Source organism: Sminthopsis crassicaudata, chromosome 4 (assembly GCF_048593235.1).
Source record: "Sminthopsis crassicaudata isolate SCR6 chromosome 4, ASM4859323v1, whole genome shotgun sequence".
NCBI classification, from domain to species: domain Eukaryota; kingdom Metazoa; phylum Chordata; class Mammalia; order Dasyuromorphia; family Dasyuridae; genus Sminthopsis; species Sminthopsis crassicaudata.
Genome location: NC_133620.1, coordinates 252113133 through 252257311, shown reverse-complemented (window position 1 = coordinate 252257311; position 144179 = coordinate 252113133). Strand labels below are relative to the sequence as shown.

The 144179-nt window shown below is 32.8% G+C and overlaps 1 long non-coding RNA gene across 1 annotated transcript; it reads left to right on the top strand.

Annotated features, from left to right (window-relative positions):
- Positions 1-134793: 134793 nt before the first annotated feature.
- On the top strand, positions 134794-141047 carry LOC141566256 (uncharacterized). Its single transcript, XR_012489261.1, has 2 exons — positions 134794-135312; positions 138317-141047. It is a non-coding gene; the product is annotated as an uncharacterized LOC141566256 (long non-coding RNA).
- Positions 141048-144179: the final 3132 nt, after the last annotated feature.

The following is a 144179-nucleotide window of genomic DNA, read 5'->3' as shown; positions in this document are numbered from 1 at the left end:
CATTATTTGAGCATAAAGCATGATACCATAAACAAATTAGGAGAGCAAGGGATAATTTACCTATCAGATCTTTGGAGAAGGGAGGGATTTATGACCAAAGAAAAACTAGAGACATTTCAAAAGGCAAAATGGACAACTTTGATTATATTAAATTTAATTTTTTTTTTGCACAAATAAAACCAACAAAAACAAGATTAAAAGGGAAGTACAAAGTTTTGAAAAAAAAATCTTTATAGCCAGTATTTCTGATAAAAGTCTCATTTCTAAAATATAAAAATAACTGTGCCAAATTTATAAGAAGACAAGTCATTCCTCAATTGATAAATGACCAAAGGATATTAACTGACATTTTTTCAGATGGCAAAATTAAAACCATCTATACTTATTTGAAAAATGTTCTGAATCATTCTTCTAGTTGATCATCACACATTGTTGCTATTATTGTGTACAATGTTCTGCTTATTTCTCTCACTATCAGTTCATGTAAATCTTCCCAGGCCTTTTAAAATTCATCTTATTCATCATTTTTATAGAACAATAAGGTTCCATTATCTTCATATACCATAACTTTTTTAGCCATTCCCCAATTGATGAGTATCCACTTATTTTCTAGTTCTTTGCTACCACAAAAAGAGCTGCTACAAACATTTTTGTACATGTGTGTCCTTTTCTCTCCTTTGTAAATTTTTGGGTTACAGATCCTGCAATGGCAATCCTGGCACAGTTTTATAGCCCTTTGGGCATACTTTCAGATTGCTCTTCAAATGGTTGGATCATTTCACAATTCCACCAATAATATATTTGTGTCCCAGCTTTCTCACATTCCCTCTAATATTTATCATTATCTTTTCCTGTCATTTTAGCCCATCTGAGAGGTATTGGGTGGTACTGTATTTGGTTTAATTTGCAATTCTCTAGTCAATAGTGATTTAGAGCATTTTTTCATATGAGTATGAATCGCCTTAATTTCATTGTCTTTCACTATTTATCAATTGAAGAATCACTTTTATTCTTACAAATTTGAGATAGTTCTTTTTATCTATTAGAAAGCCAGATCTTTATGCTGTCTGTAAATATTTTTCCCAGATTTGTATTTCCCTTTTAATCTTGTTTTGTTGGTTTTGATTGTGCAAAAACTTTTTAACTTTATATAATCAAAAATGGCCATTTTACTTTTCATAATGTTCTCTTATTTTCTTTGCTCATAAATTCCTCCATTCTCCTGTATGCCATTTTGACTTTTTTTTGGTATGTAGTTGGAGAGATAGGTCTATGCTGAGTTTCTAACACATTATTTTCCAGTTTTCCCAGCAATTTTTGTCAAATTGTGAATTCTTATTCCAGAAGCTGAAGTTTGAGGTTTTATCAAATATTAGATTGCAATAGGTTTTGATTATTGTGTCATGTGTATCTAATCTATTCTACTCACTCACCATTCAATTTCTGAACTAGTACCAAATGGTTTTGATGATTGCTGCCTTGTAATATAGGTTTAGGTTTAGTACTGCTAAGCCATTAATGCCCTTAATATTTTTAACCTTTGTTCTTCCAAACAAATTTTCTAGTTCTACAAAATAATGTTTTGGCAGTTTGGCATGATGCTGAAAAAGTAAATCAATTTAGGCAGAATTGTCATTTTCATTATGTTAGCTTAAATATGAATAATTGATATTTTCCCATTTATTTCAATCTGACTTTATATTTGTGAGAATTGTTTTATATTGTGTTTGTATAGTACCTGGGTTTGTTTTGGCAGGTAGACACCCAACAATTTATTTTGTGTACATTTATTTTAATTTTTAATTTTATATTTTTTAATCGAAACATTTTATATACAAAGCATATGCATGGGAAAATTTTTCCAACATTGACCGTTGCAAAACTTTTTGTTTCAAACTTTTCCCTCCTTCCACCCACTCCCTCCCCCAGCTGGCAAGTAGTCATGTTAAATATGTTGAAATACATGTTAAATCCAATATATGTATACATATTTATACAGTTATCTTGCTGCCAAAAAAAATCATATCAAGAAGGAAGAAAAAGAAAAAGTGAGGAAGAAAACAAAATGCAAGCAAATAACAACAGAGAGAGTGAGAATGCTATGTTGTGTTCCACACTCTATTCCCAGCGTTTCCTCTCTGGTTATAGATGGCTGTCTTTATCATTGCACAGGTGGAACTGGTTTGAATCATCTCAATGTTGAAGAGAGCCACGTCCATCAGAATTGATTGTAGTATAATCTTGTTATTTGCTGTGTATAATGTTTCTTGGTTCTGCTCACTTAGCATCAGTTCATGTAGGTCTCTCCAAGTCTCTCTGAAATCATCCTGCTTGTCATTTCTTACAAAGCAATATTATTCCATACCATTCAGATATAATAATTTATTGATTGGCATCCTCTTAGTTTCAAGGTTCTTGCCACTACAAAAAAGGGCTGCTACAAACATTTTTTTGTACATGTGGGTCCCTTTCCCTCATTTAAGATATTTTTGGGATATAATCCTAGTAGAAACACTGCTGGATCAAAGAATATGCACAGTTTTCTAACTTTTTGAGCATAATTCCATACTACTCTCCAGAATGGTTGGATCAGTTCACAGTTCCACCAACAATGTTGGTCAATCCCAGTTTTCCCACATCCCCTCCAACATAAGTTATTATCTTTTCCTGTCATGTTAGCCCATCTGACAAGTATGTAGTGGTATCTCAGAGTTGTCTTAATTTGCATTTCTCTGATCAATAGTGATTTGGAGCACCTTTTCATGTGCCTACAAATAGTTTCAATTTCTTCCTCTGAAAATTGTCTGTTCATATACTTTGGCCATTTATCAATTGGAGAATAGCTTGAACTATTATAAATTTGAGTCAATTCTCTATATATTTTTGAAATGAGGCTTTTATCAGAACATTTCGAGGCAAAAATGTTTTACCAGTTTATTGCTTCCCTTCTAATCTTGTCTGCATTAGTTTTATACAAAACCTTTTTAATTTAATATAATCAAAATTATCTATTTTGTGATCAATAATGATCTTTAGTTCTTCTTTGGTCACAAATTCCTTCCTTCTCCACAAATCTGAGAGGTAAACTATCTTATGTTCTTCTAATTTATTTAAATCATTCTTTATGTCATGATCATGAACCCATTTCAACCTTATCTTGGCATATGGTGTTAGCTGTGAGTCTATGCTTACTTTCTGTAGTTTCCACTTTTCCCAGCAGGTTTTGTCATATAGTGAATTCTTATTCCAAAAGCTGGGGCTTTTCGGTTCAACAAATACTAGATGATGATGATGATGATGATTATCAACTATTTTGTTCTGTGAACTTAACCTATTCCACTGATCAACTTCTTTATCTTAGCCAATACCAAATGGTTTTGATGACTGCTGCTTTATAATATAGTTTTAGATCTGGTACATCTAGACCAGGTTCATTTAAGTTTCTCTTAATTCCTTTGAAATTCTTGACCTTTTGTTCTTTCAGATGATTTTTTTCCCTATATCAGTAAAATTGTTTCTTGGGAGTTTGATTGGTACAGCACTAAATAAATAGATTAGTTTAGGGAGTATTGTCATCTTTATTATATTTTATATTTTTCCAATTGTTAGATTTGACTTTATTTGTGTGGAAAGTGTTTTGTAGTTTTGCTTATATAATTCCTGACTTTCCCCTGGAAGATAGATTCCTAAATATTTGATACTATCAACAGTTATTTTAAATGGAATTTCTCTTTGTATCTGTTGTTGTTGGAGTTTGTTGATAATATATAAGAATGCTAATGATTTATATGGATTTATTTTGTGTGCTGTAACTTTGCTAAAGTTGTGGATTATTCCTAATAGCTTTTTAGTTGATTCTCTGGAGTTCTCTAAGTACACCATTAGATCATCTCAAAAGAGTAATAATTTGTTTTCCTCATTACCTACTCTAATTCCTTTAATCTCTTTTTCTTTTCTTATTGCCAAAGTTAGCATTTCTAATACAATACTGAATAGTAATGGTGATAGTGGACAACCTTATTTTACCCCTGATTGTATTGGGAATGGTTCTAGTTTATCCCCATTACATATGATGCTTGCTAATGATTTTAAATCAATGCTACTTACTGTTTTAAGGAAAAGTTCATTTGTTTCTATACTCTTTTATGTTTTAATTAGGAATAGGTATTGGATTTTATCACATGCTTTTTCTGCATCTATTGAGATAATCATATGGTTTTTGTTAATTTGGATATTGATATGGACAATTATGCTAATAGTTTAGCTAAGGCTTGCATTCCTGGTATAAATTCTACTTGGTCATGGTGTATTATTCTGGGGATGATTTTCTGTAATCTCTTTGCTAGTATTTTATTTAAGAATTTTGCATCAATATTCATTAGGAAGATTGGTCTAAAATTTTCTTTCTCTGTTTTCAACCTAACTGGTTTAGGTATCAGTAACATATCTGTGTCATAAAAGGAATTTGGTAGGAGTCCTTCATTCCCTATTTCTTCAAATAGTTTATATAGTATTGGAGTCAATTGTTCTCTAAATGTTTGGTAGAATTCACATGTAAATCTATCTAGTCCTGGGGATTTTTTCTTAGGGAGTTGATTAATAGTTTGGAATATTTTTTTCTTGGTCTGATAGTTCTGAAATTTAGCCATGATATTCCTTGAATTTTAATTTTGGGGTCTCTTTCAGAAGGTGTTCAGGGAATTCTTTCAGTGGTCATTTCTCCATTGGAGATCTGGACAGGATCTACCTGGAGAGGAATCATCTACCTGATTCTGTGACATCTGGGCAATTCTCTTTGATGATTTCCTGAAAGATAGTGTCTAAACCTCTTTTTTTTCATCATGATTTCAGGGAGTCTAATAATCTTTTGATAGTATCTCATAGATCTATTTTCCAGGTCAGTTGTTTTCCCAATTAGGTATTTTAGATTTTTTTCTATTTAAAAAAAAAAAAATTTGGTTTTGCATAACTGATTCTTGTCTTTTTGAGTCATTCACTTCCATTTGTTCAGCTCTGAATTTAAGTGAATTATTTTCTTCATTTCCTTTTTTTTTTTTTACTTCTTTTTGTATGTGTCCATTTGAATTTTTAAATGAATTGTTATGTTCTATGTGATGTTTTTTTCCATTTCATAAATTCTAGTTTTAAAGGAGATATTTTATTTTCCAATTTCACAAATTCTGTTAGTAAAGGAGGGTTTTTTTTTCTTTTTTTCTTTTCTTTTTTTTTTTTTTATTATTTTTTTTTTTTTTTTTGCTGTTTCACAAATTCTGTTTTTCTGGAAGTTGCTTTCTTTTTCCATTTTATCAAATCTGTCTTTAAATGAGTTTTATGCCTTTTCCAAACCCTATTGCAAAGTTTTCATTTTTTTCCCCCATTTTTCTTCTAGCTCTCTTTTAAAATCTCTTTTAATTTCTTCTAGGAGGGCCTTGTGTGATGGGGATCAGGTTACATCACCTTTTGGTGCTTCCTTTGGAGACAATCTACCTTTAGTCTCCTCAGAGTTTGAAATCTGTTCTTCTCTTTCACCATAAAAACTGTCTATCATCAGAGTCCTCTTTACTTTTTTGATCATATTTAAAGAAAATGTTAAGGTCTGATTTTAGGGTGTGTGGGGGGGAGTTTTCCAAGTTTCCTCTACAAGCAGTGGCTTCCTCTATAAGGGCCATGAGTGTACTGGGTCAATGGTGATTCACTCTTGGTGCTGCGTGGGCATGGGCAGGTCCCTTACAATTCTGGTGTTTTGGGGGTTCACTATTGATCTTTTGTGTTTGTGTTGGATGTTTTATAACTTCTCTGATGATCTACTGACTTGAAACCAGGAAGAGTGGCCAATACTGCTGTAGATTACTCCAGATAGATTATCTGCCACCAGAGTCCTCACAGCTCTGCAGAGTCCATACCATCTATGGAGTCCATGCTGCCCGGGGACTATGAACTGTCTGCACTGGCATTTGTGTTCAGTTGCTTGCACTGGCTTCTTCCCTCCCAATTCCAATTGAAACAGACCTTTTCTAATCTGTTTCCTCTCTGTAGATTCTCGGCCACACAGAGTCTGCACTGCCACATGGAGACTGCAACATCCCGGGACTCTGCACTGTTGTTTGTGCACAGCTGCTTGCATTGGCTCCCTCCCTCCTGTTTCCAATTGAGACAGACATTTTCTGGAGATCTTTGAAATTATCTTCTCCTGATGATTTGTTGCAATCCCAATATTTATAAATGTTTCCAGTTCAGAGGTAATCCAGAGGCTTGAATTGCTAATTATTCTGAGGGTTGTAGAAGGAGGTCAAAAAGAAAAGTGTGTCTCTCTACCATCTTGGCTCCACCCCTGGAAGTCCTTGTCTATATTTATTTTAAATTGAATTTCTCTTTCTATCTCTACATGATGAACTTTGTCAGTATTACATAGAAATGTTGATGATTTGTGTGGGTTTATTTTATATCCTGCAACATTGCTAAAACTTTGAATTATTTCCAGTAAGTTTTTGGATGATTTTCTAGGATTCCTAAGTATATCATCATATCATCTCTGAAGAGTGATAGTCTTATATCCTCATTGCTTATTCTAATTATTTTATTTATTTATTTTTTCTTTTCTTATTGGTAGAGTAAGCATTTTTAGTACAATGTTGAATACTAGTGGTGACAACCAATGAAATCTTAAAGGAATGCAACATGGGGGAACCCCACATGTTCAATAATGTTTGTAGCAGCTCTTTTTGCAGTAGCAAAGAATTGGAAAATAAGTAGATGCCTGTCAATTTGGGAAGAGCTGAACTACAATAATATTCTATTATCTTGTGAACATGAAGATAATAGAATATTATTGTTCTATAAAAATAATGAACAAGCTGATTTTTGAAAGACCTAAGAAGATTTACATGAACTGATGTTGAACAAAGCAAGCAGAACTAGGAACATATTGTACAATAACAGTAAGTATGTGCAATGATCAACTATGAAAGACTTGGTTCTTCTAAGTTGTTTAGTGATCCAAAGCAATCCCAATAGACTTTGAATAGAAGATGCCATCTGCATCCTGAAGAAGAACCAAGGAGACTTATTGTAAATCAATACATATTAAGTTCAATTATTTTTTCTGTTATTTTTATCTCTCCCATGGTTCTTCCCTTTTACTCTGATTTTTCTTTCCTAACATGATTCATAAAATAATGTATATTAAAAATACATAAATTTACTAAATAAAATAATAATGCCAGCTTTTTATTAAAAGGATGATCATTTAAAAAGAAGAAAATACAAAAAGTCTCAATTTTATGGAGAGAATAATTTAGTTTTTGTTTATACTGTGCTAAACTTAGTTAAATTCCTTTGTTCAAAGCTTATTCCCCATACCTAATGACTGATTGTTAATGAAAAGAATATAGGAGTCAGCTTATAAGCTATAATATTCTAAGTACAATTCCACATATTTACTTTAGGAACTGAAATATCATCCACTTTGGGGACTTAATAAGAGGTCAGGCAAGTTGGATGAATAATAATAATAATAATGAACAATGATGCTGAGTAAAAATAGCACTAACATATTGACTTAATGTTAATAAAATGCTTTACCCACATATTATTTTATCTGATCCTCAGATGAACTCTTGGATATTTGTTATTATATTATTTGAATTTTCCAGATGAGAATACTGAGGCTTGCTCAGAAGGAGCAATTATCTGAAACAGGATTCAAATGACTCCATGTTCAGCAATTTATTCATTGCATCACCTAGCTACCTACTCTAATATATCTCAGAAGTTGTACTTTATCTCCATTTTGGAGCTGTGATATACTTGGGGACTTTGGCAATTTTAACAATTGGTTTACTTATTCAGTGCCATGTTCAGTGCCATACCAATCAAACTGCCAAAAAAATTATTTTATAGAAGAAAAAACATAAACTGTTAATTCAATTTGTTTGTTGAAAGAAAAGTAGAATAATTTATAAATTGGCTATTCTTCTTTCCTGTTGTCAATAGCAATGTATATTCTCTTATTTGTGAAACAAATGTAATAAAGCTCCCTCAAATTTCTTTTAAAAAATACCCAAAACAAAAGAAAACAAAAAAAGAAATAGACAAAATTTAAGTGAAAATTCTGTTTCTATTCCTAAAAAAAGTAAAATGTTCACATCATCAGGGACATTTTATAAACCTTTAAATGTTTGGAGTATATCTCCCTTTTACTCAAAACAACTCTCAGAGTTAAAACAAATGGATAAGACACATCCCATGTTTGTAATCTTAGATGACAAAGAAATAAAAGAAAGTAATAGAGTAGAGTAATGGGATAACACATTGCATAATGTGAGAATACAAATTCCTTGTTTTGGCATTCAATATTCAATATAAATTTACTTCAAGCTAGAATTCACATATTATTTTACAGTATGCCCCAGACAAAATCGAACACAGTTGTTCCATGCATGTTTTCAAGTGACCAGAGAATCTCTAAAATCATATAGACCTTTTGATTGTAATTTTCCAGTGGAATACTGTTGATTTAAATAAAATCCTATAATCTCCTTTAATATTTTATCTTACAGTGGTCACATTTCTAGTTTTATAGTCATAGGACTGGGATTCACTCATAACTTTATTCCCTACTGTCACCATAATCTTGCAGAAGTTACATTCACCTAGGACCTTACTTTCCTCACTTATAAAATGAGATTTTCAGCTAAATAGATTCCGAGGTAACTTCCCACTTTACTTCTCCATTCTGATGAAAATCAACCCATGTAATATATACAATGAAATTTACTACAAATATAATAAGTCATCTCTAGACAGCATAGTTAAATAGATAAAAAGGTGAATCTTGGAGTTAAGAAGAATTAGATCCACATACATCTTTGAGAAATACTAGCTGAAAAAACTACTAGAATAATTCACAACTTTCATAAAGTTCCAAGATACAAAATAAATCCACATAATTCAACAACATTTCCATGTTACCAACAAATTCCAAGAGCAAGACATAAAAAGAGGAATTCCATTTAAAATAAATAATTTTGTAGACAAAATAAAATGTTTGGGTGTCTACCTGCCAAGATAAATCCAGGAACTATATGAAAATAATTATAAAACATTTCTCAAACAAATAGTCAGATCTAATCAATTAAAAAAGTATCAAAGGCTCATGTGTAGGATGAGCTAATACAATAAATATAACAATTCTCCCTAAATTAATCTATTTATTCAATGCCATACCAATAAAACTCCCAACAAATTATTTTACAAAGCTAGAAAAAATAATAGTAGGATCATTAAAAAAAGTAAAAGAACTCACATGTGCAAAAATGTTGGTAGTAACCCTTTCTGTATTGGCAAGGAGCTGGAAATTGAATGGCTGCTTATCAGTTGGAGAATGGCTGAATAAGTTATGGTATATGGATGATGCGTGAAATATTATTGTTCTATAAGAAATGATCAGCAGGATGATTTTAGAAAGGCCTGGAGAGAGTTACATGATGTGATGTTAAGTGAAGTGAGAAGAATGAAGAGAACATTGTACACAGGAATAACAAGATTATGTGATAATCAATTCTGATGTATGTGGCTCTTTTCAACAGGGAAGTGTTTCAGGCTAGTTCCAATGATCTTGTGATTGAGAGCCATCTTGCACCCAGAAAGTGGGGACTGAGTGTGGTTCAAAACATCGTATTTTCATTTTTTTTTATTTACATTTTTTTTTCTCATTTTATTTTCCTTTTTGATCTGATTTTTCTTGTGCAGATAATTGTGAAAAATATATATATATTAAAGATTTTCAAATCATATATATATATATATATGTATATATATATATATATATATATATATGATTTGAAAATCTTTAATATATATTGGATTACTTGCATCAAGGGGAAAGGGGGGGGGAGGAAGAAGAAAGCAATTTGGAAAACAATGTTTTGGAGGGGTGAATGTTGAAAAAGATTTATATATATATTTTGAAAATAAAAGCTTTATTATAAAATTGAAAAAAAGAGAAACACTAGTTGAATGACCTTGGACAAATAAGTTAACTTCTCACTATCATCAAACACTTATTTAAGAAATTGAATTGTAGGAGATGGGTATATCTGCATGTTTTAAGAGGGAGAAGGGAGATATATATAGAGAGAGACAGAGAAAGAGAGGGAAGGAGGACGGGAAGGAAAGGGGGGAGAGCTGGAAGAATAGGAGGGGAAAGAGAGGGGAGAGAGAAGAAAGAGGCAGGAGGGAGGAACTTAAGGAGGGAGAGAAGAAGAGAGGAAAAGAGAGAGAGGGAGAGAGAGAAAGAGAAAGAGGAAGAGAGGAAAAGGGAAAGAAAAAAAAGAAAGGAGGGAAAGAGGGAAGGAAGGAGGAATTGACAGAGAGACAGAGAGAAAGGATGAGTATTTATTATCTATTATATACCAAGTACTGTGCCAAGTGCTGAGTTTACAAGACAGTTCCTACTTTCTAATGGAGTGCAAATATAAAGAAGTGCAAACAAACAAACAAACAAGGAAAGGGTTGGGAATGGTGGTGATATATTCTACAGAGTCTAGTCAGGAATGAAAAGGAATATGACAGCACCTTTTGGATAGATGCTCTAGATAGGGAGTCACAATAATTAGGAGATTTAGACTTCAGGATGGAGGAGGATAATTAGAAGAGTAACCTTACAAAAACCTATTAAGGAAAAAATGTACAGGAGGACAAAGTTATCTACAGTATACATGCTGCAGAGAATTCAAGAAGGCTGAGATTTTCCAAAGGCCAATAACTTTGACAATTAAGACATCATTGATATCTTCAGTGAAGGTACTTTCAGTTGAATGGTGTGGGGAAAAGCCAAAACTAGCTCTAGTCTCTAGTTGAACATTCACACTTCACTGTCTCATGTTTTTATGCCTTAGGGGATCTATCCACCCTTCAAGTCTGGAATGTACTCCCTTTTAATCTCATCCTCATGAAATCCCATATCAAGTACTACCTTCTCTACAATGCTTGTCCTGATATGTCAATTGTTAGTGACCTTTCTCACTGTTTGGTATTTTGATGAGATTTCTGTATGTAGTTGTATATTCATATTATGTCTCCAGACAGAATTTAAAATCCTTGAATAATGTTTTTTTGTTTTTGTATTTGTTTGTGTTTGTGTTTTTACTTATTTTTATTTGTCTCTGTAGACCTAATATTGGGTAGCTAGATAACCTGAAATCAAGAAGAATCATCTTCCTATGATTCTGGTTTCAGACTCTTCTTAACTATGTGTCCTTGAGCAAGTCACAATCCAGTTTGCTTTAGTTCTACATCTTTAAAAAATGAGCTGGAGAAGAAAATGAAAAATTATCTCAGTATCTTTACCAAGAAAATCCCAAATGAGATCACAAAGACCTAACTAAAACAACTAAACACAAAAAAGACCTAATATGTATTGCTAAATCAATCCATATCGATTATTTTATTGTCTTCCTCACAAATCAATGTTTATGTTTTTTTGTTTTTGTTTTGTTTTGTTTTGTTTTTGTTTTTGGTTTTTGGTTTTTTTATTTTTTATTTTTTATTTTTTTTTGCTTTACTATCCTTTGAGTTTCTAGAAGATTGGGTAAGTATTGTTTCTTTTGTACTCCATAATTGGTGATCTTTGGGCATGTCATAAGGAACTTAATAAATACATGTTGATTGTTTTTTAAATAATTGATCTCAGTCACTTTATTAAATGTTAGCAGACAGGTTAATTGGCATAAGGTATAATCTCAATAACTTTAATACATTTTGAAAATAGATACCTATAGAAGCGATGGATGAATTACAGTCACAAATGACCATTTTAACAGAATATTTTTATTATTACACTAATCATCTTTACAATTCCATTACCACTAATGGGAAATATACATGCTTATAGAGAAGAAAATGTTCTCAGAAAGCAATGATTGTACCATAAATCTAAGTTTCTGGAGAACAAGTTATATCTCAGAATAAAATGTCTAAAATATTTATGAATAGGCAGAGTTATTGGAATAAAAGGGGAAGAGCATGATCTATTTACAGTTTCCTGCTGATTTTGAACTTTAAAAATAAATAGGAATCTCATTTCTGCATTTTTTTAAAAAACAGATTTGAAAAATGCAGTTATTTAGTGTAACTAAAAATTGATGATTGGATTATAATATAAACGATGTTATGAAGTTCAAAACTAGTCACAGATAATAACTGTATGACTTTGAGCAAGTCACTTAATATCTAATTGTTTTAGTTTCCACAAATTTAGAATTAAGCTTAAAAGCATCTACTTTCCACCATTGTTACTAGATAATATTTGTAAAGTACTTTGTTCATTGCGTGGTATTATTATATATTTTTAATTAGACATAGTCTCATTCAATCAACTAACTTTTAGAACATGCCTAACAATTATGACATTCACCAGACCTGTGCTAGCCACTGGAGATACAAATTATATGGCTGCTTAATATATGCATGCATGTATTATATATATGTATTATAGAATGAAAATAGGATAAATACAAAAATAAAATTCAAGACATTTGAATCTAACATTGCAGGAATCAGTTGGAGAATATGGGAAAATTGTATTTAAAAAGTGGTGCTTGAGTTAGATCTTGAAGAAAGAGGAAGAATTTATGGGGCAGATATGAGATGGTCAATGGAAAAACATGAAGAAAGGAGATGGCATATAAATGAGGAGTAGAGAAAAGGCTAGTTTGGTAAAATTATATGGTAAAAAGAATAGCATACAAGGAAGCTTGTATTTAAATAAGTATTTAAAGTATTTAAATACTTGTATTTAAATAAGTATTTAAATGACTTCTGTTTATAGAGTACTATGAGAAGAGACTGGGGAGAGAAAAAATTTAGATCATAATTACTAACCACATAAAAATCACCATGTAATAGTGATACATACACAAATAATTTGTTAGATGTGAAATACCTAAGTCTAAAATGAAATGTCATTCAAGGTTGGAAGGTTTAGGCCAATTATGGCTGGGAGTGCAACAAAGATTTCATAGATTCATAGAGTAAGTTAGGTTACAATGTGGATACAAAGGGTAAGCAATAAGAGGAAGTAAGTGATTTTATGCACATGTGAATAGAAGCATGGGAGAAAGCAGGAAACAGAACATATTTTTAAATGATTTTTTTCCCCTTGTTTTTCCACCAGTTAGAATGCCTTTTTTCACCTCTACCATCTATGAACTGCTCCTCTACTCTACACCTCTGCATCTCTGAAAATCAAACAACAAACAAAAACTCTTTACCAGGAAATCTCTTGTGAGGGAGATCTCATTCAGCTTTGGTAGTTATAACTCATTAGGTCCCTCAAGTGCTTTTGCCCCTCTGATGTGAAAGCTGGAAGGTGGAGCCAAAACTTCTTCTTATGCCCTTATATAAAGAGGGCTCCAAAACTCAACTGCATAGCGTGGTTTTGATTAAGCCATAATATCTCCCTCTCTCTCTATCTCTCTGTGTTTATCTATCTGTCCTTCTCTCTCTTTCTGTGTGTGTGTGTGTGTGTGTGTGTGTGTGTGTGTGTGTTCATGCATGTGATTTAGAGAGACTGTGGCCAGGTTGGACAGGTGAGAGAATGCGCTTGGAGTTTTGAAAAGAAAAGAATGAAATTAGAGTAGCCATTGTATAATGGCATAATGCTAAAATTCCTACATACTTGAATAGATTATTAAAATAGGTCTCTTTTTTATATTTCACTTAAAAATCAGTGAAGAAAGTCTTTTTCAAAAATAACCCATTAAACCAGGTGTGAAAACCCAATCTATTTGTTACACTAATTAACTTTTTAGGAGAAAAATGAGAAAAAAAATAAAATAACTCAATTAAATGGAATCTAAGTAACCTGAAGGCTAAACAAATTGAATTTCCCTTTCCTCTCTTGCGTTCTTCCTTTAGAATAATCATCTAAAATATGAAGACAGAAGTTAATATCATTTTAAAAAAACAAAAACAAAAACAAAAACAAACAACCCCAATATAAAATCTATAGGAAGAGATATGTTAGAGTAAGATCAAATTGGCTTGTAAGAGCTGATTATCAAATTTTCACTTTTATAACTTTATCATATTCATCAACACTGGTCTGACTATAAGTCATTATGTCAAGGATCTATTTTATTTTATATCTATTTTTTTTTAATATTAAAGCTATTTATAAAGTAATTTTTTAACCACTTCAGATTACAAATTTCTCAGACCATAATCTTTAATTGTTAGGAAATAATTTTATACATTAACTCAAAATATATATTATTGAAAGGTTAAACTGTTTATATTCCTAGATGAGAAAATGATATCTTGAGAATTTTATCTATTATTGGAGCAGTTAGAAGAGAGCACCATATAGAGAAAGGGTGTGGCTGATGTGATGTTATTAAAGAAAAGGATATTAAAGAGATAGAAAAAAAGATTGTTCTGGTTATCAAGGACAGGAAACTTTTAATAGGACACCTTAGAACACATGAAAAGGCCCAAAAGCCCCATTACAATCAAGAAAAAGAAGGAGGAGCGATGGGCATTATCTGAAGCTTAATCTCATCAGTTTTGACTGAAAGCAGCAATAAATAAATGATTCAATTGAATATAGAAATTTATCTTAGCTTATAAAGAAGTATGAAAAAAAGGAGAAAAAAGCAAGAATCTTTGAAAAAGGAAGGGCAGAAACATAAGAAAGGTATAAGAGGAGGGGTGAGGGGTAGTGGAAGAGAGAGAAGGTAGAGGTCTCATATATATGTAAAAACAAAACAAAACAGAATGCTGCAATATATTTTTTTAATAAGAAATACATTTGAAACAGAGAGATACACATGGTATAAAGGTAAAAGGATGGAGAAGAATTATTTATGCTTTAATTGAAGCAAAAAAAAAAAAAAGCAGGGGTAGCAATTCTGATCTCAGATAAAGCAAAAGTAAAAATAGATCTAATAAAAAGTGTAAGGGAAGAAAGTATATCTTGTTAAAGGGTAACATTAAAAATGAAGTTAGAAATAATACTAAATGTATATGCACCAAGTTGTAAATCGTTCAATTTGTTAGAAAAGATATTACATCAATTACAGGAAGAAATAGACAGTAAAACTGTGTTAGTGGGTGACCTCAATCTTCCCCTTTCATAATCAGACATATCTAACCACAAAATAAATAAGAAAGAATCTAGGGAGATTAATAGTATCTTAGAAAACCTAGATAAAATAAACCTATGGCAAAAATTGAATAGAGAGAGAAAGGAATACATATTTTTCTCAGCAGTACATGGCACCTACACAAAAACAGACCATGCATGAGGCCATAAAATCCTCACAATCAAATACAGAAAAGGCAGAAATAGTAAATGCTTCCTTTTTAGACCATGTTGCAACAAAAATTATATTCGATAAAGAGCCAGGGAAAGATAGACTAAAAATCAATTGAAATTAAATAATCTAATTCTAAAGATTGAGTAAGTCAAACAATAAATCACAGAAACAATCCATAATTTCACCCAAGAAAATGATAATAATGAGACAACATATCAAAACCTGTGAAATGAAGCCAAAGAAGTTCTGAGGGGGAAATCTTATATCTATAAATAGTTACATGAATAAAATAGAGAAAGAGGGGACCCATGAGTTGGCCTCCAGCTTAAAAAAAAAAAAAAAAAAAAAGGTAGAAAAAGAGCAAATTAAGAATCTCAATTAAATAACAAATTAGAAATTCTGAAATTCAAAGGGAAGATAAATAAAATTGAAATAAGAAAACTATTGCAGTAATTAATAATGCTCAGTTGGTTGTATGAAAACAAAAACAAAAAAAGGAAAGAAAAAACTAAATTACCAACATCAAAAATGAAAAGGGTGATTTTCCCACCAATTAAAAGAGATTAAAGCAATAATTATGACCTATTTTGCCCAACTGTATGTCAGTAATTCTGACAATCTAGTGGAAATTGAAGAATATTTACAAAAATATAAATTGTTCAGATTAACCTAAGAGGAAATAAATGACTTAAATAGTCCCATTTTAGAAAAACAAATTGAACAAGTCATTAATTAACTCCCTAAAAAACGTCTCCAAGGCTACATGGATTTAAAAATGAATTCTACCAAACATTTAAATTACAATTAATTTATAAACTATTTGGAAACTTAGGTAAAGAAGGAGTCCTACCAAATTCCTTCTATGACACAAATAGCATACTGCTATCTACATTAGGAAGAGCAAAAAGAGAAAAAGAAAATTACAAATCACGATCCCTAAATAATATTAATTCAACATTTAAAATAAAATATTATCAAAAGTAAAATATTAGCAAAGGATAATATCCTATGACCAAGTGGTATTAATACCAGGAATGCTGGCTTGGTTCATTATCAAGAAAATTATTGCCATAGCAAACCATATCAATAATAAAACTAACTGAAATCATTTGATAACCTCAATTGAAACAGATAAAACACAGCACCTATTTCTATTAAATATATTAGAGAACATAGAGGTAAAGGGAGTTTTCCTTAAAATAATAAGCAACATTTATCTGAAACCAATAGGAAGCATTTTTTGTAATGGAGAAAAGCTGGATTATTCCCAGTAAGATCAAGGGTAGGTCAAGCTATAATAAAAATGACAATTCTGGTTAAAATGGTCTACTTTTTAAGTATCATACCAATCAAATTGCCAAAAATATTTTATAGGGCTAAAGAAAATAATAACATTTATCTGGAAGAACAAAAGTTCAAGATATTAAAGGAATTAATGAAAAAAACTACAAGGCATATTGGCTTAGCCACAAAAGACCAAAAATTATATTACAAAGCCCCAGTCATCAAAATCATATGGTATTAGCTAAAAATAGAATAATGGATTAATGAACTAGATGTACATGGCACAATAATCAATGATTATAATAATTTAGTATTTTACAAACTCAGAAACTCAAATTTCTGGGATAAGAACTCACTATTGACAAAAATCGCTGGGAAAACAATACATCAGCAATTTGACATCAAATGACATCTCAAATCCCATATCAATATAAGGTCAAGATGGGTAAATAATTTGGATATAATGGGTGATACCATAAGCAAATTAGGAAAGTAAGGGACAACTTACCTAACAAATCTTTGGAGAAGGAAAATTTATGACTAAAGAAGAAATAGAGAACATTAAGAAAGGGAAAATGAACAACTTTATCTACATCAAATTAAATAGATTTGCAAAAAAGAAACCCAACAAAAACAAATTTAAAAGGGAAGCACATATCAAGGTGTATGAATAATTTTCAGATGATGAAATTAAAGTCATCTATTGTCACATACAAATTTTTTCCAAATCACTATTGATGAGAAAAATATAAATTAAAACAACTCTGAGGTAAGACTTCACACCTCTCAGATTGGTTAAGGTGACAGGAAAAGGTAATGGATAAATGTTGAAGGGAATGTGGAAAAACCTGGACATTAATGCATTATTGGTGGATGTATGAAATAATCCAACCATTCTGGAGAACTATTTGGAACTATGCCCAAAAGGGTATAAAACTAAATAATTTTGAACCCAACAGTGCCATGGGACACAGATCCAAGGAAATCATAAAGGAAGGAAAAGAACCCACATATGCAATAATGTTCATAGGAACTCTTTAAAAAATATATTATCTTTTCATTTTCAAAATATATGCAAACAAGATTTCAACATTCACCCTTGAAAAACTTTGTGGCAAAACTTTTGTGAAAAAAAAGAAAAAAAAAAAAAAAAAGAAAAACTTTGTGTTCCAAATTTTTCTCCCTCACTTCAACTATCCTCTCCCCTAGACAAAAAGTAATCCAATATATGTTAAACATGAACAATTGTTTTATATGTATTTCCACATTTATGATACCATGCAAGAAAAATGAGATGAAAAAGGAAAAAAAATGATTAAGAAGACAAAATGGAAGCAAACAACAGCTAAAAAAGTGAAAAACTGTTGTGATCCACAACTTTGTGATCCTCTCTTTGGAAGCAGATGACTCTCTCCACCACAAATATATTGGAATTGGCCTGAATCACCTCATTGTTGAAAAGAGCCATGTCTATTATTATTAATAATCATATAATCTACTGTTGCTGTGTACAATGATCTATTGGTCTTATTCACTTCATTTAGAATCAGTTTATGTGAGTCTCTCTAGTTCTTCTCGAAATCATCTTGCTGATCATTTTTATAGAACAATAATATTCTATAGCATTTATATAACATAACTTTTTCAGCCATTCTCCAACTGATGGTGATCCACTCATTTTCCAGTTCTTTATCAATATAAAAAAGGCTGCTACATTTTTTGCACATGTAGGTTCTTTTCCCTTTTTGGTGATCTCTTTGGGATAAAGGCCCAGTAGAAACACTGCTGGATCAAAGGATATAACAGTTTGATAGCTCTTTACGCATAGTTCCAAATTTCTCTCCAGAATGGTTGGATTAGTCACAATTCCACCAACAACATATTAGTGTTCCTGTTTTCCACCTGCAACATTTATCATATCTTTTCCTGTCATTTTAGCCAATCTCAGAGGTGTGTAGTGATATCTCAGAGTTGTGTTAATTTTCTTTTCTCTGATCAGTAGTGATATAGAGCATTTTTCATATGACTAGAAATGGTTTAGGTTATTCATCTGAAAATTGTCTGTTCATATCCTTTGACCATTTATCAATTGGAAAATAGCTTGTATTCTTATAAATTTGAGTCAATTCTCTATATATTTTAAAATAAGAAAACAAGAAAAATGGTTAAAGATAAGACCAAGGTCTAACTATCTTATAAAAATGATCATAGAATCATAAGAGTTAACTATACATATCTCACCCTTCTAGTATTATCTGTCAGAAGTAATTTTTTTTTTTTAATGTGTCTCAATTTCCTTGTTCTGGCTATTGTTGAGATTAATTCTGTGAAGGAAAAGATTTGTCACTTCTATACCAAACTAAATTATACCTCATTTAAGGTTACATTTAATGAAGTAAGTCAGGGCTTTAAAAAGTTCTAATTGGAAATTATGAGGTTACTATCAGATCTGCTCTATGTTGCAGTTTCTCCATTGTGCAACTATTCTGCCTTTTGTAATTCTCCATGAAATGGATCAAACTGAATGAAATATTGACTGGCAATCCATCAGCTAAAATCTGTTCATAATTAATATATCAGTGCATGAATGAATTTTAAGAAATGCCTTTGAGGTTGTTTATATTCACATAATTTATTCCTCTTATGAATTTCTATGGCTTCAGTTAGACTTATTAAAATTCTGATGAACTATTCTGACCTCTACCCATTCACCAAACTGTACATTACCTGAGGATAAATCTTTTCAATTTGCAATTTTGTAATTAGCAATGTAAGTGGAGAAAAAGCATCCAAGTTCTACTTATGAAAATTCATTAACATAGTGAAGCCAGATTCTTCTAGGAAAATATTATTACCAGCATTCTACCATTTCTGTATATTTCATGAGTAAAACACTATCTTTTTTTTTTTTTTTGGCCTGTCAAGTTTATTTTTGCTATCTGAACTAGTTGGAAAAAGAGGAATTATAATACAAAATAAAAAGGTGACAGATGAAAATATGCAAAATATATTAATTATAACAGTAAAAGATTTATATGAATTCATGTACATTTTCCCATGAATTTTTTGCTAAGGTAAATATATTATCTTTCATTACATAGGAGAAAATTTTCTCATGCAATAAATCCTTTACAGAATTATTTCTCATTCATTTAGTAGCTTTATTATGCAAGAACATAAAGAAATAGGTGTTAACAATAAAAAGGTAACATCTTAATCTCCAAAGAACTAATAATCTAGTAGAAAATTTAAGATAATTAGAAAAATAATCACAATATAAATTAGAAATCACCTCTGACATAAATCAGTCAAAAATATTTATTAAGTACTTACTGTTTGTTAGGCAATGTGCTCAGTGTTAGCAATATAAAACAAAAATTAAATAGTCCTTGACTTCAAGTACCTCACATTTCTTGGGGGATGAAATATGTACAGGATTTAAGAAGTCTTTGGCCCAGTATCTCTCATGATAGCTACATCTTCTCCTCAGAGTTCTAGAGGTAACCAAAATGTTTGAAGAATGCCTTTTCTCTAATGTAATGGTGCAAAGTCATTAAAGGCTGTGAAAGCTATCAACCACACAACTTTCATATACCAAAGATTAATGCTATAGTTTTATTTAACCAACTAGCATCAGTAAGCTTTGACAAGAGGTATTTGCTTTGATAATATAATAGGAATAAAAGTATAAGTTCTTTCTCCCAGCAACTTGAGGGAACACTTCTTTTATTACCTATTCTTCCGAAAAGAGAGAGCTCAAACTTAGCTCATTTCTTACATAGCACTTGTATAAACAAGGTCCTATTCCAATGAAATATTCCTGTTAATGAATTTTAGTTTTAGCTTCTGCTGAGCTGGGTCATAAAGATCATTCTCAAATATTGCTACTAGGATTTTAAGATATCAGTGTTAAACTGACTTCAAAATCCTGGTTATAAAATGCTAAGGTGCTAGGACTTCACTCTCCCAACATTTAAAAACTCTTAACTTTGGTGTCTCCAATCTCTTCATTCAAAATATAAAGACCAAACACAAGAGAAAAAGGCATATTTTACAGGGCCATATGTTGACCTCAATGGAGAGAGCCTAAAAGCTTTCCCCCTTTTAGCCAATATTTTCTATTAGACAGTTATTGAAGGAGCCAAATTAAGAGCAAAGAAAATGAGAGAAAATCTATGTAAATATTGAACATTAGTGCCTTTGATGAGAACTAGATAAGAAGTATTTAAATGAAATTAGGTTTAATTGAGGTCTAGCTGCAGGTTTAGGGTACAGGGAGTCAAATAGAGCTCCCCTGCAACCCCTTTGCATTCAGAGCAAAGATATAGAGTTAAATGAGATCTAGTAGCAGAGCAAGAGTCCTCTGTAAAGGAATTTACAGACCCGAAAACCTAGATTGATAAAAGAAGTTTATTATGGGGTTTGGAAGTAAGGTTAAAAGGTAGAAAGACACCAGAGCCAGGGCTGGCACCGGTGGGCAGAAATCCTTGATGTGGACAGCATAAGGATGCCATGTTTGGGACTTCTGCAAAGAGTGGACTCCAGTTTTGCCCTTTTTATAATAGAGGGGCTTTTGATAATCTGAAGGGGCTTGTAGGTGGAGTCCCAGGTTGGCTTCTGGCTTGAGCTTCAGCCAGGGTTAGAATTTGAATAGAATTCAATGAGTTTTTTAGATAAGGAGGAAACTGTGCTTGGGATGGGGTTGGGAAACCTGAGCAGATCATTAGAATAGGGACTGGGACAGCCCAAGTTGGCTCAGATCCCACAGGGACTGGGAGAGCTTAGATATCTCCCATTGGAATTCAAAAGGGTGCTTTTGACCAAGATTTATGAATCCAAGGTCCTAGCTTCTTTAGCCATGGGGGGTTGGGAATCAGAAAGGAATCTTAAAAGTACTATAACCCACATCACCTTCAAAGGCACTGTCAGGTCTGATTATGTAGTGAATCAAAAGGGCTTCTTTGAATTGAGGTTAGGAAATCCAAATTAAAGAATGTCTTTACAAGTTGAAGATTCTCTAAGTCACTTCTATTACATACCATCCTGTCTCTCCTGGAAAAAGGGATTTCAAATATCACTATATGTTTGAGAGTAAATGTTAGTTTTCCTTACACATATTTAAAAAGTAATTATAAAATATATATATATATATATATATATATATATATATATATATATACAATGTAAATAAACAATTTAAGAGCAGAGGGGGACTAGCAATAAGGATTATCTAGAAAGACTATATGTAGAAGTTGTCATTGAGGAAGAGTTATGAAAAAACAAAACAAAAACTCTGATGCCAATTGGTTCTACTCACTCTAGATGTTAGTTGATAATCCTCTATTCCATAAATTCCCTAATATGCATTTTATTAATATCTATATTACAGTGTTCAAGAAATACTTTTTGTATATAATTGAATTGAAAATACACCAACCAATAGGAAAGACATGTATTCCATAATGAAAAGAAAGAGAGAGCATTTCCATTTAGTATAAAAGGGAAACCTTTGTTTAATATATCACATTTGAGGTAAAGACTGAGAAAGCTATCAGAAGATGGAAGTAGATCAAGGTCATAAATTCCTGAAAAAAATGGAAAAGAAACAAGAGAAAATCATGGGATAAATCTCATATTGAATCTAGTCTGTATAGACCCAGAGCTATAATGATGGGCCAAAGATTACAGATTTAAAGGTATATATAGGCCTCAGACAATTGAAAGAATACTTATGAGCACTCAAGGAAAACAACACATTTATGAAGAGATTTCTGATTTATCTAAAGAAATTATAAATTAAAACTATTGAAATAAATGTGCTTAGTTATTCGTGAAGCATAAGGAGCAACCCTTATGAACCATATGAACCTAATGAAAAAGTTATTAAGCCACTCATATCCTAATTATACTACTGACAATACACTGACAATAAGATAAAAAGAAAAATTTGCACTAAGAAAAATATTCATAGTACTTTTTTTTGGTAAGCGAAAAAATAAGTCTTTATTGGTTAAGGAATGGTGGAAAAAATCATGTATGAAGGCAATAGAGTATGTGAAATAGAGTATATTAGAAATTCTGAGAAACACAAGAAGACCTGTATGAACTGAAGAAGAGTGGAGCAAGGAGAATGAGAATAATATAAACAGTAACTATAATAAGCAAAGTTAAAAAGAATTCTAACAGAAAGCCAAACAATAGTGTTAAGAACTAATCTTGGTCATGAAGGAAAATACTGCATTTTTTTCAATAAGGAAGTAGGGGATTAAGGACACAAAATGCTGCATATCTTGTCAGATACAATCACTGTACTAGTTGGGTTTACTTTTATTGTAGGGAAAATTCACTTTGGATAGCATCAGTGTTAGGGTGATTGGTTAATAATGCCACTAAGTTATAGTGTTATTATTATGATTTTAAATTAAATTTATCAATAAAATATTATGTAATGGGAGGAAGTATAGGATTATTTGTTAAAATCTATTTCTCAAGTTTCAGGGGTAGGAGATGGAATTGAACATAATATGTCATTTCCCCAAAGAAATCTGTGTCTTTCATGACACAGATGCCCCTGATTTAAGATTTACCTATATTTTAATGCAATAAATATGGAAAATTTACATTTTTCTCTTTGAAACAAGTAAGTATGATTTATGTATTATTCTAAAAGGAATTCTTTAGGAATGCCAAGTAACTCTGATTCAAAAAGAACTTTATCTACTGGATAGTAGAAATCTCTATGCATGCTCATAGAATGCAGAATCAGCACACCAGCTGCCAGAAGTCCTTTATTAATAGCTCTCTGTTATGCATAGCTTTCTTTTAATACCTAATCACATTTAGTGAGTAAACAGCTAGAAATAATCATTTAGGACTCCATTCATCAGAATATTATTATTTCACACAAACAAGTATTCAGGAGATAGTCTGTTTTCATGTGGGAATAAATAGTGTTTACACTCTCTCTTTGAAATCTAACTAATAGCAAGCTTTGGTTTTATCTCAGCCACAAAGCTCAAAGTGAAAACCAGGAGATTAGGAGATTTTAATGAACACATCATTATCTGAGCAATACAATGCTGAAATATAGATACTGCTGCATTTACAAATTTAAATCAACAAGCTGCATGGCTTTGTTAAGGCTTCAGGGATGTCTTTTGAGCAACTTAAGTAGAAGTACTTTAGACAAAATCAACATCGTAGACACTATTAAGAGGCATTTGTTCTAATATTTTGTTTTCCAGTTACCCTTCAAGAGAGATTGGAAAGTCTATATTGAGTTATCACATGGATTACACATGAATAATTTCCTAGATTGCCATTTGTGAATTTAACAACTATTTATTAAGCCCCCAATAACACTTCTTTTTTGTATTTATGAGTGATGAGAGGTTAGGATGGAAGGACAGAAAACAACAAAAAAAGCACAAGTCAATGACATTGATTTCAAGATCCTTACAAATTAATCGATGACATTTATGGAACACTTTAAAGTTTGCAAGTGTTCTATATAAATTGTTTTGTTTGATGCCCACAACTCTAGAGGAGGGTTCTTAGATTATTTTTGGCATTCAATAACAATTCAAACAACAGCACAAAGTCACATAATTCCAGATATTCACAGATGTGTGTGTGTGTGTGTGTGTGTGTGTGTGTGTGTGTGTGTGTGTGTGAGAGAGAGAGAGAGAGAGAGAGAGAGAGAGAGAGAGAGAGATTCAAATTCAGCCATCATTTTTCCATTAAACAATACTTCCTCTAGGCATATCAGGTTCACAGTATCCCTTAATAACTTTATAGGATACTTCACAAATAACAGGTTCTTAATAAATGATTTTTAAAAGAATTTCTAAATGCTTTATGATATCTTTCTATACTTATCAAAATTAAGGCACTTCAATTTAGGAGTAATATTAAATGAAAATTAGAATATAAAAGAATAATTTCACTCAAGTATTTACTGGTTGTTTTCTAGGTATTATATGGCAAACTAATAAATACACAGAAAATATCAATAATAGTAAAAACAGTACAACAATAATTAAAGAACATTTGGATCAGAATACCAGGGAAATAATAAAGGAATTCTGAGGTAGGCAATTATGAAAAAGCCATAACATTTTATTACAGCACTGTGATATTGAACTACCAAAAGTACTCTGTATTTATGAACAACTTTTCCTAAGAGTATCTTAAATCTTAAAAACATTAGGGGTACAAATAAACTCCTTCCATAAAGCAAAAATACAACTCAGAGTATTTAAATTTGGTTTTAATACTATCCCATTGTGATATAAACTAATTTTATAAATAACAAATACATAGGAAAGATATGGGGGAATGAAAAAAAGTTAAGATGTTGACTATTCATAAGCACACAAGTATGATGTCATTTTAAGATAAAAAATCAAAACTTACTATCAGTGAGAACCATTTGAATACAAATGTAAGCATAAATTGACTACTTATCATTCTATGTGCATCTATTTATTGTATTGAATTATAGGCTTCATCACTTTTCTTTTAAAATAAAATAAAAATAAAATAAAATAAAATATGCAAGACACTATGGTAAATTGTAAAACCAAAACATGTCTACAAATATAAAAGTAAGATAAAGAAAACAAGGTGTAATGTACTTGTTGGTTTTCTGGAGGTCTTGGGAGCAGGCTTTGTTTCAGCAGAGTAATGCTTTATTTTCTCCTTCACCTGGCGCTCAGCTAACTTCCTGGCCTTCAGACAGGACTTGATTTCAGTGGAGAAAATGAAGGAGGATAGGCCACCAAGATGGTATGAGATGAAGTAAGTCTGAGTCCAAGGGTTTGTGCTTCAGCCTCCAGCCACCACAAAAATGGACCATGGAATGAATCTGTCTCTGTCTCCCTTGGCTGAGTTTGTCTCAGCCACTGAGTATAAATCAATCATTATATTACACACACACACACACACACACACACACACACACACACACACACACACACATACATATATATCATATATAATATAAAACCATTATATGTTGTAATATCAAATCAATCATACTGAATTTAGAGAACTATTAAGCATCATACTAAACTAGATAACCACTGTCTTTATCAATTCCACTGACTTAACACCTTGTAAGAATCTTTGTTTTAAGTGCAAGAGTTCTGGCCCATAACAACAAAGGACTAAGAAAAAGTGCAGGTGGTAGATTCAAAGGATCAGTGTTCAAATTCTTCAGTTTGAGTAGATTCTTGTGGACATATTACAGAAGGATATGGTCAAGAATCACACAATATAGAAAAGTATAATAAAAAATAATATATAATAAATAAAAGTATAATATAGAAAAGTATTGAGGTATATAATCTGTATATTGGAGAAAATATTCACATAGATGAGATCACACATTAAATTTAGTGTATGTTATATATGGTATTAGGTGCCATAGATATAAAGAAAAAAAAGGCTTTTATTCATAGGTGTTTTATATGCTGATGGGTATAGGAATAACATATATACAGGTAAATGTCATGGGCATGAAAAAGACATTAAAACACTTTGAGAGAGACAGAGAGAGAGAGAGAGAGAGAGAGAGAGAGAGAGAGAGAGAGAGAGAGAGAGAGAGAGAGACAGAGAGAGAGAGACACTAATTTACTAACTGAACACATCAGGAATGTCTTGTAAGAGGTGCCCTTTGTACATTTATATTCTCTATACATATTTATGAGCAAATACTGAATAAATGAATAAAACTGGTCTCTTTGGACTATCAGAATTTGTGTGTGTATTTGTTGGGAGGAAGTAAGCTCTTTTGCCCTTTCCCTCCTAGGAGAGTATTGTGTATACTTTAGGAGGTAGAGAGATAATTGAGCTTCTCAATTATATGAGTAAAAAAAGCCAACCAAAAAACAAGCATAGAAATAAACTTGTAATAGAATTGTAAGATCATTTCTAGCCTCATGGTATTTGTTAGTTTAGTAGCTTTTCTGTTCCTCTATCCTGAGAGCAAAAGGTAAATGAGATTATTTATATAATTGATAATTTCCTTATACTATATCTGGGAAAATATAACTTTAGTAATGTTCTTTTGTTGCAAAGAGATATACTGGTTGGACTTTAAAGAATATGTTGATAAGAAATGATTGAATTAATTATTTTCCTCTGTCAATGAATAAGATAACTTTTCAAGTATTGAGCTAAAATATGGATAGTCCATGATATTTGACAGGCTGAGTTATTAAAGATGACTAATGCCAACATATTTCTATTATTATTTCAATAAAAAATGCTTTAGGTGAGAGACCAAGCACTTTTTTCAATAAAATCTCTAATACTAGTATCAAATATTTATTAATTAGTACCAAGGAATCTATAAAAAGTCATGAACCTTTGAAAGATTTGCCTAAGGACTAAAATAATATTTTTATTGATGAGATTGTGCTCAGGATAGTAGATTTTTCAAATGTAAAACTTCACATCACATCAAAGCAGAACATATAAAAAAGGAAATACTTTTTCAAATAATTCTGGATTCTTGATAGGACACACTATCATGAGCTCATGGAAGTCTAACCCCAATGCTTCAAAGAAGCATGTGGTTGAACCTCAGTTGTTAAATGTTATAACAAACTCTGGCAGTCTATACCAGACTGGACCTGACATATTTAATTTGTCTATCTCCTGGGGATCAAAGTTAATAATTTTAGAATCTTGTCCATCAGAGATGGTTGCCCCATTCCTCTATCCCTCTCTCCCTCCCCCTTGATCCTCCCCCCTCTCCGTGTCTCTCTGTCTCTCTTTCTCTCTGTCCCTTTTTCTCTCTTCCTTTTTCTTTCTCCCTCCTCCTCATTGGTGATTCCTGAAAGAGGAAGAAATGTTGTTCAATTTTCATTTACCCTTATTTTTGCCATGATTTGGGCAAGGGCAATGACAGGGAACTGGAGGTGTTCAGAATTCCAAATTTCTTGGAACTATATACCATATAATACCATATAATATTTGTCCATTTACTGATGAGCTTAAACATCACAAGCATCTGAATCATACACATATTGATAATTCTTGGTATAAATGAAATATAAATAATTTAGACATAAATGGAAGAAAAATAGGCAGATTTTCCTTGGAAAAGCTAATTTTCATCATATTCTCAAAGGCAACAACAACAATAATAAAAAGTAGGACTATATATTCATCTTGCTTTCTGGTGTTCATGGCAAGCAGAAGCAGAGAATGACAAACAAAAATTGTAGTTCATGAATTGACATCCATTTCAGAGCAAGAAAATTTTATTAAGAACTTTATAAGCTGGGTGCAGCTAGGTAGTATGATGGATAGAGCACTAGCCCTGAACTCAGGAGGACCTGAGTTCAAATTTGGCCTCAGAGACTTGCCACTTCCTAATTGTGTGACCCTGGGCAAGTCACTTAACCCTAATTGTCTCAGCAAAAATCAAACAAACAAAAAAACTTTACAAGCTTCTTCAAATATAATATACTTATATATACATACATACATATGCACTAATATCCTTGGTGAAGTCAATGAAAGAGTAAAAAAGCAACAATAAGAAAACATGACTGAAAATATGACAGTCTTTTCAGAAGTGAATGTGTCCAAGTATAGACTTAAGGGTGGATAGATGGAAAACCATATATTAAACACTTTTTTACTAGACAACATGTTAGTTAAGAAATTTAAAACTTGAATAGTTTTTATTTGCAAGGAATTTAGAGACTGGTACAATGGGAACACAAGAAAGGAAATTTTTTTTTCCAATTTTATTTTATTTGAAAAAACAGAATACACAAAAAGAAGAATAGAAAAACAATACAAAACAAAAGAGAATATTATCATGTGCCCAGCAGAATATCAGGGAGGATTCAAAATATATGACAATAAATACCAATTTAAGAAAGAATATATATTAAAACAAATTATATTCATGAGTATCCTCCATCTTTTCTTTACTTCTTTGTAAACTGTCCTTTTGGTCTCTGCTGCACACCTTTTTTACTTTATTATTTTCTCCCTTTCATCTTCCTCACCACCCCCAAGTTAAGAAAGGATATCTTTATGTATACATGTATAGATATATACATACACATACATACATACATATAAATATCTCCTTTTCAACCCCCCAGTAAGCTACAGTTAAGATATATTTATGTATACATATGTAGATATATACATACATACACACAATCACACCCACACAAACCAAAGATACACACATGTTTTTCTTATCCCTCTTGACTCTTTCATTAAATTCTACTACATAATTTGGTTTACTATTACTTAACTTCCCCCCACCCAGGGATTCTTCCATGTCTTATTTCCTCATCCTCTGCTTCCCCATGCACCCAATCCTCCCCCTTTATTTATCTATAGATTTTGGAGGATGCTATACCCTTCCTGGTATATATGTAGTGTTACCTATTGAACTTACTGTTTTTATGAGTAGGTTTTCAGAACTACAAGCCCTCCTCATCCTCTAATGACTCTATGTCTAATCTTCCTCTGCACCTCATTTGAATAACATGATTCTTATTTTTACCTTTACTCAGCCAATCTTTCTTTTGAGCTTATCCAATTGTTGATGTAGGTCTTAAACATAAAGTACACATTTTCTATGTAAAACAATCAAAACCCATTTCCTCATGTTTAAACAATTTGACCATGCTGAGTTCTGTAAAATTACTCTTTGATATTGACTCTTATGAGTAAAATTTTCTGTTAGGTTTTGGTTTGTTTGATAGAAAGTCCTGAAAATCTGAAAGTTCTTTGAATATCCATTTTTCTCATTGAGAATTATAGATAATTTTGCTGAATATGATATTTTTGGCCATAGGCCTAGTTCTTTTGCTTGTCTGTAACTATGATTCTAATACCTTCATTTTTTTAAATTATAGCTGCTGATAAATCTTGTACAATTCTAACTGTAACTGCCACATATTTGAATTGTTCCTTTCTTCTTTTTCTTCTTCTTCTTTTTTTTTTTTTTTTTTTTTTTTTTTCAAAATTTTCTCTTTGATCTGGGGGTTTCAAAATTTCAAATATTCCTGTTTGTTTTTCCTATAGGATCTGTCTGAGGTGGTAATCAGTGGAGTTTTTCTACTTCTACTTTCCCCTTATATTCTATCATTCCTGGACAATTTTTTAGGAATATTTCCTGCATTATTGTGTTAATTTTTTTTTTTTTTTTTTTTTTTTTGCTTTTTGGCAGTCCAATTATTCTAATATTTTCTCTTCTTTTTTTTTCTCTCAGATCTATTGTTTTTCTTATGTTTCCTATTCTATTCTACTTTCTCATTCTTTATAATCTGTTTTGTTATTTCTTGGTCTTTCATGGCATCACTGGCCTTCCTTTGTCCAGTTCAATTTTCAAAGGGATATTTTCATCTCTGAAACTCTGTAACTCCTTTTCTAATTGGTTAACTTTTATTTTTATAATCTTGTTTTTCTTGCTTGGTTTTAATTTTTTTTCTGTAGTTTTTCATCAGTATCTCTCATTTGAATTTTTAATTCTTTTTTGAATTCTTCTATAAAATGTCTCTGGTCAGGGAGCCATTTAACATTATACTCTGGAGTAGAAAATTTTGTTTACTAAAGTTTCCTCCTCTGAAGATGAATCCCAGTCTTCCTGTTCCTATAATATACTTTAATGGTGGGGTTCTTTCTTCTTTGCCAATACATTTTTAAATAAGAGTTATTAGCATAAGCCCCTTTAATTGTGAGGTAGGGGGAATGATGCCTCAAGCTTCCAGGAAGGGAATTTTCAATATGGAGTATTATAAGAATGAGGTTGGAAGCCCAAGATGGTCAAATGTTATGTCCTTTTTTTTTTTTTTATTATTATTATAGCCTTTTATTTACAAGACATATGCATAGGTAATTTTTCAGCATTGACCCTTGCAAAACATTTTGTTCCAAGTTTTCCCCTCTTCCCCCCACCCCCTCCCCTAAATAGCAGCTAGGCCAATACATGTTAAATATATTAAAATATATGTTAAATACAGTATATGTATGCATATTTATACAGTTATCTTGCTGTACAAGAAAACTTGGATTTAGAAATAATGTAAAAATAACCTAAGGAAAAGAAAAATGCAAGCAAACAATAACAGAAGGAGTGGAAATGCTATGTTTTGGTCTACTCTCATTTCCCATATTTCTTTCACTGGGTGCAGTTGGCTCTCTTCATTACTGAACAATTGGAACTGATTTGGTTACTCTCATTGTTGAAGAGAACCATGTCCATTAGAATTGATCATCATATAGTATTGTTGTTGAAGTAGGTCCTGCTCATTTCACTTGGTGTTAAAGGACAGGTCAATTCTCTGAGAACCTCCATAGCTGTGGATCATAGCATCTGAAGAAGTTGCTGACACAAGTGTTGTGGACTGGGAATGAGTTAAATTCGAGGCAGAGGGAAGCATAGAGAGGTCAGACAACATAATGGTGTCTCAGTCAGATAGGTCAGAAAACAGTACTTACTGTGTTTGTGTGTGTGTGTGTGTGAGTGTGTGTGCACGCACATGGGCGTGTGTGATGGGTAACTTTGTTAGTTTGGTGAAGTCCATAATTCCCTTTTCATAGTAATATTTTTCAATGTAAAAGTGGCAGCTATATGACACAGAATATTGACTCTAGACTTCTTATGCCATCCTCTCACAGGAGGAGTTTCATTCTGGGTTGGATCTCTAGCAGCCATTGTTAAGTAGCTCCTGTGTATTCCAACAACTCAGCATCAGTTCGTGTAAGCCTCTCCAGGCCTTTCTCAAATCATCCTGCTGGTCATTTCTTACAGAACAATAATATTCCATAAAATGTTATACCTTGTCAAGGAGCATTGATTTGATAATTATTTCTAGAGCAAAAAATAGAAAGCATATAGGTAGCAGTGGGATGTATACCACAGATGGTTGTGAATGAGAGCTCTTCTTGGATCACTCTCTTGTCATGGTAAGGTAGCTTGTGTAGTTTAATTAAATTATGAGGTTTAACTTACAACTTGTATGACCAAAAAATCATACTAGGAAGTTCTGACAAAAGATCTAATGGAGAAGGAAATGAAAACCACTATGGTATTTTTAACCAAGAAACATTCATTATATTCAAATACTCACAATTAAATATAATTTTAACATATGAATATTGATTTTATTCTAGCAAAAATACCAATATTAGTTCATTAATTTTGGTCAGCACCTGTTACAGACCAGAACACCAAAATGCCAAGCTACATCACAAATTATGCATGAACTACAATAGTAGAGTCACACAAAGCAAGGATGTGATAAGTCCAAGTTTTATGAGGACATTTATTTTCAGGAGTTCATAGTGAGATCTGCCAACAAGGACAGCATATAGTGGGGACTTTATCCTTTATCTAGTTGCTTTACTGAAACTGCTTAAGAACTGTGTTGAAACATACAGGATACAGCAAGATACCTCTTGTTCAACCAAGACAGATGAGTGCTACTTCCACATTATTCTGCACCAACTAGGGATTTTTATGAGAAACTTCTTTCTAATTAAAAGTGGATTTCTAATTAAGTGGATTAACTCACAATATTCTAAGCTACAACCCATTAGTCATTTAACTTAGAATGCTCCTAAATGAAGCCCTTTTAACTTAAAGTACCTCAAGTAAGTCAGATCACAGATGGATTAAAGAAAAGGCCAAAGTAAACACCAAATTAGAACACAATTTAAAGATAAAACACTACAAATTGCATTAGCATCAATATAATGTGTTCTTAAAACTGTCACCTCTGAAAAATGGGCCAAACATTTACTCCATCAGTATGTCCTCAAATACAAAACAGTCCTGAAAGCAAAAAGGAAGAATAAATCTGAAAATTGACTTAGCTAGCAAATATCTTACTTATAAAATGAAGATATATAACAGGTAAGAACAATACCAATTTAAAATAGTAGTTCCTATTTATAGATAAGGAAAGATGAGTGTGGAATACTATTATTAGTATTTTGCAATGAACTTTGCTCATTAATAATATGAATGGTTTCATCAAATTAAAAATTTTTGATATTATTTCTTAATTTAAGCTTCAAAGGTATACTAACATTTAGAAAGAAGTTAAGAAGAGCAGTTGGATCAAGCAGTTAATTAACCAACATTTATAAAATATCTATTATGTGCCAGTAATTGTGCAAGGTCCTTGAGTTAAAAAAAAAAAAAAAATCACTATTCTCAAGGAGTTTATATTCTTTCAAAGAAAAACAACCTCCTCCATTTCCTCCCTCCCCCCCTCTCCCCAATTATATGTATCTTAAATATAAATGTACAGTCAATCAATAAACATTTGTTGTGTCCACTATTTTCCAGGCATCACTATGTTAAGCACTAAAGATAGAAAAAGAAATAAAAAAATAATCCTTGCTATCAAATTGCTTGCAATCAAAAGTGAGAAGACAACCCACAAAATGAAACTGAGAGACACATATATTATGTGCTCTCTCTCCCTCTCCCTCTCCCTCTCCCTCTCCCTCTCCCTCTCCCTCTCTCTCTCCCTCTTCCTCTCCCTCTCCCTCTCCCTTTCCCTCTCCCTCTCCTTTTCCCTCTCCTTCTCCCTCTCCTTCTCTCTTTCTCACCCTCTCTCTCTCTCCTCTCTCTCTCTCTCTCTCTCTCTCTCTCTCTCTCTCTCTCTCTCTCTCTCTCTCTTTCTCTCTCTGTCTGTTTCTGTCTCTCTCTCTGTCTTTTCTTCTCTCTCTGTTGGTCTCTGTGTTTGTGTGTGTGTGTGTCTTTCTCTCTCTCTCTCTTTGCATATATATATATATATATATATATATATATATATATATATATATATATATATATATATATATATATATATATATATATATATATATATAATGTTTGTGCGTGTGTGTGTATTAATAAATTACTTTAGGGCAAAAACCAAACACATCAATAAAATTAAAAAATAAACAGTAAAATACCTCTGTAGAAAATAAATGTGGAAGGACTTTTAAAAACAAACAATACAAAATTATTCAAATGATATGGGAAAGATTCTCAAAATAAATATGGAAAACTATTAGCTAAATTTAAAAAATGCTCCACATTACTATTAATGGAAATAAAATTCAAACAACCTTGAGGGTTGTTTGAATTTTATTTCCATTATAAAGATGATAATGATGGAAATGATTAATACTGGAGGATATTGATGATGATATACTCACTAGCCTATTATTGATAGAGTCTGAATTAATTTAACTATTTTTGATTGCAATCTGGAATTATCCAAATATAGTGACCAAAATATCCATACCCTATTTCTCAGATTCAAACTACCAAGAATATATTCCAACAACTGTTTTAATACTGCTTTTGAAAAAAAAAAATAAAAAGTGAAAAATAGTTTTCCTTAATCTATATTCAGACTCTGTCAGTACTTTCTCTGGAAGTATAGAGCATTTTTTTTTCATCATGAGTCTTTTGGAATTGTCTTGGATCATTGCAAGCTGAAAAAAGCTTAGTCATCCAAAAATGATTACCATATAATATTGCTGGGTTCTCCTGATTCTGTTTACTTCATTGTGCTTCATTTTATGTAAATCTTTCAAGAATTTTCTGAAATCATTCTACTCATTATTTCTTATAGCATATATACCACAATGTGTTCAGCCATTCTCCAACTGATGAAGATATTTCTCAATTTACAGTATGGCATATTATTTAATGAAATATTATTCTGTTGTAAGAAATGGCAAATATGTTGAATATTCACAAGTGTGGGAGACTGAAATGAATTGATATGTAATGAAGTAAAGCTAAGAAAATATATTTGATTACAATAAAAACAAATAGGAAGACTCATCAGAAAATAATAAAAAAAAAATAATGTAAAGTAATAAAGAACAAATAAGACCCCAAAGATATATGAGAAAATACCTTCCTCCCTCATTTACATATATTGGCATTTTACAGATATGAAATAGTGCATACATTGTAAGACAATTTTATTGCCTTGATTAGTTTTGTACAAATTTTTTTCTTTCTCTTAAAAAAAAAAACAGTATTATATAATATGTTTCTCAAGAAGAAATTCGACTGTGGACACTGGAAGAAAATTATGTGATATTAATTTTTTAAGTCAATAAATATATTTGAAAAAGCCAAACAAAAATGTTTATTTGGGTGACAATATAGAGCTACTTGAATTTACTGAATTAAGGACTGACTTGGTTAGACCTGAGCTTTAGAACAAGTCCTTTAGAAAATGGACTTGGGATACACTTGAGTCAGGAAAAGCAATAGAGAATATGGCAAAATCCAGATTGGATGTTAATAGAAGTAATGAAAGCCTGAGCTAGACTGCTTACCAGGGGGCTAGAGGTAAAAAGACATAAGGAGAAGATGTAATGAGGTAGAAATAGCTAGACTTGGAAACTAATGATATATTTGAAGTGAGGGAAGGGAAAATGTTGAGGATAACAAGAAGGCTATAAATCTTGAAGACAAGGATATTAGAAATAAAAAAGCTCAGTAAATGGAAGGGTGTTGAAGAGGAAGATAATGAGTTTCATTTTGAGCATATGGTTTTTGAGGTATTTGTGAGGCTTCTTATTTTAAAGGACCTACAGACAGGATCAAAACTCAGTAGAAGGCCAAAACTACTACATATCTATCTATCTATCTATCTATCTATCTATCTATCTATCTATCTATCTATAAATAGATGTGTGTGTGTATATATAAATAGATGTGTGTGTGTATATATATAAATAGATGTGTGTGTGTATATATAAATAGATGTGTGTGTGTATATATATATATATATATATATATATATATATATATAGGTGTGTGTGTATATATATATACATATATATATATATTCATAGATGTTTGTGTATATATATATATATATATATATATATTCATAGATTCACACACACACACACACACACCTGGATAAAGATCATAATTAAATATATGAGATTTCCAAGTAGGAAAATGGAGAAAAAAGAAAACGTAAGTTAAGACAGAAAATTAGGGTATACTAATAAGGAACAGAAATCACTTAGATGATGAAAAGATAGAGAAGACTGAGAATGATTAGGCTGGGAAGTAGGAGAGAATAATGTCACAAAACCACAGAAAAGACAACATATCAAGGAGAAGATGGCAATGTGTGAAATGTAGCAGAGAATTCAGGAAGGATGAAAAGAAAATAATGTTTGGCATTTATGAGATTGTTACTAATTCTGATGGATCATATTCAGTTGTAGGATAAGCTGTGAGATGGAATCCAGTTTGTAAAGCATTGAGAATAGAGCAAAATATAAAGAACTTGAGACAACCAGTGAAAATAGTTTTTTTCTAATTGTTTAGTTTGGAAATTAAGGGAACATAATGAATAATAACATGAGTAGTAGGCTCCAGTGAGTTTATTTTTTGTATATGTTATTAAGAATGAGAGATTTTTTAGGCATGTAGTTAGGTAGGTAGGAGACAAGGAACCAACAGTAGATGATATTGAAGATTGGAGAAAGAGAGTGGATGAATAAGGGGTCATTCTGCTTGAGAAAATGAAATAAAAGAAAAAAAAAAGAACATGGAAACTGACTTGTCGAGGATGATGGTCAGCTTGAATAAAGCAAGAAAAACTGGAAAGATGTCAAGTGTTTTGAGATCAAGAGAAGGGAGTAAATAAGAATTCATGAAAAACTATCTCCATTTTCCAAATAAAGTACGAGAAAAGGTCCTAGGATGACAGGGTGTGGAAGATTTGAAAAGAGAAGAGAAGGTTTAGAATCATGGTTTGAGGAGTGAAGGAATTAAGTGGGGAGGAGTAGAAAAAATATCTTATTGCAATGAGATCTCATTGAAAAAAAAAACTTAACTGAATTTATAGTTTACAGAGTTAGCTCTTAGAAACGAGAGGTTATAGAGGAGATAGTATTGGGCTTCAAGTCAGTAAAGACGAATTAAAATTCAGTTTCAGATATTCAGTAACTATGGGACCTTGAGAAAGTCACTTCATACTCCCTCAGCCTCAGTTTCCTCATCTCTAAATAAGGATGTTTCCTATCTCCCAGGATAATTGAGATCAAATGATAAATTTATGATGTACTTTATGAACATTAAATTGCTATAAAGATATTAGCTATTATTAACTCAGTTACATTATTTCCTCTAGCTATTCAACAGCACATTAGAAAAATCAGAAATGTCAGGGCAAAGATTGACCTTAGACTGGGATTTAGTAATGTATTAGCTGCCATGAATAAAGGACACAAGATATTTCAGAGGAGAGAACAATTATTTGAGATGGGCAGATATAAATTGATAGATTATTTATTTTGATGAATCTTGAATTTTATCTTTGCAAGTACTCGTGCCATACAACCAATCATAACTTTGCCAATGTTTTTAATCTATGCAATTATTATTCTTTTTCTTCAAGAAGTTCTACCTTGAATTTTACCCTGAATTAATTATACACAGTCAGATCATTGAATCCTTAGGGTTAAGTTCAAAATTTATAACCAACAAGAAATAATATTAATAAGAAATACATAATGTATAATTTAAATGATTTGAACTTACATTGTTTAAATAAGCTATTTGAAATTTCAAAAAGGAAAATATGCAAAAGAAATGACATTGACATTCATTCTACTATCATCTACAACTTAAAGCAATGTAAATTAATTTCTGTATAAGGAAGAAAATAATTCAGAAAGCCCCAAATCAAGAAATGTTTGACTTTTTTGTGAAACAAGGAAAAGTGGCTCTGAAATTAATACTGGGTAAGGATATGGATATGTATATAAAATCTCATGAAGAAGGATGATGAATGATAAGGCACAATATAAAGGACAGAGAAGCAATAAAGGGTAAAAACAGTCCATATAAAGTTTGCCAAGATATTAAAATGAAAGTCATTCAAGGTCATCAGTTTTTAAATTAGAAAGGATTATAAATACAAGAAAAATGAAAAAGATGTGCAAAAACTCATATAATGTACTGTATTCATTATCAAAGATAGTCTAATCACTGCAATTGGGCCCTCACATTAAAGTGCCTTTATTCTTTGCAGAGATAGCAGAAATGACTAAAGAACGTAAAGATGAGAAAATCTTGTGTATGTATAAAGACTTCTTTGTTACAGATGCTACAATTTTGAGAGATTGGAAGACAAATTTGAAAGGTATCTAAAAAATACCAAATAGCAAATACTAAAGACAAAGGGGAAACAATCACAGACATTACTGATTCCAAAATAATGTTACTGTTCCAAAATAAGGTTACTGATCTTTATCACCTACAGAATCTTTCTGCTTTTCCACCTACAGGATCAACATAAGAATCAACTCTGAAATTTCAGTGTTTTAAGAAACTCTTGGATAATTAAACTTTCTTTAACATTTCATATCATAAATTTCTCTGCAACTTACTGTCTTTTAGATTTGCCAAGGCACCAAGAGACAATGTGAATTACCCAGGATCACAGAGCCAGTGAGTGTCAGAAGCCATCTATCTATATGAAATATTATAAGAGTTATTCAAAAATAAACTAAGGAACTCTTCAATAAGGATATTAGTTTGGAATAGGAAGCTTTTCTAAGGCAAGATTCAATAATAGACCACCCTTTTGAAATTTCATAATGTATTTAAAGACATTGAGTATATGATTCCACTGAGCTTACTGCTTTTTAAAAATTGCTTTGGTAGAACAAAAATCTGTCTTCAATACTTCTTACTTCTTATAAATAAATACACCAAGATCATTTAGGATTCCTTAGAAGATTTCCCAACAGACAAAAACAAAAATCAATGGCTTTTTAATAATAAACATCAGGGAAGACATATAAAATGTAAATGTATGTTTGCCAAAAATATTGACTATAATAGTTAATGCAAAGTTCATATCAACGTCAAGAAAGGATTCCTATGATAGTGAATTGTCCATATGTTCCTATTCAAAGATGATTGTGTTAACTGAATGGAACCTTAGGCTGTTGTAGAGTTAGATGAATTAAATCTGTAATCGCACAATAGAGTCTGCCCATTCTGTCCTCATGAGGGAAAAAAACAAAATCAGAAAATTAAAAAAAAAAAAAAAATTCAACATGCATCTAAATCGGATCCTGTATAGCTTTTCCAACAATCTGTATATCTGGACCATTCAATACCAATAGACAATGAGCTGGGCCCAGAGTACAAAAGGAGAAGTAGGGAGCTTCCAGTTTTGTTTGTTTGTTTGTTTGTTTTTGTTTTTTACTGAATCCAAGCTTTCCTTAACAGCACAAGTCCAAATTTTCAACATCAACACTTTAATAATGTTTAGAGGCAAAAGTCAGAACATCACACTCTCCAAAAAACCAAAAATGAATATAGCTGAGAAGGCATGGGAGTAGTGTAAGTTGGAAATTGACAAGCTACAATAAATATATAAGCCAATAAGAAATTCAGAAACAAGAATTAAAGTGTTGTAATTAAAGAACTATATGATTAAAAGAGAAAATAAGATGAGCTAAATAGTGATAGGGGGACAATCATATTATTCCACTGACACCCCTGTAATGTAAGGAGAATTCCAATACATTGGATGTATCTTTATCTTCTGAGGTGACTTCTACAGGTATATGAATGAGAGGGGCACAGGATAGATAGGCTTATGTAGACACTGAGATTTTTATTTTTAAAAGATTCAATAAATGTAGTTTCTGCCTAATTTAATAAGGCCAGCAGGTTATTTTTAAAAAGGATGATCATTTTCCCACATCTCTTAGACCAAAGACAATCATGGTGATGGCTTTCCAATAAAGGCTAATACCACCTCAATACCATGTCACTCCTGGACAGAGAAAAAATCTTTATGCCAGATTATTCCCAGCCTTGGGCTATCTGGACAGAAGGATCTGTCTCCACCCAAGTTTGAGTAGAACACAATGGATTTTGTCATCACGGATTAAATTACTTGCAAGGTTAGATCAAGATAGAGGAAAGTTAATGTGATTTAATTATCAATGATGTCCTTCAAAGAAGCTGAACTTTTAAAATTTTTGAGAAGATGAGATCTCTGAATCTTCCCTCAAATCAAAGATTACTAATAATCATTTTTCAAAAGTTTATAATTTGCTACAATGGAATTCCTGAAATGATAAAATTATAGTCTACTCAGAATGGAGAAGATTAACTCTTGTTCATTATCTACTCTCTCTGTCACTCTCTGTCTCTCTGTCTCTCTGTCTCTCTCTTTCTTGTACTAACCTGTTTTTCTGTTTGAATATATGCACTAACAAGGGGTGGCTAGTAGGCTCTGGGCTGAATTTCTTTTCTAAACTCAAATCTTATGTCACTCTATTTGGAATACTTTCATCCAAGATATCAAATGGGACTTTCTCTTCCTCTCTCACTTTTACCACGTTTCAGTCTTTCCTTTATTCCTTCAGGGTACTGCTATTATTCTAGTCTCCAAAGTTTATGGTCTTATAATAATTGTGGAGTCTTCTATTTTCCCTAACTCATCTCTGCTAATTATTTACATTCAAGGAATTACTCAGCCTTCTTGATCCTACCTTAATGTCTCATGTCCTTCCCATTTTGCCTATCTTATTACTCTCACTATATTTTTTCTGTAAAAACTATTCTAAAAACTTTAAAGCTTTCTCACTGTTTCCAGCTACCCTCCTGCTTAATCAACCCTGCATGTATATGCAAAAGAAGAGTAATAACAAATATTTGCTAACTTCTTAATTAGGAACTAGGCCATTGAGAGAAAGAGTTGCTCAGTGAAAATAAACCCATTTTTGCAGAAACCTCACTTGCAGACTGGAACTGTGAATCTTTCATAAAACCTGTGACACTAGCCTGGGGACCCTCAAATGCTTTTAAGGTGTCTCTCCTCAACAGTAGCAATTTATAACTCTGCCAATAATGCATTAATGTCTCATTTTCCCCACAACCCCTCTGCCATTGATCATTTTTTCTGTCCTTTTAGTCAATCTAATAATTATGTGGTAATACTTCAGAATTATTTGTATTTGAATTTCTCCAATCAATAGTGAGTTAGAGCATGTTTTTCATATTGCTATAGATATCTTTGATTACTTCATCTAAAATTGATTATTTATCAATTGGGAAATGGCTCTTATTTTTATAAATTTGACAGCTCTATGTATTTTGAGAAATGAGATCTTTATCGGAGAAACTTGCTTCAATTTTTTTTTTCACAGTTACTTTTGCCAACTGTATTTCCTTTCATCTCATCTCATCTCTCTTTATTCTATTCTCACTCCTTCTACTCTGTCCCTCCTCAAATATGTTTTTCTGCTAACTACCCCCTCCCTCAATCTGCCCTCCCTTCTATCACTACCCCTCTTTTCTTGTCTCTTTTATGTGAGATAATTTATCCAATTCTATCTTTCCCTTTCCTTTTCTCCCAGTAATCTGATAAATGGTTAAGGTATATAAACAGTCAGTTTTTAGAAGAAAAAAATAAAGCTATCTATAGTCATATGAAAAATGCTCTGAGTTACTATTGATTAGAGAAAGGCAAAAAAAAAAAAAAAAAAAAAAAAAACAAAAAACAAAACAAAACAAAACAAAAAACATGCCAACATACCTCTTCAGACCTGTCAAAAATTACAAATGCTATAGGAGATGGGGTGAGGAAGTACACAAATGTTCTGTTGCAGAAGTAAACTGGTCTGCCATTCTGGAGAACAATATAAAACCAAGCCCAGAGGGCTATAGAATTCTGCTTACTTTTTGATTCAGCAATATGACTAGATCTGAACTCCAACAGTCATCAAAGAAGAAGGAAAAGAAAACCTTGCATAAACAAAATATTTACAGTTATTCTTTTTTTTGTGGTGGGAAAGATTAGGAAATTGAGGGGATGCTCATTTGTGGAAAGGTATGGCATATGATTATGATGGAGTACTGTTGATTTATAAGAAATGACAAAGAGGATGTATTTCATATAAACACAGAAAAGCCTGTAAGAATTCATACAAAGTGAAATGAGAATAATTAGGTGATCCTTGCTTGATAACAGCATGAAAATTTTGGCTACCCTGATCATGCAAGACATATCCAAAGGACTAATTATGAAAAAAAATTCTCTTCACCTCCGGAGAGAAAAGTGGCTAACTCATTTAGTGCAAGTTGACACATAGCTTTTTCATTTTATTTTTGGTGCTTTTTTGTGATATGTTTAATATGGATATGTTTTTCATGATTTCCATTTTGTTGCCTTCCAGTGGGGAGGGAGAGAAATAAGAGGGAGGGGTAGAATATGAAACTAAAATTTTAAAAAGAAAAGAGTGTTAAAAATAAATAAATGATAATTGAAGATAAATTAATTTAAAAAGAAAATATTGTGAAATGATCTTATGTGGACAAAGATAGATTTTTTTATTTTGAAAAATATCCAGTAATAGTAAGGAAATATAGACTTTTCTCTATCCCTAAACCCTACTTCAAATTTTCTATTTTACAATGGACAAAAAATCTATACAATGAAATAATAATAAAAGTAACAATAACAATAGCTAACATTTTCATTTTCATATACACTTTAGGGTTAGTTAAGCATTTAAAAATAATTTCCTTATTGTCATAAAAATCCTGTGATGTTTTATTGTTATCCTCTGCAAATGAGGAATTTGAGGCATAGAGAGTTCAGAGGTTTGCTCAAGTCCCCAGAGATAGCAAGTATCTGAGGCCAGATTTGAAATTAGTTCTTCCTGACTTCAGAGCTAATGGTATATCTGTTGTGCTATCTGGTTGTCTTAATAACTATGTAACTTGGAAAAAATCATATTATTTTATATTTTTACTTTCACTGAGTAAAAACAACAACAGAAAGAAATGTCACTTATAAATCACTTCAAGTTTTACAAAGCACTTTTCAAAAAATTATTTAATTTTAATCTCAAAAACTCTGTGAGGTAGAATAATATTAACAATTATTATTGTGCCTTTAAAATACATGAAGAGACTGAGACTTAAATAAAATCAATGACATTGCCACACAGATAATAATTCTCAAAAGGGAAACTCATACTCAGGCCTCTTCTAACTCTGAGTCTAGCACTCTTTAAAATATAGCATCGGAATATTTTCTTAAAATATGCACCTGAAAAGTAAATAGGTGAGAATACAATATCAGAAAGAAGAGCAACTTGTTAGGACAGTAGTATTAGAACTGATGCCAAAAGCAAAATGAGTTTAAAAAAAAAAAAAAAAGGTTGATTCTTAGTACAATGGGCCATATGGATAAAGAATACTACAGCTATCATTCTAAGAAACACAATTTGGTTTTATAATTATCTAATGAATTTCTGACCATCAGGTCTCACAGGAAATTTGATGGTTCAGAAATGCGATCTCATTTGTGTCTACATTTCAGAGTTCATTCTTTCATTATGTTGAGTCCATGTGCTGCCCTGAATATACAGGGATAATATTACTGACTCTCCATCAGCTTCATGTTGTTTTCTCTGTAATCAGCTCCTGAAAAGGATCATGAAATCAAAGTGCGTGTGTGCAGAAATGGCAAGAAAGGAGGAGCAGAAGGAGTTGCTGGCAAGAAAAGATATATTTGAGGTTCAGAGTCCATACTCCACGGAGACCTAGCACCTGTAATAATTAAATAGGATCATACACATCTATAGCCCATCTAATTACCAGAAAATTCAACAAATTTAACCAATAGAAAATTAGATGTGTACTTCTCCCCCTCCTCCTCCCCAGTTGTTTCAATTTCTCTATTATGTATATTTAAGTTCCCTGCAATCTGAGGGCAGATATCTTAGATTGGAGAATAGATTATGCCCTGCCTCACTCCCTCAGCTATAAATACAGATAACTGTGATCTGAAAATAATGTAGCCACTCAATCCCAAATGAAAAATTTAGGGCTTTATTTTAGTTTCAGGGTACATTGGTTCTTGGAGATACAACATAATGCTATACAAAACTTTTGGAAGTCTATCTTCCAGAATGTATGCCAGCTGGTATATTAAAAAAGGCAAACAATCAATAATCATTTGTTAAGTATATAACTACAGAAATGTACTGTGTCAGGTACTTGGAATATAAAGGGAAAACTAAGATAAATTAAATCAAAGCTCAATTTATTACCTGAATGAGATTCACTATTGCACTGGACATTACATGAATTGCTGAAGAAAGGATTCTAATTACACAGCCTCTGTCAGATTCTGTGGACTATCTTGCTTTGCAATTTATAACACCCAGGTTTAGCACAGTGCTATGCTAAAGTGTTTAATGTCTTTTTTAATTCAATCATCAAAATGGAATTATAGGTTTGATAGATGAATGTAAAGCACTTGAAACACTTAATATGTACATAGCAATGTGATAAATGCTGTGTGTATAAGTAGAAAAAACAGATAAGCCCTACTTTTCAGTTCATAGTCTAATAGGTGAAGAAACCCATAAAGGTTTCAGCTGCAAATCAGATGGAAAAGCCCAGTGATCCTTAGGCAAGGCAGATAGTAATATGTCTTCTTTAGTGTAATTTCATTATTGAGCCCTTTTATAGTGTTCCATGTTAAGGCTAAGTTTTCTATTTTCTCTCTGCTCTACCCTGATGGCAAGGAGAATAGTGCCAAAGAGACAAGTGAGTGATATTGACACTGATATAGTTGCTTTTACTAGGATAACTGAACTGCTTTTTTCCTCATCACACAGTTCTACTGCAATAATGTAGTCAATCTTGCATTACTTTTGTTGCTGTTTTTCTTTATAATTAGCCATATAATATTAGCATACTACAGTCAATCAAAGAACTCCCACTTATTCTTTGCTTTGATTTGTAGGTTGAAGGCTTCTTCAACACAGCAAAGTAATTTTTGATGGTATGATTATTATCAGCCACTGCAAATCTTCCACATTTACCTTACCTATAGTCACAGAGCCAATAAATTTCAGAGGGAATATTTGAATTCAAGTTCTTCCCAACACAAGTATAGCACAAAAGTTTTCTCTGTAGTCACATCCATTAATCTTATATAGATTTAATGTATGGATGTGACACATTTTGTAGATTTAATGTATTATAGACATTTTAAGAAATGTGTTTAATGCTACAGTTTTTCTATCAAGTGAATATTTTAAAAATAGAAAAAATTTCACAATTTGCCAATATTTCTATACCACTTTACATGAATTAGCTCACTTGAACCTCACAATAACCTTTAGAGGCATGTGCTACTATCATATCCATTTAATCAATGAGCAAAATGAGACTGGAGTGGCAGCAACCAATTGAAGGGTTTAACTTTTCTGAAAAGAATATATGAGTAAGCAGTGATACATCAACATATTTAATTGTCCACAAATTTCTCCAACTTATTTCTCTATGTACATAGTCCCTGCTATAGTTTGAGCTCTTTTCATCTTTTCATCTAATGTAAATTGCCTCATACTGGAATTTTTTGCTTTTACCTCATATATTTTAGTCAGCTGTCAAAATTATCTTCCTAAAATATAGGCTTAACTATGTCTTTACCTAGAGATCTTCAGGGCTCTATTTTGAGTTTAGGGCAAATTATGATTCTTGATCATGTACCTCATAAATAGAATTGAATTGAATAACATTTTGGGTGGGAGGAGTGAAAATTTTCAAGGAAAAAATTATATTGTGTCATGCAGTTTTGAAATACCAGTATCTATTTGAAGGCATAGTCCTGACTATTCATAATTAAGTCAAGAATGAACGTTTTGCTAGTTCTGGAATGTTGTCCTGTTTCATTTCTACCTCATGGGATCCATATTTTCTTTAAGGAAAGAACCACCTATTTCAGGAAGCTTTCCTTATTTTCACATCTAGCAGTACTCTATTTCTTAACTTGTAATTTTTTTCCGTATATTTGTATATATATTCATATTTGTTCAAAGACTTCATCTTCCTAACTTTAATCTAGCCTCAAACACTTATTCTCTATGTGATCTTGAGGATTCTGTTTGTCTCAGTTTCCTCATCTATAAAATGAGCTAGAGAAGGAAAAGGCAAGCTATTCCAGGATCTTTGCCAAGAAAAATCCTAAATAGAGTAACAAAGAGTTAGACATGACTGAAATAACTGAACAGAAAGAAGAAATATTATACTTGTGGTTTTTCCAAGTACTTCTTTAAAAATTCTTCTTGTAATATATTATTTAGTTGGTTATATATCGTCTTCACCTAACATAATGCTTGACACATTATCTGCACTCAATATCTGTTTAATTATTGGTAGACTGCATAACAACTTCAACTAAAGTAAATTAGAAAGGCAAAAGTGTTAGATTTGACTAACGGTTAAATATTTTATTCTCTGTTGCTTCTGCTAAAATAAAATAAATATCAATTTTTTTCTTGTATAGAGATACTAATAAATATAAAATCTCAGTTCAAATAACAGGAATGTGGGAGGAGAGAAAAAATGGTAATAATACCTTCTATCTTCCTTCATGAAATTTCTAAACTAGTGGTGGCAGGATTAGTGATGTTGGGTATTGTCCCCAGTACAATCGCTGTGTATATTTGGGGAATGACACAGACCTCTTGCCAGATACTAAACAAAAAGCCAACTCCTTTCATCACTAGACCTGCTGTCAACATTTCCCTTTGGGTGCCCCATATGTTTGCTGCCTGTCTGAACCAATAGGTTAGGAGGGAGAATACATATCGCAACACACATAAACACCATTTTTTGGCTCCTGTCATTTATTGAATGGGAATTGGTTCACAATGAAAGTTTGAATAATCAGTGCTCTTCTCTTTTGTTGGAAAAATATTAAAGAAAAGAAAGTAATTTTAGTATGTATGAACCTGACTGATAAAACTCAAAACCTGACCTTTTTAATCAGTTGTAATGTATAAATATATCACCTAGTATGCAATGCCCTCGTATTGAGTGTCTCCAAACTTTGGTATAACAACTCAATAGTCCACAACCAGGACTATGCCCAAGGTCTTTTCAGCTTAGTGGAAGCTGTCCAAACTAATTTTCAACTGTCACCCACATTCACAGTGATATAATTGTTAGGGATATAGACCAAATAAATAAAAGAAATGAAAAATAACCATTATATACAAATAATATATTTTCAGAGTAGTAAATAAATTAAAACTGAAGGGGTACCCACAAACAGGGATATTCGAATAGGTTATGATATATGAATACTATTTAGCTATATGAAATGAAGGACACTTAAAAAATAACCTGGAAAGACTTGTATGAACTGATGTAGAGGACAGTAAGTAAAACTAGGAAGTCAATAGTAATAAAAGTTCTATAAGAACAAACACAGTTGAAATTTAGCAAATCAGTAAAAACAATTCCATTTGATTCATAAAAATTTTACTGACCTGACAGAAAAGTGATAGACTCAGAGTGCAGATTAAGATGCACTTTATTTGGTCATAAATAAATGTAAAAATTTTGTTTTACTTTACTAATTATAGGGATTTTGTTTCTTTTCTTTTCTCAAGCTGAGGAGAATGGGGGTGATAAAAAGGTGGGAAAGGGAAAAGTCAAGTCTTCAATTTAGAGGGAAAAAGAATTCAGAGTCACTACACCATGATAAAATATTAAATTATATTATTTAAAAATTTTTTTCAGAAAGGTTTGGACTTATGAATTCATTATTTTTCCTCAGTGAGGAAGCTCCCTCTGTCAATAGAAATTTGTAATAACTTTACAATTTTTAACCTACAAACTATATTTATTTTAAAGTTTTTTTTAAAAGTAATAATAGTTTTATATTTTTTCAAAATACATGCAAAGATAGTTTTCATCATTCACCCTTGCAAAACCTTTTTTCAAATTTTTCTCCGTCTCTAGAGGGCAAGTAATCTAATATAGGATAACATACAGTTCTTCTAAAGATATTTCAACATATTTCACATTGTGCAAGAAAAATCAGATCAAAAGGGGAAAAATAGAAAGAAAACAAAACAAATAGCTTCACAATTTAAAATTTAAGAAAGATGTCTGAGGTATTAGGAAGTTGTCAGAAAATAAACTTGAATCAAGATTGACACATCTCTGAGGAAAACTCTAGGCATTCAAGTATTGCTTCTCTTTTTGAAATCAGTGAACTATGGTGTCAGAAATTTTTTGTTTGCTAAATTATTGAATTAAACTGCATTACTTCTATTGGTTTCTTGCTGTCCTCTGGTTAAATTCCTCCCCCCAAAATGTACCATAACTAGAAAATAGCATACTCAGGTTCTATTCTTGAATTTGCTACTATATTAGATGTGAGATTTTGGGAAAATCAACTAACATGCCAATTAAATATTTTTAACATCAGGAATCCTTACATTCAACTCAAATTGATTCTGTTACACATAATATAACATCTGTTTCAAAATCTCTTTTTTCAAGTCTCACACTATCCTTACCACCCTTACTTTTCTTTGTATCTCTAGCAGGTAACATAGTATCTGGCATATAGGAAGTGCTTAATAGTTTCTTATTTATTGATTCAAATATAATGTGAGATTGAAATAAGATGTATTTACTCTTACAGTTCTAACTGTATGTGCACCAATAAACTATATGGTTGATTTAAAATATACATTCAAGCAAATTCTTATGCTTACCATTTTGAATAAATTTGTTTTAGTTCAATAGCCTGTATACACTATATATATATATATATATATATATATATATATATATATATATATATATATATATATATATATATATATATATATATATATATATATATATATATATATATATATACTGGTTTTAACCCATTCTAGCTTTTTATGCTAGCTGGCCAAAGTAAACAGCAAATTCATGTCACTGCAAAGATTCAAGTCAGAACTTAATAAGGGACCACAATGCTCCAGACACTGAGCTAATCACTGGGAGTACAAAGAAAGAACCCATTCTCCAAAAATGTCCATGCTCTTAAGGAGCTCACAATCTAATGGGTGAGACAATACACAAACAACTATGAACAAAGAAGACATATACAGAATCAATTATAAATGAACTCAGAAGGGAACTTGGATTAAAGAGGACTAGGAAAGGTTTTTTTTTTTTTTGTTTTTTTTTTTTGAAGAAAACTGGGCTTTAGTTAATTTTTGAAGATGTCCAGTGAAGCTAGGAGATAGAGATGACAAAGACAACTAATCTAGATTTAAAGAATAAATAAAATGCCTGACTTCAGAAAATGGAATAAAGGGAGTGTTTTGTATGAAGAATAGTAAATGTGTATATATATATGATACGTATAAGTATATATGTATACATACATATAAATAAAATACACACACATATGCACATAAGTGTATATGTATGTATGTACATACACACACATATATAGATATATAATATATTCATCCCATAGTAAATCCATTACTTCCTAATAAATTTGGAGATGTTCATGATGACAATTAGGATGCACACAATTTTCTTGGTTCTAGTTGATGGCTCACTTGAAAATATCTTCTTAATTTTACTTTCCTTCTGAAGATTCACAACAATTAATTTACCCAAGCAAAACCTCTTAATGCACTCATAATTTGGGAGGCACATTGTTTCCCTTTGAAAAATGAAAAAAAAAATATTATTGAATTTCAGAGTACATGGAGTTTAGTAAGGTATAAGAAGATGGGAAAAGTAGAAAGGGATCATTATCCTAAAGGTTTTAAAAACCAAAGGTTTCACATTGATAGTAAAGACCACAGCAAGCCATAGTTTATTGAATTGGGGGTGGTGGACTGGCATTATAGTTCAGAGAAATTTGAAGAATGAAAAACAATTTGAAAGCAACAACTTTATGTAGGGATAAGATGAGGACCAGCACTATGATTGTGTCAGTGTCAGAGTAGATAGCAAGAGATATATGACATATGTGGGGAAAGTGAAACATAGGTAGTGATAAGTGAACTGCTATAAAGTTGTGTGGGAGGCACAAAAATGATGTGTAGAAATCAATTAATTGGATGCTCAGGAATGCCAGGAATTCCCTTGGGATGGCAAAGGCAAGATATTTACTTTGTACTTGTAAGTGACTGGAGGGAGAGGACTGAAATATGATAGAAAGGTTACTCAGGGAAGCTAGGAAACCTTACATGGACAGATATTGATGCCTCCAAGAACTTGAAATTATTGATAAATTTATAGGACCAATCATAATTCAAAAGAACATATAGAAAGAAGAACAATGGATCTAAAGTTAGCAGACCTGATTTCAAACCCTAATTCTTGTCAAATATTACCTGAGTGACTCTGGGATAATGTCTTTGCATCTCTGTGTTTTAGCTAAGTATTAATTTAGTTTTCTGAGCCAAAGGTTGGCTCTAAATTCTACGCTTCTACATTATAATTTGTAATATAATATCAGAACCACAAGGAACCTAACAGAATTTTTATGACAATTCTCTAACTTTAGATGAAGGAAATTGAATCATGCATCTTGCCCATGAAGAAGTTGCACAACTATAACTTCAATTAGAGTTCTTTTCACTGTACTATATTACCTCTTAATTTATTTATGTAAATTGTCTTATTCTGAGTCAAATAGTGATATTTTCTTATTTCTGTGTAGTTGACACTGACTGACAGCACCTCTCCAGGGTGGTAGTCAGTAGTCTTTCCTTATTCTGCTGCTATTGACTCATGGAAATGCTTTTGAAAATAATTTTAATAAATATTTCTGAGTTTCATGAATTCTTCATGAACCAATTTATCTTTTAATTAGTCAACTAGTCATTACCTATTTAACTTTTCTCTCCCAGGGGTTCAAGGGCAGGAAAGACAACTTTTAATTTGAATTAACTTTAAAAGCTGTTAACTCAACTTCGCCTAGATAATTTTTCATTAAGTTTTTCCATATCTGTGCTAACAAGAAGACCTAAACATATGCACTTAATTCATGTCTTGAATTAGTTTCTGTGAATTATTCTCAATGCAATCACTTATGATATTCTTCATGAGAGATCTTTAATTAGAAGAGTCTATTTGGAAAATTCAGTCTCCTCTACCTCAAAAATAGGGTTTGAAATCAGAAAATAAGGGATATCATAGCATGCCCCTCAGTATTCAGGGACATTCTGCTATGACAGTTGTTCTTTAGAAAAGAAAATATGTGATTATAGTGAAGATCATTTTTATCTAGGTTGATCAAACATTCTTTAATTGAAATTATTTTATTGAAAATTCTTACCACAAACTTATTTGAATCATTGTATAATATCTCAAGCAGTAGTTTTAAAATGTCTCATGTATTCAATTAAATTAACCAATTTTTTCAATACAATGTTATATAGAAGACATAGGATGATATAATGTAAATAAATGGTTCTGAATTGTATGTTAAAGTACTTGTATTCAAAACTTGACTCTCCCAATTACCATCTGTGTGATCTAGCATAATCCATTTTTATTCTTCCTTCTCAATACTACATGAAGCAATTTTACTAGATGAATTCTAATGTGCCCTCTGGTTTTGCATATAATTCTATGACAGCATGCTACCTGGTGGGGATATAGACAAAATAATAACAATATAATACCTGTCCTCTGGGAATTTACATTCAACTGAAAGTATAATGAAACTCACTTAGAAAGCACCATTCAATTCAATAAACACTTTATAAATATCTTTATTTCAATCTTTTAGTTTTCTATAGAATAAGATTTAGGAGCCAGAGACATAGCTCAGTGGACAAAGTATTGAGCCTGGCACCAGGAAGACTTGATTTTAAACCCTAATTTGAACACTTACTAGTTATGTGACACTGGGTAAATTACTTAAACTTTGCCTGGTAAAGAAATGCAAATGACCCCAGTATCTTTGCCAAGAAAACTCCATGCATAGTCATTGTAATGTTCTTTTTCTCTAAATTGTAATTGGTCTCCGGGAACAGGTTTCTTGGGGAGCTTCTGGAGGCAGCCTTGGCTTCTGTTTAGTTTCAATAATCACCTCAAATGCAGCCAGGAGTTAAAGTCCAGATCTTTTATTGTGTCCTTCAAAATCTTGAATCTTTTCCTGGGCCTGGTTAGCTTTCTTAGAGGCTCCCAAGAGCTCTTGTCTGAATGTCTCCAGCACAAAGGTGGAAGTTGGAATGACTCTGGACTCCACCTCCCAGAGAGTAGGCTTGTGAATCTCCTGGAACTCCAGTGGGCTTGTCCTTTTATATGCTCTTTTAAAAGTGTGAAAGGTGTGAACTCTGAACTAGAGAACTGTTAAGTACCATGCTAAATTAGACAACCCACTTAGCACCTTGTAAGAATCCTAACAAGTAATGATTACTGGCTCATGAAGAATCAGATATAAGTGAACAACAAAACCAATATTTAGACAGTTAAGGCAATTAAGATTGTATGTAGAGAAAAAGACTTAATAGATAGAAAATTACTATCATAGGAAGACTGAATTTTGAATGCTGACATTGACATACCCAAGGCTAATTACCGCTGAGACAACTCAATAAGACTATATAAGTTATAAAGATTACTATTTTCATTAGTAGAAGCATTTTTCTCTTTGGAAGTTCTCTATATCAAAAAATTCAGTTATAGAAACACTCTCAGAAAAAGATTTTTAAAAAGAAGCATTTTGCCTTCAAAGAACTTACATTCTTTTGATAACTAGTTTGACCCTCTGAAGGTTTTTCATTTGTCAGTCTTTTGCATATATAATTCTATTTTATATCATTTGAATTATTAAACCCAAATTAGGGTTTTGGGGGGATTAAGATATATTTCATGTACAATTAGGAGGTAATATGAAATATTTAATTGGGGAAAAAAGAATACAATGGTTTACTATTTCCTAGATATAGACAAGCAGTCAATGACTTGTGCAGGCATATTCCTTTTATTTTTTTAGCTATATTTCTCTTTTTTCATTCCCTTACTTATCCTGTTTACTTGCCTAACACCATCAAAGCTTTTATAATACTCTTTCATTATATACAATTAAAGATTCTGAAATTTACATAGAGCTTCTTTAATGAGGATAAGAAAAATGGTTCACTAGTCAGATTTTGGTGGAATTCACTCTGATTCTAACAGATTTTATAGTTTGATTTAGGAAAATCCAACTTTTCTCACTTTACCTTATTAACTCATCTGTAAAATTTTGTATTTTTTCTTATAAGAAATTGATAAAGAACTATTTGTTTGTATGTTGGAAATGGGCAGGGAATATAGCATTAAAATATATTCCTCTGGATTTTTAATAATATTTTTATATTAACTTCTTTCTATTTCAAGTGAAATAAAAAGTTCTCCTGCTGATCAAATGTGAAAGAAATTGTTCTATACCATTATTAGCTATATTATTTTCTAAAATAGCATTGATTTTTCTTTTGTTTTTAACTTAGTACCATTTTTAATGTTTCTGTATCTACTAACATTTCATTGCTTATGAATAATTTGTGTGTCTCTCAAGTTTAGGATTGAATTTTAGAAACAGAGTAGTTTAAACATAGCTAGAACCTGGCATCTACTGGAATAAACTAATTGATTGAAACAATTTTATTCAATTGACATAACTTGCTTCCAAAAATATTCACTAAAACTTCTATTCACAATTCCTGGAAAATAAATGTGGTTTTCACACACATATATATATATATACTCCTCACACATACCTCTACACATATCTATACACATATTAACCTTGATTAGGAGTGAACTGTATAGAAAATTTATCAGTTACTAAAACATTCTGACTCTGGATGAAAGTTGAAAATAAGAGCCTCCTGAATTACTATTGTCCAGAGTTAAAATCGTTTGGTAGAAGCACAATTTCTTTTGACATTAGTCTTGATTTTTTTATACTTTTTGAATCTGCATTTTCTGTCAAGAATAAATCTTGTTAACTGCTCCACTCTAGCAGGACAGTTCTGTCCCAGCAAATTTATGCTGGGACAGCTATACATTATTAACAAGCTATGAAAAGTCACTGGCTAAATGTCATGGAACCTGAGATATAGCAGCACCTTGGGATTCATATAGCAAACAGTTTAGTTTTAATCATCTTGGACCACAAGGTGTCTTGACATTTGAGGGGCAACTTTTTCCTCTTTAACTTCCACTGGAATCAGACCTCTATTATCTTAGCCATAATTTCCTACCTCAACTGTGATAGAAAGTTTTACCTCCTAAATTAAAAATGTGAAAAAATCGATCTATCAGGGACCTTATCATTTATTTAATCAATGCTCACATGCAGGCTAGCCAGGAAAAAATGAGCAAGGACAGGTACATGATTCTAGTATATTCAGTACCACAAAAATGTTCTGAGTGAAATGTCTGTCCATTAAATTAGTGCCTAGGATATATGACCTTGATGAACTACATTAACACAGATGATTGATTTAAGAAATTTTTTTCATTTTGAGAAATTTTATGGGTTTCACATTTTTAAAAACATTTATTTGAATCTTTTTTCCCTAAAGTCATAACTGAATAATCATAAGAGCAACTTGTGGTATCAAAATGTCTGTTATAGTAAAATTTTATTTTATTTTTAACTCCTAGGTAGGATTGTGGATCTTTCACTGAAATATAGCCAAAATATTTATGTCCTTATATAAAGTAAGAAATTGTGTTTCTATTTAAGTAGAATTGAAAAATGAAAACACACACACACACACACACACACACACACACACACCATAGTGAATGAATGAAAGCTTAATCTGAGCAGATAAAATTATACTACATTTTGCATGAAGTATAAATATACAGATAGTTTTATGAGCCCTATGTGAGACTGGAGAATGGAGTAGAAAGAGCTTTTGCTTTATAATCAGAAAGGCTGGATTAAAATCTTTGCTTTGATATTGATTTCATAGATTTAGACTTGCAATGAATGGGTCAGTTGTAGTAAAAAACTTTTATTTTAAACATGAAAAAATTAAGACTACATAAGTAACAAGTGTCATGGCTGGAACTTGTATATTTTGACTTCAAAACATGTTTTCTTTCCCCTTGCTTTGTGACCTTGAACATGTTACCTAACTTCTTTGACTCTGTTATAAAATCAATGAGTCAAGTTGGACTCATTAACTAAGGTTCCTGCTAGACATACTTCTATAATGCTGTGAATGATCTTTAGAATGCTTCATTTAAGTCTTGTTAGTATAATTTATTAGGAATCTGGCTGAAAATAATTAATTCATATATATCTTTTATATTAATCAACCTGAAATTTTGTCTACACATTGATAATATCATACCCATTTGACAAATCATGGAAATAGTTTTTCATTATTTTAACTTTACATAAACAACTGATAATAAGATCAAAATGTATATGTGACATAAATATAAAAACTGATATTGTAAAGGGCTGAAACTCTGAGTTGATGCACTGAGGTCTGACAACCAAGCACTTAAGGCTAATTACCGATTGGACAATACTCTATTAGCATATGCTTGGAAAATGGTTCTTCCCACCATTCTGTACTGGTTCAATCTTTTAGTGTATACAGAGAATTATGGGAAGGATTAGGGGGGTGGAGTAAGACAAGCCAGAGTCACTTTGGCAGTGGAAGACAAAGAGAAGGAAGGCCCTGTGTCCATCCTGTTCATTTCTACCCCTAAAGACCAAGAATAAAGACCAAGGACTTTTGCTTATCCTGACTCTGGCTGATTCTAAGGTATTCAGGGAGCTAACTCAGTCTTCACATTTGTTACTTTAAATGGACTTTCTCTTTGTAACTATAACTGTTGGATTTTGTTAGTGATATATAAGAATGCTGATGATTTATGTGGGTTTGTTTTGTATCCTGCGACTTTGCTAAACATGTGGATTATTTCTAATAGCTTTTTAGTAGAATCTCTGGGGTTCTCTAAGTATACCATCATATCATCATCAAAGAGTGATAACCCCATTATCTACTCTAATTCCTTTAATCTCTTTCTCAACTCTTATTGCCAAAACTAGCATTTCTAATACAATATTGAATAATAATGGTGATAGTGGGCAACTTTTTTTCACTCCTGATCTTATTGGGAATGGTTGCACTTTATCCCCATTACATATGATGCTTACTGGTGGTTTTAAGTAGAGACTACTGATTATTTTAAGGAAAAGTCCATTTATTCCTATTCTCTCAAGTGTTTTTAATAGGAATGGAGGTTTAATTTTATCAAATGCTTTTTCTGCATCGATTGAGATGATCATATGTATTTTTTTTAATTTGGTTATTAATATGGCCAATTATACTGATAGTTTTCCTAATATTGAACCAGCCCTGCATTCCTGGTATAACTCCTACTTGATCATGATATATTATCTTGGAGATGATTTTCTGTAGCCTTTTTGCTAATATCTTATTTAAGATTTTAGCATTAATATTTATTAGAGAGATTGGTCTATAATTTTCTTTCTCCATTTTCAACCTACTTGGTTTGGGTATCAGTACCATGTCTGTGTCATAAAAGGAATTTGGCAGGACTCCTTCATTCCCTATTTTTTCAAAAAGTTTACATAGCATTGGGGCTAATTGTTCTATGAATGTTTGGGTCCTGGGGATTTTTTCTTAGGGAGTAAATTAATAGCTTGTTCTATTTCTTTTTCTGAAATGGGACTATTTAAGGAATTTAGTTCCTCTGGTAATCTGGGAACTCTATATTTTTGGAGGTAGTCATCCATTTCACTTAAGTTATCAAATTTATTGAATGCCAAATATTTTCAAAGGAAATTTAGTAAGTTCTCAGTTTTAATGATGGTGACACTCCTAGAAAAAAGATGCAAAAGTCAAAAATAAGAATACTTAAATCTGAACCTACAGGAAATAGTGGGTTATGTTCCAGCAAACAATAAAAAAACTATAATCTTTCTATATAGGTTATTGGACATACACCTTTCTTCATAAGATTATTTATAACAAAACATCAATTCTAATAATATGCACTTTTTCTAATATAGGACCCATGGAATAGTACAAATATTACAATGGATTGGAAAGGCAAAATAGGAAAGGACAGGGATGGGTAGGAAAGTGGAAACTGATGTCAGAACCTGCTGAAGAATAAAAGGTAAAGGGACAACTCACCATCTATAATCTGTGTTTTAGTTCAAAGGTTGAATTGTTACCCAATGCAAAGCACCTATTTGGGAGTAAGTTTTGGCTTATATGAGAACTCAGAACCTCCATATAGCACAGTTTAATCAGGCTCATTCTGGTCAGACTCTTAGGCTGACACAGCAGGGGCAGGCTGCTGTTTTGTTACTGCTTGGCACTTCCATAACATGCTGACCCTATTCCTGGATACAGGGAGCCCTATGGCATGTGGCCTGGGTTACTATTTCTTTTACTAGCCGCTTTTCTAATATTTTCAATTTCTTCTTTATGCACTTGAGAGGTTTTTTTTTTTTTTTTTTTTTTTTTTTTTTTTTTTTTTTTTTTTTTTTACCACTTTCTAGAGCATATTCACAAATGCTTTTAGGAATACTCAGCAAAATACTTAATAGGCTACCAACTGGTCGAGAAACTAATAGCTCTAATTTTTTTTCTCTATTGCACATAGCTGCAAATGTTGAAAGTAGGTATGGGGTTACTAATAAAATCATGTCAATGCTTGATGTTTAGAAAGTGGGGAATGTTGAAGATTTTCTATATTTGGTAACTTCAGGGCTTGAAGGCACTCATGTCTAGGGAATCAGAAAAGGTCCCATGTAGATCCTAATCAAGCTGATTAAAACAAAAGATTATAAAAGACATATGATATTACTTTTTGACTATGTAAAAAGCTCAGAAACAGAAGATAGAATATTGTTTATGAGGAATAAATTATATGACAGCATGGCTGAATCACTTAACTGAAAGGAGATTTAGAAGTTATTAAGTTCAACCCCTTCATTTTAGAATTGAACAAATCAAGGCCCAGAGAAATGAAGGGACTTATAAAAGATGGCTTTTTATTTTTAACCTGATGAGTAATATCATTAGATCTTTACAGAATAAAGAATGTTGTAATAGTAGTATGAAAAAAGGATGGAAGGAAGGGGTAACTAACTGTGTAGATGGAGACAATAAAAAAAAAAATTTACTTTAACATGAGAAAACATCAACATCTTTTAGAAAGATAGTGGGGAAAAGAGTATGAGAAAAGAGGTATATACTGGCCAAATCTGTTTCACTTTATCTAGTCATTTGTGTTTATTATTTAGGAAACAGGAGATATTTAAAAATCACCTAACATTTAATGGAAAGAAGCTTACTTCTGGGATAAGAATTCATTATTTGACAAAAACTGCTGGGAAAATTGGAAATTAGTATGGCAAAAACTAGGCATGGATCCACATTTAATACCACATACTAAGATATAATCAAAATGGGTCCAAGATTTAGGCATAAAGAACGAGATCATAAATAAATTAAAGGAACATAAGATAGTTTACCTCTCAGACTTGTGGAAAAGGAAGGAATTTGTGTCCAAAGGAGAACTAGAGATCATTATTGATCACAAAATAGAAAATTTTGATTACATCAAATTAAAAAGCTTTTGCACAAACAAAACTAATGCAAACAAGATTAGAAGGGAAGTAACAAATTGGGAAAACATTTTTATAGTTAAAGTTTCTGATAAAGGCCTCATCTCCAAAATATACAGAGAATTGACTTTCATTTATAAGAAATCAAGCCATTCTCCAATTCATAAATGGTCAAAGGATATGAACAGACAATTTTCAGATGATGAAATTGAAACTATTTCCACCCATATGAAAGAGTGTTCCAAATCACTATTGATCAGAGAAATGCAAATTAAGACAACTCTGAGATACCACTACACACCTGTCAGATTGGCTAAGATGACAGGAACAAATAATCATGAATGTTGGTGGAGTTGTGAAAGATCAACCATTCTGGAGAGCAATCTGGAATTATGCCCAAAAAGTTATCAAACTCTGCATACCCTTTGATCCAGCAGTGCTACTACTGGGCTTATATCCCAAGAAAATACTAAGGAAGGGAAAGGGACCTGTATGTGCCAAAATGTTTGTAGCAGCCCTTTTTGTAGTGGCTAGAAACTGGAAAATGAACAGATGCCTATCAATTGGAGAATGGTTGGATAAATTATGGTATATGAATGTTATGGAATATTATTGTTCTGTAATAAATGACCAACAGGATGAATACAGAGAGGCTTGGAGAGACTTACATCTACTGATGCTGAGTGAAACAAGCAGAACTAGGAGATCATTATACACTTCAACAATGATACTGTATGAGGATGTATTCTGATGGAAGTGGATATCTTCAACATAGAGAAGAGCTAATCCAATTCCAATTGATCAATGATGGATAGAATCAGCTACATCCAGAAAAGGAACACTGGGAAATGAGTGTAAACTGTTAGCATTTTTTTGTTTTTCTCCCCAGGTTATTTTTTACCTTTCAAATCCAATTCTTCCTTTGCAACAACAACAACAACAACAACAACAACAACAACAAAATTCGGCTTTGCACATATATATTGTATCTAGGATATACTATAACATATTTAATATGTATGGGAATGCCTGACATCTAGGGGAGTGGGTGGAGGGAAGTAGGGGAAAATTCAGAACAGAAGGGAGTATAAGGGATAAAGTTGTAAAAAAATGTTATAATATAAAATTAATAAAAAAATATATATAAACAAAAATCTTATCAGAAAATAATCATGTTGGGAGAGAAAAATCAGAGCAAAAGGGAAAAACCATGGAAAAGATTAAAAACAAAAACAAAAACAAAAAAATAAACAGAAAAAAGAAGTGAACATATCATGTGCTGATTTACATTCAGTTTTCTTAGATCTCTTCCTAGATGCAGACTGCATTTTCTGTTGATAGTGTATTGGGATTGCTTCAGATGACTGAACTGTTAAGAAGAACCACATCTTTCATAGTTGATCCTCATACATTCTTGCTGTTACTGTGTACAATATATTCTTTTTATTGTTTGTTTCACTCAGCATTAGTTCATGTAAACCTTTCCAGGCCTTGCTATAATAAGCTTGTTCATCATTTTTGTAAAACAACAATATTCCATCACCTTCATATAACATAACTGATTCAGCCATTCCCCAATTGTTGGGCATCTTTGCTACCACAAAAAGAACTGCTGCAAATATTTTTGCAGATGTGGGTCCTTTCCTATCTTTTATGATTGCCTTGGGATACAGGTCCAATAATGGCCCTGCTGTCTCAAAGGTTGTACAACAACCCTTTGGGTATAGTTCCAGATTGCTCTCCAGAATGAGAACAATTTCTTAAAGGCTTTCTAGAGATCCTTAAGTGGTCCCTTGGATCACTTAAATTATCACTGACTCTGACTGATTACTAGATAGCTCTGAGCTTAAGTAGATGAAAAGTCTTATATAAGTAGCCCTACAGTAATTTTGTGCAAATAAAAATAAAGACACACACATACACATGTATAAGTATATACATTCATATACATACACATAATCCATACAAATTTAAGCATATATATGTGTATGTATGTGTGTGTGTTTGTGTGTGTGTAACAACACCCTCACAAAACAGTAGTACAAAAGCCTCCTAAAGAAATGCTTCTTCTTTTTGGAAGGACTGAGTCCCAGTTTTTAAAAATCTGTTTCATGTGATAGATAAAACATAATTTTGGAGTTTCCAGCAGGTCCTCAAAATTAAAATGATTAAAGTTAATAGGAATAGAATAGGGGCAGCTAGGTGGCACAGTGGATAGAGCACCAGCCTTGAATTCAGGAGGACCCAAGTTCAAATCTGGTTTCAGACACTTAATAATTCCTTGCTGTGTGACCCTGGGCAAGCCACTTAACCCCAGCCTCAAAAAAAAAAAAAAAAAAAAAAAGGAATATGTTAGGTTCTTACTAAGTGCTAATCAGATAATGAGATATTAGGTTCTTACTAAGTGCTAAGCTGGTACTTGACAATTCTCTAGTTCCGTCCATGACTGGGAGTTTTACTTGTGAATTTCTGGGGAAGAGCTTGCATGCTTAGGAGGAGCAAGTTCGTTGGTTGAAGTAATTCTTCCCAGAAGCCCTTGCATTATCCCATGCCCATTCTCTGGGTGGATAAAAGAGGGCAGCACTGGAGGAAAAGTGAGTCTCTGCTCTAGACCAGACTTGAGGCAGTTCTCTGCAGGAAGGGAAATCACTTCCCTGGACCAGAGTTAATGGCTACTGTCTGGAGACAACGGTTCTCTACAGGAAGAAGAATCTGTCCGAGAGATTTGAGTTGACACAGCAGATCTCCTCCCAGAGACCGATCGGCAGCTTCTGGAGACAACAGCACATTACAGGAATAGAATAAGGAATGTCTGATTCACACCACAGATGATGACACTTCATAATGGGTCAAGATCACCTATAGTAAAGCAGCTAAAACACCATTATCTTCTTGCATTCAGCATATCTGGGGATATGAATTAATATTGAGTCTAATCCTGTAGCATTACTCTCTTTGGGAACCAATTGGGATTAGAGCTCAGTTTAGAGTCCTGTTCTGAGAAAATTCAACTATTTTCCAAAGTAAAAATAATTATAAAGAGACAATTTCAACCTTTCCTTTCATTAGAAATGGCCTTCTCTTTAACTCCATTCTCTGGTCCCATCAGTCCTTCTTTATAAAATCCAGATTACAATAAGCAAAAGACTATGCTGAACCTACCTACACTGCTACTATTGCTATGTTTAAAGCTGCTTTTTCTGCTTAGGAACAAGCAGTATTGCCACCTTCTCAGATGGGCCTAATCATATACCTCTGTGTATTAATCATTGCTACTACCTACAGGCCAGGTTATCACTGCTTATAGATGATTCACCACTATGATGTGATCAGAAAGTCCACAAAGAATGGCTCAGACAATGTATTCCAGTAATCCTTGCCAGTGCCTAGACTCCTCTTCCTTTTCATTCAGTCTTATTCAATATAGAAATGTCTACTGCTTCAGGCAACTCTTACTAAGGACCCCATGAGTTTCTCATTTTTTAAATCTATCTATCTACAAATTGCTTTTCACTCATTAGGAAAAGAAATTGAAATTATAAGAATGGTCAGAGATTCAAGTAACTCAGTGCATGTAAAAGCTATTTCCAGGGTCCTCTTCCTGCCAATCACTGGAAGTTCCAGAAAGAAAATTACATTATAAATTTTCCAGAGGAAGAAAAGAAGCTTCTCTCCTTTAACATAATTGTCTTCTCCCATATCCTCCCCTTTCCCACTTCTCAGAAAATTAACACTGCTACATTTCATGTTTGTTCATATCCCCTACTCTACAAGCATCCCTGAGATTGTAAGAAGATAAAGGCATTTTTCTTTCAGCTGGCCCTTCCTGACAAGTCTCTTGAAGTTAAGCATTTCAATAAGATTCCCACAATACAATTCTTGATGACCTCCCAAATACTATATATAATAGTTTATTAATCATAATTTTCCAACAATCAAAATTTATGCATCTGTAGAGAGATAAAATCCAGGTTGACCAGAATTGTTTGAACTAGAGATGACAATATTCAAATCATACAGAACTATGCAAATTAGACAAATGAAATTATCATTGATAGGACATGCTTCTTTCTCCTTCTTCTGCCTTTGTTTCTATTACTCTTCATCTTTCCTTTCCTTTTTCTCCTCCTACATCCCTATAGGGTAAGACATATTTCTATACCAAAATAAGTATTTATAGTATTCCTTTGTTGAGCCAAATCTGATGAAATTAAGGTTGAAACAATGTTCATCCCAATAGGGCATTTTTAAAAAAGAATTCAGAGAATATTCACATCTATCTACAGTTGGTGAATGCATCTGGAAAATTGCTTTCTGATTCCACTGCTAGTGAAAACAATCTTCCTGTGCCACTGAGCAAATTAAACATATAGGGACATTTACACAGTGAACATAAGATGTAAGATTCCCATGTTGAATTATTATCTCATCTGATGCATTTCTTCTTCTTCATTCCTCTTCCCCTATTTCAACTATGAGGTCAAAGACAAGGTGATTTTCAACCAATCCTGAAACTAAATGTTCTGGGACAGTTCTGCCTTGAACTAGTAGGTTGATTAAGGATCAGAATTGGATTGAAAAGAGATAGTTGTAAACCGTGTAATGTGCAATGGAATCAAGTTTACTTAACAATAGCATGGAAAGGTTAGGTAGCAAAAATACAATAATGACATTTCTAAGAGCAGCTCTCAACTTAGGCATTTCCCTAAAAATCCCTTTTTACCAGTGTTAATTAATCTTATAGAGTCTCTTATGCCTTCTACACTGTTCTTTTTTATTTGAACTTTTTTTAAGTGAACGAATTAAGTCTAGAATATGATTTCATTGACTTTTTGCAGAAAATTAGCCTTGTGTAACTTATTTGGCAAGAATATAAAGAGATGATGCAACTGCTACAAGAACATAGCTGTACCAGGCTTCAAAATTATGGTATACAATAGTAATCATCAAACTGTTTATTTAAAAAATAGAAATGTTTAGAAACTTTTTCTGTTGTCTGATCATTTTCCTAGCCCATTACATGACTTTTAACTCTTTGTTAAAGTTGGGTTCTGTTTCCAGGACAGAGGATGCTCTATCCCAAGGTTCAGGGATTTCAGAAATCCTTCTAGGAGCCTGACCACAAGGATTCTTTTTGCTCTGAAACTGTTAGGAGTGTCTCTGTTTCACTGTAGCTGCAAGATCCAGTATGTTAAAGCAGCAGAGTCCTGCTTTACAGATGCTAGGGCCCCAGGGGTTGAGACTGGGGCTACACTGGTGGGACCTACACTGGAACTCTAAGTAAGACTCCCAACCTGGGAATTGGGCTTGCAAATAAAAAAGCTAGAAAACAAACAAATTAAACCTCCATTAAACTACCAAACTCAAAATTCTAAAAAATAAAAGGGGAGATTAATAAAATTGAAAGTAAAAAAACAAACAAACAAAAAACTATTGAATTAATAAATAAAACTAAAAGTTGGTTTTATGAAAAAACAACGACAACAAAATAGTTAACCCTTTAGTTAATTTCATTAGAAAAAAGAATGAAGAAAGTCAAATTGTTAGTCTCAAAAATGAAAAGGGAGAACTTTTCACCAATGAAGAGGAAATTAGAGGAAATATCAGGAGTTATTTGCCCAACTGTAAGCCAATTAATTTCACAACCTAAGTGAAATGGATAAATAGATACAAAAATATAGATTGCCCAGATTAATAGAAGTGGAAATAAATTACTTAAATAGTCACATTTTAGACAAAGAAATAGAACAACAATTAATCAACTCCCCAAGAAAAAATCTCCAGAGTCAAATGGATTTACATGTGAATTCTACCAAACATGTAAAGAACAATTAACTTCAATATTATATAAACTATTTGAAAAAATAGAGAATGAAGGACTCCTACCAAATTCCTTTTATGATGCAGACATGGTACTGATAACTAAACCAGATAGGAGGAAAACAGAAAAAGAAAATTATAGACTAATTTCCCTAATGAATTTTGATGCAAAAATATTAAATAAAATATTAGCAATGAGATTACAGAAAGTCATTGCAGGATAATACACTATGACCAAGTAGGGTTTATATCAGGAATGCAGGTCTGGATCAATATTAGGAAAACTATGAGCATAATCAACTATATCAATAACCAAACTAACAAAAATCTTATGATTATAGATACAATAGATGCAGAAAAAAATTGACAAAATGCAACATGCATTCCTATTAAAAACAGTAGAAAGTACAGGAATAAATGGATTTTTCCTTAAAACAGTCAGTAGGATCTATTTAAAACTATCAGCAGGCATCATATGTTATGGATTCAAACTAGAACCATTACCAATAAGACACAAGGTTGCCCTATCATCATTACTATTCAGTATTGTATTAGAAAGGCTAGCCTTGGAAATAGAGATGAAAAAGAGATTAAAGGAACTAGAGTAGGTAATGAGGAAACCAAATTATCATTCTTTGCAGATGATATGATGGTATATCTAGAAAACTCTAGATAATCAATTAAAAATCTATTAGAGATAATCCACAACTTTAGCAAAGTTGGAGGATACAAAATAAATCCACATAAATCATCAGGATTCTTCTACATCACCAACAAAATCCAATAGCAAGAAATACCAAGAGAAATTCCATTTAAAATAACTGCCAATAGTATAAAATATTTGCCAAAGAAAAGTCAGGAACTACATGAGCAAAACTACAAAACACTTTCCACATAAATAAATTCAGATATAAAAAAAAATAAAAAAATATCAAATAGTCTTGGATAAGTCAAGTAAATATAATAAAGATGACAATACTACCTAAACTAATCTATTTATTTAGTGCTATACCAATCAAACTCCTAAGAAATTATTTTATTGACCTAAAAAAATAACAACAAAATTCATCTTGGAAGAACAAAAGATCAAGAATTTCATAGGAATTAATGAAAAAAATGCAAAAGAAGTTGACCTAGATGTATCAGATCTGAAACTATATTACAAAGCAGCAGTCATCAAAACCATTTGGTACTGTTTAAGAAACAGAACAGTTGATCAGTGGAATAGATTAGGTTCACAGGATAAAATCATCAATGACTATAGCAATCTAGTGTTTGACAAATCCAAAGACCCCGGCTTTTGGGATAAGAAGATACTATTTGACAAAAACTGCTGGAAAAATTGGAAACTGGTATGGCAGAAACTAGGCACTGATTCAATTCTAACACCATATACCAAGATAAGGTTGAAATGGGTTCGTGATCTAGGCATAAAGAATATCATAAACAAATTTGAAAAACATAGGATAGTTTACCTCTCAGATCTGTGGAGGAGGAAGGAATTTGTGACCAAAGATGAACTGGAACTTGGGGCAGCTAGGTGGCACAGTGAATTGACCATCAACTCTGAAATCAGGAGGACCCAAGTTCAAATCTGGCCTAAGACACTTTACATTTCCTAGCTGGTGTGACCCTAGGGAAGTCACTAAACCCCAATTGCCTCAGGAAAAACAAAAACAAAACAAAACAAAACAAAACTAGAACTCATAATTGAACAACAAATAGTTAATTTTGATTATATTAAGCTAAAAAGGTTTTGTACAAACAAAACTAATGCAGACAAGCTTATAAGGGAAGCAATAAATTGGGAAAAAACATTTTTTCATTCCAAGGTTTTGATAAAGGCCTCATTTCTAAAATATGTTGAGAATTGACTCAAATTTATAATAATTCAAACCATTTTCCAATTGATTAATGGTCAAAGGATGTGAACAGACAATTTTATATGAAGAAATTGAAACTATTTCTAGCCATATGAAAAGATGCTCTAAATCACTATTCAGAGAAATGCAAATTAAGACAACTCTGAAATACTATTACACGCCTCTCAGATTGGCTAAGATGACAGAAAAAATAATGAGAAATTTGGAGGGTATGTGGGAAAACTGGGACACTAATACATTGTTAGTGTAACTCTGAGTGGATCCAACCAATCTGAGGAGCAATTTGGAATTATATTCAAAAAGTTATCAAATTGTGTATTACCCATTGATCCAGCAGTGTTTCTATTGGGCTTATATGCCAAAGAGATCTTATGGGAGGGAAAGGGACCCACATGTGTAAAAATGTTTGTGGCAGCCCTTTATTGTAATGACAAGAAACTGGAAATTAGAGAATGGCTGAATAAATAAATTATGGTATATGCATGTTAAGATAATTTCAGAGAGCCCTGGAGAGACTTACATGAATTGATGCTAAGGGAAATGAGCTGAACCCAGGAAATCATTATATATGGCAATAACAAGATTATAGTATGACCAATACTGATGGACATGGCTCTCTTCAACAATGAGATGATTCAAACCAATTTCAATTGTTTAGTGATGAAGAGAGCCATCTATATCCACACAGAAGTCTGTGGGAACTGAGTGTTGTTCATAACATAGCATTTGCTTGCATTTTATTTTACTTCTCTTTTTTATTTCTTGTGTAGCATGTCAATTATATAAATATAAATGCATACATTGGATTTAACAGCTCAATAAAAAAAAGTTTATTTCTTGGAATACCATATATCAACAATCACTATAAGTTGGGTTGCAGCCAAAAACATTATTCAGCAAAATTTAGTATAATACTGAATAAAACATATTGACCTTTCAATTTAATCTTTCAGTTTGTTGCAAACTTGAACTCAATAGAAAATTTAACATATAAGAGCCAATATCTAAGACCAATTTCAAGGGAATCAATAAGGACAATTTAGCTTTGTTCTATACTTGCAAATATAAACCATATGTCTAACATTGACATCAGTAATTGAGTAGTCCAAAAGAAAGAATGAGATGAGTTTATATCTTTAAATCAATTCATCTTAGTAGAAACTGTAAAAGCTTGATTCAGAGTTCAAAAGCTCAGGCTGATAACCAAAGAATAGGAATGCTTTATGCTTTAATGCTTGGGATTGAAGTCGAAATCTAGATTTGCAAATTCAGTTCTAGGTATGACTCTAAAAAGCAAAACTGTGTAGGAAAAGGTAAAAATAATACCTATGAGATATATATATATATATATATATATATATATATATATATATATATATATATATATATATATATATCATAGGTGAGTCAGAATATTCCTTTTTCCCTCATCTCATTTTAAGATTTGACCTCTTTCCCCATTACTCAGCAACATTTCTTCCTTTGAAGTTTACACTATGACATTGGAGTTCTTCCTTTTCTTTGAAGAAAAAAAAAAAATCTTCCATCTCCAGCTCTGGGTATCTTCTGTGCCTATTCCTTTCATGCAGAATCTTCTTCCTACTCATTTATGCCTCTTGGCTTCTTTCAAGTTACAACTAAAATTTCACATTCTAGAAGACTTTCAGATTTTTTTACCCAATCCTTAGTGTTGTGATTTATTGAATTCTAGGACAATCTCCTTTCTTCAATGAATTCACTGTCAATCTTACATTTTCCCCCCAACTCTAATCCTTAACCTCACAATAGGAACACCCATATCCATACTGATGCTTCTTTAAGTAACCTTTCCTCATAAAGTTTTAATTTTATAAATTTTTATTTCTCTTACTTTACCTTATACAGAGATGGTCACACATGATTTTGCTCTCTTCCTTAATTACATCACTTCTTTGTCTATGAATTGCAAAAACTCCATTTTACCATTCAAAGGCTTTTACAGCACACTCCCTCCCTACTTTTACAATCTTTTTACACATTATTTTTCTGTATACAATATTCAGGTCTATTGGTTATTCCAATATGATACTGCACCTCTATTTTCCTTTGATTCTCAATGACAATCTTTCATTCTGAGAATGCTCTCTTTCATCAGTTAGAATCTCATCTTCATTGTATTCACCTTCTATAGAATGCCTTTAATATTCTCTCATCCCCATTGTCTTCCATCTGCCTTTTGTATGTCTTATAAATACATGATAAAATCTGAGCTATAGCCTTCACTAGAATATGGGCTTCTTGCGAGAAGGGAATTTTTTTTTTATTTGTTTGTTTTTAGTTTTGCTTTTCAATATATTCCCAATGCTTATTAGCACAGCTTCTAGTACAAATTGCCTTTTTTTCTGATGAAATGTTGCATGTCAAATAATTATTTGAAAATAGTTCAATATTCCAATTCACATAGGAAGTTGTTCCAAGAACTATATGATTTTTAGGAATCTTGTCCCCTTTTCCCACATTCTGTCATAGGTCACAATTTTTGCAAGACATTTTGATATGGACTTTACAAATTATTATTTAATTTGATCTTTATAATAAAATTGAAAGGCAAGAGATATTATTATCTGAATTTTCTAGAAGTAGAAATGGAGGCAGACAGATTAAGAGTTTTGTCCTGGATCACTTTCTAGTAAGTGTTTGAAGCCAGATGTTAAGAGCTCTTCTTGACTTCTGGTAATATGCACTATCCAACCAGCTTACCCTAGATTTTTACATACATTATTACCTAAATTATAAGGCATTCTCAGCAAAAATAATATTGATAAGCATCTTTATACTTATATCAGCTGGTCTTCTGACACTATATATGCACTTTTTCAATGAGTTCATATCTGTAAGTCTTTCCATCTTAGTAGAAACGGTAAAAGCTTGACACAGACTACAAAAGCCCAGATTGACAACCATACAATATTGATGCTTTATCATTTAATCCTTAGGATTAAAGGCTACAGCTTAAATTGTGAGTTCAGTCCAGATATGACATTTGCAAAATGATATTAGCACTTTTTGAGAATAGGTTGAAAGGACAATGGTCAGAATAGTGAGAGAACTTAAAACTATGTCACACAAGCATAATTTATTTGAAAGAATAGAAATGCTGAAAAGAATAATTTGAAGTTTGGTTCTCAGAAGAGGTATTAAACTTCTCTCATATGTTCTCTATGTAGAGTTGTTAATATTCAATTTAATAGCATAAGAGAATTCTTATAGGGGACAGAAGGACAAGGGGTGTCTGTTAGGTACTAATTATTCATTTGATAGTATGAAAAAAAAAGTCTTTAAAACACAGCATAATTTTCAAAACAAACTAATCAATGTTGGCATGTCATCTGGGTCTCTGCTGATTACACTTCCAAGTCAATAGATCAAATTGTGTTGCTTTGACCAGAAATTAGGGTCAAAATGTTTGTGAAATCATGCTATTATATATGTTGTCAGAAACTTAGAAAATCAAAAGCAAGTAAAACAGTGCTTTAAGGGTAATTTTTATGGTTCTTTGATTTCTTTTTAGGTTTCATAAGCATATTCATATCAAATGAAATAATTGTGATAGAATAATACGAATATGAAAGAAAATTTAATGATTCATGTACTTATTTCAGAGTTTTTAAGTATCTAATTTTAATATGCTTACTTTTTATTCTGAAAATAATTATATTAAATTATCCTTTTTTCTCCAAAGAACTACTAAAACTTATGATTTTGGCAACTATTCTCAATGTAATTCTTTTCATTCATAATATCTTGATATACTTCTAAAGTTCCCACTTAACGAATATTTCTACAGTATCTTGATATCGTATCATTCTTTACATGATTTTTCTTTTTGTAGAATTATAATTTTAATATATTATATGAGCCCATCCATGAGCACATAATATTTCTTCAATGTTTAAGATTTGCTTTTATTTGTGTGAAAAGTATTATTTATATAATCCCTGAATTTATTTAGGAAAGTACATTTCTAAGTATGTTATATTGTCTAGAATTATTTTTAATGGAATTTCTCCTATCACTTCCTGCTGGTTTTTGTTGGTAGTTTCTAGAAATGCTGATAATTCATATAGGTATAAACTGTATCCTTCATCTTTGCTAAAGTTGTTGAATATTTCAAATATTTTTTGTTAATTCTCTAGGGTTCTCTAATTATACCATTCAATCATCTCCAAAGAATGATAGTTTTGTTTGCCCATTACTTATTTTTATTCCTTCAAATTCTTTTTCTTGTCTTATTGTTATAGCTGGCATTTCCAATACAATATTGAATAATAATAATAATGATAATGGACCCTTTCTTCTGTTCTGATCCTATTGGGAAGGCTTCAAATTATTTCTAATTTCAGATACTTGTTCTAGATTTTAGATAGACAGTACTTATCATTTTAAAACAAACAAACAAACAAACAAAAAAACTCCATCGATTCTTTACACTTTCTCATGTTTTGACAGAATGGGTGTTATATTTATTCGAAGTTTTTTTTTTTTTTTCCTCTGCATCTAAGATCATCATTATTGTTACTTATATAGTCAATTATGCTGATGCTGTTCTTAATAGTGAACTAGCTTTGAAGTCTTGGAATAAATTCTATGCACTCATCGTACATGATCTTTGTGATATATAATTGTGTTTTCCTTGCTAGTGTTTTATTTAAAATTTTTGCATCAATATATATTTTTCCTGTGTCTTTTTTTTTTTTTTAATTTGGAATTTTTTTTCACTGTATATATGCATGAGTAATTTTTAAAAATAATATTATCCCTTGTATTCATTTTTCCAAATTATCCCCCCTCCTTCCATTTCCTCCCCCTGATGACAGGCAATCCCATACATTTTACATGTGTTACAGTAAAACCTAGATACAATATATGTGTGTAAATACCATTATCTTGTTGCACATTAAGTATTAGATTCTGAAGGTATAAGTAACCTGGGTAGATAGACAGTAGTGCTAACAATTTACATTCACTTCCCAGTGTTCCATCTCTGGGTGTAGTTATTTCTGTCCATCATTGATCAACTGGAAGTGAGTTGGATCTTCTTTATGTTGAAGATATCCACTTCCATCATAATATATCTTCATACAGCATTGAAGTGTACAGTGATCTTCTGGTTCTATTCATTTCACTCAGCATCAGTTGATGTAAGTCTCTCCAAGCCTCTCTGTATTCCTGCTGGTCATTTCTTACAGAACAATAGTATTCCATAACCTTCATATACCATAATTTACCCAACCATTCTCCAATTGATGGGCATCCATTCAACTTCCAGTTTCTAGGTACAACAAAAAGAGCTGCCACAAACATTTTGGCACATACAGGTCCCTTTCCCTTCTTTAGTATTTCTTTGGGATATAAGCCCAGTAGTAGTACGGCTGGGTCAAAGGGTATGCACAGTTTGACAACTTTTTGGGCATAGTTCCAAATTGCTCTCCAGAATGGCTGGATTCTTTCACAACTCCACCAACAATGTATCAGTGTCCCAGTTTTCCCACATCCCCTCCAACATTCATCATTATTTGTTCCTGTCATCTTAGCCAATCTGACAGGTGTATAGTGGTATCTCAGAGTTGTCTTAATTTTTGCATCAATATTTATTAAGGAAATTGATATGCAGATTTTTAATTTGTCTTTCCTCTCTGTGGTTAGGTATCAAAATCATATTCATGACACAAATTCTTTATCTTATGCATTTCAAAGTTCTACATGATTAGAGTTTTCAAGCATATTTCCTCTTGGCCAGCAAATAAGATATAGTTTTATTGTTTTTAGAAACAGCCCTTCACTTCACGGTTTAATCTTTTTACTGGAGGTATTGTTTTTGGAATAATTGTGTATCTTGAAATGATCTATAATGAGAAAATCTTTATAAAATCCTATATTAGCTATATTGTATGTCTGCTAGTTAACAACTATGAAAGACCAGCCTATAAATAATAGAATTAAAATTTGGCAAAGTACTGACTCTAAGTTATCTCATTTGATAACTTTTCTCACTTAGAAAAAAAATCTGGATTACTTCTCTTTCCCACCCTCATTATTCTAATTTATGCTTACATACTATTTACTGTGCCTAATATGTGCATATCAGACGAGGAAAGTCGGTACATTACTAATAAAAATGGAATATTTCCTCTTTTTACCTTTACTCTGGCCAATTTATATGTTTGTTAAAAATTGTATTTTCTACTGCAAAATTAATCATTTAGACTAATAGTTATTCATGAGTCTTTTTTTCTTATAATTTACATAAAATAATTGTATTTTTCACTTTATATCTATAAAATTTTCCATAATACTCTGCTTCATTTCTAATAAGAATTTTCAATTAATGAATTTGATTAAATGTTTCACAGCTTTGTCTTAAATAAGGTAATAACTCTCCTATTTAGTTCATTGACACATTTTTGTTCTAAAATTTGGAGTCATCACCTGTATTCAACCAGATGAGAAATCTTGACATATAATCTCAAAATAACGATTATCTGGACTTGGAGATTATAAGATTTAGTTCAAGTACTGTCTCTGCTGGCTAGGTGATCCTGGATAAATTATTTAATCTCTGTGCCCTAGGCACAAGATATTAAGAACTAAAAATTGCAAAGCAGGTCCCAACAGGATTGTTATAATAAATACCTTAGTGGAAAGTCCATATGTCAATGGAATCAAATGTTCAGTTTTCCAAAAGAAAAGAAAAAAAAAAAGTCAAAAAAAGAAATTTTGAGACCAAATTCCCAAAGTAATTTGGTGAAAAACATCATTGTATATTAAAAGAGTTTCTGATTAAGAAGAGAAGATCTATCTCATATTCTATATATTTAACTTAAGCCAATCATAGGGCCAAATTTAGACCAAATGATCTAGATCTATGTCTAAATTTGTTTCTTGATTTATCCACCATGATTATATGGTTATCTTTTAGTATATTAGAAGATGCCACATTGGGAAATTGAAACAGAACTGACTGCTACAACCTGAAGAAGTGACATATTGCAGGAATTAATGAGTCAGCAAGTTTATATCTATAGCAGACTGGAAGCATTTAGTACAGGAACAAATAGGTCTCAATATATCACTACTTCAATAATCCCCCTACTCTCTTGTTGTAACACATTTTACCTACTATATAGTTTCATAATTATGATCCTGAGTTATCAAAGACAGGCCATATTCATTTTACATTATTTAATAAAATAAAGGGATATGTCATATATTGTAAAAAGATTCCCATAAAAAAAAGTTAAAATAAAATTGAAATTATATTAAAGGTAGCAAATTTCACTTATTGGAATATTCACTTTTGTGAATTTTTTAGAGTACCTCACTCCCTCAAGAAGCCAAATAAATGAAGCGTTACTGAACTACTGTAATGTACGTTGTGGTAATGTTCCACCTAGTTATGTACCAAATGGAAGGAACATATGTCTCTGATGTTCTCCTTCCAGACCTGAATATAGGATACAGATGGTAGCCTCACCTCCTAGAGCATTCCTTTCAAAATTTGTCATGGGTTTAATCTTCTTAGACTGTTATTTGAAAAGGTCATTTTGAAAAGTTTTTTTTTTTCAAATTTACTTATTATCTACTTGCCGTTTGCTACTTTCATATATTTCATTCTGACACATATTTATTTCCAGTAGTCATAATTGTTTTTAATATGGTAATTTTGCATTCAAATACATTATATTTTGATTCCAATTTTAGTGATTCTAAAAGTCATAACATGTTAAAACTGAAAAGCAATTTAAAAATTATTTCTAAAAGTTTTGATAATTAATGAAAAGTTTTAGTTCTTTTATGTGGCAAAGTTATAGAGCATAGAGAACATATAGAGATATTTTTTATTTCATGAGGATAACAGATTTTAAAAAAATGTTTTCAAAGAAACAGTTTTGTTTTTAAGGGAGAATATGCTACACTTTCTTATATAGAGAGTAGCTTAATCAGAAAACAAAAGATGAGATTGATATTTGTCAATTATTTGGCCTATTTAATCACAGTCTAGAAAAAATAATAAATCTAAGCCTTATAAACACTCTTAATTATCTAGGAAAAGAACAAAATGGATTTTTTTCTTTTAAGGTAAAAAGTGAAATAAATTGACAATAAATGCTGAATCAAAACATAGAAATATGTCAAAATGAGATTGTCGAAGCTTTTGTTTAGATAATTGAACATTTTCTTTGTTAATTACCCATAGAAAGTTAATCATGAAAGGTCCCCTAGAATGATTGTTTTAGGACAACTAATTTTCTAATCAAAACTTTATTATAAATACAGTTAGATTAAAGGACTTTTGCATTTAGGTCCTTCAGCTATCTGTACTCATAATGTTCTCAAAGTAGGAAGGTGGACCACAAGTTGTAACAACTAACAAATTTCCTGTAATGGAATTGCCTGAGAATGTTTGAAGTCCTTTGACAGACTTTCTGGAATCTAGTTATTTTTTGTCTTTTTCTTAGAAAAAAGAATAAATTTATCCTTGTACAACTTCTACCCTTTGTTTTAAGTGATAAAAGCCATAACACAGTGTGGGTTTTAAATTTTTTTTTTTTGATTTGCTAATTTTATCAATTTTTTTTTCCATGGGTCAGTGCCTAAGCAAGGTAGTAGGATAAGGATAAATCTTTAATCATATGCACTCCCAAACTGGAAAGAGGAAATCTCCCTCCAATTTCCCATTAAAGAAGTGGGCAACTTTCTTGTTCACCACTATACCAAGTTGTGCATTATTTAATACAAAATCTAGAATTCATCTGCTTTTGGTGCTCAAGTTAATCTAAAGTGCTTGGTTTTAGTGATAATTTATAAATTCTTAAGATAGATATACCAGAGATTTTGCTCCTATTGATCTAAAATTGTATAGATACTAAATAAATAACCACAAAGATAGTGAGTTTCTGTGTTATAAATTATATTCCATTAATATACCATTCAGAAACCCAGGTTTGACTCCACAATATGATGAAGAGTGAGATTGGGTAGTGTTGAAGCCTTGAACAAAGTAGACATATGTCAGTGTAATGTGTAAATATAAAAATGTAGGACTGGTTCTTAAGAAGATTGCTAACTGGTTTCAGGGGAAAGAAAGAAGAGCAAGCCCAGGTTTTCAAAGCAAATACACACAATCTCACTTTATATTGAGCAAACTGAAAAAGAATTTAAGTGACTTCCTTAGTGTCACAAAGCTAAAAAATAACTAGATTTTGACTTAAGTTTTTCTAAGTTCAAGGCCAGCACTCACCTAGGTATAAAAGTATATAACAATCAATTTTTTTAACTCCAATAGTATACAGTGATTATTTCCCATTCCTGTAACTTTCTCCTTCCTCATCTCTCCTTCCTGGCATCCTCAGCTTCCTTCAAGTCCCAGTTAATATAATGATATAATTTTAGTCCTGTTCGAGAACAAAGGACAACAACCAACCAAATACCTATTTTTCTAGAATATCTATTTTTAATAAATATTGTTTTATTAATCATGTTGGGAAAGGAAAAAGGGGAAAAAATCATAGTAGAGATAAAAATAGAGAAAAAAAGAAGTAAATAGTATGTGTTGATTTATTTTCAGTTTCCTTAGTTCCTTTTCTGGATGCATATGGCATTTTCTATCCAAAGTCTTTTGGGATTGCTTTGGATCATGAAACACTGAGAAGAATCAACTATTTCATAGTTGATCATCATACATTTTTTCTGTTATTATGTAAAGTTTATTCCTGGTTCTGCTTGTTTTGCTCATTATCAGTTCATGTAAATCTTTCCAGACCTTTCTAAAATCAGATTCATAATTTTAATAGAATAATAATATTCCATTACCTTCATATACCACAACAAGTCATTCAATTAATGGGCATCTTCTCATTTTCCAATTCTTTGGTACCACAAAAAGAGTTGCTATAAACATTTTTGTACATGTGGGTCTTTTCCCCTCCTTCATGAATTCCTTGGAACAAAGTCTTAGTAATGTCACTGCTGCGTCAAAGGGTATGCACAATTTTATAGCTCTTTAGACAGAATTCCAGATTGTTCTCCAGAATGGTTGGATCATTTCACAACTCCACAACACAAAAATAGTGTCCCAATTTTCCCACATCCCCTTCAACATTTGTCATTATCTTTTCCTGTCACCTTAGACAATCTGAGAAATGTGAGATGATATCTCACAGTTGTTTTAATTTGAATTTCTCTAATCAATGGTGATATAGAGCGTATATTCATATGACTATAGATAGCTTTAATTTCATCATCTGAAAATTGTCTGTTCATATCCTTTGATCATTTGTCAGTTACAGAATGACTTGTACTCTTATAAATTTTGTACAGTTCTTTATATGTTTTAGAAATGAGACCTATACTAGAAACACTGACTAAACATTTTCCACTTTTGTACTTCCTTTTTAATCTTTTTTTGTGTTGGTTCTGTTTGTGTAAAACCTTTTTAGTTTAATGTAGTCAAAGTTATTTATTTTAGCTTTCATAATTTTCTCTATTTCTTCTTTGCTTATAGAGTCCTTCCTTCTCCAGATCTGATATATAAATTATCCCTTGTTCTTCTAATTTTTTATGACATCATCCTTAATGCCCAAATCATGTACTCATTTTGACCTTATTTTGGTGTAGAATATGAGATATAGGTCTATATTAATCTAAAATATTATTTCTAAATTTTCTCAGCAATTTTTGCCAAACAATGATCCAGGAACTGGAGTTTGGATGTTTATCAAATACTAGATTATTATAGGCCTTCTTTGATAATTGTGTCATGTATATCTTATCTATTCCAATGATCCACCAATCTATTGTTTAGCTAGTATCAAGTAGTTTTGATGACTGCAGCTTTATAATATAGTTTTATGTTTGGTACAACTAAGCCTTCATTCTTTGTATTTCTTTTTCATTATTTCCCTTGACATTCTTGACCTTTTATTCTTCCAGATGAATCTTGTTATTTTTTTTCTAGTTCTATAAAATAATTTTTGGCAGTTTAACTGTATGACACTGAAGAAGTAGACCAATTTAGATAGAATTGTAATTTTTATAATATTAGCTTGGTCTACCCATAAGAAATTCATGTTTTTCCAATTGTTTAGATCTGTCCCAAATACCTTCAACAATAATCTTTTTTATTCCTCTTAATAGTACCACCTCCCAACTATTATCTTAAATTCATTCTGTATTGTATTTTTGGTATGAAGTTTCAACCAACTAGCCTGTGAGTTCTTTGCGCATGGGGATTATCTTTTGCTTTTTATTGAAATTCTTAGCACAGTGTCTGAAATTATATGCACAAAAATAAACATTTATTCAAGATTGGTTATTGATTACAGGAAATTCAATTCCCTTGCTACTATCACTTTTTTTTTTCTTCTTTTCATTCTTAGAACTTCCCCAGACCTATTCTCTTGCTTCTAACTTCACCTGATGACTGGGTCATTTCATAGATTTCCAGGTTTTGTAATGACAATATAGTATTTATTTGGAGATGGGGCTTATTACAGTGCTTAATAAATAGCAGGATCTGAATAAAAGCTTGTAAAAGAGGAAATGCTTAAATAAAAAGAAGAGAAGAATAGAAATAATCTGTGGTTGATTGTATCTTATTTTCTTTCTTCTGGTGACCAAGCTGGAAGCATTTCTATGCTTTGACTCACCTCTTCATTCCCTCTTACTTATTTAAATTATCTTTGTTTTCACTGCTTTGATAAAATGCCTAGAATGTTTTTTTTTTTCCCCATAAACATTGATGAATCTAACTTCATGGTTTCTGTATATGTATGTTTATATGTATGTGTATATATGTATGTTTATATGTATGTGTATATATGTATGCGTGCATATATATGTATGTAAATATATCTCTAATAAGTATTATCTTTGACTTAACCTATGAGCCTTTTATAAAATGATATAGATAAAATCACATAGAAGTTTTGTTAAAAGCATAAATGGATTGTGCTACAATTCTCATCTTGGGTGGGACATCCACATCAATAAATTTATACCCACTGAAGTACTGACATATATGAGGAATTTGAGAAAAATTTCTCCCAAATATAGAAGGCATGAGAACAAAATAGTAATTTTTAATAAGTTTATATTTCAGTACTAGCTATATTTAATATTTATTTGTGTGAAGGGCCTCTAAAATTTGTTTACCTTAATGATTTCAAGAAACACAATAAAATTTTAATAATGAAGAAATCCTATGAATACAACCAAAAAACACTTTCTACACAAATAAAGTCAGATCTAATAAGTTGGAAAAATAACAAGTAATCATGGGTGTGTCAAGTAAATATAATAAACATGACAATACTACTTATTTAGTGCCATATCAACCCCCAAGAAATTATTTTACAGATCTAGAAAAAATAATAACAAATTTCAATTGGGAGAACGAAAGATCAAGAATTTCAAGGGAATTAATGAAAAATGCAAATGAAGGCAACATAACTATGCCAGACCTAAAACTATATTATAAAGCAGTGGTCATGAAAAACATTTGGTACTAATTAAGACATAGAGTAGTTGATCATTGAAATAGGTTAGGTTCACAGGACAAAATAGTCAATATTTATAGGCAATCTAGTATTTGACAAACCCAAAGACCACAGCTTTTGGGCTAAGAACTCACTATTTGACAAAAACTGCTGGGAAAATTAGAAACTAGGCAATGACCCACACCTAACACCACATGCCAAGATAAGATCTAAATGGGTCCATGATTAAGACATAAGTAGTGATATTATAAACAAATTAGAAGAATATAGGATAGTTTACCTCTCAGATCTGTGGAGAAGGAAGGGATTTGTGACCAAAGAAGAACTGGAACTCATAATTGAACACGAAATAGATAACTTTGATTATATTAAGCTAAAATCATTTTTGTACGAACAAAACTAATGCAGGGAAGCAATAAATTGGGAAAACATTTTTTTTTTTATATTTAAGAGTTCTGATAAAGACCTCATTTCTAAAATATATAATTGACTCAGCTTTATATCAAGCTATTCCCCAATTGATAAATGGTCAAAGAGTATGAACACACAATTTTCAGATGAAGAATTTGAAAACATTAAACCAAAAAGGTGCTCTAAATCACTATTGATCAGAGAAATGCAAATTAAGACAACTTTGAGATATCACTACACACTTCTCAAATTGGCTAAAATGGCAGAAAAAAAATAATGATGAATGTTGAAGGGGATGTGTGAAAACTGGGACACTCATACATTGTTGGTGGAAATGTGAATGGATCCAGCCATTCTGGAGAGCAATTTGGAGCTATGCTCAATTATCAAACTGTGCATAACCTTTGATCCAGACCAGCAGTGTTTCTATTGGCCCTATATCTAAAAAAATCTTTAAAAAAAAGAGACCCACATATGTAAAAATGTTTGTTGCAGCCCTTTTTATAATGGCAAGAGACTGGAAACTAAGTGGATGCCCATTAGTTGGAGAATGACTAAAAAAGTTATGGTATATGAATGCCATGGAGTATTATTGTACCATAAGAAACAATCAGGAGAATGATTTTATAGAATCCTGGAGGGACTTACATGAATAGATGCTAAGGGAAGTGAGCAGGAGATCATTGTATATGGCAATATCAAAATTATATCACAAGCAATTCTGATGGACATGACTCTTTCCAACAATGTTTGAAGTGTGATTTGAATGTTTGAATGTTTGAATGATTGAAGTGTGATTAAGAGAGCCATTTACACCCAGATAGAGGACTGCTGGAACTGAGTGTGGATGATGATAACATAACATGCTTTCTTTTTGTTGTTTTTCATTTGCATTTTGTTTTCTTATTCATTTTCTTTCTTTTTTTGATTTGATCTTTCTTGGGCAGCAAGATAATTGTACAAATATGTTTACATATGTTGAATTTAACATATATTTTAACATGTATAACACATATTGGATTACTTGCCATCTAGAGGAGGGGGTAAGGGTAAGGGGTGAAAAATTTGCAACACAAGGCTATGCAAGGATCAATGTTGAAAAATTACCTGTGCATATGCTTTGAAAAAATCTTTAATTAAAGTAAAAAGAAAGCCCATCTTCCACATTAGGGCATAAAGAGTAATCTCACGATTCTTTAAGTAAATGAAAATATTTCTACCATTGCATAGTAACTGAACACCCAAAATAAATATTTTAAGCCAAATTCTCCAACAAAGTTGTGATGTATAATTTCATTGCTAGCAACTTAATATGAATTACAATATACTTATATAATAAGTATATATTGTGCATGTACCAGTATGAGATATAATTATATATGTGTATATATATGAAGATAGAGCTAGTAGATTAAAATTTTAATCCAACTCTTTTTGAAATACATTTTTCTTGATAATTACAACTTAAAATTAAATCATTTACTTAACAAATGACTTAAAATATATTTGAACAAGAGTAAGGTAAGAGGTTTTTTTTTTAATTCATGGCATATTTCTCTCATTATTTCTTTTCTTAGATACATACAAAGATTAACAGATAATCCCATTTCATATATGTTTATATGAAAGAAAGTATACAATCTTAATGAGATGAATTATTTCATGAAATTAACAGGTAAAATTATAAACAAATGGCCTTCATGAGAAGATACTTGATTTTTCTTACCCATACTTGAACTTAAAAGAACTATTTCTCTTATCAAAATCAAGAAACTTTAAAAGAAAATCTTTCTTCTCAATACTAAATTCCTTTTCTACCCAGTCCCTTTTTTATAAATCACACTTTTTAGCTTTGATTCATCAAAGCTAATGAATATCAAATTCCAATCAAAGGGATCTTTACAATCCATTTATATGCAATTAAAAAAAAAAACAAAAAAAAACCATTTGGTTATAATGAACATACAAACTTCTGGCAAGAGAGTCAGGTTGACATGCATTTGAAATTCTAATACCCACTTGTGTGAGCCTGGGCAAAGCAAACAATTTCTTAGTTATTCTAGGAAACTTTTCAATTAAAAATAATAAAAGAATGATTCCCTTAATATGGACTTTCTTTGGGTTTTTTATATCTCTTCTGCTTTGTACAACACTTGGCACATTGTAAGGTGATTAATAAATGTTAGCTCAGGGGTTCTCAAACTACGGCCTGGGGGCCAGATGAGAGCCGTTGAGGACCTTTATGTAGCCCGCCGGGTTATGGCAAATGGGCTGAAGGGCAGAGGCTGAGTGTGAGTTTTTGTTTTTACTATGGTCAGGCCCTCCAACAGTCTGAGGGACAGTGAACTGGCCCCTTATTTAAAAAGTTTGAGGACCACTGTACAGTTAGCTGATTTACTGACTGATCTTGTCAGGTGAGATGATTTTCTCCACATAGTTATCTATGCTAATGAAATTACAAGTCTTGATCCCAAGCTACCAACCAACTTCAGAAATCTGTGTATTTTTCTTCTCCCCATATTACATTATAGATTGGTACTACTGGTTGCAAAATGACTTTCTAAACAGTTGTCATGTTATGTATGCCACACTCATTGTTCTTATTACCCTATAAAAGAATCTGTTTTGCCAAAAAGAGTGGCCTTCCTTTGGAGTGGGATGGCCACCAGAAGGCACATATAATAGAGAAATAGCACAAGCTGTGCACCAGAGAGTTACTGATGAACCTGGCCATCCAGATCAGTATCCCTATATTGACATCTAGCTACAAGTTGTTTCTTAGCCCTGTTACTGGCTAAGGGTGGTAACCATGAAAATTGGTATTCACATTTTGGTCACCCATTCTGGGAGGACAGATAAGAAAGATTATAAATTGCCAGTAGCTCAAGTAAAACTGGATAATAAAGTCCTACAGGACTCTCTGGAAGACCCTTTAGATAATCTCCCACCCTGTATCCACCCTTGCCTGGAAAGTCCCCACCCCCACCTGAATTACAGCCTGAAGGATTAAAACCCGAGTTTCACTCTTCAGCACCTAGCCCTTTATCAGTCTTCCCAACCTCCTCTTCACCTCCTTCCAGCACATGGGAGCTTTCAAAAGCCACAGAAGAACTGGTTTGTATCCCATTACCTACTGTCACCCTTGTTTCTCCTCTACCATTTCCCACCGTGCCTTCCCCTTCATCTTCTCTGTGTCTCTCACCTTCCTGTACCCAAGGAGGAGTCTCATACAATGTTTCAGGATATGTCCAGTCATCCCCTGCTCCCCCCCAAACCTGTTCTGCCTCTAAGGGAAATGGTGGGCTCAGAAGGGGTTCTCTTCTTAGTTTCTGACCCCTTTTCTATGAATCACATTTATAATTGGAAAAGGCAAGATCCCCCTTTCTCTGAGAAACCACAGGTTTTGATTAACCTTTTGAATCTGTTTTTCATACCCACCAACCCCTCTGGGATGATTGTCAGCAGCTCCTCACAACCCTATTCAATACTGAGAGGAGAAATAAGATTAAGTGAGAGGTTAGGAAAGCTGTACTGGATCAAATGGGGGAACCATAGAGGAACATTGTAATAAGGTAGAAACTAGTTTTCCCTCTGAGAGGCCTTCCTGGGACCCCTACTCCCCTCAGGATGGTATGCTCTTTCTGCTTATCATAGATATCTTCTCCAAAGCTGCAGCCAGGAAGCCTATTAACATGACTAAAATTTCTGAAGTTATTCATGGTACAGAAGAATCCCCTGGAGCATTCCTACAACAGCTATAAGAGGCTTACCGAACCTATAGCACTATAGACCCTGAAGCTCCCAAGAATTATAGATCTGTGATATTGCATTTGTTAGTTAATCTGCTCCAGACATACACAGAAAATTACAGAAGCAGAAAGGATTTGAGAGCATGAATATATCTCAATTAGTTAAGATAGTTCTGAAAGCCTTTAATAACCAAGACATACCAGCTAAGGAAGTAGGTAAACAGTGTGCCAAGGCAGTTGTGGCAGCCATGAAAGAATCAGAAAACTTCTCTAAGGGTTTTCCCTGGTGCACTCCTGGCCAGCAGCCATTAGGATCAAATCAGATTGCCTATTGTAAGAAAACAGGGCACTAGAAGAACAAATGTCCTATCCAAAATCATCTCAAGAATATCCTCTCTCGGGGGCGGAGCCAAGATGGCGGAGAAGAAACACACGACTCAGTGAACGTCCTCACTCCCTCACAACCAATTAGATAAATTAAGTCTCAAAATTAGCTCAGGACTGATAGATACCACAAGGACTGGAAGCACGACTTACCAGCTGAAGAGAATCTGGAGTTTCAACAGGAAAGGTCAGTTCTCAGGGGAGGAATAAGAAAGACCAGCACAGACGGTGGGGTAGGGACACACTGCGCCCATTGCGCTGGGAGGGGCTCTGGGATCAGAGAAGCCACTGAGGTAAAGGAATCTGGCACAGGCTGTTAGCTCTTCTCTGCTAATTATTTAGCAGTTCAGAAGAGAAAGCCAAAATATTTTAAAACTCAGATTAGATTTTCCCCGGACCCTGGGGGTGACTCAGGCACAGATCTCGGCACCAGGAGGTGTGGCCTCAGCTACCATCTGAGAATAGTTAAGAGATTGACAAGTGGGTGGATACGGCCCAAGGCAACACACACTGCCTAGCTTAGCTGGAGGGAGTGGAACTCAGCTCCAGGAAGTCCCAGAGAAGCAGAACCTTTGAACTAGGGACCGCGGTTTCTGGCAGACACTTCCAGTTTGAGCGCAGGGGCTTCTTACGTCACCTGCTGCAGACACCCACTCCCCACCCGGACACATAGGCTGGGCTTCTTGCTGTCTTCACTATTCTACGCCCTCGAAGCACAGTAGTGCTAATCACCTCTGAGGCACTCCCAGGGAGAGGGTGGGGAACTCTCTCCCAGAGCTCTCTCTTAGCTCAGGCTCAGGAGCCGCTGCATCCATCCGGGCTGGGAGGAAGCTGGTAAAGAAGTAAATAATTTCCTACCCCAGAGACAGACCCCAAAAGATTTTTTTTAAGTATGAGCAAAAAAGCTAGAAAAACCATAGATTCCTTCTATACAGAGAAAGAGCGGGTGTCCAACCCCGAGGAAGTTGACAGCAGAGAATCAGATAACAACCTAAAGGGGAACGATTCCTGCCCCCCATCACATAACTCTCTCCTAGAAGAAGCTCTTAAAAAATTGAGGGAGATCGAAGAAAAATGGGGAAAAGAAAGGGAAGTTATGATAGAGAATAACAATGTCCTGAAATTGGAGTTGGAAAAAATAAAGAATTCACAGGAGATGCAGGGAAACAAAATTAGTGAATTAGAAAAGGTTAAAAAAACACAGGAAAGTAGGATTTCTGAATTGGAAAAGATAAAAAAGTCTCAAGAAAATAGAATTTCTGAATTGGAAAAAGAAAATAATTCTCAAAAAAAAAAATTAGGGAAATGGAAAAAAATTCAATAGAGCAAAATAATTCATTTAAAAACGACATTGGGCATTTACAAAAAGAACTAAAAACTGTGAAAGAAGAAAATAACTCCTTAAAAGTCAGGATGGAACAAATAGAAATGAATGATTCACAGAGAACCCAAGAATCAGTCAAACAAAACAAAAAAAATGAGAAGCTGGAGAACAACGTCAAATACTTACTGGGAAAATCTATAGACCTGGAAAATAGATCTAGGAGAGATAATCTGCGGATTATTGGACTTCCAGAAAACTATGACCAAAAAAAGAGCCTAGATTCTATTTTACAGGAAATTATCAAAGAGAACTGTCCAGAGATAATAGAAACAGAAGGGAAAGTAGATGTGGAAAGAATTCATCGAACTCCTTCTGAAATAGACCCTAAAAAAAGAACACCACGGAATATTGTGGCTAAGCTGCAGAATTACCACACAAAGGAGAAAATCCTGTAAGCAGCTAGAAAAAAACAATTTAAATACCAAGGTGCCACAATAAGGGTCACCCAAGATCTGGCTGCCTCCACATTAAAAGATAGAAGGGCCTGGAACCTGATATTCCGTAAGGCAAAAGATCAAGGACTGCAACCAAGAATGAACTACCCAGCTAAGTTTAGCATCTTTTTCCATGGAAGAAGATGGTCATTCAATGAAACAGAGGAATTCTATATGTTTCTAAGAAAAAAACCAGACTTAAACAAAAAATTTGATCTACATCCACAAGACTGAAGAGAAACAGAAAAAGGTACACAGAACCCTTGAGAACTGTAACTCTGTTGTGGGTATATAAAAAATACTCAAGGATAATTTGATTTTAATGATATAAAAGAAAAAAAGGGGGGTGTGGTAAAGGGAAGGAGGTCGGTTCAGAAAAAGGGGAAGAAGTGATAAAAAGAGGGAAACTACATCCCAGGAAGAGACATAGAAAATACACCATATCTGAGGGAACTTAGTGAGGGGGAGAATCATTGTGTGAATCTTACTCTCATCAGAAGAGGCTCAAAGAGTAAATAATTAACATATTTGTTTTTCAGAGAATTTTCTCTCACCTCATTAAAAGGGGGGAGAGGAAAAGGGGAAAGGAAAAGGAGAATAAGTGAAGGGACTTGGAGGGAGGGGGGAGGGATCCTAAAAAAAAAAAAAAAAGAGGGAGGGTTGCGCGTCACAAGGGGGGTCTGTAAATTAAATATCGGGGAGGGGGATCAGGGGGGTCAAGGGAAAAAAGTATAATCTGGGGATAATACGATGGCAGGAAATACAGAATTAGTAATTTTAACTGTAAATGTAAATGGGATGAACAATCCCATCAAACGGAGACGGATAGCAGATTGGATCAAAAAGCAGAACCCTACAATATGTTGTCTACAGGAAACACACTTAAAGCAGGGAGATACATACAGAGTAAAGGTAAAAGGTTGGAACAGAGCTTATTATGCTTCAGGTAAAGCCAAAAAAGCAGGGGTAGCTATCCTTATCTCAGATCAAGCAAAAGCAGAAGTAGATCTCGTTAAAAAAGATAAGGAAGGAAACTATATCCTGCTGAAAGGTAGCATAAATAATGAAGCCATATCAATACTAAACATATATGCACCAAGTGGTATAGCATCTAACTTTCTAAAGGAAAAGTTAAGAGAACTGCAAGAAGAAATAGACAGTAAAACTATAATAGTGGGAGATCTCAACCTTGCACTCTCAGATTTAGACAAATCAAACCACAAAACAAACAAGAAAGAAATTTAAAAAGTAAATAGAACATTAGAAAAACTAGGTATGATAGACCTTTGGAGAAAACTGAATGGCAATAGGAAGGAATATACTTTCTTCTCAGCAGTTCATGGATCCTATACAAAAATTGACCATATACTAGGACATAAAGATCTCAAAATTAAATGTAGGAAGGCAGAAATAATAAATGCCTTCTTCTCAGATCACAATGCAATAAAAGCTACATTCAGTAAAAAGTTAGGGGTAAATAGACCAAAAAGTAATTGGAAACTGAATAATCTCATCTTAAAGAATGACTGGGTGAAAGAGCAAATTATAGAAACAATTAACAATTTCACCCAAGATAATGATAATGATGAGACATCATATCAAAATCTTTGGGATGCAGCTAAAGCAGTAATAAGGGGAAATTTTATATCTTTAGAGGCTTATTTGAAGAAAATTGAGAAAGAGAAGATTAACGAATTGGGCTTACAACTTAAAAGGCTAGAAAAAGACCAAATTATAAACCCCCAACCAAAAATTAAACTCGAAATACAAAAATTAAAAGGAGAAATCAATAAAATTGAAAGTAAAAAAACTATTGAATTAATAAATAAAACCAAGAGTTGGTTTTATGAAAAAGCCAATAAAATAGATAAACCTTTGGTAAATTTGATCAAAAAAAAGAAAGAGGAAAATCAAATTGATAGTCTTACAAATGAAAAGGGGGATCTTTCCACCAATGAAGAGGAAATTAGAGAAATAATAAGGAGTTACTTTGCCCAACTTTATGCCAATAAATTTGATAACTTAAGTGAAATGGATGACTTTCTCCAAAAATATAGGCTCCCTAGATTAACAGAGGAGGAGATAAATTGCTTAAATAGTCCCATTTCAGAAAAAGAAATAGAACAAGCTATTAATCAACTCCCCAGGAAAAAATCCCCAGGGCCAGATGGATTCACATGTGAATTCTACCAAACATTTAAAGAACAATTAGCCCCAATGTTATATAAATTATTTGAAAAAATAGGGGATGAAGGAGTCCTACCAAACTCCTTTTATGACACAGACATGGTACTGATACCTAAACCTGGTAGATCGAAAACTGAGAAAGAAAATTATAGACCAATCTCCTTAATGAATATTGATGCTAAAATCTTAAATAAGATATTAGCAAAAAGACTTCAGAAAATCATCTCCAAGATAATACACTATGATCAAGTAGGATTTATTCCAGGAATGCAGGGCTGGTTTAATATTAGGAAAACTATTAATATAATTGACCATATTAATAATCAAATTAATAAGAACCATATGATCATCTCAATAGATGCAGAAAAAGCATTTGACAAAATCCAACATCCATTCCTACTAAAAACTCTTGAGAGTATAGGAATAAATGGATTATTCCTTAGAATAATCAGGAGTATATATTTAAGACCGTCAGTAAGCATAATATGCAATAGAAATAAACTGCAACCTTTCCCAGTAAGATCAGGAGTGAAACAAGGTTGCCCACTATCACCATTACTATTCAATATAGTACTAGAAATGCTAGCCTCGGCAATAAGAGCCGAGAAAGAGATTCAAGGAATTAGAGTAGGAAATGAGGAAATCAAACTATCACTTTTTGCAGATGACATGATGGTATACTTAGAGAACCCCAAAGACTCTGCTAAAAAGCTACTAGAAATAATTCAAAATTTCAGCAAAGTGGCAGGATATAAAATAAATCCACATAAATCCTCGGCATTTTTATATATCACTAACAAAATGCAACAGCAAGAGATACAAAGAGAAATTCCATTCCAAACAAATGTTGAGAGTATAAAATATTTGGGAATCCATCTACCAAAGAAAAGTCAGGAATTATATGAGAAAAATTACAAAACACTTGCCACAAAAATAAAATCAGATTTAAATAATTGGAAAGACATTCAGTGCTCTTGGATAGGCCGAGCGAATATAATAAAGATGACAATACTCCCCAAACTAATCTATTTATTTAGTGCTATACCAATCAGACTCCCAAGAAACTATTTTAATGACCTAGAAAAAATAACAACAAAATTCATATGGAAGAATAAAAGGTCAAGAATTGCAAGGGAACTAATGAAAAAAAACTCAGAGGAAGGTGGTCTAAGTGTACCTGATCTAAAGCTATATTATATAGCAGCAGTCACCAAAACCATTTGGTATTGGCTACGAAATAGACCGGTAGATCAGTGGAACAGATTAGATACAAAGGACAAAAAAGGGTACATCTATAGCAATCTAATCTTTGACAAACCCAAAGATTCCAACATTAGGGATAAAAATTCATTATTCGGAAAAAACTGTTGGGAAAACTGGAAATTAGTATGGCAGAAATTAGATATGGATCCACACTTAACACCATATACCAAGATAAGATCAAAATGGGTCCATGATTTAGGCATAAAGAGGGAGATAATAAATAGATTAGAGGAACAGAGGATAATCTACCTCTCAGACTTGTGGAGGAGGAAGGAATTTATGACCAGAGGAGAACTAGAGATCATTATTGATCACAAAATAGAAGATTTTGATTACATCAAACTAAAAAGTTTCTGTACAAATAATACTAATGCAAACAAGATTAGAAGGGAAGTAACAAATTGGGAAAATATTTTTAAAAACAAAGGTTCTGACAAAGGTCTCATTTCCAAAATATATAGAGAACTGACCCTAATTTATAAGAAACCGAACCATTCTCCAATTGATAAATGGTCAAAGGATATGAACAGACAATTCTCAGAGGAAGAAATTGAAACTATATCTACTCACATGAAAGAGTGTTCCAAATCACTACTGATCAGAGAAATGCAAATTAAGACCACTCTGAGATACCACTACACACCTGTCAGATTGGCTAAGATGACAGGAACAAATAATGACAAATGTTGGAGGGGATGTGGGGAAACTGGGACACTAATACATTGCTGGTGGAGTTGTGAAAGAATCCAGCCATTCTGGAGAGCAATCTGGAATTATGCCCAAAAAGTTATCAAACTGTGCATACCCTTTGACCCAGCAGCGCTACTACTGGGATTATATCCCAAAGAAATACTAAAGAGCGGAAAGAGACATATATGTGCCAAAATGTTTGTGGCAGCTCTTTTTGTTGTAGCTAGAAACTGGAGGATGAATGGATGTCCATCAGTTGGAGAATGGTTGGGTAAATTGTGGTATATGAAGGTTATGGAATATTATTGCTCGGTAAGAAATGACCAGCAGGAGGAATATAGAGAGGCCTGGAGAGACTTAAATCAACTGATGCTGAGTGAAATGAGCAGAACCAGAAGATCACTGTACACTTCAACAACAATACTGTATGAGGATGTATTCTGATGGAAGTGGAAATCTTCAACATAAAGAAGATCCAACTCACTTCCAGTTGATCAATGATGGACAGAGGTAGCTGCACCCAGAGAAGAAACACTGGGAGGGGAATGAAAATTGTTAGCACTAATATCTGTCTGCCCAGGTTGCATGTACCTTTGGATTCTAATGTTTATTGTGCAACAAGAAAATGATATTCGCACACATGTATTGTACCTAGACTATATTGTAACACATGTAAAATGTATGGTATTGCCTGTCGTCGGGGGGAGGGAATAGAGGGAGGGGGGGTAAATTGGAAAAATGAATACAAGGGATAATATTATAAAATATATATATATATATATATATATATAATAAAAAAAAATAAAAAAAAAAAAAAAAAAAAAAAAAAACTTTACCTGAAAGTAATTGGCAAATTACCATGGTTCTACATTTCTGCTTTGCTTATCACACAAAAAAGTAAAAAAGCAATACAGATGTAAATAAAATATTTGATCTGAAAAGTGAAAAAAAAAAAAAAAAAAAAAAAGAATATCCTCTCTTGAAGGGGCAGACTGAAATGGCCCTGGTTCTCTTTTTCTTTCTCTAGACCCTGGAGAACCTACAGTATGTTTACAAGTTGGGGTTCAGCCTGTGCAGTTTCTGGTTGATACTAAAGCCACATAATCTGCTCTGACAAAAACTTTGGGTCCATTATCTCCAAAATCTACTCCTATGCAAGGTGCTACTCGTTAAATTATCTCTTATAAGTCCTTGGACTACTGAGCGCACAGTCCATCTAGGGCACAGCAAGGTTACCCACTTGTTCCTGGTCATGCCAGACTGTCCATACCCACTTCTGGGTAGGGACTTGCTTTGAAAACTTCAGGCAACCATTTCCTTCTCTGAAGGCCAGGCTTCTCTGACCTTAAATCCTCCTGGTGTAAAGCATCTTCTTGTTTTCCTTCCTCTTCAGTTTGAACATATCTTAGTGGCTTCCCCTATGCCACTCTCTCCTCTCTCAGCTGCAAGCAGATTTCCCTCGGGTATGGGCAGAAAATAACCCTCTATGTCTGGCTGCTCATCACGCACTGGTGGTTGTGCAGCTTCTGGCCACTGCTCTCCTGTATCTCAGGCAGTACCCTATGCCAAGGAAGCCCTTCTAGGTATTTCTGTTCACATTAACAGATTGAGAAATGCTGGTATCTAAATGACCTGAAAGTCCTTGAAACACCTCTTTGCTTCTAGTCAGGAAACCTTGGTCTATGGATTTCCATTCTAATCAAGATCTCAGGGAGGTTAACAAAAGGTTTGAAACTATATATCCCACAGTTCCAAATCCATATATGTTACTCAGCTTGCTACCTCCTACTCACACTGTATATACTGTTCTGGACCTAAAAGATGCTTTCTCTTCAATACCCTTTGCACTGGCCCATCAACCTCTCTTTCCTTTCCAATGGATAGATCCCCAAGGGGAAATCTCAGGGCAGCTCACTTGGACTAGGCTGCCACAGGGTTTTAAAAACTCCTTCATCCTGTTTGGTGAGATTCTCCCTCTGACACATATTCTTTTTTTTTTTTTTTTTTTTTTTCCTCTGAGGCTGGGGTTAAGTGACTTGCCCAGGGACACACAGCTAGGAAGTGTTAAGTGTATGAGAACAGATTTGAATTCAAGTCCTCCTGAATTTAGGGCTGGTGCTCTATCCACTGCACTACCCCGAGATTCTCCCTCTGGACCTCCAGGCTTTTCAAAAGGAAGATTCTTATTGCTCTCTTGTTCAATATGTGATGATCTTCTCCTTGCAGCCCCTGGTGAGTCCCTCTGCTTGTAGGCAACTCGTGCTCTTTTGCAACTCCTTCAATCCTTAAGTTACAGGGTTTCTGCTAAAAAGGCTCAGCTTTACCTTCTCCAGGTCTCTTATCTGGGCTATGTTCTCAAATCTGGCCACTGTTCCCTGTCTTCGGAATGTATCCAGGCTGTCTTATATATTCCAGTCCCTACTACCATAAAGCAGTACCAGGATCCTTGCTTTTCCTTCTTCTCCCCCTTGCCATAGGTCCTTGCATCTTCTCTAATCTTTTTGCCTCATCAATTCCCAAGTAGAAGTGGTCAAAATTATGGTGCTAAGACCTCCTAGGTATCAAGAGGAAGGTGATTCAGTGACTTGAATAATTTAGGAGAGAAAGTGTGGAATGTTTTGCCACAGTCTGCTTGTATTGTCCTATCTCAGTTACTCAGCCTCAAGACCTCAGGCTATAATCATTCCCTCTTAATGTTTGATGGGATAAAGGTCTTATATCTTAGACATCATTAGAATATCAGGAACCTTTCCAGTACCTCCCTTTATTATGCCAACCTAGGTATATCCCCCTATTATGTCATCCCCATCCAGGTGCCTCCCCCCATCCCAGGTACCTGGCCCATTATGTCATTGTTCTTGTTACCCTATAAAAGAATCCCTGCTGGATACTTTGAGACAAGAGTACGATCCAGTCAAACTCTCCAATAAATTAATAAATTAAATTGTTCTCTAATTTCTATCCTGCCTCAGGTTCTCTGCCATTATAGTCAGAAATCATTCTACTGCCATACTAGTGTGTACAATTTAATTTTTGTGTTTTTATGCTATGTTTAATGGCACACATTGCTAATTAGGAGAACATTTCTGTTTTGCAGTTAGAACAAGAAGTTAGAACCAAAGATGAAGTTCCTAATTTAAGTGAAATGAGAAATGACCCACTCTCAAGCTTTAAAAAACAAAAACAAAAAAACAAAAAACAAGCAAAATAAAAATTCTGAGAGATGTAAAAGAAGGAGCTATGAACTGGAATTTTCATTACTCTCTATGATGGTTATATTGTATTCCATACATGTTGATATAAATTGCTCCAAAATATATAATTTCTAGCTTCTTTCTCCTAAGATTGTTTTCCCTATACAATCAATATGGATTATTGAGACCTTGCACAATTGAACTAAATAGCTTCTTTCCTGGGCTTTTGAATTCAGTAACTGTACACTAGATAGAAGCAATAAGTAATAAATTTCTCTTTGTGACTCTTTTTGACAACTAGGAAAAAAACATTAATTTAACCTCCTTGGCTGAACTTGAACTAAGACCTGAAAAGAATATAAGTGACTCAAAGTATTTACTTTTCTACTCCCAACCTGCAACCCTCACAAGTAAATGAAATATTGCTGGTATTCTGGAGCTTGACTGAAAGAGAGACGTTTTTGTATTTTAGAAAACTTTCAAAAAATATGACATTTCAAAGTAAAAAAAAAAAAAAAAAAAATCTCTCCAACTCCTATGTAGTTTTCAATTGTTCTTTACACTTAGTACTTTCTGTCTTTCAAAGATTAAGCTGCTGAAGGTCTTATCTTTAGAAACCATTGCATTATCCTTGCTACAATTAAAAACATCAAGCACACTATACCTAACAGACTAAGACTATTGGTTCAAGACAGTATGTCACTGTCTCAGTGTTGTTGTATGATGTTATAGTGGCCAGTAAATCTTTCAGGAATAGTTATTAGTGACTACTAGTATTTTATACTATTATATAGAATTTTACTACTTTATGCTATGTTTTGAACATAGTGAATTAATAATGTGTATATGTGTGTGTGTGTGTGTGTGTGTGTGTGTGTGTGTGTGTGTGTGTTGTGTAATTATATGGGTTGCAATGTTCAGTGGAATACAGTGTGGACATTGAAAGTTTGCAATGTAAAACTGAAGTCACATCTTGGTTATGCCTGTGTGATCTTTGGCATATCACTTTTTTGTGTCACTTCATTTTGCTTATCTAACAAAATGAGGGGGTCAGAACAAAAGACATCCACTTTCCCTCTATCTATAAATCTATGAAATACATTTACTGTGGTTTCCTTTTAACAATTTTTATAATTTCTGTGAAACTTGAATATAATGTTAGTAATACAAATGTACCAGTTAATTTTATTTGGTGCAAATAGTCCAAGTCACAGGAGAGTTTTTAGAGGGAGCAGAAGGGAGCAAAGTGAACATCATAGAAAGCTGATTTGCCTATTTGCCATACATTTTGCCCCTGAATTTCTTGCTTTTGTTTTTGAAAGGGGTGATATAAGACCTACCAGAGCTGGAAATTTATGAGATATGGGAAAATAACTTTAACCAATAAAGCAACTTGTTGAGTCAGGTAAGACAAAAGGGGCAAGATAATTGATGAACACAGGGGCAATACAATATAATTGACTTATTATAATAATACTACTTTTATATAAAAAAGGAGAGATGAAAAGGGATGTGTCCAAAACAGCTGTTTTAACAAATGCTTTTGTTCTTTGTACCCACTGAAATGTTCAAATGTGATGGTATATCATTTCAAAATGATGTCATGTTAGTTTCAGAAAGGACAGCAATGCTGTAAAGAGGATTCTCATTCCCTTAACCTCTAACAAAAGCTAAATTTTGCTGATAATTCAAACATATTACACTTTTAAATACTTTTCACATTAACGTTCCCCCTTTTCCTGGTCTTTCAAAAATGCTTGTCTGACTACTTCATATGATACTGTCTGATATAAATGCCAAAGCAATAAGAGGTAAGAATGAATATCTCATTAATCTCCAAGATGGTTTTAATGAAGTCTAATATATATTTGCATATCAATGCACTTATTTAAACAATATAAGCTATCAATCAACATTAGAAGGGCTAAATAAGTACTGACTCTAATTTTCTCATACTTGAGCTGACATTGTTGTGTGGGCTGTTTTACTATACATCATTCTCTTACACCAATATCTATTAAATAGCTATTACATTTAACACACAGTAATAGGTTCAATTGTCACCACAATTAATTAACAAGCCTTCATAAGATGATATTATTTGCAGATTTAGCAGAAATAGATTATATATTATCTAGCATTTTTCTTTTGACTTGTGGTTCTCTTGTCAAAGCACAAGCAATATTACAGATTGGACAAAGCTTTCATTTATCACATTTTGGAATAGTGATATGGAGCAATGTTCTATAAAAGTTGCATAAAGGCCTATGAACTTCAGTAAATATTTAAAACCTATTCTCAGTAGTACCACAAAATTTTCTATCACTGTCATTATCAGAATAGAGCAGCAGTCAAAATTTCCCTTGAGGGGGTTAACCTTTTTCTACTACAGGGCAGTTGATAGATCTTGTAAAGAATTGTTCAGTAGGTGCTCTGCATGCACCCAATTCTATTACTTGTGATATTTCAATTTGCAAGTCATTTGTTTCTATGAATATTCTTAGTATTTCCAAATAGAATGGAACTTAGGGATTTTCTTTAATAACATTAAGCTTGCTGCTTCTGCAGAGTAAGCACTTCACAATGTAATAATCCAAGTTTTGTGTGATTTTAATTATGATTCCAAAGGCATAGAGATATAGTTATATAAAAATGAGAAAAATATTACTCAGGCCCCAAAGTCCTAGTGTTGCAGGGTATCCTGGTGGATTTCACATTACAGTGATTAGGAAAGGGACACAGACATACAAATATAAATATATGTTTTCCTATGCACTCATAGACTCAAAGAAGGACAAAGAAGGATATAAAATAATTTAATAATTATTTTTAAAATAAGAAAAGTAATCATGAAATTATATATGATTGCTCCAAAGGGAAACAACTATTAAGTAGCAAAATCATCTATAGAATCTTGGTGTCCTAAGTAACTGTTTAGTGATTTCTTCAATATAATACACTGACTTGTAAAAAAGTATGAAATAAAAAAAAAAAAAAAAAAAAAAAAAAAAAAACTAAAAAAAAAAAACTTTTCTTCTTTTTTTCCCATTTTTATTCTTTTCTCTTTTTTGGTTACACATGAATATTAATTTTTTTAATTACACATTTCTTTATGATCATGTTGAGTGAGAAAAACCAGAAGAGAGAAAAAAAAAAAAAACAGAAGAAAGAACAAGTGAACATGTGTTGATTTATATTCATTCTCTATAGTTCTCGCTTTGGCTGCAGATGGTGCTCTCTATACAAAGTTTATTGGAATTGATTTGGATCACTGAACCACTGAGAAGAACCAAGTCTTTCAGAGTTGATCATCACACAATCTTGCAGTTAATGTGTATAGTGTATTCCTTGTTCTACTTCTTACCTTCAGCATCAGTTCATGTAAATCTTTCCAGGCATTTTTAAAGTCAGTTTGTTCATTATGTTTCATAGAACAATAATATTCTTTTATTTTTCAGTTAATTCTCTCATTTTTTCAATTTTTTGCCACTACGAAAAAGAGTAACTACAAACATTTTTACATATGTTGATCCTTTCCCTACTTTATGATTTCCTTGGGATACAGAACTAATAGTATGCACTGCTGGATCAAAGAGTATGCACAATTTTACAGTCTGTTGGGCATAGTTCTGCTCTTCAGAGTGGTTGGACCATTTCACAACTCCAACAATGTATCAGTGTCCCAGTTTTCCCACATCCCCTCCAACATTTATTATTATCTTTTCGTGACATCTTAGCCAATCTGAGAGATGTGAGATGGTATCTCAGAGTTATTTTAATTTCCATTTCTCTAATCAATATGATTTTTTCACATGACTGTAAATGGTTTTAATTTTGTCATCTGAAAAGTGTTTATTCATATTCTTTAGCCATTTGTCAATTTGGAAATGACTTGTATTTGTATAAATCTGTCACATTTCTTTATATATTTTAGAAATGAGGCTTTTATTAGAAACATTGGCTGTAAACATTTCTTCTTAGCTTTGTACTTCCCTTTTGATTGTGTTTGTGCAAAAAATTTTTAGTTTAATGTAATCAAAGTTGTGCATTTTGCATTTTATAATATTCTCTAGTTCTTTTTTGGTCATAAATTCATTTCTTCTCTAGAAATCTGATAGGGAAATTGTCCCTTGCTCTCCTAATTTGCTTTGGTATCAGTCTTTATGTATAAATCCTGTACTCATTTTGACTTTAATTTGGTATTAAAATACTTTGTAAATTAAATTGTATATAGAAAAAATGTTCCAAAATCTTAATGGATTTTAAGCTATTATAGGTAAGACTTTTGGGAAATTGTCTTAAGGCTTGGAACATTATTAAAGCTTTAATAGTTTAAAGATTCAATAAGATTTTTGGAATACCTTGTCTATCAGCGTATGTTCATTAGATTAGGAAGGTCATTGTTGAATATGATATTTAAAATTTATATAACTAAAGGGTGGGATGCACCAAAAGAAGCAGAGGTAAAATGGGATCATTTATCTCAAATTAAAGAGATTTAAAGAACTTGTACAGTTGAGTGGAAAATGAAAAAGGTAGGGTGAATGTTTGAATTTTATCCTCATCAAAATTGGCTCAAAAAGGGAGTAACATAACCAGTCATTTGTGTACTGAGATTTATTTTACACTATAGGAAAGCTAGATGGAAAAGAACAACAGTTTGGGAGAGGGACTAAAAGAAGGGAGTGTGAATTAGCGGAGGTAGTAATCAGAAGTAAAATACTTCAGGATGGACATGGTGAAAAGAAAGTAGAATAAATGGGGGAAATGGAAGATAAATCTATAAGTAATCAGAAAAGTTAAAAAGTACAGCAAATTTCTCTGTTAAAAACACATTTCTCAAATACATAAAGAACTGAATTAAAAAAAATAATAGCTTTTTATTATTCAAATATATCCAAAGATAGTTTTCAATATTCAGCCTTGCAAAACCTTATGTTCCAAATGTTTCACCCTCCATTCCTCCTACCTGCTCCCCTAGACAGCAAGCAATCCAATATATGTTAAACATGTACAATTCTTCTATACATATTACCACATTTATTGTGCTGCAGAAACAATAACAAAAAAGTGAAAATACTATGTTGTTATCCACATTCATTCCACATAATCCTCTTTCTGCATGCAGATCGCTCTTTCCATCACAAGTCTATTGGTATTGGCCTGAATCATCTGTGAATGATCACAGTTGATCATCACATAATTATGTTATTGCTTGTAATGTCTGGACTGGCTCTCTGGAGAACCTCAAGATCAAATAGAGTTCTTTGTCTTAGTGGAGGAATGAAGAAAGCAGGAGGGACACATGGCTGGTCAAAGATGGAGTCTGGAATCTGGCTTCTTCTCTTGTGTCTGTAGCTGAGAACTGGGGCTGAGAACTGCTGCTGAAAGATGCTGCTCAGAGAGAGTTCTGAGTCTGAGACTCCCTTTTATATACTCCAGTAGGATTACATCACTACCTCACACTGAGCATGCACAACTGTAGAATATTACATCACCATATTACCCTAAATATATGCCAACTAGATTGATTACATCATTACCTTACATTAAATATGTGCTTAGAGAACTATTATCTCACATTGAGTAGATACTTAATTATAAAATATCCTGCTGTCCTAAATTTAAATATATCTTTTCAGAGTTCCTGCCCTCTACAGTTGCTGTGTACAATGTTCTCTTGGTTTTACTCACTTCACTTAGCTTCACTTCATGTAAGTCTCTCAAGGCCTCTCTGAAATCATTTTGCCGATCATTTTTTATAGAACAATAATATTCCATGTACATATAGCATAACTTATTCAGCCCAACTGATAGACACCTGAATCAGTCATTAAAAAAAAAAAAAAAAGAAAAGAAAAAAAAGTTATTTTTTTTCAATTGTGAGATGATCAAAGGAAATGAGCAGGCAGTTTTCAGATGAAGTACACAAACCTTTCTATAATCATATGAACAAGTGCTCAAAATTGCTATTGGTTAGAGAAATGAAAATTACAAAATTCTCTAAATCACTGTTGGTTAGAGAAAGGCAAATTTGAAAATTCTAAGCAATAACTCCATAAATATAAGAAAAAGAAAGTGAGTAATTTTGAAGAGTATATAGTAACACTGAGATATGAATGCATTTTTTTGTGGACTGATCTGACCATTCTGGAGAACAATTTAGAATTATTCCCAAAGGGCTATAGTATTATATATATCCTTTGAGCTAAATATTCCACTATAGATCTATATCCTGAAAAGATTAAAAAGAGTAAAAATGAAAAGGACATATTTATAAGAAAATATTTATAATAGTTCTTTTTGTGATGGCAAAGAACTGAAAATTAAGGGTATGCCCATCAAGTGGCAAATGAATAAAGAAATTGTGTATATGATTTTGGTGGAATACTATTGCATTTTAAGAAATGACAAACATAATACTTTCAGAAGGGAAAAAAAAAACAACTAAAAAAGTTTACATGAACTGATACAAAGTAAGCTGAGTAGAATCAGGAAATATGTAAAATAACTAATATTCTATAATAATCAACTGTGAATGACTAAGCTATTCTCAACAATACAAAGATCCAATTCCAAAATATTCATTATGAAAAATGCTATGCACTTTCAGAGAAAGAACTGTTAAATCTGAATGCATCTCAAAACAGACATTTTCCACTTTTTTGGTTGGTTCTTTGTTTTTTCATCATGATACTAATATAAAAATACATTTTTGTGCAATTATACGATATAATCCATATTAAATTGCTTGCCATTTCATGGAAAGATTAGGGGAGAAAGGGATAGGATTTGAAACTCACACTTTTAAAAATGAATGTTGTTTTTAAATAAAAATAATTGGAAAAACTATAATATTATTTTAACAACAACAAAAGCAAAAACACGACACACCCTACCCTCCTTCAGAAAAAGCAATAGGCAGTCAATGGAGTTGATGATAATGACTATAGTTTTGGAGATACTGATCCAGTTTTTTCCATGTCTGTGAGGTGGAATATAGATATAAAGCATAGGATTAAGTCAAGCTTGAATAAATTAGCATTATAAATATTCTTAGACTCAGAGGGATTGAAAAACTGTTCATTGAAATCTAATATAATAATAATAATTAATAGGAGTGGGGTTTCTGATTTCAAGTCAGCAAATAATTCATTAATCTATTTTTTGCACTCTTTATTCTAGCTGATAGATGAAAAAAAGTTCTTTATGATCCTAGATACCAATATCAACATATTCTCACACCTACACATGAAACACACATACCTATATACATACACACATACATATATATTTCAAAATACATACATACATATCTATTTGTGCACACAGAAATTCACATATAATGGATAAATATAAGTAGCTATTTTGCTGTTTTTATAAGAATTGGTATTTTTATATATTTAAATAAATTATTTAATGTCAACTGAAGACATTGGATATTCCTTAAGATTTATATCAATATATTAGTATTTTTCCAAGAGGATATTTTCAAAGTTTTAAATAATTATCTTATGAAAGTTTATTAGACTATAGCAACTATTACTTGAAAAAATATATTTTCATTTTTGGTTAACTAAAAAAATAAATAAAATTTCTTATAAATCTTCATTACAGAACTCCAGTGCTTGTTTTGTTTTTAATAATTAGCTAAAAAATAGTCACAAGGAAAATACTTTGGATAATTTTAGAAGGAAGAAAATTCCAATTCTCTACACCCATGAAATTTAGACTAATTTTTTTTCTAAAGAAATTGAAACAACCTGTAGACTTGATCCACTGAGGGGATTAAAGTTTTGCTCAAGCTATTTGCAATACTTATTGATTTCTTAAGTATAAAAGAACCCCAAGGAATTCCACATGTGCTCTGATGGTTGATTAATAGGAGGGGCAGTTCAAAGCAAGGGTCTCCTTTCTGAGACATAGAGAATAAGAAAAATGAAGGGAATAAAGAAGAATAAAGGGAACATGCTAGCTTCAGATTATTCCTGAAAATAAAGACTGATTTTTCATGTGTAGGCTGATAGTTGATGGTGGGGAGTTTTTATGGATTATAATCTGATTTCTTGTTTCAGTCTGCACTTCAAGGTTGTACTTATTCACTTAAGTATAGGTTAATAGAATACATCTATAATCTCTGCTTTAACTTAGTAAAAAAAAGAAATTTGTTTTGTTTCATTTGCACATTCTCTAGAGGACATGGCAATCTCTCTTTGATGTAATATTTCAGCCTATTAAAAGCTTAAATATGTAATAATATGTAGCTTTATAGTAACCTATAAAACAATCAACATTATAATATGATGCTTTTGTTACTTTTGTGTAGTGTCCTAGGATACTAGTATTTTAGCTTCACAGGAGTACACTGTGGCATAGTGGAAAGAACAAAAAATTTGTAATTAGAGAGATTAAAATGTCAAATGTGAACTCATAGCTTCCTGAACACTCATCATACAACTTAACATCATCTACTCTTACCTCTTTTGAGTAAATCAATAGAAAAAAGTTAAGAAAAAAGTCTTATTAAAAAAAAGAAAAATACCCAACCTTCTCAGTTACTTGATGTACATAAATGGGATCAAATGATGTGTTTTTATTTAGGGAAAATATAAAACTGTTTTCAAAATTAAAGAAAACATTCTTAAAATAAAATTGCATGAACAAGTTACTTAAAGTTCACAAAGTAAAGTTACAAATTAAATACACTGAGTTGGAATCTGTAGGCTAAATGTTAAAGAAATAATAATAAAACTATCAAAGACAAAACTACATGTCAAGAAACTATCATCCCAAAGTCAAAACTGAATGGCAAGAATGCAAGAATAAATTTTAATTGATATAAGCATTTGATTTCAGAACTATAAAATCAATCATCACTTATTTGGAAAATGTCCTAGCAAAAATTTACAAGATAGTAATTAAATAGAGGATCCTAGGATAGTTAGACAGAAATTAATATTATTCATCAGAAAGGGGGAAAAAAAACAAAACTCCATGATCAGTATTCTCTGAAAATGGATAAGCATGCTAAAAACAACTTTTGCAATAGAAGATTGTACTTCTTTAAACAATGGTAATGACCATAGATAGGAAGAATTCTACTTATTGGATTGACTAAATATAACATGAATAGTTTACCTATTAATAAATTCTATGAAATGGCCAATATTGAAGAATAGGATCCAGAGACTTTTTATAGGTTACATTCACCAACCTGTGAACAAAGTAGCATAAAACAAGTGGCTAAATTATGCTGATTTTAATATGGAAATGAAAGGATTTGTGATTAAAATTCAGAACCAGGAATTGAATACTGGTGTTCTTTAAGGAGTTCAAACTCAATGATTAAAGCACATTATGTGTGTAGGGATCAAAGGAAGGTAGAAACTATTGGTGGTGAAAAATTAGTGCCTACCAAATACTTCTTTACAAAGACATGACAAAGAAGAATTTTCTTCTAATTCATAAAGTAAAAAAATGATGTATTCCTTTACTACATATATAAATTTCAAAATATCTTTAAGCATTCAACAAATAAACTCAACTAGAAATGGAACATTATCATAGATGAAATACATTTATCTTAATTGTCCAGATTATCTACAAATTTAAGATTTATTTTATTTTTCCACTTAATAGTATTTTATTTTTTCCAATTACATGCAAAGTTAGTTTTCAAAATTCATTTTTGTAGGATTTTGAGTTCTAACTTTTTTTCCCTCCCTATCTTCTTTCTCATTTCCCCAAAACAACAAGCAATCTAATATAGATTATACATGTATAACCATGATAAATATTTCCCAAGTGACATATTTGTAAAGTGTGTAGCACAGGTCCTACCACAAAAAAAGCTGTTTTTGTTTTTGTTTTTGTTTTTTGTTTTGTTTTGTTTTGTTTTGTTTTGTTTTGTTTTGTTTCCTTCCTTCCTCTTTGGCTCAGACTACATAATTTCCAAAAAGGTCTTAAATAAGGGAATTTCTTTTGATTTCATTCTCTGCCTATGTAATACCACCACTACCCAAGAAATTCAGTTTCTCAGCCTTCTACAATTCTCTAATTATATATTTTATTTTATTTTTTTCTATATAGCTAATATTATTTTTTATTTTTAAATATTTTTATTTTCGTAACATATGCATAGTTTTCAACATTCACCCTGCAAAACATTGTGTCCAAATTTTTTTCTCCATCTATACCCCTAGACATCAGGCAATCCAATATATGTAACCAGGTGCAATTCTTCTATGCATATTACCACAATTATCATGCTGAACAAGAAAAATCAAAGCAAAAAAGAAAAAAATGAGAAAGGAAACAAAATGCAAGCAATGACAAAAAAGTAAAATACTATGGTGTGATCTCTACTCAGTCCCACAGTCCTCTCTTTGGGTAGAACTATGTTCTAATTATTATTCTGTTTCCTTCTTCATTTTTGATACTAACAATTTTATTTTCTTTCCTTTTTCTAATAAAACTAAAGGTTTATCTATTTTATTTCTTTTTCATAAAATCAACTTTTAATGTTGTTTATTACTTCAATAGTTTTCTTAAATTCAATTTTATTAATCTCCCCTTTTATTTTCAGAATTTTAAATTTGGTATTTAATTGTTCTTTTTCTAGCTTTTTTAGTTGTAAGTCCAATTTATTGATCTTCTTTTTTTTTTCTATTTTATTCAAGTAAGCATCATAAAATTTGCCCTAAAAACTGCTTTGGCTAAATCACATGATAATAGTGTGTTGTTGCATTATTATCTTTCACTTGGATGAAATTATCAATTGTGTCTATGATTTGTTGTTTTGCCCAGTCTTGCTTTAGAGATTAAGTGATTTACCAAAGGTCACAGATCTAGGAAGTGGTTGAAAGTGCATTTGAAAATGAGACCTCTTGACTTCAGTTCCAGAACTATGTCATTTCATTATTATATAAACCCCCTAGAATGAAGAAAATTTCACTACCAGTGGAAAATCACTATCTGCCATATAAATTAGAGAGCTGCCAGAAAACATGAAAGGCACAGTCATTTGTCCATGGTCACAAAGCCAGTATGTTAGAGGTTTCATATATACATATATATATATATGTATGTATATATATATATATATATATATATATATATACATACATATATATATGTATATGTATATGTAAAATTGCCTCTTGCTGAGTCTATAACTACTTAATTATAAAAAATTTAACTTTTAAAATTAAATTAATATTAATTTTTGATAGATTTTCTGGCAAAATTAATTTAAATTATTTCTGCCACATCATTTATTCATTCGTACATGTATGTATAACTACATATATATATATATAACTACATATATATATATAACTACATATATATATATATATAGTATATATGTATGTACATAAATGTCTGGGTATATGGATACATGCATATATGTTTATAAACAATGTATATACAAATGCACAAAGATTTTGTGATACCTATATGAAAATATGTAGAACATTTTTAGAAACCTATACACATAATATGGGAATATAGACACACATATAGGTAAATAGATGAATAAATGTATATGCAAGGAAGCTTATATTTATGCATGCATATATGTGTATATGTGTGTACAATACATGAAGTATATGAAGTATGTCACATATGCACCCAAACTTTTGAAATCATTGGAAGTCCCATTAAATTATCTCATGGAAGAACCAAATGCCTCTTGAGCAATATGTAAATTTACCCAAGAACTGCATGCAAATAGTTTAAACTTTAAATTCCACAACAAAGCCAGGTGCCAGGATTTAGCCAGATGACAGCTCTGAAAAACTGTCCTGCAGGGACAGTATGCAGCAGCACATAATTCTTACTAAAAAGTGAAGCTTTTCATAAATATGATAGAGTCTTATTTTAACTTCTTGGCACCCAAATGAATAAATTATAAACTAAGCCAGACTGGTGAACTTGCTCATGGCATATCTTTCGGTTTATCTCCAAAAAAATTATGGCCATGTTCTTTCTGTTTTCTGTTTTCTGATCAGCCTTCAACTTTGAGTAGTTCTACTTCTAGAATTAAGGAAGATGTTTTGATTATTTTACTAATTTATTATTATTATTATTATTATTATTATTATTAACTATGGGCTGCTTACTCCCTAGCCTCCCCACTGCTAATACCCCTACCCTCACTGAATTTAAGCCTTTAAAGCATTTACATAGGAATTGTTATTTGTTGTTGTTTGTTTGTTTTTGCCTTTGTCTCTTTCAACTTTTAGGCTAGTCCAACAACTCATATGGCAAGAGAAAATTATTAAAGTATTAATATTAGAGAAATAGAAACTACCTGAACAATCAAAATATTTATTTATTTGAAAATTTACTTCATAATTCATTTAAAACGAACTATGCTATGGAGGGAATTTTAAAACTTATTCATTCATTTAACCAATGTTTATTGAACAGCTTTTCTATACAATAAATTATGTAGAAAAGAGAAGATGAATACACTTTAATTCATATTTTAGTTAATTCATTCATTCATTAGACACAACATTGATTTTCCACTGTTATGAAAACTTTTATTCCCTTTTTATTTATTTTTATTTATATGGTCAGAACCATTTCTTCTCGTTAGGAGGCTATTGAGCTGCCTGAAACTTGTCTCATAGGGTATGAAAATTTATTTAAGGTGTCAAACATTCTTCAGATAAGAAGGCAAAAAATAAGTAAAAAAATGTTCCTGAAATAAATTGACTTCTTTTATTCAGGAAAGAATCAATCTCCTCTCTAAATCAGCTCATTTTGAAATTGTGGTTGAATCTATAACCTGACTTAGTTTATCTAAATAGTCTCTTTAACAAGGTTTGTTACCTTGGGAGATATATCAGATTATGTTTCTTTTTAAGCAAGTTTATTCGACTTCTATGACAATGAAAGAAGCATGGAGTTATGATTTTGTCGTTTTTCAAACTTTTATGGCTGAAAAGAATGCATGAGATTGCAATTTGAAGAATTTATTTCTCTGTCTCTCTGACATAATTTTTTTTTAAATGAAGGCTTGTCCAAAATTCCAATTTTTCTTTTCTTTTCTTTTCTTTTTTTTTTTTTTTTTTTTTTTTTAACTTCTATGTAAACTTATCAGTAATTGTACTATGGTAGATTTATATCAGCAGCAGTAATCTACTATATAAACTTAATGAAAAGATGTTTCTCCTTTAATAATACAGGGGGAAAATTAAAGATTATAGAATAGTAGAACCTGGGTTTGAATCTCCTCTCAAGTCCCTAAATATCTCTGTGACTTTTAATAATTCACTAAACTTCTATTGGAACTAAAATTCTATTGGAACCAGTAACTCATCTTTAGATTGTAGGGTATTGATAGAGATGACTTATACAGTCCATTACACTTTTAAGTTTGTGACCTGTCAGGCTAAATATATGAACCTATATATTTTTCATGAACTTGGAGCACAAAGGAATGAAACAGCAGCAACAATAGAATGACAAGAACAACAGCAGTTCCTATAATTATCTATTGGACAGAGATAGAGATGAAGACATGTTCTAAAAATTTAGATTATAAATATTGAAAATGAATGTAAAGTCATGTTCACTGCCTTGGAAAGGACACTAATATCTAAAAAAATTTCACAGTGTTTATCATCTAGTAGCAGAGATACCATATATGGACAAAGTTTAATGTAAAAAACACTGGTTCTGGAGTCTAAGGATGTTAGTTCAAATCCAATCTTTTACACATTCAGTATATCTTGAGTAAATTGTTTAACCTTTATAGGACTTAATTTCATTTATAAAATGAGGATTAGTTAGCTTTAGATCCATGATTCTCTGAACTAAGATGCAAAATGATGTTTTACATGTTGTAAAAATGTTGAACATTTATAGTATGGCCTTGAGTGAATATACTGCTGGTTTGGAATTAAGACTAGTTTAAATCCAATACTTCCAGAAGTTGTATGTCCCTAGGAAAAATCACTTAATAACTCTATACCTATGGCAAGTAATTAGGATTTAAATATTTTCAGAGATACTTCCCCATATATTGGCATTTTTTCTATAGTTTTTCTATAGTCTGTTTTAGAGAAAATATGGTATTAAATTTCAGTAGTAAAATATGGGTAAGATTTTTACTTGTTCAAAAGACTAAAAATCATATTTATAGAAACACATTAATCAGAACTCTTTACTATGTGTAAAAGAAAGGATGAAGGGAAACATGCATTTATTAAGTACCTACTAATATGCTACCTACTATACAAGAGTTTTTATAAATATTAACTCTGATTCTCAGAACAATCTTGGGATATATGTCTATTTCTTTCCCATTTTATAGTTAAGAAAATTGAGGTAAATAGAGCATAAATAAATTGCTCAGTGTCCCAATATTACTAAATGTCTGAAGGTAATATTTGACCTCAGAACTTTCTAACTTCAGGCCCAATACTTTACCCATTGTGCCATGTTGCATCTTATAGCTACTATTATTGATTAAATTTTCATGAAAAAAAAAAAACAAAAACAAAAACAAAAAACCATCTATCTCATTGGATTGTCTGAGCAATAAAAACTTTTTTTTAGGTTCATTTTTGAGGCAGGGACAAAACAGCAGAGTAAATTAACTGAGCTCTCCCCAAACCTCACCAAATATTTTTAGCAATGATTCTAAACAAATTTATAACAACAGAACCTACCAAAGATGAAGGAAGCAATTTTGTCCAAGACAACTTAGAAGGTTAGCAGGAAAGATCTTTTGTATCAGGGTAGGAGTGGAGCACAAGTGAAAACAGGTCATACCAGAACAGCCTCAAACTAGCAAACCAGGAATAATCTTCAAAACAACCAAGTCAATAATAGTAGTGGCAGTTTCCAAACTTTTAAGCCCACAGACAATGAAGACAAATAAAAAGTTTGACAGGAAAGGTTTTTCATATTTGAATTATAGTGGAGCACTAAATGAACCAAAACAGTCATGGCCTCAGTAAACCAGCAGTTAGACTCGGAAGCCAATGTATCAGCTTCTGGAGCTCTCAGCCTACATATGTAAGAAGGGTGAAAAAAACTTGTCAGAGAGAGAGAGATTACAGGCTTCTTGTTGCTATCACTAAGACAGGACCCTGTTGCTTTGCCCATACTCTATTCTGGGTTGCAGTCATGATTGGCATTTCCAAGGTAAGGAGAAACACTAGCACATCAGACCTTGTGGACACAGTAAAGCTGTGACCTTCCTCATAGTTTCAGAATAGAAAATATTTTTTGTGGTCACTCACAGACTAGTGATAGAGAATAGGATAAAGAAATGAATAAATTAAACCAAAAGAATGAAAAAAAAAATTGGGAATATGTAGCGAGCTGTCGTCTCCAGAAGCTGCTGGATCGCTCTCTGGGAAGAGATCTGCTGTGTCTACTCAAATCTCTCAGACAGATTCTTCTTCCTGTAACGAACCGTTGTCTCCAGGTAGTTGCTGTTAACTCTTGTCCTTAGAAGTGACTTCCCTTCCTGCAGAGAGCCCCGTCAAGCCTGATGCAATGCAGAGTCTTTCTCTTGAATACTGGCTCTGAATCTCCTCCAGCTCTTATCCTTCTCCAGGCCGATCTGCTCTCCAGGCCCAATATTGTGTCTTTTATCCTCCCAGAGAATGGGCGTGGGATAATGCAAGGGCTTCTGGGAAGAACCACCCCAGCCAATGAGCTTGCCCCCTCTATCAAGTCAACCTGAGTTCTCACCTTGTAATTGTCCAGAAAACCTGAATTCTCACCTTGTCACTGTCCAGACAACCTGAGTTCTCACTTAGTAATCCTAACATCTCCCCCTTTCTTTTGATTTAGAACATAGGACAGTCATGACCTTGAAACATAAATCCATCAATATGGGAAGTATTACAGATAATTACATAAATTACATAAGCACATAGTAACATAGTAACATAACACATGCTAGAAGTATATAACATAATCATAAATTGAAAATTTATAAATGTCCATAAGTCCATTGTCCATTAGTCTCATCTTGTGTGAGGAAGTCCAATGATTCCTGCTGGTTTTTAAAGTTCTTTAACAGTCTTTTTATTAGCCATGCTCTTTCGGTGTAAGATGTTTCTTAGATCTTCTCCTTTATTTTGAGGTCTTTCTCTTTTTCTGTCTCTCTCTGATGGACAAGGCGAATATGACTCGTTGGCACCCATCTGATTCCTTCTCCTGCTGAAGAAATACAAGCAAACCCTCTCTCCCAGGCAGTTAACCTATCTAATTTCCTTCTATTTACCACTTTCTAAATCTCTTCTCATCATCTGACAATTACATTGGAGTTGTTTGCACTGGGCACAGCCCTGTTGGTTTAAAAGGCCTGTATTCTCCCCAAGTGTAATCCATTTTTGCAATCTGATTGCCTTTTGACTGACTTATCAGGTAATCCCTTTCTGCCATGTGATTGCTTCTCTGCTGATTGATTAAATCAGAGTCCTGGCCTTCTAAAGGTTCTTTGGGTGTAACATCAGCTGCCATCATGCCCCAAGTCTTTTTTGCCAGGGGCCCTGGACCTGGGCCCCTCATCCCATTTCCCTGAATTATTCTATACTCTGATGCCCAATGGAGTCCTCTGTTGCATTTTGGACATGGGGTTTTAGGTCTTCTTTCACCCTGTCTTCTCACTATATCTCCATACCTACACTGAGCTCTTAGATGTCCAATTTTTCCACATTGAAAACATCGCCGAGTTTCTCTAGAAGTCCCTTGCCAGGAGGGACCCTGCCTTTCCACATTCATCATTGTCTGAGTGTAAAAAGCATTTGTTCCCACTGTAGCACAGCGTCTTATGATCTCCTCTAAAGGAGCATCTTTGTCTAATCCCCATATAATTCTTTTGCAAATCTCATTGGCATTTTCCTTAGCCAGATGTCTGGTCATTATTTCTGTAGCTGCATTTTCTCCAATAGTTCTTTTGACAGCAGTTTGCAAACGTCCCACAAAATCTGCAAAAGGTTCATTGGGACCTTGCTGTATTTTAGTGAAAGCCTCTCCACGATCTTTCTGTCCAGGAAGGACACCCCAAGCTTTTATTGCAGCCTTAGCAATTTGTTCATATATTGTCATGGTATAATCAGTCTGTTCTGAATTCTCTCCATACCGACCTTCACCAGCCAAGTGCTCAAAAGTGAATTGTGTGTTAACTCCTATTTCCAAATTGCATCTGACTTGAATTTTACATAATTCATGAAATTCCGCAAGCCATAATAAATTTTCTCCAGGTTCCAGACATGTCCTTGCTATGGATTTCCAATCATTCGGGGTTAGGACTTCATAAGACAAACCATCTAGTAACATTTTGACATAAGCTGATGTAGCCCCATAAAGGGTACAACCTTTTTTCAAATCCTTAATTTTATTCAAATCTAAAGGTGCATATCTTCTCCTTTTTTGACCTACAGAGTCAATATTTTCAATCACAGGATATGCATGTATAAAATCACTTATATCCTGTCCTTCTCTCTTAGCTTTAACCAATGCTTTTTCTAATCTTGTCATAGGCTTAGACTGCTTCACAGACAATTCTGTTTGTGTTTCTGCCTCTTCCTCTCCTCCTTCTTGCTCCACCCCTGAAGGGTTAATTGAGGGAGGAGATGGGAGGTGCTCCTGTTGCTGTTGCTCAGAATTGTACTTAACTTCATTGTTATCTGATTCATCCTTTTCACCTAGTTTAGTTGACACTTCCCCATTTTGCTCCTTCATCTCTTCCTTTAGAATAACATTTTTTAAAGCCAATTGGATTACATTGTATATATGAATTGTATCTTTGGAAATTGAGTTTGGCCTGGAATTGTAGTGTTCACCTAATTGCTTTCCTACTGATTCCCATTCATCTGGATCCAATTCTTCTTCCAGAGAAAAAGAAGGACATATAACCTTCACAGTTCTTAAAAGTTCAGTAATCTCCTCTAAAATTATAATCAATCCTTGGCTTTTCATAACCTTGATGATGCTCTCTAAACATTTTCCTTGAACAGAAGGTGTTTGCCCCATTTCACTATAAGAGATTCCTGGTTTAGCCCTTAACAAGTTAAGTTCCTTATTTATCTATTAGCACGCTCACTTAATCTTTAACAAAGTTTCCTCGTTACTCACGGTTCTGGGTCAGAGAGACTGAGATCTAGATCGGAAGCTTTTCCACTGGAATCAGGACCGTGTCTGTCCCTGTTCGGGCGCCAAATTGCGAAGGTCTGGTCTAGCTCCTCTTGTCAGGATAAGCAAAAGTCCTTGCCCCACGTGTGGACGCCAATTGTAGCGAGCTGTCGTATCCAGAAGCTGCTGGATCGCTCTCTGGGAAGAGATCTGCTGTGTCTACTCAAATCTCTCAGACAGATTCTTCTTCCTGTAACGAACCGTTGTCTCCAGGTAGTTGCTGTTAACTCTTGTCCTTAGAAGTGACTTCCCTTCCTGCAGAGAGCCCCGTCAAGCCTGATGCAATGCAGAGTCTTTCTCTTGAATACTGGCTCTGAATCTCCTCCAGCTCTTATCCTTCTCCAGGCCGATCTGCTCTCCAGGCCCAATATTGTGTCTTTTATCCTCCCAGAGAATGGGCGTGGGATAATGCAAGGGCTTCTGGGAAGAACCACCCCAGCCAATGAGCTTGCCCCCTCTATCAAGTCAACCTGAGTTCTCACCTTGTAATTGTCCAGAAAACCTGAATTCTCACCTTGTCACTGTCCAGACAACCTGAGTTCTCACTTAGTAATCCTAACAGGAATAACTAAATGGAAAAATAACTAACTGAAAAATAGATCCAAAAAAACCCTGAAATCTTATAGGGCTCTAGAATTATCTGTGAAAACAACTGCATAGATCCTCTGCAGTTTTTGACATTCTGGAAGCAGGGGCCTATTTTAAGAAAGCATTAAAACCCAAGTAATAGGCTGGGGGAAAGAGCAAACAACAGAAAAATATTATGACCATAGAAAGTTACTATAATAACAAGGGAGATCAAAACACACATTCAGAAGAAGATAACAAAGGCAAAACTCCTACATCAAAACTTCCAAGAAAAATGTGAAATGGTATCAGCTTATGAAAAAGCTCAGAAAAGATTCTGACAATCAAATGAGGGAGGTAAAGGAAAAATTTGGAAGATAAATAAGAGTGGAAGGAAAGAAAGAGGAAACAAGAGGAAGTGAATGAATTTTACTCTCATCAAAATGGGCTCAAAAAAGGAAAAATATGCACACTCATTTGGTTATGGAAATCTATTTTATCCTACAAGAAATTGAGGAGAAGAGGAAGAGAAAAGAGGGTGTTGAAAGGGAAGGCTGATTGGGAGAAGGATAGTCAGAAGCAAAACTCTTGAGGAATGACAGGATAAAAGGAGAGAGAGAGGGAGTAAAATAAATGGGGGGAGAACAGTTATTAAGAGTAATTGTTAAAAAATTGAAGCAAATATTTTTCTGATAAAAGCCTAGTTTCTCAAACTTATAGAGAAATGAGTCAAATTTGTTAAAAAGAGAGCCACTTCCCAATTAATAAATGATTAAAAAAAATGAATAAATTTTCAGATAAAGTAATCATATCTATCTATAACTATGTGAAAACTGCTCTGTCATTATTTTTAAAAGCTTTTTATTTCCAAAACATATGCATAAATGATTTTCAACACTCATCCTTGCAAAATTTTGCCTTCCAAATATTTCTCTCCCTTTCTCCTATCCACTCCCCTTGACTCCAAGTAATCCAATATATGCTAATTCTTCTATATGTACTTCCATAATTATCATGCTGCACAAGAAAAATCAGATCAAAAAGAAAAAAAAAAAGAAATAAAACAAAATGTAAGCAAACAACAACAAACAAATGAAAATATTATATTGTGATCCATATTCAGTTCCCCACAGTTCTTTCTCTGCATGCAGATGGCTCTCTTCAACCCAAGACCACTGACTTGAGTAACCTTACTGTTAAAAAGAGCCACGTGCATTAGAATTGATCAACACATAATCTTGTTGTTGCTGTATACAATGTCCTATTGGTTCTATTCACTTCACTTAGCATCAGTTCCTGTGAGTTTCTCCAGGCCTGTCTGAAATCATCCTGCTGATCATTTATTTTAGAACAATAATAGTCCATAACATTCATATACCATAATTTATTTAGGCATTCTCCAACTGATTGGCATCCACTCAGTTTCCAGTCTAACTGACTATTAATTGATTCAATGATCCTAATTCCTAATTCTAAGAATATATTATTTTTATGTTGTTTTAAAACAACATAACAATATTCTTTTGAATAAAAGATAGACATATAGTATATATATTTAGTAAATATATATGTATATATATAATATATCTTTTATTCAAAAGAATATTATTATGTTGTTTTAATATATATATATATATATATATATATATCATATGGTAATTCTTTTTTAACTAAATCTAAATTCATGGACTTCAAAATTTAACATTTTGTTTTAACTTAATAATGATTAAATGAAAACATTTGGTGGGTATATGGATTCTTGGAACCAATGAAGTAACTGAAATACCCAAGATCTCCTAGAAAAGACAGAATATCTGACACACAAAATTTTACTTATTTACAATGATGAGGTAATGGACAATAATACACACTGGAGTTGGAGAAGCTGGTTTCAAATCCTGTTTTGTTTTTTCATTTTTTTTTTTTTAATTGAAGCTTTTTATTTTTAAAACCTATGTAAGGATATGTGTTCCAAATTCCCTTCTTCCCCCCATCCCCTCTCTTAGATGGCAAGTAATCCAATAGATGTCAAACATGGCAAAAAATATATGTAAATCCAATATAGGCATACATATTTATACAATTATCTTGCTGCATAAGAAGAATCAGATAGAAAGGGAAAAATGAGAAAGAAAATAAAATTAAAGCAAACAAAAGAAAGTAATTCAAGTAATAAAGGAAATGAAAAATAGGATTTTCACTGTCATCTTAGCAAATCTGAGAGGTCTTGAGTGGGATCTCAGAGTTCTTTTAATTTTCATTTTTCTGAGCAATAATGATTTAAAGCACCTTTTCATAGACTAGAAATGGTCAAATCCTATTTATAAAATGATACTAATTTTCTAGATAATCTTGGAAAACTCTAGTTACTCCCCCCCTTCACTATGAAAATACAAGGAAAAACCAAATAGCCTCATAAATTCCTTTATGATCTAGACTGATGATCTTATTGTCTAAATTTTGTGCAATAATATCCTCAAGGAATCTAGTGTTCCTATGATTACATTTAATCTATCTTGAGAAATCGTTCTTGAGCTACTATGTGCAAGATATTCTAAGTACTAAAAATTCTATGGTTCAGTGAGGCTGAAGGACTTGGTAAAGATCCCATAGAGGATAAATAGCAGAAACAATATTCAAATTCACATCCTGTGATACTCTTTCTAGAAGGAATCTTTCTCACCATAGCAAAGCATTTGTGTCCAATGAGATATACATTTCAATGAGATCATTTTGAGCAGTAAATGCTTAAGGAGATAAAATCAAGAATAGATATTTTTCCTTCAAATAATGAACAATAAGATAGGATAATGACAAATTTGCTGAAAAATAAAGAAGAAAAACAAAAATCCAGTATCAAAAAGGAAAAGGGTAAAATCATTAGCACTGAAGAAATTGAAACAATTATTAGGAAATATTTTGCCCAAGTATATATCAATAAATTTAACAATCTGGAAAAATTGATGAATATTTATGAAAATATAAATTATGTAGATTATCAGATCAGGAAATAGAAAAATATATACACATATGTGTATGTTTGAATATCTCTGTGTATATATTATATATATGTGTGTGTGTATGTGTGTGTGTGTGTGTGTGTGTGTGTGTGTGTGTGTGTGTGCGCGGGCGCTGGAACTTTGTCTTCCCAGAAATCAGCTGGAGTCAGGATCACTAAACATCTTTATTCTTGATCTTTTATGGTCAAGGTCAGGGGCTTAGTTAGGCCTAGCAACCTCACACACACCTTCCTCCCTCAAACGCCTGGAGAGACTGACTCAGCGTCTGTGTCTCAATTCCTCTTCCTCCTCCTATTCCTCCCACACACATCACTTCCCCCTCTTTGTCCCACCTATCAAGTCAGCACAGAACAGCTGGGGAGGGTCAACCTTCAAACAAGTTAATAGGGAACTGTCCAATTGGCAATTAGTCTCACATGCTTCATTATCCCAAGTCCATTGCTCAGTTCTAGCCCTTTACATGTGTGTGTGGCAGGGATGTGTGAATATGTATATAGATGTGTATATGTATATATCTACATATCTATCTATCTATGTGTTTAATTGCAGCCTGTTTGGAGGAAGTAGGAAGTTGAAAGGGATAAAAGGCAATAAAGTAAAAAAACACATGTGAAGCAGAGAACAAGGAAGCAAAGAAAAGATGAACATTCATGTATATAGTTTCTTTTATTATCATATATCCTTTTTTGAACTGGACATTTATTATTATATATTTTGAATCCTCCCTGATGTTCTGCTGGACACATGAAAATGTTCTACTTTGTTTTATTTTGTTATATTTTCCTTTTCTTTCTTTTTTCTATTCTACTTTTTTAATAAACAGAAAATTAAAAAAAAAAAAAAAGAAAATAGAAAAAAGAAATACAATAGTGGACCAGTGGAGAAGACTTAGTATACAAGATATAGTGGCCAGATGTAGAGAGCCAATATTGACTGGGTCCATGAACACCTGAGATCTGATCCAAGTGTTACTTGGGACCTGCTCTCCGTAAGGGAGATTATTGGCTCACCATTTCTCTAATAATTGTAACGATATATTTGGTAAAATTAGGACAACCTTGATGGAGAATGCATGCAACAGGAACAAGGCATTTTAACTATACTATTTACCCCTTAACAATGAATTCATGACATACTGGAGGTAAATAGATTAGTATGATAATTTCTAACTACTCTGTTTAGACAAGTACTTTGGTATTGATTAAACATCACAACTATTTACAATTCTGTTGATGTTGATGAGCACCACAACTACACTATTTACAATTCTGTGTTAATAAGTATCTTGATACTGATAGTTAAGATGGATACTGAAAAGTCTAAGAATGGATGGTGCATTAAAACCAGAGGGATATAATGTCAACTGAAGATAGCTAGTAAGATTGCAACATTAGCTTAAAAGTGAATCCTGACAGATTAATAAAGTAAGACTGCAAAAACAGTCTGGCCTTGGATATTAATTCACACTCTGTATTTCACTAAAGCTGTACTCCAAAAGTCAAAGATCATAGTAACCCAGACCTAGGTAAACCCAAAATTCCAAATGTTTTTGTGTAAGAATTCAGTATTTGACAAAAACTCCTGGTCAAACTGGAAAAACAATGCAATACAACCTGGATGTAGACAATATCTCACATAACATGGCAAGATAAAAGTCAAAATAAGTACATGATTTAAATATAGTCACAAAGGGTGAAATCATAAGCAAATTAGGAGAGCAAGGATATATAGGAAGGAAAAGAATTCATGACTAAACAAGTGATGGAGAGCATTACAAAATGCAATTTTGACTATACAAAATTTACACTTTTGAACAGAAGAATCAAATGCAACCAACATTAGAAGGAAAGCAGGTTTCTCTGGTAAAGGCCTCATTTCTCAGTTTTTTTAAGAATACAAGTCATTCCCCAATTGATCAGTGGACAAAGGATATGAAAAATAAGCTTTCAGATTAAGAGATAAAAAATAGATAGATACAAAGACAGAGATAGAGGTGGATAGATAGATTGATAGGATAAATAGATAGATGGATTTAAAGAAGTGCTCTAAATAATTTTTGGTTAGAGAAATACAAATTAAAACAATTCTGAGGTACTTCCTCATACCTGTCACATTGGCTAATATTGAAAATATTATGAGTTATTGAAAATGAAAAGTTATAAATATTGAAGTAGATATGGATAGACTGGGACACTAGTGGAGGAAATGTGAATTAATCCAACCATTCTAGAGAGGTATTTAAAACTATGCCCAAAAAACAAACTACTTATCATGTGATTCAGTAATACTTCTACTAAGTTTGTATCCCAAAGAGATTTTTTAAAAGGCAGCTGAGAAGGTGGTGACAGGAGGTGAGGAAAGGGTGGGTGTGGGGGAGAGGGTTAGCAGGAAATGGCATTACAAGACCCTACTTAATTGCAAACTTAGTTATAGAAGCTCTTTTTATAGTGGCAAAAGGGATGCCCATTGATTGAAGAATCCAATTTTGTTTGTAAAAGAAGAAATAGATCAAAAGGAAAAAAAAAAAAAAACAATGAGAAAGACTAAAGTAAGTGAAAAAATATACATTTCAATGTAATTCAGAGTCCATCAGTTCTTTATCTAGTTATGGATGGCTTTTTCTCTGGGTGTCTTTTGTATTTGTCTTGGATCATTGTGGCGTTGACAAGAACTAAGTCAGTTGATAAGGACACGTTATTATTGATACTATGTACAATATTTCCATGGTTCTCCTCATTTCACTTTGCAATAATCTGCACATATTACCAAGTTTTTTTTTTTTTGTTTTGTTTTTGTTTGTTTGTTTTCCTGAAATGTGCCAGTTCATCATTTATTACACAACAGAATTCCATTGCATTAATATACCACAGCTTGGATTTTATAGTGGCAAAAGGGATGCCCATTGATTGAAGAATGATGATTGTTTGATCCAGGTAATCATGTAAATTTCTGAAAAGTTCTGGCAATCCAAGATATTTTAGGGACCAATACTCAGCAAAAACATCTGAACTGATTTAAGGGGAAACAGAAGGCACAGTATGACAATATAGCCAAAGGCTTCTAGGCACTGATTACAAAATGTTTTTTTGTTTGTTTGTTTGTTTTTTTAAAGGACCAGATATATAAATCCACAGATCAAAATACTTCTAGGAAAAAAAAAATAACTTAAAAAGCATTCACTGGTGAAATACTCAGAAATATTCATATTTTTAACTGAAAAAAAAATGATCAGGCACCCATATGACCTAACAATCATCTCAAGTGCTCAAAAAGCAAGGGGAAAACAATAAAAAAAAAATGAATGCATTAAATATGACTTTCTAAAGTAACTTTATGTCTTAAGCTGCCAACAATTCAGGCAATAAACATTACATCAAATAAGAATTAAAAAAAAAAAAATTCACATGGACAAAGAAACATTCTGATTAATCCTCCCATTCCAGTTTCAGAGCATGCTCTCTATAACCAGAGGAGACAAAACTCTTTCTGAATCTTTTTTCTCCCCTAAATTCAACTAACATCCAATTGGAACAGACCACCTGGGGTCAGTAGTTTCAGCGGTGAATCTGAAGTTCTATGTTGTTTTTATATCTGTTTAAGAAAGCATGGCAATGGATACTGCAAGGAAAACTTCAGGTCTGTGGGTAATTTTATTGATTAAAAAAAAAAAAGGGAAAAGGAATAGAGAAATCAGCTTTTTGTGGGATTCCAGGATAAGGTGGGAGTCTCTATCAATCGTACAAATTAGTAAAATGAGCCAATATTCTGTTTATTTTCCCCACAATACTGAGGGACATATCACAAGGGCATGGGGAGCTTTATAAAGCCATGCAAAAGTCAACTTTCTTATTGGTTGTGTGTTAAAAACAATTCTATTAATTTATATTCTGTGTGTTTTTAGCATAATTATTTTTATTCTATTTTATTTTTTGTTAAATATTTTATTATTTTCCAAATATATTTATTTCATGTTTCTAGACAATGTTTCATCTTTTATAGCTAAAAGAGTTAAGCAAAGTTAAGCAACAAATTGAATATTTGTAGAAATTTCTAGTGAAATGAAAAAAAAATACTTTAAATTGCTATTGATTAGAGAAATGCATATAAAAACAACTCTGAGATACCACTACACACCTCTCAGATTGACTAAGATTAGAGGATAATATAATGATAAGTGTTGGAAGGGGTGTAGGAAAACCAGAACACTAATAAAATATTGGTAGAATTGTGAACCAATTCAACCATTCTAGAGAACAATTTGGAACTATGACTAAAGAACTATCAAACTTTGCATACTTTGATCCAGCAGTGTCTCACTAAGCCTGGATTCCAAAGAGATCACAAAAAAGGGAAAAGGACCTATGTGTACAAAAATGTTTGAAACAACCCTTTTTCTAGTGGCATGGAAATGGAAACTGAGTGGATGCTCATCAGTTGGAGAATGGATGAATAAATTATGATATATGAATATTATAGAATATTACTGTTATATAAGAAATAATCAACAGAATGATTTCAGAGAGGCCTGGAAAGACTTATATTAATTGATGCTAAGTAAAGTGAGTAGAACCAGCAGATCACTGTACAAAGCAACAGCAAGATTACACAATGATCAGTTTTGATGGACATGGCTCTTTTCAGTAATTAAGTGATTTAGACCAATTTCAATAGATTTGTGATAGAGAGAGCCATCTGCTTCTAGAGAATGGACTATGTAGACTGAATATGGTAGTATTCATTATTATTATTTTTTTGTTGTTGTTATTTGCTTGCTTTTTTTTCCCCCTCATTTTTTATCCTTTTTGATCTGATTTTTCTTGTGGAACATGATAATTGCAGAAGTATATATATAGACGAATTGCACATGTTCAACCTGTATTGGATCTAAGGTAGGGGTGGAGGGAAGGGAAGAAGAAAAATAAATTGGAGCCCAAGGTTTTGCAGGATGAATGTTGACAACTATCTAAGCATATATTTTGAAAATAAAAAAGCTAATAAATAAATATATGTTGGAAAATTATTAATTTAGTCTCCTCTTATTTAGACTCGACTTATTTCCAATCAATATTATTCAGTTTGATATGATTGTACAGGTATAATACTGATTGTCTCTGCTATGCTTACCTATTTATATATTTAGTCAGTTTAATCAACTAATATAGTATTACATATTTTATGTTTCCTAAATTTGGATACATTTATATAATGTTAGATAGATTCTTTATGTATTAGGTCCCAAAACTTTAAACTAAAATTACAACTTCACTTTCTTATTATGAACTTCACTTGCTTAACCACAACATGCTGACTAGATGACCGCCAACCTTCCCCCCCCCCCCAATTGTCAAGACAGCCCAGTTTGAGAAAGTTGACTATAAGATTATATGGAAAGTTCCCCAACTCTTCTGGTTGCTTCTCTGTCCTTTGTCATCATCTTCTATTGGAGAACAGGAGAAAATTACCATATTATGACTAGTTAGTGGAGATGACCTTTGCATTGCCCATCCTATGACCACTTATGTAAATGCACTTCTTTGTCCTTTTGGAGATGCACTTCTTTTGCCCTTTTGGAGAGTCAAAGCATAAGTCTGTCAACCAACGTTGTTAGGATTACTAAGTGAGAACTCGGGTTGTCTGGATAGTGACAAGATGAGAATTCAGGTTGGACAATTACAAGGTGAGAACTCAGGTTGACTTGATGGAAGGAGCAGGCTCATTGGCTGAGGTGGTTCTTCCCAGAAGCCCTTGCATTATCCCACGCCCATTCTCTTGGAGGATAAAAGAAACAGCACTGGGCCCAGAGAGCAGATCGGCCTAGAGAAGGATAAGAGCTGGAGGAGATTCAGAGCCAGGATTCAAGAAGGAGACTCTGCATTGCATCAGGCTTGACGGGGCTCTCTGCAGGAAGGGAAGTCACTTCTCTGGACAAGAGTTAACAGCAACTACCTGGAGACAACGGTTCGTTACAGGAAGAAGAATCTGTCTGAAAGATTTGAGTAGACACAGCAGATCTCTTCCCAGAGAGAGATCCAGCAGCTTCTGGATACGACAGCTCGCTACAATTGGCGTCCACACGTGGGGCAAGGACTTTTGCTTATCCTGACAAGAGGAGCTAGACCAGACCTTCGCAATTTGGCGCCCGAACAGGGACAGACACGGTCCTGATTCCAGTGGAAAAGCTTCCGATCTAGATCTCAGTCTCTCTGACCCAGAACCGTGAGTAACGAGGAAACTTTGTTAAAGATTAAGTGAGCGTGCTAATAGATAAATAAGGAATTTAACTTGTTAAGGGCTAAACCAGGAATCTCTTATAGCTGAAATGGGGCACATGTTAGCTAAATTCAATCCCTGGACCTCAGCCGACTCAACTCCAGCCCCAGAAGCAACCTCAGCTCCACCCCCATTCAGGAGTGGTACTATAGAGAGTATAATCAACATAATTGAGGAGCAGAGTTTACTTGTAACCTGGGTACAGATTGCTAAACTCTTGGCTGCATTAAGACGCACATCCCCTTGGTTCTTAGAGGAAGAAAAGATAGATGTAGATAAATGGAAGCTAGTGGGATATGAAATGAAAGAATTTCAAGCAAACAATGGGCCTCGTTCAATTTCTGCAGAAGTATTTTATATCTACAACATAGTTCAATTAGCCTTAAACTATCAAGCAAGTTGTAGGAGAAGGAAAAGTTCTAAAAATGAACAGAGGAGGAAGTGTGAGGAAAAAAGGAAAAATCAAGATCTTTCCCTAGAGCAAGAGGATTTAAATGAGGAATTATGGTATGATTCTCTTGAAGAAGCTTCAACCCTGCCTAGAGAACAGATTATTGACAGGCCCGCATCAACCCCACCTTCAGAGATGGAGGAAGAAAGAGGGAAAGAGGCAGAAACACAAACAGAATTGCCTGTGAAGAAGCCTAAGCCTATGACAAGATTAGAAAAAGCATTGGTTAAAGCTAAGAGAGAAGGACAGGATATAAGTGATTTTATACATGCATATCCTGTGATTGAAAATATTGACTCTGTAGGTCAAAAAAGGAGAAGATATGCACCTTTAGATTTGAATAAAATTAAGGATTTGAAAAAAGGTTGTACCCTTTATGGGGCTACATCAGCTTATGTCAAAATGTTACTAGATGGTTTGTCTTATGAAGTCCTAACCCCGAATGATTGGAAATCCATAGCAAGGACATGTCTGGAACCTGGAGAAAATTTATTATGGCTTGTGGAATTTCATGAATTATGTAAAATTCAAGTCAGATGCAATTTGGAAATAGGAGTTAACACACAATTCACTTTTGAGCACTTAGCTGGTGAAGGTCAGTATGGAGAGAATTCGGAACAGATTAATTATACCATGACAATATATGAACAAATTGCTAAGGCTGCAATAAAAGCTTGGGGTGTCCTTCCTGGACAGAAAGATCGTGGAGAGGCTTTCACTAAAATACAGCAAGGTCCCAATGAACCTTTTGCAGATTTTGTGGGACGTTTGCAAACTGCTGTCAAAAGAACTATTGGAGAAAATGCAGCTACAGAAATAATGACCAGACATCTGGCTAAGGAAAATGCCAATGAGATTTGCAAAAGAATTATATGGGGATTAGACAAAGATGCTCCTTTAGAGGAGATCATAAGACGCTGTGCTACAGTGGGAACAAATGCTTTTTACACTCAGACAATGATGAATGTGGAAAGACAGGGTCCCTCCTGGCAAGGGCCTTCTAGAGAAACTCGGCGATGTTTTCAATGTGGAAAAATTGGGCATCTAAGAACTCAGTGTAGATATGGAGATACAGTGAGAAGACAGGGTGAGAGAAGACCTAAAACTCCATGTCCAAAATGTCACAAGGGCCTCCACTGGGCCTCCGAATGTAGATTGACCCAGGGAAATGACAGGTGGGGCCCAGCTTCAGCCCCCCAAGTGGGGCATGATGGCAGCCGAGGTTACATCCAGAGAATTTTAAGACATGATCAATCAGCCAAAAGGCAATCAGATGGAAGAAAGGGATTGAAATTAGGAAAAATAGAGTTGTGTGCAGTAGAGACTACCGAGATACTCCCTGGAGAAGTGAAATCTGTTCCTGTTGAGCCTATGGATCCTTTGCCTCCAGGCACAGTAGGCTTGACCATTTCACCTTCTGAGAGTGCCTACAAAACAGTGTCCATCCATACACTGATGTGGGAGACTGGAGAACATGTATCTAATATCCCAGTCACTAACACAGGCAGACAACGTGTGATTTATCAACCAGGAGAAGTAGTAGCATCAGGCTTATTGTTACGGACCCCTAATAAGCAACCTAGTGATAGTCGCCTAGATTTTGACTCCAATGAACAAAATCCAGGAATATATTGGACAGCAGCTGTGACAGCTGACCGACCTATGTGTGGCTCACATACTTGACTCAAATCATGGAAAGGCCTTACTGTATACTGCAGTCAATCAGTTGGCAATGGGAAGCAATTCAACAGAAGATGAAAAAAATGATCCACTCAAGACCATTCAGAAGACAGTCCTATTATCTCCAGGGTGGAGCTGTAGCAGGAAAGACGGGGCTCTCTGCAGGAAGGGAAGTCACTTCTCTGGACAAGAGTTAACAGCAACTGCCTGGAGACAACGGTTCACTACAGGAAGAAGAATCTGTCTGAGAGATTTGAGTAGACACAGCAGATCTCTTCCCAGAGAGTGATCCGGCAGCTTCTAGAGAGGACAGCTCGCTACACAACGTGATTCTGCATTTTACTCTGTCTCTTCTATATCATCTAAGTTTCAAGCATTTTAAAATAAATGCTCTGAAGAAAAGCTACATTTCAGATGATGAGAAAGATTATTAAAGGAGACCACATCTCTTTATATAATGGTTATTATCTTAAAGCCAGTGTTATTTCTTATAGATTGGAGATTTTTATGATAAATTTATGTACATTTTTGTAGATTGGGCATTTTTATGTCCACATATATCTTAAAAGTATATGCAATATTATATGTCCATAATAGTTCTAATTCAACTGCTTATTCTTTTATTGCATTTGTGCATTATTTTTATTATTATATTATTATTATTATTATATTATTATTATTATTATTATTATTATTATTATTATTATTTGTGCAGTACTGTTTTAGTTGGTTTTGCCTTTTGTATTTCATAGTGACTAGTTTAAACATAACTTTTAATTCTGATTATATGTTAGAAAATTATATTTATGGGTAAACATGAGCAAGTTATCTCCTTTCTCTGAATATCAACTTTCCTATCTTCAAAATGGTGATAATAATACTGAAATTAAATCTGCTGGTAAAATAATAGCAAAGGCTTATCCATCATTAATATTCTACGCAAATGGTCATTATTAAATGTGAATTATTATTATTATTTTTTATACTTCTCAGGCCATCAGAAGACAGGTTAGTATAACTTTTCTTTATATTTGTAGTAGGCACCATTATCCTGCTCTGTATGAGAATATTATTTTTCAATTTTGCAAAAAAGTGTCAATTTTAGTATTCTGATAATAACTAAAATGGCCTCATGAGGATAAAGACCACAGGACTTTTTCTCACACTTGTCTTGAGAATCCGCTGTCACCATATGGTCTATATAGATTATTGTCAAATTAATCTTCCTATATACTGTCCTGTCACTTCCAAAATAAAATAGAAAATCCTATGTCATTCAAAGTCCTCCATAACTTGGACATCTCCTATACTGCTATCTTTTCTTACAACTTATCTCTCTTCTAAGTCCTGTATATTCTATGATGCAATGACACTGGTTCCTCTAACAAGAAACTTCATTTTCAAACTCTAGTTATTTTCATTGGTTATTTTCCATGCTTGAAATTTCTCCATCATTTCATGGATTCCTTCAAAGCCATGTTCAAATTCCATCTCCATCTGTAGTCTAACTAGTATCATCCCCATCACATTCCACTATGAATTTTTCTTTCTCTTTTGAAGAATTTATGTGCCATTTAAGATTTTTCTACTTCCAAGGACCACTCTTTGTACAGCAAATGCATCTATGTTTAGCTTTTTTTTTTTTTTTTTTTCATATCTCTTGTCAGATAACATTTCCATAGTTTTTTAATGCTTTAGCAAGAATTTTATTCAAGAATGAAAGATAGGTTGATGTGGGTGGGCAGGTGGGTGTATTCCTGGAGAAGAAGTGTCAGGAAACAAAGAAAGTGGTTTCTATGAAATCAAACTTTACCTATTTTATGATTGTAGATTTAATCTGATGAGAGACAAAATACCCTCTAGTCCATTTAATAGATAAGGAAACTGAAGCTTAATAAGATTAAGTGACTTACTTTACAGTCACAGATATAGTAAATTACAGTGAGAGAACTTGAACATAGATATTCTGACTTTTAATTCATTATTCTTAATACTACTGTACCCAGTGACATTGTGCTGAGCTGCTTTTCTTGTGTTTATACTTAAGATGCCTAAGTTAAATCTCTGCATTTATGACTTGGAAGGAATATTTATATTAATAACAGAATCATCTATTTTTGAGAGAACTTTAAAAAAATATATACTTCCAATCTCTAGGACAATGACTGTCTAAACCATCAAAACACATAGCTCTTCAATAAGCTTAAACATAGATGAGGTCAGGTTTTAATTTCTCTACATTTCTTGCCAACTTGTCCTTCCTTATATCTTCTCAAACTATCTTTTTGCAATGTCATTAAAAAAAAAATTGACCACTGAAAAAAGTAAATTCCATTATGGAAATTTTTTGTATGCTTAAAGCACTAAATAATTCTGAATCTTTTCTTTCATCTAACTAACTCCATTTAAAAAAAAAATTCTCTTGTTAGTATATGTTTTCCATTCTTAAACTTTCCAATGAAATTTCTTTGATTCCATTCTTATTTATTTCTTTATTTCCTTTATTTTTCCTTATCTAGATTTGTAACTTCATTAGTGTAGAAAATTACCATTGAGTAACTTGCCTGCATACATATCAAAACAGATCATCAACTATCTCTCACACCAGTTAGAAGTTTTATGAGTTTCCAAGAGACAGTGAAAGGTTAAATGACTTACCCAGAATCAATGAAGCAATTGTTAATAGAATCAAGTCTTGAACCTAGGTTTTTTCTGACTCAAAGTCAGCTTTCTATCCCATACTATGTTTCATTTTATATATATGCAGAAAATAAAACTATGCATTATAATCTAATAATTCTATATTTTAAAATGAGAATATATATTGTTATGATCCCTTCTCATTATGAAAACACTAGATCACAAAGAGAATGATCCAACAGGTTGAGGTTCAATTCTGTAAGTTTATCTTTCAGCTAAATTTGTTCTTCAGGGAAAATCCATAATAAATTCTTGGCCAAGATAATTAAATTGATAAAGCTTCTATCTTTTCTGCTCAAATCTTGCTCTGGAAGAGAAGCTGGGGTTGGAGGATTGAGGAGAACAGGAGTAGAGAGACTTAATAACTTAGAGAAATTATTATTGTTAGAATCATAATAGCAGATGAACCAATTAAACATTTCATGAGATTTTTTTTTTGCATATTTTATTCAGGGTAAAATAAGAAGTACATTGTATACCTCAACAATCATGTTACTCTTCCCTAATGAAAATGTACTACAAGACTCAAGTTTACTATTCTTCAGAAATATATTTTTCAATTTAGGACTAAAATCATGGACCTAAGTCATTTTGCCCTTTCCATGCTTCAATCCCATTCATGTAACTATTTCAGGGAAGTAAGAAATCAGTAAGTGATCTAAGGTTGCATTCCATGCAACCACCTAGGCCCCCATCATAGACATGGAAACAGGATTTAGAGACTTAAGGTCTGAATTCAAAAGCTCTTCCACTATGTCACAATGAACAAGTTATTCAAAATATCTGAATATCATTTTTATCATTTATAAGAAAAAGTAGAGAATTGATCTAGATAATCACTCATAACCCTTAAAACCCCAAATTTGTAATCTTATCATTTGGAATAACCATGCTAATTTCACAAAGTTAATAGGATTATTTACTTAGTTGATAGCTGTAAAGTTATTTTTTAAGAATAGAAATAAAAAACTGCTGGTGCAAAAGCTGAATAAATGTTTTCAGACAATTTGTTATTTGATATTTTGCTTATAATACACTTTTGAAATGTTTCTTAAAATTATATATTTTATGTTACTCTTTAGAGAATTGACTCAAATTTATAAGGAATCAAGCCATTCTTCAATTGATATATAATTCTTTATATTCAGTTTATTCAAACATAGCACAGTTTCAATCACAGGGTGTGTTGCAGTGTTTCAGCAAACAAACAAACAAACAAACATAATAAAAGAAAGTTCCACACAAGAATCCATTAGTTCTTAGGGGGAAAGGGAACAAATATTGTAGGCAGGTCAAAAAACAAAACATGACAAGCAAACAAACAAACAAAAAGAGCCTCTCAAATAAAGAAAATATATATATATAATTATCACCTCTTTCAATTTTGACAATGGAATCTATCTAAAAGAAATAATATATATTAGTATTGTCAGGATGACAGATAGCAGGGCAGTATCTAATAAAGTCAAAAGATATTTGGACAAGGAAGTAGATGTATCTGATTGTGGGGAAATAAGAATCCTGGACAGAAAATTGAGGAAATCTAATTGAGTGCAACTATGCTGATGCTATGTTAATTTTTCACAGCCCAAGGCAATAGAGGATTGATAGATGAACAAGTATCCTAGCAGGTTTGACAAGAGAAGGAAGAAAGAAAATATCTATTCAGGAACAACATATTGTTTTTAACATTTTACTTACATTTCTGAATCCATTAATATTAAACAGTATCTTGTTGAATAATATGAGTACTAAATTTGACTGCAACTCCACTATCCCTGAACTACACTTTACTTCAGAGATGAAAATACCTGTTTCCACTAAGAGATAAGGAATGGATTTCATTAACAGCTTTTGTTAAAATACACATGGGAGAAAGATCTCTTCTACAGTATCTGTAATTTTTTTAGAAATTAGTATTTGATTTAGTGGTTCATTTCTGTCCATGACAGGAACTGTTAAGCCCTACTGCTGGAATTTTGCATTAGGTTGTATTTTGCATAGATTTTTTTTTTGAATTGATAAAATGATAGGTGTAAAGAGAAATGAAATGAAACAAAATATTAACATTTTCCATGAACAGGTGACAATAATATCTAGATACCAATATAGAGAATCTGGTTTGTGTTTCTTGAAAAGAAAGCATTGTAGTTGTTAAAAGAATAAACATAGCTTGATTTCAGTTCAGAGCACATAATTCCTTTAAATGATAAAATTTGTTCAATCAGAAAACCTATTGCCACTATTTCTTGTAGTACCACTGCATATTAGTGATGTCTAAGAATGCTGAGGATTTATGGGAATTTATTTTGTATCCTGCAATTTTGCTAAAGTTGTGAATTTTTTTTTTAATAGCTTTTTAGTTGATTCTCTGGGGTTCTCTAAGTATATAATCATATCATCTGCAAAGAGTGATAATTTAGTTTCCTCATTACTAACCCTAATTCCTTTAATCTTTTTTTTTTCTTCTCTTATTGCCAAGGCTAGAATTTCTAATACAATATTGAATAACAATGGTGATAGAGGACAACCTTGTGTCACCCCTGATCTTACTGGGAATGGTTTTAGTTTATCCCCATTACATGTGATGCTTGCTGATGGTTTTAAATAGATGCTACTGACTATTTTAAAGAAAAGTCCATTTATTCCTATATTCTCTAGTGTTTTAATAGGAATAGGTGTTGGATTTTATCAAATGCTTTTTCTGCATCTATTGAGATAATCATATTTTTCTTTGGAAATTTGGTTATTGATATAGTTAATTATGCTAATAGTTTTCCTAATATTGAACCAGCCCTGCATTCCTGGTATAACTTCTACTTGGTCATAATGTATTATCCTGGGGGTGATTATCTGTAATCTCTTTGCTATAAAGATTTGCTTTAAGATTTTTGCATCAGTATTCATTAGGGAGATTGGTCTATAATTTTCTTTCTCTGTTTTCATCCTATCTGGTTTAGTTATCAGTATCATGTCTGTGTCATAAAAGGAATTTGGTAGGAGTCCTTCATTCCCTATTTTTTCAAATAGTTTATATAGTATTAGAATTAATTGTTTCTTATATGTTTGGTGGAATAAACATGTAAATCCATCTGGTCTGAGAAATTTTTTCTTAGGGAGTTGATTAATAGCTTGTTCTATTTATTTTTTCTAAAATGCAACTAAGTAATTTCTTTCCGCTTCTGTTAATCTGGGCAATCTATATTTTTGTAGGTATTCCTCCATTTCACTTAGGTTGTCAAATTTATTGGCATAAAGTGGGGCCCACACAGTTTTTAAAAGTCTTTTAAAGTAATTTTTTCATTAAAGCATTTTCAGATATGCCCAACTCCCAAAAACTGTTACTTATGTTTCATCATCCTTAAGAATGCAGTGATGCAGTGGAGAGAGCACTGCATCTGGAGTCAGAAAAACCTGGGTTAAAATCAGGACTCAAGTATTTCCTAGCTATTTGGAAACAGTTTGGCAAAAAGTGGATACCATATAAATGCTTATTTCATTTTCTTCTTTCTCTCCTTCTTTCAATCATTCTTTCCTTACTTCATCATACTTGTCTAATTATAAGGAAAATCTTTTCAAATCAGTCACTTTTTTTCTTCTAATAGGATCATTTTCTATTTTTCTCCCATTTATATAATTCCCCAATTTATATAATTTGCAGAATTATAACTTATAGCAATGAATAAAATGATAGGAATATAGTAAATCTAATCAAAATATCAAGCAAGTCCAAAATACAGTATTCTACATTTCTTAGGTTATTTTATTACCAATCTGGATTGGGGTTTGATTATTTTCCTTTTCTCTAATGAACCTTGCTCTCTTTATATTCCTCAACTCCTATGGCTCCTTCCTTTTGTCCTGATTTCTTTCATATTTATTTGAAATTCCTAACTGTGGACATTGTGCAAAGAGATTTTTTAATGCAGTATTTATTTGATTTAAATAATTCATCTAGTAAGATTAATATTATATTAATATTATACAATCTTGGCCCTTGCAATTTTAAAATTCTTTTAAAGCAAATTTTACATTGAAGTATTTGCAGACTTATGCAGTTCCCCAAAACTGTCATCTATGTTTCATCATCCTTAGGAATCACAAATGCATATATTATTGATCATTGTTCTTATGTCTTTCAAATTTGTTTGTAAGTGTTATTGTGTAAAGTTTCTTGTGGTTTGATTCATTAGTGTGTGTATTGTTATTTTTCTATTAGACTCTTCATCCTTTTTGTTGGTGAAATCATTGCATTCACATTTATGATAATTTATTTCCCTCCATTCTGTTCTCCTTCTATATGCTTCTGACTGCCGTTATTTGAAGGTTTTAATGTGTGTTTTTTTTTTTTTTCCTTTAGATTTCTCATCTGTATCTCCTCTCTGAGCATAGGATTTTTTTTTCTTTCTTTGTTTTTAATGACTAATGATTCCCTGATTATACCTTACCTCTTCTATTGCTTCTTCTGTTACTATCTGTATGTTGATTTTTATGCATTGCCTTCTCAGAGGGGTGTGTGTGTGTGTGTGTGTGTGCTTTCTGCCTTCTTTTTACCAGTTTAGCTCAAAGTGAACTTCAAGAGACACCTCTCCTTTTATGCCTTCTTTTGCTGTACTTGTGACTACTGATTGTGTGTGTATTTTCTTCTCCTATTTCTCCTACTGTGTAGTTCTATCCTTAGTTTTTATAGAATATTTTAAAAATTGCAGAACTCTTTATATAATACTTCTGTATCTGTTGACTAAATACTGTTGTGATGCCTTAATGGCAGGAATGATTCCAAATGAATTATTTTAACTAGAATAAAAAGAGTTCATCCTTATAACATCCTTTTTATTTTTCTCTTAGCTCTCATATTTGTATAGTTGAGTTTTGTGTTGTTTTTTTTGGAATATGTAAAAGTGTTCTATTTCACTGATTATTTTTATTTTTTTACTTCCATCATAGAATAATACTATTTTTCTATCTGTTATTCTTGACTTCCTTTTGTAATATTTTATTCATTCCATGTTTTCTGTTCAAGTTAAAGTGATAGCATAAATTTATACATTTATACTGGTATATGTGTAATAGTGACTATAACAGATTTTCCTTGTATGGTCATGAATGTGGCTCTTTGATAAGTGGGTTATTTCTGTCTGTATACCTGAATGTTTTAGTTCCTTCTCTCTCTCTCTCTCTCTCTCTCTCTCTCTCTCTCTCTCTCTCTCTCTCTCTCTCTCTCTCTCAAATTTCTTGATTTTATTAGCAATATTCTGAGGAATTTTCTTTTTGAGGTTCTTTTAGGAGATGATTGGTGGATTCTTTTTCCTTCATACTCTTGTATTGATAGGTTTGGGTAATTTTCTTTAATGAATTTTTAAAATGTGATAAAACAAGACTTTTTGGTCATGGATTTCAAGAAATACTCTGACTGAAGTTTTTTCTCTTTGATTTATTTTCCTGTTTGTTTGTTTGTTTTTTCAAATATAAGAAATATCTTACATTTTCTTTTATTGACTTTTTACTATTTTATTGTGAGCCTTTGCCACAAAAATCAAATAATTTAAAATGTTCAAAAGTGTGATGATTTTACTAGATGAGATTAGCATTTGCTTTTTCTAATTTTTTACTAATTATGTGAGTAACATAATTTAGACTAGTAAGATATATAATGTTTATAGTCAAAATCTAAAAGTAAGAAAAATAAATAATCATCTTTTAAATTAAAGGGAATGTAATATATTCCCAAGTATACAGTTAATAATTACTTATAAATATATTATAGTGATTACTATAATTCTGATTAAAACTAATGATGTTTAAAACATCATTGTCTAATGACAATAATTCTCATTGCATATATTAGGTATTGTTATTCTATATCACTACCATCACTGACATATCATAAATCATTGAGCAATAATAAAACCTAATGCATCTTAGCTTCCTTTTATAATATTGATTTATTTTATTTGCTAATGCCAGAATCCTTCCTAGAGTTGATATACTATTTATCTTCTAACCATGCTTCATTTTACAAAATGACAAAGCATCTTGGAAATCATTTATTATGATCCTCTCATTATATAATTAAGGAAAGTGATGCCCTACTAAATGAATTGATTTGTCCAAAATTATACAAATAGCTACAAGGAGAAGAGCTAAGATTTGAATACAGGTCTTCAGATTTTGAATAACATTTCCTATTATATCATACTACCTGTTAAAAACTTCCTTCTTAAAGGGGATTGTAGATGACTGTAATTGATGCATGTTTGAGGAGGAAAGGTGAATAAAATAAAATATTTCACTCTTGATTAATAGTAGTGATTCAAAAAACTGTTAATTTTCTCAATATGAACTGCTGCAAACTGGTCTCTAAAGAAAAACTAGTTTGTGTTTGGTTCTTTCAAAATTTTGAACTCACTCATGAACTATAAATATTTTCCTAAGGATGTCACATAATATAGGGAGTAGAGCACTGAACTTGGAATTAGCAATTTATTATATCAAATCTTGCCTCACACCCTTATTAATTATGTAACATAAGGCTACTTCCCTCACCTCTGTGAACCTTAGTTCCCTTTTTAAATTAAAATCTCTATGATTTCTGAGGTCATAATTCTAAATTTATGATACTATGATAATTTGCTCAGTCATTATCCTTAGTTCTGATTGTTAAAATTTGAGATGAGATCATGTATTTACAAATTTTCACCAGCAAAAATATAATTTTATAATTTTATACTTTTCTAACTCACTTATCAGGTAATATTTTACTTTTATATTTTCCTATGTATATATCTTGTCCCTACTATTAGACTATACATTCCATAAAGATGGGGAGATAAGTCATATCTCAGGGCTTGGCATAATATATTACATATTATAAGTATTTCATAAAGGTAGAAGTAAATTAAACTGAATAACTGATCAGATGTTAAAACAATTTCATTTCATTGAAAGTTGTCCTTCAATAGGTCCCTATGGTGTTCTTTTAATTCATATTACATATTATTGTCCCACTTATATAGCACTCAACTTTGAATGTAGGAATGTTTTTCAGGCCTTTACAATGAGTCTATTGCTCAGTGACAGAGTTCCTGTGTGGAGCTCTATTCTAATAAAAGAGGGAAAATAGCCTTGGTTTGCCTCTGAGCTTGATAGAACAGCTGACAAAGTTATATCTGACATCAGCTGCAGATTCCATTCTAAGAGCCAATCAAAGCTGAGCACTGCTCTGCAGACCTTTGTCAGCAATTTGATGCCATTGTCAGCTTTCTAGCCTCTCTCAGCACGTGCTGTCTCTTGACATAGTTTCTATTTCTTTCCCTATTAGCACAGGATTGTGACAGGTGACTGCTGTGAAAGCACAATTCAATGACAGCTTTTATCTCTGTAGCACTGTTGAAAATATTTAACTGTAGGGAAAATTTCCATGATGCAGACAGAAACCTAGCCACCTTTCTCAGGAATGTGTGCATATATTTATATGTATATGCATATTAATATATAAATACACATATCCATGTATATGTATATACATATATACATACATACATACACACATACATATATATGTATATATATATATATATATATATATATATATATATACACACACACATATTCAAATATAAAGTTTTCATCATAGTAAACCACGTTTAATATCTCACTTCAATTCAACCTATTCTTATTAAAAAAACAGTGAGATTTGAATCCCAATGATAGATGATGGGGATTCAATTCAGTCAATCAACAATTACTTATTAAATATCTACTCTGTTCCAGATATTGTTTTATGTGGTTGAAATGAAAAAAACAAAATGAAAGTACAATACCTTAAAGAAGCTTACATTCATTCCACTTTGGAAGATGATATGGCATGGATGTAATTGCTATGTAGATAAACATTGTACAAGATAGACAATAAAAGAATCAAAAGATTGATCAGTAAGTCAGCAAATAAACTTTTCTTAGCTATCTAGTATGTGCCAAATACTTTGGTTCTTCAGATCGAAATCTAAAAATGAAAAAGTTTCTACCCTCAAGAGTCCCATCAAATACAAAGGCATGATGAATAGACAGGGAAGCCTTGTCTGGATACTTTCATAGGTTGTCAGTACGAACATAGGACTATAGATTTTTATGGTATTTCTAGTTAGCAAAATAATTTTGGTTTGATTATTGTTATCTGAGAAAGAGGTGAAAAAAGACAATGGGAAGGTAGCTTTTGCAGAGAATAATAACCTGATATTCACGGGGTTCCAGTGTCATGGTGGATAGTTGGATAGGATGGGATATTATCTAGGGCTAGCTAGAAAAACAATTTAGTCAAACTAAAAATTATAGCTTTTCCAAATGTTTTAAAATACATTTAAGAAAGACAGTAATATGAATTCATTGTTGGAATGGTAGTCTGGAACCAGATTGTGAAGTATCTTAAAGAGCAGGCAAAGAAGTGTTCGTTTTATATGAGGAGAAATAGGAAGTCTGGAAATTTTTAGCAAGTTGGTTAAATGATCAAAACTACATTTGGATAAAGGATGAATTTTAAATGTTATAGGCTTAAAGCAAGTAGATCAAGAAGGCAGTTATTATATTAATCTAGGAAAGTGTTGATGAGTAATGGAAGTAAGGGGATAAGCATGTGAAAGAAGACAAAGAAATATATAAATAATAATTTAAACAGTACTCTTATGTAATACTCCTGAAGAAAACAATTTGATAGGGAAAAATACTGGTTCAAGAGTTGGAGGCCCAATTTAAAATCTCATCTTTGATTTTTTACCTTGGTCAAACCATTTGACTAGCTTGAACCTCATTTCTGAAGTATTTGGATTAGATGATTTATGACATAATTTCCAATTCTATGTCAGTGATTCTGTGAATTTATAATAAACCATAACTTTTCTATGTATTAAAGTCTTTATAGATATAACAAAAACATCTCAAAGTGGTTCCAAATCACATAATTTTATCTTCTGTGGCAATATCAAATAAAACTAAACAATCTGTTGGTGTTGGTGTATATGTGTGTGTTTGCCTGATCCCTACTTCCTCTTCAATCTTACTTTCAGTTTGTGCCATTCTCCTCATCTACAAAATACAGAAAATACTGCTTCCATCACATCTCTCATATAATTGTGACGAGCATCAAATAAAACAATTCAAATAACATCAAATGATAATGCTGAATAAATGCCTGTTCATTTTAACTGAGAACTAGAGACTGTCTATGCTATATTTACTCCAAATGATTGTATCTACTATAAATCAGAGAACAATCTAAGGAGATGTTAAAATCTTCCTTGTTCCAAAAGAGGTTACTAACTCCACTCATAAGTGCTGCTATTTCTATTTTCCTATTTTTAATGAATGGTATAACTCTTTTTAAATGTTTTTTTTTTTTTTTGTCTTCTTTTTATTCTAGCTAAAGGAAATAAACAGATTAAGCCAATTAGAATATTACTGCTTCAGCTATCCCCACCTATAATGGAAATTCATATTCTTTACTTTCTTGTTGTACTTCATTGGAACAGTATACAATTCTTTTTTGAATCTAGAGCATATAAAAGAAAAAGAAACAAATACATTAGAATACCTATATTAAAATATGAATTCCCTCATTCCTACCATATATTTAATAGTCTTATAGGCAAGCCAGTTTATGAGATTAAAGAGACATACTCCATCAGCTAAAATTAAAAACTTCACCCTTTCTAAAGATAATACTTAAAGAAGGGAGCAGAGGCAAGATGGTGAGAGAAGGTAGACAGTTTCCTGATCTCTCCCCAGTTTCCTCAGAAAAATGTTGAAATCAAGTCTCTGAACACATTCTGGAAGGACAGAACCTGCAAAGAAATGAAATGAACCAATTTTCCAGCTTAATGTAGCTTGAAAAGACTTAAGGAAAGGATAGTTTCCCTTTTGAGAAAGGGAGAGTGCTGGAGCCCCTTGCCCCACACCCCACATTCCAAGAATTAATAAAAGACCTTGGTTTGTCGAGTTCTAAGAAATATGCTCAACAAAGCATGAGAACATCCTGCCCCCGAACATCACAAGGACACACATATCTACCACCAGATGTCCCGTAACCGACAAATGTTACCTTTGTTATACGACCTCTAATCATGGAATGTTTTTTCAAAAGACTGCCTACGTGACCAAGCCCCTATATAAACCCAAACCCTCCTTCAATAAAGTAGCTATTCTACCTTCTGCCAGAGTTGCCTCCGTTTCTTTCTTTTCAGCCCATCCCCAGGCAAACACCTCCCCCAGCCTCCGGCTTACAGACTGATGTGTGACTTCAGCCGTCCCTAGTTCGAGACCCGCAGGCCGGGTCAAATTGGCGCCCGAACAGGGACCTGAAGATCCATATCAGCCTGACGGATTGACGAAGAGAAGGAGAGACGAACTGCCTGGCCAGGCCCCCGTCTAAGGACCCCGAAGAGAATCTTCACATACAGTGTAAGTGAACCAATCCGTCGCAATCATGGGCTCCCACCTTTCTAAAGAACAGACGTTCGTTAAAGATCTTAAAGAGAGTTTTAGGGAACAAGGAATTAAGGTTAAAAGGAAAGATCTTAAAAGAAAGCTTTAGAGAAAGAGGCTTAAAAGTTAAGAAAAATAGAGCTCTGTGTCTGTCTGTGTATGTTTGTCTGCTTTGAATTTTTTGTTCTGTGTTAAAAGTTAGCAAGCTCATAAGAGATAAGAATTCAGCCTCTGTGTTACAGCCTTAGAAAAATAACAGGCTGAATTGTGGAAATTGGAATTCATTCAGAATAGTAATTCTTTCAGAGTGGTCTTAAATCATGGAATATCTAGGCATTCCCTGTGAAGGCAGAGAAGTGCATTAAAATGGGCTTTGAAGTTTAGAGAAGCTCTGTTTGGATTCCGGGAGGGAAGAATGTTCAAGGTGAAACAAATTTCTCTCTGGCAGCGGGAGTCCTAGGAAAAGCCTCTAGTTTGTTTTAGTGATTTAAGAGCTTTGTTAAGTTTTAAAAACAATGATTAAGAAATTTGGGGATTGATTATTTTAATGTTACTTAATATAAAAATTGTTTGTGATTTTAAACTTTTTAACCTGTTGTACCAATTTGTAAGTAAAACAAAAGAAAAAACTTGACTATTTTAAACTGGTGGGAAAGTTTTCTCTGAAAAGCAGATGTTCAAAGCCTGCTAAAGGGGAGTAATGGCATTACAATCTTATCTGCTTAATACCATACCGCCTGGGAAGCTTCTACTAGTGGCCTTGAAGCACTCAGGCAGAAAAAAAACAAAAAACAAAAACAAAAAAAAACTATTTGGTTTGCTTCTGAAACATTGGGTAATTTGTTATCATTATGGGTTATGAATCTTAAAGTTTAAAGTTTAAAAAAAAAAGGGTGATTAAAGAAAAGGGACAAGAGAGATAGATTTACAAAAGCAATTAATAGTTTAAATGAAATCAGAAGAGTTATTGGTTTGGAAGTGTTAGGTTTAAGTAAGTAAGCATTGGGAAGAGAAAGACAGAGAGATGGGACAGGAGAATGAAGGTGATTTAAGAAGGATTGATTAGTGGGAGCAGAAGATTTCAAGAAGAAATCAGTGGGGAAAAGAAGGAACTAATTGGAAAGGGGAGTCACGGAGAGATGACTGTGAGACAGGATGTGTTTTTACAGGGGGAGAACAGCAATAGGAAGCTGCAGCTGTTTTTGGTTGAAGAAAGCAAACTGATAAAGGGTCAAGCTGCTCTTACAAGATGTTAATTTATTGAACATTTGTTTCCTTAGATATATAATGGTTTTTGTGTTTAAAGAATATGATCAGAGATGTGATATATAGTCTGAAAGGGTTATTTATAAAATAAAAAATTTTTAATTGATGTTTTTAAGAATTTTTCAGATTCCTTTATGTGAAAATAGAAGTTTTAATTAATTGTATTGATGCCAATTATTTACAGGGACTCCAAGTATAATAGTTCTTGCCTTTGTCCTTTTGAAAATGTTTTTGTTATGGCAATATGTAATTTGGGATTTTTCTGTGTATTGGGTATTTTAAAAACAAAATAATTGGTACAATGTTCAACTTATAAAACATCTACTTGGGTATATAAGAATTGTGTGAACATTCTGGGATAAATTTCTTATTGTTAAAAGTCTTACAAAATGTAGATGATCTTTTTGTGACAGGAAAAAAAAAAAGTGACCTTGTCCAAGTCACTATCAGTTTGTTAAATTATTTAGGAGCACAGGGATTGAGAATTTCTTAAGACAAATTGCAATTTGTGGAACATGAGGTAAAATATAAATACAGTAAACAATGTGGCTTTAGGAGTGTTATCAGCCACAGCACTTTTGGTACAAGAAAAGTCAGAAATTAACCTTTGGGAATAGTTTAATAGTGAATGTCCTGCACCAGGTTCAATCAATTCTGAATCAAAGAGGCCAGAAGGTGGCTAATTGATTCAAGGATTTTAAAATATGAAGCAATACTATTGGAAAGAGATGATTTGGCACTCTCACCAGATCATAACTTTAATCCAGCCATGTTCTTATCCGCTTCCCCTGGGGAACATGTGTCCCTTGAACATGATTGTCCAAATGTGATTGATTACCAAACTAAGATTAGGGAAGATTTGTAGGAAGTCCCTTTGTTGAAAGGCACTGAATAGTTCATAGATGGTTCTTCACAAATAGTTAATGGGAAAAGGAAAAATGGTTGTGCTATTGTTAATGGGAAAATTTGACTCTGGTTCAAGCTGGATTCTTGCCAAAAGAGTGGTCAGCTCAAAATTTGTCAATTATATGCAGTAAATCAAGCCCTAAAATTGCTTGAAGGACTGATTCAAAATATGCTTGGGGAATTGTTCATATATTTGGGAAATATGGGAAGAAAGGGGAATGGTAAACAGTAAAGGAAAGGGATTGGCACACAGGGCATTGGTCACTGAAATTTTGACTAATCTTATGTTACCTAAGAATGCTGCAGTGATTCATGTGCAGGGGCACCAAAGAGGAAATTAATTTGAGATAAGGAGAAACTGCTTTGCAGATGAGGAGGCAAAGCGGCCTGGAAAAGAGGAATCTGTAAGTACAGAGGAGATGGTGGAGCAGGCAGATTTAGGCCAAAGCACCTGTTTCACAGCTAAGATCCTCCAATCTGTGGCCCAAGCTATAGCATCCTCCCTCATCATGTAAAGTGGAAAGGATGGATAAGGAAATTAAACAGCAACTGACTGAATTGGCATTAGAGACACAATTGCCTTGGACCAAGTGCCTTCCCCTTGCCTTATTAAGAATTAAAACAAAACCCCTGAAGAGATGTGGAATTGTCACCTTATGAATTATTGTATGGTCACCCTTATCCAAAAGGGATTCAAAATTCTTCCTTGTATCCAATATTTACAACCAAGGATTTGTTTTTAAGGAAATATGTTATGTCTTTACTGTAACATCTGAAAACTTTGCAACTAAACAGGCTTATTGCTCAGATTCCTCCCTTAGGATTTCAACAGTGCATGAGTTCTAGCTTGGAGACGGGATCCTGGTTCAGACATGGAAGGAGGACAAGCTGACCCTGAGATGGAAAGGACTGTTCCAGATCCTCTTGACATCAGATACAGCAGTGCTACACAGGAAAGAGAGTGGACTCAGCACATCAGAATTAAAGGACTGGTGGACTCCGAGGGTGTGGACTTCCCAACTGAATGCAGAGAACAAACTGAGACAGACATTGAAAAGCAACTAATGAACTGTGCATGTAAAATCTTGATAGCGGTATTGAAACCTCACTATTAGATAAAATATCTATTACTGACACCTCCCCCTCCTACAAAACATCCTCCATCAATCATAAGAGTTCCTAAAACTTGTACCAATAATGTAACTTTTCCTCCTCTGATGAATTGTGTTAGAAAGAAAAGAACCTGGTATGACACTTTATTTGGTGGTGCTGGAACTGGTTTGGGTATAGTTAATTCAATAGACCTTGAGACCTTGGCCAGCAGACTGCGCAGTGCTGGACAAGATGTTTCTCAAGCTTTGACTGTAAATGCTCAATAGTTGCCCACAATGATCCTACCCCACCAAAATACTTTAAAATATCAAGGCCAATTTCTACAGATTTTTGATGATAGTATTATTACTAGTTTGGGTTTTACTGAAAATATTAGTAAATTATTTAAGTGGACCAAATGCTCTTTACAAAATATGTATACCTTGATACAAAAAGAAAATGCTCAAAGATTGTTGCAATGTGGGATTATATGTTTAATTTACTAGAAGCATGGAAGAAACAATTACCTGAAAATGTTATGTGTACTTTTTTTTTGGTGTACTGGAACTATTGTGTATTGTCAAGTTAAGATATGGGCTGTTATGTGTTAATTTCATGTGTTACCTTTTGTCTTACCTAATTACTTTGCTTTACTTCATATATATGGATATCCTAAACAGATCTTTAGTTATGAAGAAACTATTAGAGTCTAATCAGCGCGCATTAAATGAACATCGAATACAGACTCTTATAGCTGCAGGACAACTTATCAAGGCCTCTCGTTTAGTAACATCGGATACTAACCACCATTGGTATGATTTCTTATTTAGATCAGGTAGCGCTACCATTTATTTTAATAGTTTAGCCATACCCATATTATTATTGTTGTTCTTTTTGTAATAATGTGTAATTGCTATATGTATTGGAAGATGAAAACAATTTATTCTAATTTTCCTCCATTAGCTCAGTCCTCTTATTATTTTCGTGATCTTAAGGCCAAATGATTAAGAAATTTAAAATTTCATATTAGGATTATAAACTCACTCAAATATAACAGGCCTCAGCTTCCAAATTATGGGAACTTGACCGTTCCATGGACTCTGTATATTTTTGACACTAGATGATAGGAACTAGCCATTCCTAGAGATGTTTGTGCTCCAGAGAAGAGTGGCTCCCTCCCTAGGTATAGACAATTAATAAAGAACTGTCAAGATACAGACGATACGGAACGAGTCAACTAGGGAAGCCCTTCCGTACCCCGCACCTGCACAGATGTATGTGCCAAACCCTTAAATAATTTTTTGGTAAAAATCCTTCTTTGTCTATAGACATGATAAGAAAATTAACTAGAATGAAACGGGACAGTTCTTTTGATACAGCTATATCAGTGGTTAATTTAGCTCTTAATGTGATAGAGGAAATGCAAATATATCAAATTCAACAGGAGGTAGCTTTTTTAGCTGCAAGTCTACAACAATTTATGATAAAAAACAATGCTGCTTGGCAGCATCAAGAAAGTTTGGATTGGATAATGTTAAATAAAATCTCACAGTTATCTGATGTAATGCAAATTGTTGTACATCAATAGGCATTGGCCTTTACCTTTGATAAGAGAGAAGGCAAAATGATATTCATAAGAATTAGTCCCTCAAATTCTAACCTCTAATTGGCTGATAAGCCTTTATAAAAGGCCAGGCTTTCTCATACTCTTGCTAGGGGAGAGAAATATGGAGATGGAGATGCAAAACTCATAATGCACTGGCTGTTCCCTGAAAGGCAGAAAGGTACTGACCTCAGCAACACATGAGCACCGGAAGATCATCAGGACTGTATGCTTGATACCTGTCTCAAATCGGCCTGCAATACATATGGTCATTAGGAATTCTGCCTACCATAGAATGGACAGGACCACCTATGACTCAACGGCCTAACAAAGACAGACAAACTCAACAAAAATTGGTGTTCCCCATAGCTGTTGGTCGCAGTGGACCATCTGACCCTAGGGATAGAAGCCTCTGCTAATTCTCCCGCTCTCCTCCCTATGCATAGAATTGAGAAAAAACATAACAACAGGATTATAATAATTAAAATTTCAAATTGGTTAGACGTGATTCTTCTGAATCAAAATGCCTTCCCTCCTATTTTTTAAATTGAAGAAGGGAGACATGCTGGAGCCCCTTGCCCCACACCCCACATTCCAAGAATTAATAAAAGACCTTGGTTTGTCGAGTTCTAAGAAATATGCTCAACAAAGCATGAGAACATCCTGCCCCCGAACATCACAAGGACACACATATCTACCACCAGATGTCCCGTAACCGACAAATGTTACCTTTGTTATACGACCCCTAATCATGGAATGTTTTTTCAAAAGACTGCCTACGTGACCAAGCCCCTATATAAACCCAAACCCTCCTTCAATAAAGTAGCTATTCTACCTTCTGCCAGAGTTGCCTCCGTTTCTTTCTTTTTCAGCCCATCCCCAGGCAAACGCCTCCCCCAGCCTCCGGCTTACAGACTGATGTGTGACTTCAGCCGTCCCTAGTTCGAGATCCGCAGGCCGGGTCAGGAGAGCAAATTGCCAGTCATTGAAACCAACAGGTGTAACAGTGTTGGGCTACCTCAATGTAATGAACAAGTAATAAAATACCTGAGATCCCATCACTCAAAGCCAGTAACTCTACACAAGAAGCTTGGGACAGCACTCCCTGCCTCCTAGGACCACAGCCCAACTTTAAAAGCCCATGAAATAAGCCTGCATATTGCAAGTAAGCAAATATAAGTAAATAAATAAATAAATAAACCTTGAAACCTTGACCATAGAAAGCTACTATGATGACAGGGATGATCCAAGCACCAAATCAGAATGGTACAAAATGCTTTCATTTGAAACCTCAGATAAGGGTAAGAATTGGTCTCAAGCAAAATAAAAATATTGGAAGAGCTCAAAAGTCAAGAGAGGTAGAAGAAAAATTGAAAAAATAAATGAAATGCAAGAGAGAAACAACAGCTTGAAAAAGCAAAGAATAAAATTGACTGAATAAAGTAATTCCTTAAAAAGTGTAATTGGCCAAATGGAGGGGAAGGTACAAAAGCTAACTAAAGAAAATCATTACTCAAAAACTAGAATTGGGCAAATGGAAAGTAATAACTTCATAAGACGTCAAGAACCAGTCAAATAAAATTTTAAAAAAAGAAAAAATAGGGAAAAATGTGAATATTGCATTGGAAATTGGAGAATAAATAAAGCAAAAGTAATTTAAGAATTACTGAACTTCCTGCAATTCATGATTAAGAGAAGATTTGTGATGGCGTCTTTCAGAAAATTTTAAAAAAGATCTGTTCTGATATTAGAATCAGAGACTAAAATAATCATTGAAGGAATCCACCAATCTCCTTTTGAAAAGGATCTAAAGCTGAAAACTATAAGGGATAGTGTAGCTAAATTCCAGAATTATCTGGTCATGGAAAGAATAGCCAGGACAGCCAGGAAGAAATTGAAATGCCAAGGACTCACAGTCAGGATTATCCACATTGAGCAGCATCTACACTGAAGGACTGAAGGGATTTGAATAAGATATTCTGGAAGATAAATTTCAACCAGGTATCAATTACACAGGAAGACTGAGCATAATCCTTCAGGGAAAAATGTATATATCAAATGAAATGGGGGTCCTTCAATTATATCTGATGAAATAAAAGAGAAATTTTATCATCATATACAAGATTCAGACAAAAACCATATGATCATCTCAATAGATGCAGAAAAAGCATTTGACATATACAAGATTCAAAAAAACCATGGAAATGTTAAAAAGGAAAGAAAAATGTTATTTAAAAGCTTAATTGTTTCCCTCCCTACATGAGACAATGATAATTATAACTCTTGAAAACTGTAATTTTAGTAGGGTGTTTGGAAGGAGTGTATATAGACACAGAGTATGCAGGTATGAATATAAGTTGATTTTGATGTGATTTTATTTAAAAAAAAGAGAAATTATGGGGTAGAAAAAGGGTTGTGCTGGACAAGGACAAAAAGGGAGATAAAAATAAAGCAAATTATATCACATAAAGAGTCACAAAAACCTAGTAGAGTAGGGGGCAATAAGGGAGAGAATGAACAATGCTTGAAGCTTAATATCAGATTTGGCTTAAAGATGGAATAATAATCACTCAGTTGGGTATAGAAGTTTGTATTACCTTCTATGGAAGTAAAAGGAAAGAGGGGAAAGAAAAAAGAATAAATAGAAGGGATGGCAGAATCATAGGAAATAGGAGTAAGAGAAGAGAGGAGGGAAAATAGAAGGGAGGGCTGAATAGTGAAGGTTATTTCTTTTTGGGTTTGAAACCCCACCAAATCACTCCCAAAGGGAGAATAAATATTTTTGTAAAGCATTTCATTTATGACTGAACTTCCTAGATTGTGAATGCCTTGCTATTTATGAAACCTAATTTTTATCTCTTCATTATTACTTGTTCACCAATCTTTTGCTAAAAGAAATCTTAAATTTTGCTTTCACATTGCTTAATAGAAAAGCTGGTTTATTGACTATACTTTATGGAAGTCCCATAAAACAAGGAGAATAGTGAAATCAGGGTCATAGGCAAGGCTAGATTTATAAAGATAATCCTAGGTGCTTGCCATTTTTCTATTTTCTTTCCCTTTTTGAAACATACACATAATTGTTTGTTTTCATGTATATATGTAAGATCCTGGTAATGAACTGATTAATTGAAAAGCTATGTAATTCAATGTGTGGATAAGTATCTTGGTTTGAACAATGTGATCATCCCAGCAGAGTGGGCTCTTTGTAGTAGGATTGGAATGCTTGGAAATTTAGTTCCAAAAAAGGACCTTCATGTCAGGTATCTTATCTGACAGTTGATCTTCAGAATCATTCTAACACAATTCAAGTGGAAATGATTCAGTTTCCTGGCATTGCATTTGTAGGTTGTGCAGCTTTCACAGTCATAAAATGAAGCAAGCACAATGACTTTGTTGTATTGGAAAAGTATCCTGAAAAGGTAAAAGAACTTATCCATAGCATTAAAAACTTCGCCATTTGTTGTAACTAATGCTTCCACATGTGGATGGTGTGGTGCTAGCTGATAGAGGATCTGTTTTCTTGGTGTTAATTATTAGGCCAAAATTAGCACAAACAGCAGAGAATTGATTCAGCTTCAGAAGTTTCACAGAGGGCACAATCATCTGCAAACAAAAAAAAATCATACACAAAATACTCTCCACTTTTGTTTCAGCTTTTAGCCTTTTCAAGTTGAAGAATTTACCATCAGTGTGGTATCTGACTTTGATTCCATATTTGTCCTCATTCAAGGCATTTAACAATATGCCTGAAAATATCAGTCTAAAAAGCATGGGGCAAGCATGCAGCTATTGTTTGAATGCTAAAAGTATATTTGTCAAAAATCTTATTTTATGGAGAATTCTCATAGAGTGGTTAAAAAAAAAAGTGACACAAGGTCTCTCTTTAGAACTTTAGAATTGATTGGATGACATGGAAGATACTGGTACAAGACTACCCAGCATGTATGCCTTCATCAGAGAAGGGGCTGTGTTT